This window comes from Chiloscyllium plagiosum, chromosome 14 (assembly GCF_004010195.1).
Source record: "Chiloscyllium plagiosum isolate BGI_BamShark_2017 chromosome 14, ASM401019v2, whole genome shotgun sequence".
Classification (NCBI taxonomy): Eukaryota; Metazoa; Chordata; class Chondrichthyes; order Orectolobiformes; family Hemiscylliidae; genus Chiloscyllium; species Chiloscyllium plagiosum.
The window spans coordinates 79,528,843-79,673,021 of NC_057723.1; the positions used below are offsets into that span (position 1 = coordinate 79,528,843).

At 40.5% G+C, this 144,179-nt stretch overlaps 2 protein-coding genes across 5 annotated transcripts in view; both read left to right on the forward strand.

Moving 5' to 3' along the window:
• Positions 1-8,193: 8,193 nt before the first annotated feature.
• LOC122556834 lies at positions 8,194-72,819 on the forward strand. 3 transcript variants are annotated; one of them, XM_043704066.1, is made up of 15 exons: positions 8,194-8,301; positions 12,161-13,220; positions 23,078-23,139; positions 23,579-23,617; positions 29,146-29,216; positions 32,664-32,695; positions 36,763-36,888; positions 38,208-38,336; positions 39,217-39,272; positions 40,120-41,683; positions 48,416-48,559; positions 51,292-51,429; positions 65,737-65,868; positions 69,224-70,148; positions 72,062-72,819. In XM_043704066.1, the coding sequence occupies exons 2-15, from the start codon at positions 12,321-12,323 to the stop codon at positions 72,121-72,123; spliced, it is 4,380 nt and encodes a 1,459-aa protein (XP_043560001.1). In that variant the 5' UTR covers positions 8,194-8,301; positions 12,161-12,320; the 3' UTR covers positions 72,124-72,819. The 3 variants fall into 3 exon arrangements, with proteins under 3 accessions (XP_043560001.1, XP_043560002.1, XP_043560005.1); XM_043704067.1 differs by lacking the exon at positions 8,194-8,301 and adding an exon at positions 8,735-9,556; XM_043704070.1 differs by lacking the exons at positions 8,194-8,301; positions 12,161-13,220 and adding an exon at positions 17,508-18,577.
• Positions 72,820-83,337: 10,518 nt separating this feature from the next.
• LOC122556835 (matrin-3-like) overlaps positions 83,338-144,179 on the forward strand; it is a 94,174-nt gene continuing 33,332 nt past the window's right edge. The window contains exons 1-5 of one of the 2 annotated variants that reach the window (XM_043704071.1): positions 83,338-83,436; positions 104,962-106,105; positions 134,275-134,336; positions 134,661-134,699; positions 136,364-136,479. In XM_043704071.1, the coding sequence (XP_043560006.1) occupies positions 105,128-106,105; positions 134,275-134,336; positions 134,661-134,699; positions 136,364-136,479 (1,195 nt within the window). In that variant the 5' untranslated portion in view covers positions 83,338-83,436; positions 104,962-105,127. Of the gene's footprint in view, positions 83,437-104,961; positions 106,106-134,274; positions 134,337-134,660; positions 134,700-136,363; positions 136,480-144,179 lie in introns of those variants that run through there. The other variant, XM_043704072.1, reaches the window with a different exon arrangement.

The window sequence follows — 144,179 nt, forward strand, 5'->3', positions numbered from 1 at the left end:
TTAGCATTCCCCTATGTAAGATCAGGTTGGAGGGCCAACTCAAGACTGGGGAATTTACCGTGGGACTGATCAACAGAGTGTCAGTTCCAGGAATTCAGTTTGTTCTTGGGAATGATTTGGCAGGATCCAAGGTGGGAGTGACACCCCTTGTTGTGGAGAAGCCCAAGGAAGACCAAGAAACTGAGGACTGAAAACAGAAATATCCTGGTATTTTCCCAGACTGTGTGGTAACTGGATCCCACTATCATAAGTCACAGCACGAAGCGAAAAGGAATAGAGAAAGATGAAGGAGTCGAGGTTCAGTTAGCAGATACCCTGTTGGCGTAATGGTGCAGGAAAAAAACAAACAGGCAGATGGTCAGACAGAAGTTTTTAGTCCTGAAAGGCTAAGAGACATGCAACAGCAAGACAAGATGATAAAATATATAGATGTGGATGCGTACTCTGAAAAAGGAGGCAGAGAACATTCTGGAGGGTTATTATCTGAACGATAGAAGACGGAAGTGGAGACCACGGCAGGTTAGTGAAGAGGAGAAATGGGCCGAAGTGCACCAGATTGTGTTGCCGGTAGCATACAGACAGGAGGTGTTACGTGTAGCACATGAACTACCTGTAGGAGGTCACCTTGGGGTATGAAAGAGCTGAAAATGTGTTGCTGGAAAAGCGCAGCAGGTCAGGCAGTATCCAAGGAACAAGAGAATCGATGTTTCGGGCATAAGCCCTTCTTCAGGAATGAGGAAAGTGTGTCCAGCAGGCTAAGATAAAAGGTAGGGAGGAAGATGAGGCGCTCTTCCTCCAACCGTCGTGTTGCTATGGTCTGGCGATGGAGGAGTCCAAGGAGAGACAGGGGAGACAGGCCGCCTACTTGCGGAACGTTTCAGAGAACACCTCTGGGACACCCGGACCAACCAACCCAACCACCCCGTGGCTCAACACTTCAACTCCCCCTCCCACTCCACCAAGGACATGCAGGTTCTTGGCCTCCTCCATTGCCAGACCACAACAACACGACGGTTGGAGGAAGAGCGCCTCATCTTCCGCCTAGGAACCCTCCAACCACAAGGGATGAACTCAGATTTGTCCAGTTTCCTCATTTCCCCTCCCCCCACCTTGTCTCAGTCAAATCCCTCGGACTCAGCACTGCCTTCCTAACCAGGAGCAGGAGAATCAATGTTTTGGGCATAAGCCCTTCGTCAGGAATGAAGCTTGTGGGCTGGGGGGCTGAGAGATAAATGGGAGTGGGGTGGGGCTGGGGGAAGGTAGCTGAGAATCCGATAGGTAGATGAAGGTGGATAGTTAGATGAAACTCCCATAGGAGTTCCCTTGATATTGAGCCAAAGGCTTTGGTGAGGTCAATGAATGCCATATACAAAGATTGAAGTTGTTCACGACATTTTTCTTGTAGTTGTCGCATAGTGAAGATCATATCGATTGTTCCACGTAATGATCTAAAACTGGCTTGTGTCTCCTGAAGGATCTTCTCGGCTAAAGGCTTGAGCCGGTTGCTCATGATGCCGGTGAGGATCTTTCCTGCTGTTGCTAACAGGAAAATTCTGGGATTTACATATGAAGGAACTGAAACCAACATGCCCATTCTCAAAGATGAGAGACTTAACAAACAAGCCAGGTCTTTCTCAACATATATTTTCAGTTACATCACACTGTAGACTTTTACTATCAATTCTGTGTCCTCTGATCTTATTCTCCACAACCATCTGATGAAGGAGTGACGCTCCAAAAGCTAATGCTTCCAAATAAACCTGTTGGACTATAACCTGGTGTTGTGTGATTTTTAACTTTGTACACCCCAATCCAAAACCATTCAGATCGATCACCTTTCCTTTTGTAGATGGTAAAGATTGCTGACTCTCTAAAGTCTGCTAGTACATCTTCATTTATCCAGACCTTGTGAGGAGTTGAGGCATATGGTAATGAAGCAGGTTACTACCAATTTTGTAGATCTCGGCTGGTATTCCAGCGAGTCCAGTGGCCTTGTTGTTTTTCATGGTTTGGACAGGGCTCCTTGACTTTTTCAAATGTTGGTATTTTGCTTAGGGAGTTATCAACATTCAATGGAATATTGTTGATCATACGCCTGTCAAATGGGACAGTTTGATTTAGAAGATCTTCAAAGTGCTCTCTCCATCTAGAATTGCTGTCAGCACTGCTCTTCAGGATGGTTGAACCACCTTTGCTTTTGAGAGGTGCTTGATTATGAGTGCATCGGCCAAAAATAGCTTTTGTTGTGTTGAAGAGCCTCAAGTGGCGTTGGCGTCACGAGTTGTTGGATTTCCTGAGCTTTCTTCCTCCATCGTTGGTTTTTCAGGTTTCGGGTGCTCTTCTTGACTGCAGCCTTGCATTCCCGGTAGCGTTTCCTTTTGGTAATCAATTGTTGTCATTTTGTAAGGTGATGAAAGCTTTTCTCTTTTCACGGATAAGTTGTTGGAGTAGTTTGTCATTATCATCGAACCAATCCTGATGTTTCTTCATCTTGAACCCGATTGTTTCTCTGCAGGAGGTAATAATAACATTCTTCAATTGTTTCCAGTGTTCTTCTATAGACGGTGGGATTTATTGAGGCAGTTCTTCTTGAAGATTTTGTTGGAACATCTGTACATGGTTGATGTCTTGGAGGATTTCAACATTGAATTTCTTGATAATGTTCTGATTTTGGTGTTTCCTTTTGGGCCAAATCTTCATTCTCATGGTAGATGAGATGAGTCGATGGTCTGCCCAGCTCTCGTCAACACCAGTAACAGCTCTTGTTATCAGTACATCTTGTTGGTGCCAAGGTTGTATGATGATGTGTCAGTGTTTGGAGCATGGATGCTGCCAGGAGACGTTATGCCTGTTTATCTGGCAAAATGCAGGGTTTGTAATTACCAGATTGTGTTCAGCACGTTTGGTGAGGAGGAGTGTTCCATTGGCATTGACCATGCCAACTCCTTCCTTGCTTACTATTCCAGCCCAGAGCCTATGATCTTTCCTGACTCTGGGGATAAATATATGGATGATAATGGAATAGTGTAGATTAGATGGGCTTCACAGGTCGGCACAACATTGATGGCCAAAGGGCCTGTACTACGCTATAATTTTCTATGCCCACTCCCCTTGTTGCCAATCTATAATTACAGATGCTGTTTTATTGCTTGCGTCTCTAATTTCCTGTTATTGCCATTCCCAACATCACCCCTACAGTTTGGGGGTCTACCTACCACCCCAGCTAATGTTTTTGCCCCTTAGTATTTCTCAATTCTACCCATACAGGTTCCATATAGTCAGAGCTAATATGTTTCCTCACTATTACATTAATTTCGTCTTTAACTAGTAACGCAACTACACCACGGTGGCCCAGTGGTTAGCACTGCTGCCTCACAGCGCCAGAGTCCGGGGTTCAATTCCCGCCTCAGGCGACTGACTGTGTGGAGTTTGCACGTTCTCCCCGTGTCTGTGTGGGTTTCCTCCGGGTGCTCCGGTTTCCTCCCACAGTCCAAAGATGTGCAGGTCAGGTAAATTGGCCATACTAAATTGCCCGTAGTGTTAGGTTCGGGGTATGGGTGGGTTGCGCTTCGGCGGGTCGGTGTGGACTTGTTGGGCCGAAGGGTCTGTTTCCACAGTGTAATGTAATCTAAAAAAAAAGACCACTTTTTTTTTCCATTTTGTTGTCCTTCCTAAATACTGAACATTCCTGAATATTCACTTCCCATCCCTGGTCAACCTGCAGACGTGTCTCCATCATCCCAACCCTATCAAACCTGTCATCTATCTGCATGATTAATTAAGCCACTTTAGTGCAAATATTCGGTGTATGAAGCACATAGGCTTAAGGCTTCTCTTTTGGCAAATTGTTTTCTTGTTCCCATTATCTTTCACTGTGACCATATTTGATTCCCTGCAGTGCAATGATTTTGGCTGTTGCTGCTTTCCTCTGAGAAACCATCACCTTCCACAGTATCCAAAGTGGTATATCTGTATTGCAGAGGAATAGCCACAGGAGGCTCCTGCACTGGTCTGCCTGGGCCCTCATGCCTTTGCCTGGTGCTCACCCATTCCCTTACTGCCAGAGGAGTATGAGCCTATGGTGTGATCACCTCTCGTCACGCTGACTGTGAACACAACTGGGCAGAAGTGAAGACATGGGCAGCCAAGTTCTGAGCTTATGGAGGCCAGAGTGAGAGGTGTTAGATAGGATTGAATCGGGATAGACAGGTCATGAGATCACAAAGGCATGATGGAGAGTTTGAGCAGCAGATGAGCTGTGCAAGTGGTAGACCCGGTATCAGAGATGGAAGTAGGTGGTTTTAGTTATGCCATGGATATGAAGCTGGAATCTTGTCTCAAGGTCAAATATGAGACAAAAGTTAGTCAGGTTCAGACAGTGGCTAAGGACAGCTAGGAGTCAGAAGATAACAAGCAGAGTTTGATGGGGGACCAAAAATAGGGATTCCTAATGGTTAATTGGAGAATAGTTCTGCACATTTAGTATTGAGTATCAGATAATATAAGGAAGGTGGAGCGAAGTGGTAGTGAAGTAGAGCTGGGTATCAGCAGCCCTCTTATAATAACAGATAATGTCTTCAGACAATGTCACCAACAGGCAACATGAAGGTGAGAAACAGGAGAAGGTCTGGGATAGATCCTTGAAGCACATGGAGCTAACGGTGTGAGAGAAAGAAATCACGCCATTATTGGGGATAGACTGTTTATGAACAGGTAGAGGAGTTAGGTACAAGGTGAGAGAGGTCCAACACAGCTGGACCATCATGGAGAGACATTGGAGGATAGTGTGGGCATTCATGTCAAAGATGCAGACAGGTCAAAAAGAAAACAGAATACTTTACTTTTGTTAAAGTAACACAAGATACTATTTGTGGCTTTGACTTTCGATTATCTTGCAGGAGTGGAAACCTAATTGACCAGATTCAAACATCCCAAACACAAAGGCAAGATGACGGCCTAGTAACAATATTATCACTGGACTGTTAATCCAGAGACCCCGGGTAATATTCTTTGGACCTGGGTCCAAGTACTGCTGCAGCAGATGGTGGAATTTGAATTCAATTAATATCTGGAATTAGGTCTCTGTTGATGATCATGAAACCTTTGTTCACTAATGTCCTTTATGGAAGTAAATCTACAAGAGTTGAAAAGGATGGCGCTGGAAAAGCACAGCAGGTCAGGCAGCATCCAAGGAGGAGAGTAGATATTTCAGGCATCAGCCCTTCATCAGGAATGTGGAGGGGAAGGGGGATGAGAGATAAATAGGGGAGTGGGGGTGGGTTCAGGAGGAAGGTAGGTTTGAAGGTGATAGGTGGATGCAGATGGGAGGTAATTGTCATCTTTCAAGACTACAAAGGATCCTTCCACATCTGTTAGAGATTTTCCTGCATATCCACCCACTTCATCTACTGCACTGTTGCTCTTGATGTGGTCTCTTCTACATTGGGGAGACAGGATACCAGATTGTGGAGTGTTTCAGGGAACATCTCTAGGACACACAGACTAAACAACCCCACCGCCCTGTGACCGACCACTCTAATTCCATAGAGGACATGCAAGTCCTGGGCTGCCTCTACTGCCAAATCCAAGTCACTCGATGACTGCAGGAACGTCTCATCTTCCGTCTTGGGACCCTTCAACCACATGACATCAACGTTGATTTCACCAGTTTCCTCATTTCCCCTCCTCCCAACTCATCCCAGATCCAACCCTCCAACTCAACACTGTCCTCTTGACCTGCCCTACCTGTCCACCTTCCTTCCAACCTGTCTGCTCCAACGTCCACACTGACCCATCACTATCACCCCGAATCTGCACCCACCTATTGCCTTCCCACCTACCTTCCCCCCAGCTCAACACCCAAGCCCCTATTTATCTCTCAGCCCCTTCCCCCTCCACGCTCCTGATGAAGGGCTTCTGCCCAAAACGTCGACTCTCCTGCTCCTCGGATGCTGTCTGACCTGCTGTGCTTTTTTAGCGCCACACTTTTCGGCTCTGATCTTCAGCATCTGCAGTCCTCACTTTCTGCAAGGACATCTACAATCCTTAACTGGTCTAACCTAAATGTGACTCCAGACCCACAGCAACATGTAGTTGACTGTTAATCGCCCTATGAGCTGCAATAATTGCTGTGATAGTCAGTGATACTCCCATCCTGTGAATGAATGTTTTAAAAAAATCAGCATTGCTCTATGAGTTGTATGGCAGCAGATTTAAACAAGGAAGAGAGACCTGAAGAGAATTGACTAATCAGAAAAGCAAGGGGACCAGGAAAGGAACCTGGACAATGAACTAGTGGAAAGGAGAGAAGAAGCAGGGCAGCTGGAATTAAACATCTCATTAACATGAGTAAAATAAATCAAGGAAACTATGGCTTATTGGAATGATTAAGAATGTATGTCTGGTGTGTCCTACAGACACACACACACTCCCATGCACCCTCTCACAGACTTAGACCCCTTTACACTTAGACACACACACATATACACTCTCTCTCACAGACACTCACAACCCCACACCCCAGACACACACACACAAACCCACATACACATAGATGTTTGTGAGGTGAATTTGTACTTAGCAGAGTTATATTGTACTTTGCTCCAAAACTGCATGAATCCATGTAAGACTCTGTTAACTCATTTTTTAGATTAGAATCAGTCTAAACATTATGGCACAGACAACAGCACACAGGGGGCTGACACCTTCAATACATTATCTGGGCTGACACCAATTGTTAAAGTTAATCTGAGAATGTAACTTTTAAAAAAAGTTTTGTAATTTACATATGAAAGAAGTGAAACTTATATGATCATTCTAACAGATGAGACTTAACAAACAATCAAGGTATTTTTCAAGGTATAATTTCAGTTACATCACACTGTAAACTTTTGCTATAAATTCTGTGCCTTACAGGGGTGGCCACGGTGGCTCAGTGGTTAGTACTACTGCCTCACAACACCAGCATCCCAGGTTCGATTCCAGCCTTGGGCGACTATCTGTGTGGAGTTTGCACATTCTCCCTGTGTCTGTGGGGGTTTTCTCCAGGTACTCCAGTTTCCTCCCACAACCAGGTGAATTGGCCACGCTAAATTGCCCAAAGTGTTAGGTGTGTTAGTCAGAGGGAAATAGGACAGGATGGGTTACTCTTTGGAGGGATGGTGTAGACTTGTTGGGCTGTGGGCTTTTGCCCGAAACGTCGATTTTGCCTGTCCTCGGATGCTGCCTGAATTGCTGTGCTCTTCCAGCACCACTGATCCAGAACCTTGTTGGGCTGTAGGGCCTGTTTTCACACTGTAGGGAATCTAACTGTGTCCTCCACAACCACCTGATGAAGGAGCAGTGCTCCAAAAGATCGTGCTTTCAATTAAACCTGTTGGACTATAACCTGGACATTCCTGAAGAAGGGCTTATGCCCGAAATGTCGATTCTCCTGTTCCCTGGATGCTGCCTGACCTGCTGCGCTTTTCCAGCAACACATTTTCAGGACTATAACCTGGTGTTGTGTGATTTTTAACTTAATGGAATGACAACCCTTATGATCAAGGAGCTTTCCTCCCAGGTTTTTAAATAGCTTAGAAAGATTCAATTATTCTCAAATCTTTTAACCTTCCATTGATTTGGAAAGCATTTCCTTAGAAATGAAAATATTTGCACACCTCACTGTACCCTTTGGAAAAGCCAAGGAACTCCAGAAAGTTACAGCCTTGTTTGCTTAACATATGTGTCAGAATATTAGTGAGTTTACCTAAAGAACAGGGTGTCTTTTCCAGTGGATCAGTTGTTTATAATAAAATCTGAGGGGGGAAAATGAGCCTAATGCAGGGACATGAAGTTAGACCACAGATATCTGCCAATTATACCACTGAATGGTGGAGCAGGCTCTAGGAGATGAATGGCCGACCGCTGATCCTATGCTCCTACTCCTGGATAAACAGCTGATGGAGTGGGAAAGTTTATATTTCAGACCATAGGACCAAAAGTTAACATTCACCTGTCCACCGCGCGGTGCACTGTGGGATTCCTGGCATTGAGTGGATTGCGGGATAAGGTTCCCGACATTGGGGTGGTCGCGCGGTGCGGTGTGGGATTCCTGGCACGGTTGAGGGTTGGTCGCGCGCCGCTGTACTGTGTATGACTCGTGTCACGGTGCGGTGTGGGATTCCTGGCACAATGTGGGGCCGCGCGGTGCGGTGTGGGATTCCTGGCACTAGTGGGTTAGGGGCGGGGCCGAGGCCGAGGCCACGCCGTGCATCATGGGCCTATCCCCCGCTGCAGCCGCTCGAGGGTCAACGGAAGTTGGTGAGGAGCTGGAGAGAGCAGGGGGGTGCGGTGGGGGGATGGGCAGAAACGGAGGGACAGTAATACCCGCTGAGGGTGCAGTAGCAATGCTCTCAGGCAGTTATAATGCCCTCTGATGGGGCAGTAATAATACTCACTATGAGGGGGCAGTAACAATACCCTTGGGCAGTCATAATGCCCTCTGTTGGGGCAGTAATAATACCCTCTGATGGGGCAGTAATACCCTCTGATGGGCAGTAACAAGTCCCTCAGGGCAGTGACAATACCCTCTGGGGCAGTAACAATACTCTCTGGCACAGTAATAATACCCTCTGATGGGGCAGTAATAATACCCATTGAGGGGCATTAATAATACCTTCTATGAGGGGGCAGTAGAAATACCCTCTGATGGGGTAGTAATAACACCCACTGAGGGGCATTTGTAATACTCTCTGAGGGGGCAGTAATAATAGCCTCTGATAGGGCAATAATCCCCTCTGTTGTGGCAGTAATAATACCCACTATGAGGGAGCAGTAATGCTCTCCGAGGGGCACTAACACAGTAGTCCCCTTGTACTTGTGGGGGATACATTTCAAGACCTACCATGGAAGCCTGAAGGGACAATAATAATGCCCTCTTTGTGGGCAATCATTCCAGAGATGGGGCAATATTACCCTCTGAGGGGCAATAATACCTACTGAGGTGGACAATAGTGTCCTGCTGTGGGATACTATCCCTTGAGGGGGCATTAATCTCCCAGAGATGGGGGTATTGTATCACCTATAAGAGAAGAATAATCACCCGGCGAGGGAACTGTAATGCCCCCTATGTGGAGTTAATAATAACATCAGTGAGGGAGCAGCGGTGTTGTTATTGAGGGGGACAATAATACCCTCTGAAAAGGTGCTATTACTCCATGAGTGGGAGAGCCACTCGTACCACCAGTGAGGGAGTTCACTAATACCTCACTGAAAAGTCATAGCCCATGAAGGGCTGTAATGCCGGCAGTGAGGTGTACAGTGTTACTCAGTGTAACATCTCCATTGAAAGTCACAATAATAAACACCAGGGAGATGGCAGTAATTTGACCCAGTGGTGGAGACAGTAAAATACCAAGTGAGGAGGGTGTGTTATGAATACCTCCAGTAAGAGAAACCGTAATATTCATACTGAGGGTGGCAGTAATCCACCACCAACACAACACCCACCACTGCTGAAGCTAGAAATACCCTCCTGGAGTCAAAGGCATGAATATTCCCAATGAGGGCAAGAGAGGTGAGGAACCCTAATACTCCCACTGGTAGCAAGGGACAGTAGTAAGCTCCACTAGTTATGTTATTGTGAAAATACACCATTGGAGATCTGGAATAGCAATAAGCCTCACGTGCTTTAGGAATGGGAATAACTTCTAATCTGGGTGAAGGTTGGTAATTCCCCCTTTTAGGAGTGAATGGCAATAGTCCGCCCACTTGGGGTGAAACATTAATACCAGTTCGAGGGGATGCAAATTGGTAAAGCCCTTCCAGGTTTGGGGATTTTAGAAATGAATGCTAATAATCTCATTGTAGTGTGGAGACATAGTAATGCAGCCAGTGTGGCTTATGGTATGGTGCTGAAATGTCAGACATTGTGAGGGAAGTTGTCTGTGGGTAAAACACTTGGTTAAAATGATAATTTCTGCTCCCTATATTTAGAATACTGTATCTCAATTTTCTACTTTTCTATTGAAAGTATGTTGTTTTTCTTAATTTATAGCTTAACGTTTACATAGTCTGGTGCGGTTGAATTCCAGTTAAAGTATGATTAATCTATGGCATATTGACTGCAGTAGTCACCTTAACAGTTCAAATTACACTAAATGGTTTAGGATTTTTAAAGAAATTTTGCATTCCACGTTAGTTTTGTATCTAAGTAGCATATTTTTGTAAATCATTTTGTGTTAGATTTTCTCAGGTAATGTAGGGAATTATTTAGAAATTCTAATTTATTGTAATTGCAACATGTGCTTACAAATAAAAATGACAAAACTTAGTGCTTCTTTCTGGATCTCTGTCTCAACATGTTTCCCACTTCCTAATTGGTTATCTTCGCTTGCTTTTCTGAATTTACTCCTAAGTTTACTCCTAAGTTTACATATCTTCCTTGTTTTTGCAGGAAAACCTTGTGTTACATTTGCTTTGAAATTAATCTAGATTGCACATCTAGATAGCTGCAAGTGTCTGTGCATGTTGCAACCTTGCATCCATTTACAAACATTGCTTATGTATTTGATTTCATTTGGAGTTATTTTCATCGTTTTGGTAGGAAATTTGCGACCAGTTCAACTATACAAGAATTTGCCTTTCTATTTTATATCTTTTTTGTGGGAAAAGATTGCTTGAGCAATAAAATCCTTTAGTTTTTGCAATGAATAAATCAAACTTTCAATAAGTTCTCAGTATTAGCTGGAAAAAGACTGGCGATGTAATGTTCTTTGCTTCTGCTACTTTCATTTTTCATTTTGAGCCAGTCAGTTTCTCTGTGGTCAGAAGATCACAATGGTCAGTTGTGCTGTAAAACTTTAGGTGAAAACAAAACTGTAAATGCAACTCCTACATGTTGGCGTGAAGAGGGATAATTGTACTGTTGACAGGAATCTGTATTTTTCCTGCTTTTGGGTGGTTATTTACAAGTGTATGCCCTCTGTTGCACAAAGAAATGAGTGCAATACTGATCAAGGAAGAAGTTGACTGGGCCAATCACTGATCGGGAAAGTTATATTTTCATAGGAAATAAAGTGAAGCTTTTACTGGGACATTGATTTTTCACCGTCACCCGTATATCAACGATACAAAGTTTGCACATCCATGTGCTGGTTCTGACTTTCATTTCTAGTTTTGCCTGGTATAGAACAGTGCAGGCACAGAAGGATATTTCGCATGTTTGAGTTTGCACCAACTTTCAGTGAGCAATCTGGTTCATCACATTTCCTTTCTCATTCCCCATAACCCAGAAACATTTTTGCCTTCTGTCAGGCTTCTTTTTGAAAATGATTATTCATCCACCATTCTATCAGATGGCATACACACATCTTTTATGAAGATTTTCCTTATGTTCTCTCTGCACCTTTTATCAGTCAACCTAAACTTACCCCATTTCAGCCAATCGAAACAGTTCTCTTTATTTACTCTGTCTAAACCCTTTTTGATTTTAAACACCTCTATTAAATTTCTTAGCTTTCTCTGCTCTAAGGAGAAAATCTCTAGTTTCTCCAGGCCATCCACGTAATCATAATGTCTTATCCTATGAACTGATTGAGTAATTTTTCCCTCTACCCTCTCCAAAGCTTTCACATCCTTCCTGAAGTGTAATGCCAAGAATAGTACACTAGTTCAGCTGCGGTCAAACGAGGATTTTATTTTGGTTTAGCATAAACTTTTGAAATCTGTGCTTCTCTTTGTGAAGCCCATGATAACATAAGCTACATTAATGACTTCACTAAACTGTCCTGCCACCTGCACAAACAGTCTCAGGGTGTCTTTCTTCTCATATTCCTTTTAAAATTGCACCATGTCTTCTTCAATATCACTGGACAGTTTTCTGTATTGAATTTGATTAGTCACATTATCTGCCCATTCCAGCAAACTATGTTCTCTAGAAGCTAATTATACTCATTTTCCTCATTGTTTAATACACGTCAAGATATATATTGTAGATTCACAATTTTCCAAACTTTGCTAGATTTTTGTATATCCAAATTGATGTAAATGAAACATTTTGTTATTTTACGGTGTTTAAAATATCGCTTCAAACTGCTGTAAGTGTTTTAGTTAATTTTTAAAATTTTGACTTACAAGTGATTTAAATACTTTGTTCTGACATTTTTTCTTTACCTTTCAGCTCAGAAACATTGGCAAAATTATTTAACCTTGTTTTCATAAAGCTGGACAACATTTGTAAAAGTTCCTATTACTACTAAGGGCCCAACATATTTTTTGCAGACTTCTGCTTTTCCAGTGCCACACTTCTTGATACAGACTTGATGTAGTCCACCGATAAAATGTCAAAGGGTCAGAACATAATTGGCAGTGCTAAAAAGGTTCATTTTCAAGTTGCAAATATTGACCTATCTGACCAATCCCCTGTTCAAATAGAATTTGAGAAACTGAGCCACATTCCATATGGTACGATACATTTAGGAAGGGATCAGAAAATTGAACAAGATGTGGAATCCAGTCAGAGCTTTGAACTGCAGTCTCACGATGAGACTACAGTTAGTGCATCTTCTCGCAAAATCAACACTACTAAAAGCAGTTTGCCTTCCTTTGAGGCTCAGCAGCAAAACCAGTTGTCGCCACATGTTAAAAAACCAGTCAGTTCACAGAAGACAAGTAATATTTTAGCTGCTCTTGGCCTTTCATCTAAGGATCTGGATGAAGTGAAGAGCTTTCCTAAAGACAAACTTACACTTGACACATTGCCGAAGATTCTTAAGCAAATCAAGAAGAAAAGAGCATCTTTGAAACATGGAAAAAATGACAATTCTCCGCAACAAAACCAATCCACTAGTACTTCTCGAGATGGTGGCATTGAAGAAAAGCTATTGATGAAAGATCAAGGCACTGTACTCAAACCACTAGTCAACTATGGCTATGATCCTTCCTCTGGAGAGTCTAGTCCTGGATCTGAACGGGAAGGAGTAAGTGGTGATGGTTCTCGTAAAAAAGAGAGACATTTCACTGAGTTCCCAAATTATCAAAGTAAGTTTGACTCCGATTCCGACACTGAATCTGATTACGAAATAGTTGAGGAGCATCACGAGCCATGTGAAGAAGAATCTGTCCTTGAGACAAAAAGGAAAACTCCTATTCTGCAAAACATAAAGGATTTTCTTGGTTATTTGCCTGTGGTGCTTCCACACTGCTGCTCACTGTGTGACAAAATAATTGATACTCTCCAGGTGAGTTCCTTGGTAATATTTAATTCTAATGATGTCTGGCGTCATTTATCGAGCCATAGAGTCATACAGCATAGAAATGTGTATGACTCATTCCACATGCTTCAATCCAACCAGTCCGTACCAACCATGTTCCCAAACTAAACTAGTCCCACCTGCCTGCGCTTGGCTCATCTCCCCAAAACATTCCAATTCATGAACTTATCTAAATGCCTTTTAAATGTTGTAACTGTACCTGCATTCACCACTTGTTCTGGCAGTTCAATCCACAGAAAAAATACTCTCTGTGCAAAAAAGCTGCCCCTCATGTTATTTTTAAATCTTTCTTCTCTCACCTTAAAAATATGCCCCCTAGTTTTGAACTCCCCCACCATAGGGGAAAGACCTTTGTCAGTCATCTTATCTGTACTTGTCATGATATTATAAACTTCTACAAGGTCACCCCTCAACCTCCTACGTTCCAGTGAAAAATGTCCCGGCCTTTCCAGTCTATTTTTACATGTCAAACCCTCTGCTCCCGGCAACATCCTGGTAAATCTTTTTGGAACTCTCTCAAGTTTGCTAATATCCTTCCCAACCAGAACTGCACCCAGTATTCCAGAAGAGGCCTCACCAATGTGCAGTACAACCTCAGCAGGACTTCTCAACACCTATACTCAAAGGTCTGAGCAATGAAGGCAAGCATACTAAATGTTTCAACTATTAGATTAGATTAGATTAGATTAGATTAGATTACTTACAGTGTGGAAACAGGCCCTTCGGCCCAACAAGTCCACACCGCCCCGCCGAAGCGCAACCCACCCATATCTCTACATGTACCCCTTACCTAACACTATGGGCAATTTAGCATGGCCAATTCACCTGACCTGCACATCTTTGGACTGTGGGAGGAAACCGGAGCACCCGGAGGAAACCCACGCAGACACGGGGAGAACGTGCAAACTCCACACAGTCAGTCGCCTGAGGCGGGAATTGAACCCGGGTCTCTGGCCCTGTGAGGCAGCAGTGCTAACCACTGTGCCACCGTGCCGCCCTGACAACCTATGATGCAAATTTCAAAGAACGATGTACCTGAACTCCTGGGACTCTCTGTTCTACAACATTATCCAGGGCCCTACCATTAATTGTATAAGTCCTGCCCTTGTTTGTTTTACCAATATGCATTACTTCACATTTATCCAAGTTAAACTCCCTCTGCCACTCCTTCGCCCATTGACCCAATTGATCAAGATCTCTTTTGTGATCTTAGATAGCTTTCTTCACTTTCCTCTATGCCACCAGTTTTGGTGTCATCTGCAAACTTACTAACCATGCCTCCTATATTCTCATCCAAATAATTTATATATATGACAAACAAAAGTGGACCCAATACCGATCGCTTTGGAACACCTCCAGTCTGAAAACAAACCCACCACCACCACCCTCTGTCTCATAACATCATGCCAATTTTGTATTCAATTGGCAAGCTCACTCTGAATCCCATGTGATCTAACTTTACTAACTACTCTACCATGCAGAACCTTGTCATAGCCTATACTAAAGTTCAAGTAAACAACGTCTACTGCTCTGCTCTCATCAGTCATAGAGTCATACAGCACGGTCCAACCAGTCCATGCCGAACATAATCCCAAACAGACTTGGCCCACCTGCCGGTTCCTGGCCAATATCCCTCCAAACCTTTCCTAATCATGCGCCCATCCAAATGTCTTTTAAACATTTAAACCTACATCCACCTATTTGTCAGAAATTTCATTCTACACGCAGATTATCCTCTGTGTTAAGAAATTTTGGTTACTTCCTCAAAAAAAACACGATTTCCCTCTCACAACACCATGCTGACTATCCGTAATCAATCCTTGTCCCTCCAAGTACACATAAATACTATCTTTCTAAATCACCTCCAACGACTTAGCCACCACTAATGTCAGACTCACAGCTCCAGAGTTTTCAGGCTTCTCCTTACAGCCTTTCCTAAACAATGGCATAACATTAGTCACCCTCCAGTCCTCTGATACTTCACCTGTATTTATAGATGATTCAAATACAGGATGCCCTGCTATAATGCGTATTTTGTTAATGCAAATTTACTGTAAGGTGATTGATGTTGGGGACACTGTTTCTAAAGTGTGAACTTTTAAAGCATGCATTGGTTATAATGCAATTCTGGCCCGATTAATTTAAATGGTGCAGCTATTATGCGATTTTCTTATAACAAGGAATTGCATGAGAATGTAACCACTGTGTTACAGCAGAACGGACTATATTTTTGTTAGGGGCCTCGCAATTTCCTCCCTAATTTCCCACAATGTCCTGTGATGCACGAGATCAGGTCCTGGAAATTTATCAATGTTTATCTTTTCTACGACCTCCAGCACTTCCTCTTCTGTGATGTGAACTATTTTGAAAACATGAATAATTATTTCCCCAAATTTTTTAGCCTCCATTTCTTTCTCAACATTAAAAAGTGATTTGGAATATTCATTTAATATCTCTTCGATCTCCTGAGGTTCAACACAAAGACAACCTTGTTGATCTTTAAGGGATCCTACTGTCTCGAGTTGCTGTCAATGTATTTGTAGAAATCTTTTCCATTATCGTTAACATTATTTGCCAAAGCTGTCTCCAATCCCCTGTTTGCCTTCCTGCTTTCCTCCTCCTCTTTATTGAAAAAGATGTTTACATTTTTATTATAAAATTATAAAATTACAAAAGAGATAGTATAATAATCTTATGGTACAATAACGATAAACTAAATACTACTCTACTCTACAAAACAAATCAAAAATACCAGAAAAAAAGCAATCTTCTCATACTACAATTCAATAAAAAATCAGGTGTAATAAATTACATTAAATTAGTTTGAACTGAGCTAAACTAACTTAACTTACACCACTCAGTGCCACCCCACCAAAGCTCTACTACTCTGCTCTCATCAGTCATAGAGTCATACAGCATCGGTCCAACCAGTCCATGCCGAACATAATCCCAAACTAGACTTGGCTCACCTGCCGGTTCCTGGCCAATATCCCTCCAAACCTTTCCTAATCATGCGCCCATCCAAATGTCTTTTAAACATTTAAACCTACATCCACCTATTTGTCAGAAATTTCATTCTACGCGCAGATTATCCTGTTAAGATTATCCTGTTAAGAAATTTTGGTTACTTCCTCAAAACAAACACGATTTCCCTCTCACAACACCCATCATCGGGAGCATCAGATAACATACTTGTATTTATTTGGGATTCTTCCTCTCAGGGTTCCCAGCCCGCCAGATACAGTCTTCCTGGCTGCACGAAGGCCCTAATCAGTATGGCTGACAAGTCTGCTTCTGTGTGATTCAAAAAGGGCCGCCACGTCTTATTAAAAAATTCAGTTTTCTGGTGCACCATACTTGTAGAGACATCCAGGGGAACATGCTTCCTCACTAACCTACGCCATTCCGAAAGGCCAGGGGTGCTTTTCTGAGACCCAGCTCATCAGAATGTTCTTCCTCGCTCAATGTGTAAGAATATTAAACAGTTTTTTCCTGTGCTCAACTAGGGAAGGTAGATTTGGCTTTCCCAGAAGGAGGGATCTGCCTTAACCTCAGTCCCCAAGATCGTATCCAACACATTTGCTATGGTGCTCCAATATCTACGATTCTCACGGCACGAACACAAGCAATGTGTGAGAGTGCCGATTTCTGTTTTACATTTAGGGCACCTTGGAGATGCTTCTTTTTAAAATTTTGCTAGCCGCTCTGGGGCCAGATGGGCTCTGTGGAGAATCTTTAGTTGCATGGCCTGCGTTTTATTACAAATCAAAATCTTTTTCACAATATCCCAGATATCCTCCCATATTTCTGACAAAATTTCTGCTCCCAATTCCAGATTCTCTAAAGCTTTTCAATATCTTCTGAGGCACCCCCTCCCTGTAAATGATGGAGGGTACTAATTGAGAGACTGCCTGTGGAGTGAAGCATTCTCCTGTCCACATCGGAGGGATGAACAAATAGCCTGGACCTTTTCTGTATAAAGTCCTTGATCTGAAAATAGCAGAAGAGGTCTCGAATAGATAACCCATATTTATGACTCCGCTGATCAAATGACATCCTGGCCTCCCCCTCAAATAGGTCTCCCACAGGAGACTCCCCTAGACTCCTATAATTTAAAGCCGGAATCTATCAATCCCGGCCGAAATCCTGGTGTTCCTGCTATGGGCGAAAGTAAGGACTGCGGATGCTGGAGATTAGAGTCAAGAGAGTGGTGCTGGAATAGCACAGGTCAGGCAACATCCGAGGAGCAGGAAAATCGACAGACAAAAGCCCTTCATCAGGAAACTTCCTAATATGGGGGTGAGCGGGGAGGTCTTATGTAAATTACCCTCGCTTTGTCGTATCATTCTTCACGCTTTGACCGTGTTAATGATGATCGGACTTTTACAATATTCAGCGACAGTTTTCATCCTGTCCATAAATAACAAATTAATAAGGGGACATTTTGCCTGGGAGGCCTCAATATCGAGCCACATTGACCTCGGATCCTGACAAGCCCAATCATTCACATAATAAAGAACTTATTTGATGTCTTTTGAAGTCTGGGAGCTCTACAGACACCTCCCCCCAACCTCCCCATTCTCTGTGGAAGCTGCAGCTCAGCAAACATAATAAAAGGGGGCCTGCGGTGCCAAATGAAAGATCCAAATCAACCATTAAGTCTCCACAGCGCTTGCCTAAGAAGCACCAGAGGAAGCATTCGCATGGGGTATAGCAGGCAATGAAGAACATTCATTTTCATCAGAGCTATTTGACCCAACCAGGATACTGGTAGCACCTCCCAACGCTGAAGGTATTGTCTTATCCTCTTGAGCAATTGTACAAAATTAGCTTCATACAATTGGTGAAAGGCAGGGGTAATGAAAATACCTAAATATAGGAAACCTCCCTGTGACCACCTAAAAAGAAATTGAATTCCAGCTTCAAGGTCAGGGACAAGACCCCCCCCCCCCACAGGTATGGCCTTGGATTTCATAAAATTAATTTTTCCCCCGATAAAGAGCCAAATTAATTGATATTTTGTATTAAACGGGGCACAGACATTGTCTATACCCGTCTGTATAGAGATTGATTTTATGCTCTCCTATTCCCACTTCTGGGGCAACTATTTTGGGTTCTTTCAGTATAGTCTCCACCAGCAGTTCGATCACTAAAGTAAACACTAAAGAAAAAGGGGCACCATTGTCAGCTGCCTTTACCAATAATAAAATTGTCTGATTTTATACCCCTTGTGAGAACTACTGCCATGAGATCGTTATACAACACTGCCACCCACCTGGCGAAGACCCCCCCCCAAGACCAAGCCGTTCCAAGACATAAAAAAGGTATGGCCAACCTACCTCATCAAATGCTTTTTCCGCATCGAGGGAGGCTACCAAGCCCAGGATCGACCTTTGTTGACACATCTGGACGATATTCAACACTCTTCTGATGTTGTTAGAAGAGCTGCGATCCTTAATGAAACTTGTCTGGTCCTCTTTTACAATAGAGGGCAATACCTTCTGCAGCCTCAACACTAAGGATTTTGACAGAATTTTAAAATCCACATTTAGCAGCGAGATGGGTTTATACGAGGTGCAGTCCTCAGGATCGTTCCCTCTCTTAAGAATAAGGAAACCTTTAGCCTCCCTGAGAGAGGGCGAGAGGCAGTCCTGACAGTATGAATGGTTATACATGGACATATGTTTGCTCGCTGAGCTGGAAAGTTCATTTTCAGATGTTTGTCACCATACTAGAGCCTCCGGATGAAGCACTGCTGAAGATTCCTGCTTTATATTTATGTTTGTGTTTCTTTGAGTTGGTGATATCATTTCCAGCGGTAGTGTCATTTCCAATGGTGATGTCATTTCCTGTTCTTTTTCTCAGGGGGTAGTAAATTGGGCCCAAGTCAATGAGAATTCCTAGAAGCATGACATTCCAACCGGAACTCTATGAACAAACACATTGACTTGGGCCCGATTTACTACCCCCTGAGAAAAAGAACAGGAAATGACATCACCATAGGAAATTACACCACCGCTGGAAATAATATCACCAACTCAAAGAAACCCAAACATATAAATAGAAAGCAGGAATCATCAACAGTGCTTCGTCTGGAGGCTCACTGAAGATGTTATCTAGTATGGTGATGAAACTTCTGGAAATGAACCTTCTAGTTCAGCGAACAAACCTATATCTAGAACCTCAACCTGAGCTACAAATCTTCTCAAAACTCGCTAATGGTTATACGTGCCCAAAGTTAGCTCGGCCAACATGTTTATAAACTCCTTATAAAAGTCTCTCATCTGGGCCAGGTACTTTGCCACGTTGGAGCTGCCTTGCCGCCTCTTGTATCTCTTGTGTAGTCGGAGGGTCATTCAAAAGAGAGGCCTGCTCCGAAGTTATACCTGGATGATCCAAGTTCTCAAAAAAGGACTCCCATCCTCGCCAACCCATCCTCACAGCCCTCCGACCAATATAACTGTATAAAATTTCCTAAATGCTGCGTTGATCTTTTTGGACTTGTGAGTGGGAGTACCAGTACCCTCTCTAATGGACATGATAGATCGAGGAGCGCTCTTCTTCCTGGCCAGATATGCCAAATATCTACCTTGCTTATCACTGTGCTCAAATAGTCTGCTTCACAAAGGAGAGCTCTCTCTTTACTACCTGGGTGAGCACGGTGTTCAGAGCAGCACGGAGAGCTGGAATCCGCTATAACTTAGTCACAGACAGTCTGCCAAAGTATGCCGTCTCGGCTGCCTTCAACTGGGCCTCAAGCGCACGCTGTTGCTCTCCCCTCTGTCTCTTCCGGGTTGCTGAGTACGAGATAATTATACCCCTTGAATAAGCGTTGGCATTCTCCCAGAGCACCGATGGGTTACTGGCCGTACCCGAATTAATATACCAGAAAGTCTTAAACTCCCTTGTAAAATACTCAATAAACTTTCTGTCTTTCAAGAGAAAAGGATCCATGCGCCAATGTCATGTATCTGTCCCATTACCTCGATCTTAACCTCTAAATACACTGCCGCATGGTTCGAAATGACTATATTCCCAATCTTACAGGTTAGTACCAAATCCAAAAAATTTGGTGGAGCAAAAAATATATCGATCCTTGTGTGACACTTGTGCAGGTTGGAAAAGAAAGTGAAATCCCTTCCCTTAGGGTGAAGACACCTCCACACATCCACCAACCCCAACTCCCCACATAGGGCCACCAACTGTTTGGATTGCAGGGAGGTGCCCGAAAGACCTCTTGGCATCCTATCCACCTTGGGATCCATAAGACGGTTGAAGTCTCCCCCTATAATTGTGTGGCGCACTCCAAGGGCCATCAGCCAAGAAAGTGCATCAGTTAAAAATTTGAGGGCGTGTGCCGAAGGGCAGTAGACATTCAAAATGCTGTACTCCTTCCCATGTATTAATGCTTTGAGGATCATAAATCCCCCATGCTCGACCTTAATATGGTCTATCAACTGGAATAGTAGATTGTTTTGTATTAGTATAACCACTCCTCTGCATTTGGAATTAAAAGATGAGAGGAACACCTGGCCGAACCCTCCCTGCTGTAACTTTAGATGCTCCTTATCATCTAAATGAGTTTCTTGTAGCAGAGGAGCATTGACCCTCTCCTTTCTGAGACTCGAGAGCACTTTCTTTTAATTGGTGAGTGACTTCCCTTTATATTCTAGGTGCATCATCTAAACAAACAACTAGCCATATCAGTCTAAAGCATCCTGTGACCCTCCATCACCACCCCCGAGAGGAAGAACCCTACTCCTAATGTGCTGAGTGTAGACAAGAAATGATTAATAAAATCTAAAAAATACAACTACAAACACTAACAAAACAAAACTTCTAATAACTACTCCTAAAATAAACAAAAGACAAATAACTGGAGACTTTCCCCTTGTCCACAGGAGGCAGTCACCTAATCCCTAACTCCTCATGGCTCGTTCTAACTAAAGCAGTGCTCCAAAACCAGGCAAAACAGAAACAAAGAAGACATACATCTTATACACATGGAAATTAAAAGTGGGTACCCAACCCATCTCACCCATTCATCGACCCCACTTGTTGTCAATAAAAGAAACCCTAACCAAAAAAGAAGAAATAACAGGGACTAGCAAAAATAACAAGAAAGAGAAAGGAGAAACAACTTCACCTATTACAGGAGCAAATCAGGCACACAAAATAAACAACAGAACAAAGAAAACACTATTGTCCATAGTATTTGACCCAACCAGTCTATTTTAAAGCATCTAGAAAATCGTTTGCCTTCTCTGCTGAATCAAAATTATGCAAGGAGCCTCACTCAACACTGCCGGGTACCCTACAGAATATTGAATGTTCAAGTCTCTCAGCCTCTTCTTTACTTCGTCATAACATTTCTTCTTTCAGATCAGAGCCCCAGAAAAGTCCTAAAAAATATATGATTTTTGACCCCTTGTAGATCAGGGTCTATAGATTTTTCCTCAGCATTCTGGAAGCTTCCATTACCATTTGTTTGTCTCTGTAACATTGAAATTGAGCTAGGATCTGGCGGAAGCATTGCTTCGATCCGGGCCTGCGCACTGTGACCCAGTGGGCCCGCTTAATCGCACCTGACCTGATTCGGCTCCCAGTCCCAGGACCTGCAGGAGCCATTGCTCCAGGAAGCTGACCAGCTGATCTTTTTCCTCTCATTTTGGGAACCTGGTAAATCAGATATTCTTTCTCCGTCCTCGATTTTCGAGGCTGTCGATCTGCTCGATTAAGGCCCGCACCCGTTTTTCCTGGCCTGAATCCGTCCCGCTGAGGATTCCGCCATGGTCTCCAAAGCTGCAATTCGTTGCTCCACCTCAATGTGTTGCCAGAGATGTTGGATCTCCTGCTCATGCTTTTGTAGCATGGCCAAGTTGGGTTCCAGTCAGGTCCTCCAGTGCTGATTCAATTTTCTCTCGGAGTTTGATGAACTGTGAGACCAAGTTATGCTGCTCAGACAAGTTCAAAGGGGCCTCCGTGGGAATTGGCGCTGCGATCACTGGCATGTCCCTTGCTGCAGAGGTGTGCCATGCATGTTGCGATCCACGCGGCTCCTTTCCTTGAGTCATCCCTGAATATTAACAGTGATATTTTAGAAATTCTGGGGATTTTACGCTGCTGATTTTTTTGAAAATGGCGAGTAAGGGGAGGGTGAAAGCACTACTTTGCTCTGATTGTGGTGCAGAGCTCAGCAAGGCAGACCTGTTAGATTGTCGCTATCTTGAATTCCCCCCACCCCGCCCAATTTCCTTCGTAAGAATGTCCCTACACATTTTATACTCTTTAAAATTTGTTCTCCTTGATTAGATTCTGACATTACAGCTTATGTTATGAATTCATGGCTGTATTCTAATTCATAACGTTGCTTCACAAATCTAAATAATTGCATTTAAAATTGCTTTGGCAGATATGTTACATTTTAAATTTCTATGCTCCGGTTTGATTGAGAGTGACGTGTTAGTTGTATTAGTTCACACAGTACGTATCCAGATTTGTTCAACCTGAATACAGAATACAAGTAAATAACCATAAGTTCCAAAGTTATAATCAAGGAGTTCACATGATGTCTTGTAAAATGGGTGTGATTTTTAAATAACCTGACTAGAGACTTTCACATTCACTGTCCTCACTGCTCTGTATAATGCACACAAGTATGCTATTGGTTAATTTGCTTGAATTAATAGACATAATTCTACTTACTGGAGTTTTTGATTTTGACTTCAGAAGCTGAAATGTTATCTATTCGTAATTGTACAGCCTTTTGTTATTGAAACACTCTTTCGTTAATGAAATGTCCTCATCTTCTTCTTGTTGTACAGGATTGGAATGGCCATATGAATGATCCATTACACAAACTACGTTGTCTGCTTCTTCAAAGAGTGTATGTATTAACATTAGGTGATCTTGGTGTTTGTGCCAGTTTTTTTATTGATAGCATATAAGGTTGCAGGATGTTTAAATAATTTTCCTGAACCTAATATTGTGATGTTAGTTTCTGAAGTTGTACAATGAGCATCACTGATGCTTTACAGTTTGCAGCAGTGAACTGTATATCACAAAATACCGTATTTTTGTGCCTCCCCCGTTTGTATTATTTGACTAACAATATTATTGTATGATGATTATTCGGTTTGAAGAGATGCATTGGCTGTTTAAAAAAAGGGCAAGTTGGAAAAAGAAGTTCTGATTCTTGCAAAGTTTTAGCAACTATCATGTATTGTCTCTATCGATGATGGTTTTGGAGTTTTGTTTTGTCACATGATCATTCATTATGGTGCTCCTTACATTAATAATCAAGTTAATACTACTTTTATTTCTAGCTACCCAGATTGGAACCCAGGAAAACTACCAGATACAAAGTAAGTGGAATGATTTCAGCAAGACCTGTGTGGATAGGAACTGCTCCACAGTAGTTCAGCATGTTAGAATGATATGGTGATTAAATGGTAGGTCATTAAGATGGGTGAAATTGTATCCTTGATTGGTTGTATAACTCACTCAAGGAGTTATGAACCTTCAGGATTCTCTATTGCAGAGAACCGATGATGCTAAGTTGTTGAGTGGTATTCACAATGGAGATTGACAGGTTTTTGGATCGTAAGGGTATAGTGTGGAGCTGAAGTAGAAGTTCAGCCGTGATTGTGTTGAATTAATGGAGGCACCTCAAAGAGCTGAATGGCCCACTCCTCAGATTTCCTGGGTTCCTATGTATTCATGCAGCCAGTGGAAGGAGTGAGCTGAATGGGCTGAATTTTTGGTTTTCATTCATGGCTTGTGTGTCATAACGTTTTACTAGTTTTTGATTAACATAAATTCTCAGATCTTGGCTTTACTGATTTTTATTTCTTCAGCGGGTGAGTTCTATGCTTGATAGGTTGCTTGGTGTCGTTGGCTTACAGCATTGAACATGGGCAGAATCGTAAGATGTGGTCACTCCTTGTCAAGTTGCATTAATGTTGACATGGATGTTGTGGACATAGATTGCAAGGAGAATTGGTATTTTTCTACTGGAGTTTAAATGGTCACTAAGACAAATTGGACAATCTGTGTGTCTCATGGACCAGAGTTCCTGTAAGAGAAGAAATATGAATAAGGTTTAAACAGTGGAGACAGTAGTTCTGTTGCTGCAACAATCGCGGGCAAAAGGAAACTAAATTCTTGGGCTTTCTCATTCTTCAAATGGACTGACAGTGCGGTGAGAAAGAAATTATTGCACATGAAGAAATAATATCAGCAAGAACTTAGAACATCCATTTGACGATTGGTCTTCTGATATGTAATCCAAAAATGTGAGAAATGTTCAGTCAGCCAAGAAATCTCTCCAGACAGACCTTCATCAAAATTGAAAATTATTCTGATTTTAACAGGAGTTAAGCAAGTACGAGTTTAGAGAAAATGATGGGGAAGAGAAGGAAGTAGGAACAAAAGTGACAATCGATTTTTGTCAGCACCTTCCACATCTTACCCTGGACTTGATGAAACCTGATAATATTTAAAGTTTTCTCATTCGGAGGGAAAGTCACAGATCTAGAATGTTAACTATGTTACTCTTTCTAGAGGTCCTTCCTTATAGCACAGAAACAGACCCTTTGGTTCAACTCGTCCATGTCCAACAAGATATCCTACTCCAATCCAGTTCCACCTGCCAGCACCCAGCCCATATCCCTTCAAACCCTCCCTATTCATATACCCATCCAGATACCTTTTAAATGTGATAATTGTACCAGCCTCCACCACTTCCTCTGGCAGTCCATACCACACACACACCACCCTCTGCGTGAAAAGGTTGCCCCTTTGGTCTCTTTTATATCTTTCCCCTTTAACCCTAAACCTATGCCCTCTAGTTCTGGACTCCCCCACTCAATGGAAAAGACCTTGTATATTTACCCTACCCATGCCCCTCATGATTTTTATAAACTTCTATAAGGTCACCCCTCAGCCTCCGATGCTTCAGGGAAAATAGCCCCAGCCTGTTCAGCCTCTCCCAATATCTCAAATCCTCCAACTCTGGCAACATCCTTGTAAATCTTTTCAAGTTTGACAACATCCTTCCGATAGGAAGGGAGACCAGAATTGCATGCAAGATTCCAAAAGTGGCCTAACCAATGTCTGCAACATGACCTCCCAACTCCTGTACACAATAATCTGACCAATAAAGGAAAGCATACCAAATGCCGCCTTCACTATCCTGTCTACCTGTGACTCTAATTTCAAGGAGCTATGGACCTGCACTCCAAGGTCTCTTTGTTCAGCAACACTCCCTAGGACTTTACCATTAAGTGTGTAAGTCCTGCTAAGATTTGCTTTCCCAAAATGCAGCACATCACATTTATGTAAATTAAACTCCATCTGCCGTTCCTCAGCCCATCAGATCAAGATCCTGTTGTAATCTGAGGTAACCTCCTTCACTGTCCACTACACCACCAATTTTGGTGTCATCTGCAAACTTACTGACTATACTTCTTGTGCTCACATCCAAGTCATTTATATAAGTGATAAAAAAGTAGTGGACCCAGCACCGATCCTTGTGGCACTCCACTGGTCACAGGCCTCCGGTTTGAAAAACAACTCTTCACCACCACCCTCTGTCTTCTACCTTTGAGCTAGTTTTGTATCCAAATGGCGAGTTCTCCCTGTATTCCATGAGTTCTAACCTTGCTAATCAATCTCCTATGGGGAACCTTGTTGAATGCCTCACTGAAGTCCATATAGATCACGTCTATTGCTCTGCCCTCATCAATCCTCTTTGTTACTTCTTCAAAACCTCAATCAAATTTGTGAGACATGATTTCCCACACACAAAACAATGTTGACTATCCCTAATCAGTCTTTGCCTTTCCAAATACATGTACATCCTGTCCCTCAGGATTCCCTCCAACAACTTGCTCACCACCGACGTCAGGCTCACCAGTCAATAGTTTCCTGGCTTGTCCTTACCACCCTTCTTAAATAATGACACCGTTAGCCAACCTCCAGTCTTCCGTCCCCTCAGTTGTGACTATTGATGATACAAATATCTCAGCAAGATGCCCAACAATCATTTCCCTAGCTTCCCACAGAGTTCTAGGATACACCTGATCAGGTCCTGGGGATTTATCCACTTTTATGCATTTCAAGCCATCCAGCACTCCCTCCTCTGGACATTTTTCAAGATGTCACCATCTATTTCCCTACATCCTATATCTTCCATGTCCTTTTCCACAGTAAACACTGATACAAAATACTCATTTAGTATCTCCTCCATCTCCTGCGGCTCCACACAAAGGCCGCCTTGCTGATCTTTGCGTGGCCCTATTCTCTCCCTAGTTACCCTTTTGTTCCTAATATATTTGAAAAAACCCTTTGGATTCTCCTTAATCCTATTTGCCAAAGCTATCTCATGTTCCCTTTTTGCCCTCCTGATTTCCCTCTTAAGTATACTCCTACTGCCTTTATACTCTTCTATGGATTCACTCGATCTATCCTGTCCATATCTAACATATGCTTCCTTCTTTTTCTTAACCAAACCCTCAATTTCTCTCGTCATCCAGCATTTCCTCTCCCTACCAGCCTTTCCTTTCACCCTAACAGCAATATATAGTCTCTGGATTCTCGTTATCTCATTTCCGAAGACTTCCCATTTTCCAGCTGTCCCTTTACCTGCAAACATCTGCGCTCAATGAGCTTTTTAAAGTTCTTACCTGATTCCGTTAAAATTGGCCTTTCTCCAGTTTAGAACTTCAACTTTTAGATCTTGTCTATCCTTTTCTATCACTGTTTTAAAACTAATAGAATTATGGTCGCTGGCCCCAAAGTGCTCTCCCACTGACACCTCAGACCTGCCCTGCCTTATTTCCCAAGAGTAGGTCAAGGTTTGCACCTTCTCTAGTAGGTACGTCCACATACTGAATCAGAAAATTTTCTTGAACACACTTAACAACTTCCTCTCCATCTAAACTCTCTTAACACTATGGCAGTCCCAGTTTATATTTGGAAAGTTAAAATCCCCTACCATAACCACCCTATTATTCTTACAGAAAACTGAAATTTCCTTACAAATTTGTTTCTCAATTTCCTGCTGATTATTAGGGGTCTATAATACAATCCCAATAAGGTGATCATCCCTTTCTTATTCCTCAGTTCCACCCAAATAACCTCCCTGAATGTATTTCTGGGAATATCCTCCCTCAGCACATCAGTAATGCTATCCCTTCTCAAAAACACCATTCCCCCTCCTCTCTTGCCTCTGTGTAACATTTTTATCCTGGAACATTAAGATGTCAGTCCTGTCCATCCCTGAGCCACATTTCAGTAATTACTATGCTATCCCAGTCCCATGTTCCTAACCATGCCCTGAGTTCATCTGCCTTCCCTGTTCGGCCCCTTGCATTGAAATAAATGCAGTTAGATTTATCAGTCCTACCTCGTTCTCTGCTTTGTTCCTGACTGTTTGAGTCGCTTCTTTTCTCAACTGTACCAGTCTCAGATGGATCTCTTTCCTTGTTATCCCCCTGGGTCTCTCCCCCACCCCCACCTTACTAGTTTAAATCCTCCCGAGCAGCTGTTGCAAATCTCCCTGCCAGTATATTAGTTCTCTTCCAATTCAGGTGCACTCTGTCCTACTTGTACAGGTCACAACTACCACAGAAGAGATTCCAATGATCCAAAAATGTGAATCCTTCTCCCATACACCAGCTTCTCAGCCATGCATTCATCTGCTTGTATCCTCCTATTCCTATCCTCATTAGCTCGTAGCACCGGGAGTAATCCAGATATTACTACTCTCAAGGACCTCATTTTAAATTCCTGCCTAACTCTCTATATTCTCCCTTCAGAAACTCATCCTTTTCCCTTCCTACGTTTTTAGTTCAAATGTGTACAATGACCTCCTGCTGGGCCCTCTCCTCCTTGAGACTTCCTTGATCCTGGCATTAGGGAGGCAACACACCATTCTGATTTTTCGCTGCTGGCCACAGAAACATCTGTCTGTGCTTCGGACTAACGAGTCCCCTGGCACAATTGATCTCTTGGAAGCCGACGTACCTCTCATTGCATTAGAGCCAGTCTCAATGCCGGAAACCTGGCTGTTCGTGCTATATTCCCCATAGAATCCATCACCCCCCCCCTACATTTTCCAAAACAGCATACTTGTTTGAAATGGGGATATGCACAGAAGATTCCTGCTCTACCTGCCTATCTCTCCTACCTTTCCTGGTGTTAACCCATATGTGTGACTGTATCTGTGGCTTTCCCCCCTTCCTATAGCTGCCATCCATCACACCTCCTTGCTCTTGTAAATTCCTCATTGCCTCTAACTGTCGCTCCAACTATCTATTCGATCTGACAGGGTTTGCAACCAACTCCAAAGTTCCAAAACAATGCAACAGCATACAAAACAGTAATTGCTGCTCCTGGAATTTGAGGAAATCACCTCCAACACCTAAAGTACTTCAAAAAAGGAGCAGCCTGTTACAGCCAGAAATTTTGCCCGTTTTCCATCTTGGATTACCCAGAATACTCAACCCTGAGTATTTCTAATCTTTGTGGTTTATATTTAAAATTTCTAAAATCTTCAATATTTAACCTTCTGACTTCAAGAGTATTATTTAGCATAAGTACGTTTCTTCCATTGTAGATGCTTTGCCAGGATTACAAAAGCATCACTTGCAAAATCTGCATGACTAATTCTGTTTGTTTGTACAGTGAAATCTAAGTGTAATCATTTAATTTGATGCAAAATTATTAGTAACTGGAAAAACCTATTATTTAATTTGAGGAAAGATTTATATGAAATTTTATGTAAATTATTAACATTGGTTTTCTTTGTACTTTAATTATCACGGCAACTTTCCTCTCCTTTGAAACCACTAATTGAAGTGTACTACTGTAAATGTTTGGTTGCATGCAGGAAAAGTCCAGAGAAGCCCAAAGCTCCAATTGTTGTACTGAAAAAAAAGGTCAAAGTCAAAAGAAATACAGGTAAAAGTAATTTCAGACCACTGACATTGTTTTGTTTCATTTGTGATTTAGTTAATTATTTAGTTTATTCCTTAATACAATTATTTCACAAGTTTAATATTCTGCCCTCCCCCACCAAAACCACAACTAATTCGTCAGTTCAGTATTTTCTTTTGCTTTTGCTTCACCGTGTTAACTTCAGTAAAACTCTTTTCTCTTTGACAGTTCATTTAGAGTTTGTCTCCTCTTCTTCCTCAGTATGTGGGTGATTTTTCTTTTACAGGATATCCACAATAAATCAAACTTCTACCATTCTATTCAAGGGCAGATGTACTAATTGGATTTACTGCAATACTGAAAGATATTTACGAAATCAGTTATATATATGGAAATGAATTAGGGTGTCAAAATAGTCTTAATAAGTAAACCTTACACAGGAAAATAATGCCAGTACTGCTAGCATCTTGTGAGAGGAAGGAAAATCGCACAAGGATTTCTTATGCTTTAGGAAATCCATATCATAGTGCTGCCATTTTAATCAGATACATCGTGTCAGCCTGTAATATACAAGATCCACCACATATCATTATTGTCCACATGTACCAGAAAAAAACCCCACTTCAAATCTAGCAACTTAAGATTGAACGACTATGAGATGCTGTGGGCCATCATCAGCAACTGAATTGTACTCCATCACAAACTGCAATCTGATGGCCTAGTACATTCCCCGTTCTTCCTCTACCTGATTCCTTTGAAGAGTGTAGGAAGACATGTCAGGGGCAGCACCAGGCATTCTTAAACATTTGGTCTCAGAAGACAATGTGTGTGTTGAGAAAGAAACAATCAAGTGATTCCACAACAGATGCATCACTCCTGAGTCTGAAGTTCACCTACATCCAGTCGTGAATGCTATTGGACAATTAAACAGGCTGTTCCACAAATATCTCCATCCTCAACGATGGGGAAATCCAGCACATCAGTGTAAAAATTAAGGTTGAACCATTTCCAACTATAATCAATCTGAAATTCTGGGTGCATGCTCCATCCTGGTCTCCTCCAGAAGTCCCCAGTCTTACAGTCTTTAATTACTTTGATTGACCATGTGTAATCAAGAAATATTTCAAGGCACTGGAGACTGCAAAGGTTATTCCCTCTTAAATCATTCTGGCCAATATACTGACGATGTCTGCTTCAGAGGTTGTCATGTCTCTAGTCAAGCTGCTCCAGTTACAACACTGACAATGTGGAAAATTGCCCAAGTATGTCCTCTACACAAAAAGCAGGGCAAATCCATCCCGGCCATTTACTGCCCCATCAGTCTACTCTCGATCATCAGTAATGTAATGAACGAAGTCATCAATAGTGCTATCACTCAGCAATAACCTGCGCAGTGACTCCCAGTTTGGGGTCCGCCAGGGCCATTCAGCTCCTGACCTCATTACAGCCTTAGTTCAAAGATATACAAAGGAACTGAATTCCAGAGATGAAGTGAGAGTGACAGCCCTTGACATCAATGCTGGATTTAACTGAATGTGGCATAAAGAAGCCTTAGCCCTTGCAAAACGAGAATCGGTGGGAATCAGGAGAACTCTCTGTTGGATCAAGTCAAAACGAGCAGAAACAAGGATGGTTGTGATTGTTGGAAGTTCATCATCAGATCCAGGACATCTTTACAGGAGTTGCTGCTTCAGTAACAGAAGGGTAGAAGTGGTATGTTTGCTGATGATTGAGCACTGTTCAATCATGTCATACTAAAGCTGTCCTTGTCTAAATGCAGCAAGATTAGATTAGATTAGGATTACTTACAGTGTGGAAACAGGCCCTTCGGCCCAACAGGTCCACACCGACCCGCCGAAGCGTAACCCACCCATTCCCCTACATTTACCCCTTTTCCTAACACTACGGACAATTTAGCATGGCCAATTCACCTGACGTGCACATCTTTGGACTGTGGGAGGAAACCGGAGCACCCGGAGGAAACCCACGCAGACACGGGGAGAATGTGCAAACTCCACACAGTCAGTCGCCTGAGTCGGGAATTGAATCCCGGTCTCTGACACTGTGAGGCAGCAGTACTTAACCACTGTGCCACCGTGCCACCCACCAATCTGGACAATACCCAGGCTTGGGTTGACAAGTCGAAAAAATCATTTGCGCCACACAAATGTCAGACACTGACAGTCTTCAAAAGGAGAGAATGTAAGTACTTTCCCATGACAGTCAATTGTATTGCCATTGCTGAATCCTCTACTGTCCAGGTTACCGATGACCAGAAATTCAACTGCACTACTTACGTAAACACAGTGGCTAGGTTAGCGCTTAGGAATACTGCAGTGAGTAACTCACCACCTGAGTGTCCAAAGTCAGCTAACCATTTACAAGTTACAAGCTTGATGGAATACTCACACTTGCCTGTTCCAATGACACTCAAGAAGCTTTATATCATCTAAGTCAGCCTGCTTCCATAAGGGAATCATGGGTTATGGGGTAAAGGCCGGAAAGTGGAGTTGAGGATCATCAGATCAGCCTTGAGTGAGCTGAATGGCTTTAATTCTGCTCCTTCATATTTTGTTCTTCTGATCTTGATTGACACACCATCCACAAATGTTCAATCCCTCTACTACTAATGCTTAGTAGCAGCAGTGTTTACTATCTACAAGATGGACTGCAAAGATTCACCGAAGGTTTCTCAGGCAGCACCTTCCAAACCCAAGAAAATACTATCCAGAAGAAGAAAGGCAGCAGATACATGGGAACACCACCATTTCTAAGTTTCACTCCAAGCTATTCACCATCCTGACTGTTCCTTCAGTGTCGCTGGGTCAAAATCCCGGAATTCCCTCTCGAATGGCATTGTACATCTACCTGCACTAAATGAACTGCAGTGGCTCAAAAAGGCACTCTCTCAAACCTCAAGTACGGTTAGGGATGGGTGGTAAATGGTGGCCCAGCCAGTGACGTACATATGTCCCATTAATGATTTTTTCAGAAAATCTGCTCTCTGTGGGAAAACATAGAATCACTGACAATTCCTGGATTTCCAGTTTTTACAGTAGATGGGGTTCTCCATATGTTTTATATTTGGCTTCATCGTCATTAAATACTGCAAAACTTGAAGCCTCTTTTACTAAATGCTTTGGCTAGATTTAATAATTTGACTTCACGTACACTGAAACTGTGCTCTAACCCAGCATGTGTCATTTCTTTTTATGTGGTTGACATGTTGGAGTTTTTTTTATTGTAGGGGTGGTGTTCGTTAATTTAGTCATGATACAATTGCATGCTGTTGTGGTTGTTCATTGTATTGGAAGGAATGAGAAAGGAAAAGCGATTGCAACTTATTTGAAAGAACTTGAACTGTAACTCAGTTATTAATTTGCAGTTTTAATACTCATCAAATCTTTGGTCAATCTCTGAAGGTAACTGCATTGAAAGCAAACCTCATTGAAATGCTTTTTTTCATTTTAGAATTTCCTGAACAAAGCAAACGAGAAAATCTGGTCAGTGTAAATTTCATTACGATATAACTGTAATTTTAAAAAGTGCAAAATTTTCTTAATCCATTATTGAATACAGTAGAGCATTGATGTATTGAAAGTGTAAATGTAGGCTAGAGATCTTTGACAGAACAATTTTTGTAAATTTCCATTTCAGTTTTGACAACTGAATTCTATTGTGGTCTTTATTGCATTTAAAATTCAGGCTAATTGGAAATGACACACTGCACCTAATCTCTGCCCTTTTAGCTTTCCACATTTCTTCTTTTATAATAAATATGTTTGGCTCATTGATATGCTTTAATATAAAATCACATTCTTCCAAACATCTGTCCTTTTGTTTGCTTCAATCTGAAGAAAATAGTTCCCTTTCAGTGTATATCACTAAGACTGTGAGTTGTGGCAGGATCTTCATGAGGGTTTGGGTAATTCTTACCCAATTCCAAATAATGAGATGGCGAGTTGGTCTCTTTAGATCATCCAATACTACTTATTCCTGCCAGGGAAGGTAAATGAGAGCTTTATTAATTATGGTCATGAAGAGCCCAGTGGAAAATTTGGTCAAACATGGGCAAGGAAAATTCTAACTAATTATCACCTACTTCCTTCCCTCAGCTGATTAATGAAGATCCTCCACGTTGAACAATCTCAGAAACACTGAGGGTAGCAAGAACACAGGATGAACTCTTGAGGGGAATTTTAATCTCTCATCAATTTCCCCATTCCTGGCTGCTGGCTGAGTCCTGAAGGGCATGTTTGCCAGTTTGGGCCTGTGCTGGGTACCTGGAGAACTAATATGGGGAGAAGAAAATAGTTGAGTTCATCCTTGCCCTTCTACAAGTCGAAAATGCATGGATCTGTAACAGGATTGGTAAGGTGAAAGTGAGGACTGCAGATGCTGGAGATTAGAGTCGAGAGTGTGGTGCTGGAAAAGCACAGCAGGTCAGGCAGCATCTGAGGTGCAGGAGAATCAACGTTTTGGGCAAAAGGGTAGTCTGTACAGTCCAGGTTGGTGCCAAAGGAACTGGTTATGTTCTTGAAATGGCGAAGTGAGGAAGAAAGAAGACAAAGTGATGTCAAATGCAACTTACTGGATCGCTCTTTCAAAGAGATGGCACAAGCATGACGTACTGTTCAATTCTATTCCCTGAGCTTCTCCCCACCTTAGTTCATCTCTCTATTTCCTCCTATTCCTCCTATTTAAATGCATCCTAGATGATGGAAGCAGAGAAATATAGGCAGAGCCAAGCAGTTCTATCGTAAATAGATCAAATCATTGTAGTCAAAGTCATTCACGATGGAGGTGGTCAATTAAGCAAATAACTCTTCTGCTTCACTAATGTCTCTTTGGGAAGGAAATCTGCCATCCTTATGTGGTATGTAACATGTGACTCTAGCCCCACAGCTGTGTGATTGACTCTTAACTGCTCTATGGGCAATAAGGGATAGGCAATAAATGCTGGCCTAGCCTTTGACGCCCATATATCTGATGAATGAATAAGAAACACAGATGGAGGACTCTCCATGAACATCCCCATCCTTGTGGTAGTGAAGCCTAGTAGGTGAACACAAAGGACAATGCTGAAGAATTTGTAACTGTCTTCAGTCTGAAGAGCCAAGCGATCCATCTGTGATGTATCCTAATATTTTCATTGAGACATGCTAGTTCTCAGCCAAATTGATTCAGTCTATATGATATTAAGAAACAACTGAACGAAATCCACACAACAATGACTCTGGGGCTCAGCAACATACTGAAGATATGTGCTAATCAAACTGCTTCAATATAGTTACAACACTGACAATTATTTAAATATTGCAAAATAGCCCTTACATATCCTGTCCACAAAATATCTGGAAAAATACAATCTGACAAAGTATTGCTAAATTAGTCAACTCTCAATGATCAAAAAGATTTTGGAAGGATTGGGAGTCAGAGGTGTACAACACAGAAAAAGACCCTTCGGTCCAACTCGTCCAAGCCGACCAGATATCCCAAATTAATCTAGCCCCCATTTGCCAGACCTTGGCCCATATCCCTATAAATTCTTCCTATTCATGTACCCAACCAGATGCTTTTTAAATGTTGTAATTGTATCAGCCTCCACCACTTCCTCTAGCAGCTCACTTCATACATGCACCACCCTCTGTGTGAAAAAGTTGCACCTTAGGTCCCTTTTAAATCTTTCCCCTCTCATCTTAAACCTATGTCCTCTAGTTTTTGACCCCCTTACTCTGGGGAAAATACCTTGTCTATTTACCCTATCCATGCCCCTCATGATTTCATAAACTTCTATAAGGTCACCCTTCAGCCTCTGACGCTACAGGAAAAATAGCACCAGTCTATTCAGCCTCTCCCTATACCTCAAACCTTGGCAGTATCATCCTTAGAGTCATAGAGATGTACAGCATGGAAACAGCCCTGTTCGGTCCAACACGTCCATGCCGACCAGTTATCCCAACCCAATCTAGTCCCATCTGCCAGCACCCAGCCCATATCCCTCCAAACCCTTCCTATTCATGTACCCATCCGAATGCCTTTTAAATGTTGCAATTGTACTAGCCTCCACTTGTAAATCTTCTCTGAACGCTTTCAAGTTTCACAAGATCCTTCCAATAGCAGGGCGACCAGAATTGTTAACTTATTTAACCTACAAGTAATAAGCTTACTGATATTCACTTTGGGTTTTGAAGTATAACCTAGCTCAGACCTCATTACAATTTGGCTGAAACATGGACACAAGGATGGAAATCTGGGGTGAAGTGGGAACCATTCTTCTGTAGATCATAGCAATATTTGGCCAAGTGTTCCCCAGTCAAGGATCCCCAGTCAATTTGAAGTCAATGGGATAAAATTCTGGTTGGAGAAATATCTCGCACAAAGAAAGATGATTGTGGTTTTTGGAGGTCAATAATTTTACAAAGACATCATGCAGAAATTCCTTTGGTAGCAGTATGCTAGTCAAAACCATCTTCAGCTGTTTCATCATTGGCCTTCCCTTTATTCAAAGATCAAAATTGTGGATATTCATTGCTGGTTACAAGATATTCACTTATATTCGCAATTCCTCCAATAGTGAAGCAGTTTTTGCTTGCATGCGGCAAGACATAGACACATTTAGACTTCAACTTATAAATGGCAAATAATATTTGTGTGACATAAGTGTCACGCAATGTTCATCTCCAACAAATGAGTCTAACCATCTCCCCACACCATTGAACAACATAACCAGGATTGAACCCTTTCACGATCAATATCTAGAGGGATGTTTGATGGGGTTACCATTGACTAGTAATGTATCAGGAGCAGCCACACAAATACTGTAGCTGGGAAATCTGCAATTACTAACATAACTCCTGATTCCCTAAAATATAAAAGACACAAGTTAGGAGTGCAATTGAATACTCCCCACTTGCCTGCATGAGTGACTATCAACCAAAAACGCAAGACAAAGCAGGCCACTTGATTTGCTGTCTCTCCACTAACTGCATACTATAGCTGCAGGATGTATCTTAGGTCAGATGCACATGAGTAACTTGCTAAGCCTTCCTCTGGAAAACGTTCAAAACCTGCAACTTCCACTACCTAAAAGATCAAGGACAGTACACATGTGACGACATCACCACATTGCAGTTTCCCACCAACTCTCACACCATCCTGGAGGTATATCGCCATTTTATTCTTGTCATTGAGTCAAGATTTTGGATTTTCCTAACTAATAGCAGTGTCAATGTACCTAAATGGCATGATTTTTGGCAGTTCACAACCTGTTTTTCACTCTGAGATTCATAAATTCAGGCCTTGCCTGTGACTGCACATCCCAAGAACAAATGAAAAGAAAATGGTAGCTTTCTTTGCCTTTTGTATTCCCTCCTTCCCATCTCCCTTTGAGGAAGCACTTGATATTTTCTCAAGTGTTTAGGAACTGTATGATGTATAGCAAAGTAAAGCTAATTGTTATTATAGTATTAAATTTGTTTCAAATTATTAGTTTTAAGACTAAGAAAAATTCAGCATTCAATGCATCCTGCCCCCTATTGTAATACTGTTTGCACTTTTTTAATTTCAGAAAGAACTTCGTAGTCGGGTTGTGGTCCTCAGCAATTTGCCATCATCCGGTTTTTCAGATTTTGATACTGTGCGGCTTGGTTCTGCTTTTGGAAAAGTTCTCAAGTATTTAAAAGTTGGGGAAAAGGTAATGCAACATTTGGTTTATTTTTTAAGCTATTTCAAATAAAGAGTTATAGCTTTGTGCAGCTTGACATAGGAAAGTGCCAGATTAGATGCATGTGCATTTGAATGTATTAATGTGTAATTCCAGCTGTGGAAAAGTCACAGTTACCCTTTTGCTCAATTCTTAATTTGGTCTGTGCCATGCAGCAAGAGCTAAAGACCAGTGGCACTATCAGATGAAAAATCCTTGATAGTTGTAGACTCAGTTATGATATTTTTTGAGACATTATTGAAATACAAGTTGAATAGACCACTCAAGGTCTGAGAATAAAAGGTAAAAGCTCCATAGTTCTAATAGGGCTGGGAAATAGGGCTGCTCTCTCTTATTTGCAGAGAGAGAGAAAGAGAGAGAGAGAGGGAGGGAGGACTGGTGGTAGTTTAACCTGAGGGTCATCACCTCAGGGGAGGTTGAGAAGCAGAGTCCTTCATGGTAACCTCAGCCAGTGTGGGAATTGAACACACGTTGTTACTCTGCATTACAAATCAACCGTCCCGTCAACTTTGCTAATTGACCCCAGACTTGAACTGAATCTTGGCCCCCTTTAATTAAAGTTGGTTTCAAACCAACTGATTTAAGAAAGGCTGCTCCAGAGAAATACCAAACAGAGAGCAACCTAAATGCATAAAACCTGGCCTTAACACCATGGGCTGTTATCTTATTTAGCAGCATCCTGAGGAGTACTTAGTCAAACACTTTCTGGAAATCCAAATAGATCACACCCACTTTGTCATTTATCTAACTTGCTCTTACCTGCTCAAAATATTCGAACAGATTTGTCAAGCATGACCGCTCCTTGACTGCTTACTCAGTCCTGTTTCACCATGCATTTCCAAATAACTCCGCAATATCATCCTCAGTGATAGACTCTAAAATCTTACTAACAACTCAGGTCAGGCTTAGTTTGGGAAACTTGGTCAACATAGGCAAGTTGGACTGAAGGGTCTCCTTCCATGTTGTATGGTTATGATTCTGACTCTATGACTCTAGTAATAAACTTTTAAGTTAAATGTATTTCAAGGTGACACCTTGAAATGTATATTGATAATTGAATGATTTGTGGGAGGGTACTGTATTGAAGTCTTAAGTTTCAAAGCTACTGTAATTGCTATTGGGTAGATGGACTTAATGTTGAGATGTGAGGAGGATAAGCTGCAGTGAATGAGAATTTGCAACAGGTAATAAAGCAAATATTTTTCCTATTTTGCTGTTATAAATGGTAAATTATTTTATTTCTTCTGAGAATTGCTTAATATTGATTTTGTTTACATTTTAATGAATAGGCTTTCCTGAAAATGGATTCCGAAATTGCTACTAATAACTTAATTGAACACTTTAGGAGGAATCCTTTATTTTATGGTAGATTATTGACTGTAAATATATCTTCTGCTCAAATACAACCATTGCTTAAGGTAAGCAAATATAGGCATATTTATATCTCAATTTCTGAACGTTTGACCATTGTATTTTTGTTTATTTAAATATGCAAAACCAAATAATGGAAAATACTTTCAAAATATTTCAAAATATTAGCTTTTTAACAATTACTTATTTTGTACAAAATTATCTTTGATCTCTTAACTACAACAAACTCTTAATTCAATCAGTGTTAATTTAATTTTGTTTTTAGCCTTGAAGATTCTAGGACTAAAATTAAGCACTGTGTTTGCATGATATAATCATATCCTCATAAATTTGCTTTTCTGTGTTCTCATAAGGAATTGTAATTGCCTGTGTCAAAATTGCCAATGTAATTGGTTGGAAGCTGTAATTACAAATTTACATAGACAATTTTGAAAATAATTGTGAACATGAAAAAGTTGACAAATACACAGAGATGCGAAATATATTGTAAAAAGAATTGCCAAGCTCGGGGACTTAGTAAAAGCCACAACCAACCCTCCTTGAGCATGATTTAAGTTGAATAGTTTACTTTCCTTCATGGTGATAAAACCTAAAAAAAAATAAACTTGGCTTTCCGAAGAAAGATTCACATTTGTTTGATATAAAGTCAAAATGTTATAAATTTGCCATTCCTTGTACTTACATTAGCGTGAGTGAATTCTTGAATTTTGCAGTAAAATTAGGCACGTAATTTGTGGAACTGTTGGAGGTACTTTGCCTTGTGAGCTTGTTCTTTTCAATCTCCTGTTTACAACTTCAACTCCCATGAAATCTTACTAAACTGTTAGTCTCCAGGACATATGCCTGGACATCAGAATCATCCCTGCTTCAGATCTCCACATGTTTATCATCAGTTTCATGATCACATGTTTAATTTATTGTTTTCAGAAACCATCTGCAAAGATTGAAGAAATGTTGAAGAAAGTACATCAAGCAGATATCAGGTAAATCCTTTACTTCGAATCATAGAATCCCTGCAGTGTGGAAACAATGTTCGCCTAATAGGTCCACACTGACCCTCCAAAGAGTAACCCACCCAGATCCATTCTTCTACCCTATTATCCTATATTTAACCCAAACAATGCAGCTCACCTCCACATCCCTGAACACTATGGGCAATTTAGCATTGCCAGTTCACCTAACCTGCACATCTTTGGATCATGGGAGGAAAACGGACCCCCAGAGGAAACCCACGCAGATGCGGGGTGAATGTGCAAACTCCACATAGACAGTCACCTGAGGCTGGAATCGAACCTGGGTCCCTGGTGCTCTGAGGCAACTGTGCTAACCACTGAGTCACGATTTGTCGGTTTATCCAGATTTGCAAACCTATATTATGTATTTTATAGATAACAAATAGTTTAGTGTTTTCTTAGCCTTGGAATTATGACCATTAATGGTAGGTGGAATATTGGGTCCATTAGCTACCCAGTTCAAGGGCATTGAGGGATTAGCAATAAAAGCTGGCTCAGACAGGGATGCGCATTTCCATAAATTAAAAAAAAAGTGAGACACTGAAGGCCAGTCTGTGTTCTTGAAAACATGCTCGGAGTGAAGAGGATGAGGACAATTGAATGAAAGGAAGGAATAAAGCTCCAGCTTTTCTCTTAGTAGATATTGAACCAAATATGAAAGAGCATTGCACTACTGTCAATAACTTGGACTGTTCATTTAACTAAATGAGATACAAATGAGCATTTCTCTGGGAGAAATTGAATAATCAAACTAGAAGTATAATGACCAAAAGAAGACAGTATAATTTGGATATAATCAATTTGTTTTTCTTTACAGTACAAAAGAATGCTATCTGGGTCCTATTTTGAAGCATAAACCTGGTGATTTGAAAAAGTCCTCACCGCCTAGAAGAGAGAGGAGAAGTTCGGAAAGTAGTGAGAAAGCAGAGTCAAAGAGCTCCGATGAGAGTGGTGGAACAGTGGGATGGAGAAGCTCCTCAAGAATGAGGCACAGAAACCGTGAAAAAATGCAACACAGAAACCGAGAGAGAATACCACGACGAAACTCTAAAGTAGAACAGCGGCAAAGCCGTGATAGTAGAGAATGGAGGGCCAACCGAGGGAGAGGAATGCAGGAGACCAGCCGCGAGAGAGGAGAGCGCAGAGGTAGCCGCGAGAGAGGAGAGCGTAGAGATAGTCGTGACAGGGCTGAACGCAGGGGTGGCCATGAAAGAAGGCTGCGTAGAGGTAGCAGGGAACAGCGAGAGCGGAGAACCAGCAGTGAGAGAGGAGAGCGACGAGGTAGCAATGAAAGATGGGTGCGACGAAGCAGTAGACAGAGAATAGAGAGGGGAGCTGGCAGCAGCGATCGGGGAGACAGTAGTGAGAGGGGAGGTAGCACTGAAAGGGGAGAGTGGGGATGTAGTAATGAGAGGAGAAAGCGGGAAGGCAGTAGTGATAGGCTGGAGTGGGGAGACAGCAGTGAGAGGTGGGAGTGGGATGACAGTAGTGAGAGACAAGAGTGGGGTGACAGCAGTGATAGATTAGAATGGGGCGACAGCAGTGAGAGACGGGAATGGGGAGACAGCAGCGATAGGTTAGAGTGGGGTGACAGCAGTGAGACACAGAAGTGGGGTGACAGCAGTGAGAGACGAGAATGGGGTGACAGCAGTGAGAGACGAGAATGGGGTGACAGCAGTGAGAGACGGGAGTGGGGAGACAGCAGTGAGAGGCGAGAGTGGGGTGACAGCAGTGATAGGCTGGAATGGGGAGACAGCAGTGAGAGACAGGAGTGGGGAGACAGCAGTGAGAAATGGGAATGGGATGACAACAGTGAGAGACGGGAGTGGGGTGTCGGCAGCGATAGGTTAGAGTGGGGTGACAGCAACATGAAGGTGGAATGGGTTGATAACCATGAGAGGGTGGAATGGGGTGACAGGAGTTCGAGGATGGAGTGGGGCGACAGTTATGAGAAGGTAGAACGGACAGACAGGAGCTCGAGGATGGAGTGGGGTGACAGTCACAGGAGGGCGGAGCAGGAAAGGGCTGAGAGTAAAGCAATAGAGTGGACGAAATACGAAAACATCGGAAATGCAGAGTGGGAAAACTATGCAAATAAAGGTGGAACAGAGCGGAAAGATTATCCGCGATATAATCCGGAGGATAGGAGGGAGCCCAAAATAAATGATGTAGAAATGAATTCAGAGGAACTACAAGAGGAAACTGCTATTCCATTTTTGGGAAATGATTCAGAACTTGAAGCTCTGATGGGCAATTCTGAAACAAATGATGTTGATGAAAGCATTCTAAAGCATGAGCAGAATGGATCTAAGGATGAATTGAAAGAAACTGGTCCTCGAGCTGATACAAATATAAACCTACAAGAGACAGTGCTGGAGAAGGTAAACAATACTGAGCTGTTTTCTTCATATTTTTGAGGATTCTTACTCCATCTTCAACTATTGGTCATATTTTGGGTGCAAGAGATTATTGCTATGAAAACTAAAATTACATGGAACGTAGTAGTTATTTGCTTGGACATTTCAGTGTGCGGTATTTACTTATAAATCAGTAAATGTAACCAAAAGGAGTTGGAAGCAGATGATTTGCGATGATTTGACTTGCTGGCAAGACACTTGTAACACTTAATTTAAAGTATTAATGATCCTTCTCACAACAATTTTACTACACCAAAATATTGTGTAGTTGGAATTAAGTTCCTCTATTTTGACCTAATAACTGGAATGAAACTGATCTTAAGTTCCTGTGCCTTGAAAATTGCCTAAAGAACATGTGGATGTTCTTAACTGAGTAGCTGCAGATACAGTTGCAATAATACAAAGTACAGCTGCTGGAGTGTACAGAAGACTTGCAGACTAAACAGAACAATTTAATTGGACCAAATTGAGTTTTAGTCTCACATACTATTCATTGGTTTTAATTTTTAATATTTTGGTGATTTCGAACTCTAGGACCATTGAAACATTACAGCACAGAAAGAGGCCATTTAGATCAGCATGTCTGCTGAATAAACTAGCTGCCCATTCTAATCCCACTTTCTAGAATCTGGTCTGGAGCCTTTTAGTTTACAGCACTTCAGATGCTGATCTAGCTTCCTTTTAAATGAGTTCATGGTTTCCATCTGAGCCACCAACCTGGGCAGCAAATTTCAGACACCCATCACCCTCTGCTTATGTCCCCTCTGATCTTTCTACCAATCGCCTTAAATATGTACCTCCTGACCTGGGAGTTGACCTCCATGTCTGGTGAAACAGGTCTTTCCTCTGTGCTCTATCCAACTCTTCATTACTTTGTGCATTTTAATTAAGTCATCACTCAATCTTGAGTGTTCAAAGGAAAGCCCTAGCCCATCCTGCCCTTCCTCATAACAGTAATTTTCATGACCTGGCAACATTCTTATAAATCTCCTCCATAAATTCTCTGGAACAATGATGTCCTTCCTGTACACCAAGCTCCAGTTCTAGCCTAATCAGTGTGCTTTATAGTCCCAGAGTTACACTGCTGCTTTTGCTATGTACCAAGTCAGATCCCCTCAAAACATTTCAAGAAGTTAGCTCAGACCCTAACTTTTCTAGTTGTTTTAAGCACATATATAGTAGATATTCCAGGAGTGATGCAGCTGGTCAAAACCCCTCGGTTTTAAACAATTTATTTACAGTGTTGAATGAAACACAAACAAAAGAGAACTGAATACAGAATAACTTAACCTATCCGAAAACCCAACAGACTATCCCAACTTAATAATGCTATTCCAAATGCCTGCAACAGTCCCCATAAACACCAGTTTGGCAAAAAGGTTCTTAGAGGAGAGAGAGGTGGCAGAGAGATTTAACATGGAACCTCCTTCCACTGTAGCTGTTCCTTTGGATACCCCAGCTTAAACTGACCAGCAGCTCCTGAACAGCCAGCCTGCTAAAACCAAAACAAACCAGAGAAAAGCTGAGCTGGGAGAACTGGCCACTCCCCTTTCATTGTACACATTTTTTTTAAACATAAAAGCTTCTTCAAGTAGATAACCTAGACATATCAGAACCTCTGTGTTTACGACCTCTCTTGAAAAAACAACACCCCAGGACAGAATAACCTTGTCAAAGGAATAGCATCGTACAATTTTGTATTCAATACCATATCCAATGGAGAAATATATCCCATGTGTTTGCTTTCCCACATTATTAACCCATCTTGCCACCTTCAAGGGCATGTTGACATGCTCTCCCATGCCTCTCACTTCCCCTATCCCTCTCAATATCTTCTGTTTATTATGCTTGCTTTGTTTGCCCTCCCCAAATTCATAAACTCCAGTTTCTCTGGATTGAATTTCACTTGCCATTCTGCCATCCTCTCAACCAAACCTTTGTTACCATCCTGCAGTCAATATCTTGCTGCTTCAGTGTCAACAACCTGGCCAGTTTTTTATGTCATCTGCAAGTTTTCCAGTTGTGCCTCCTGTGTTTAAATCTAAATCATGAATGTGAAACAGCAAGGGAGCCAATACTGAGACCTGTGGAATACCCGTTGGAAATTGCTTTCAATTGGCAAACACATTCATCAACTTTTACCCTTTGCTTTTAACCATTCACTACACCCATAGAATCTTTCTTTAGAAGTCCTCTGACTGATTTGCCGTTGAACCAAAACCCATGTAGACATTAACCACAGTGCTACACTCATCAGTCCTTGTTGTTATTCTCTCAAAAATGTTTACTTAAGTTAGTAAGACAGAACCTTACCTTAATAAAACAAGTTGACTATCCCTGATGAATCTGTGCCTTTCCAAGTAACTCTGTGACTCCCTCATCAGATCAGACCATTCCCTCCGCGACTGCCTCGTTAGATCCATCAACCCACACCCCACTCCCAGCACCTTCTCCTGCCACCGCAGGAAGTGCAAAACCTATGCCCACACCACTCTCCTCACCTCCGTCCAAGGCCCCCAAGGATCCTTTCACAGAATTTTACTTGTACCTCCACCAGTGTCATCTACTGTATCCGTTGTACCCGATGTGGTCTTCTCCACATCAGGGAGACAGAATGCCAACTTGTGGATCGTTTCGAACATCTCTGGGACACCCGCACCAACCAACTCCACCACCCCATGGCTGAACACTTCAACTCCCCCTCCCACTCTGTCAGGGACATGTAGGTCCTGGGCCGCCTCCATTAGCAAACCCTTACCACCTGACGCCTGGAGGAAAAACGCATCATCTTCCACCTTGGGATCCTGCAATGAGATCAATATGGATTTCACCAATTTCCTCATTTCCCCTCCCCCTTACATTATCCCAGTCCCAAACCTCCAACTCTACAGCACCCTCCTGACCTGTCCATCACCTTTCCCTCTGATCTGCTCCTATCTGTCCATCACCTTTCCCTCTGATCTGTTCCCTTCTCTCTGACCTATCACCTTCTCCCCCACCTTCACCTACCTATTGCACTCTCAGCAACCTTCTCCCCAACCTCAACCCCCTCCCATTTATCTCTCAGCCCCCCTGGCCTACAAGCCTCATCCCTGATGAAGGGCTCCTGTCCGAATCGTCGATTTTCCTACTCCCCGGATGCTGCCTGACCTGCTGTGCTTTTCCAGCACCACACCCTCGACTCTGATCTCCAGCATCTGCAGGCCTCACTTGCTCCTTTCTGAGTAACAGCCAGTCTTACCTCTCACTATTGATTGTAGTAATTTGACCACCACTGGGGTCAGACTGACCAGTCTATATTTGAATAACGTTACATGATCATAGACTTCCAGTCCTCTGCAACCTTGCCTGTATCAAGTGAAGGTTGGCAACTGATCCTCCCTTGCTTCCTTTAATAGTCTTTTAATAGGTTATAATTCATCCAGACTTGACGATTTATCCACATTCAAAGATGTCACTCCCCCTAGTACTTTCACTTGCACAATGCCAATTCTAGCTCATATTTCACACTCCTCATTAACTAGAATGTCTGCATCATCCTCCAGTTTTGTAAAGATGGGGGCAAAGTACTCATTAAGAGCCCTGCCCCTATCTTCTGCATCCACAGGCAAGTCACCATGCACACCTCTGGTAGTCATCCTCTTGCTCTTAATATATTTATAAAACATGTTTGGATTGTCCTTATTTTTAATGGCCAGTTTTTTTCTCATAAAATAGAATCCCTCCAGTGCAGAAAGAGGCCATTCTGCCCATGATATCTGCACCGACCCTCTAAACAGCATCCCAACCAGAAACAGCCCCCACCCTATCTCTGTAACCCCACCATGGCTAATCCACATAGCCTGCACGTACCTGGACACGACAGGACAACTTAGCACACCTTATCACGTGGGAGAAAACCACCGCACCTAGTAGAAACCTACACAGATGGGGGACCACAGGCAGCCACCCAAGGCTGGAATCAAATCCAGGTCCCTGGCATTGTGAGACAGCTATGCTCACCACTGAGCCACCATGTCTTTCTCCTTGTTTTTCTCATTTCCTTTTCACTTTGTCCCTGTACTTTTTGTGTTCCTTGTGGTTTCCTAAAGTATGACTTTTATTTTGAGTTTGTCACATGCTTTCTTTTCTTGCTTTGTTTTACCTTATATCCTTCTAAACAAAGGGCTGTAGATTTAGTAGTACCACTTTTTTTCTACACTACACCCATAGAATCTTTCTTTAGAAGTCCTCTGACTGATTTGCCATTGACTTTAAGTGTCTGTAACCCCCATCAACATTTGCCAGATCATTTCTCAACTGTGTGAAATTTGTTTTACCCAATTTAGAACTTTTGGCTCTCACCAAAGTGAATCTAAATCTAACTGCACTATGAACACTATCTCTAAAATAGTCACCTACTTCTATTTCATCCAACTGTTTAGTCTCCTTTCCTGAGACTATATTTAGAATTGCACCTTCTCTTGTTGGGCTTATGTGCTGGCTAAAGAAGTTCTCTTGAATGCCGTTAATGAATGTTATGCCCTCTGTGCTTTTCACACTCTGTCTTCCCATTTGATATTTAGGAAGTTGGAATCCGAATTATTGTTGTCCTGATTTTTTTTGCACACAGAAGTTTGGCTACATTTTTGATCCTTTCACTCTCTCCTGCTATTTAGGAGTCTATTATAAATACCCAGCAGTTTAGCTGCCCATTTTGTGTTTCTGATCTCAATCCAAATGGCCTAATTTGATGCTTCATTTAATATCTCCATCGTACTCACAAAAGCAACTCATTCATTAAGCAATGATGTTATGGCCCCATTATTTTTATCTCCTTCTCTATCTTATCTGAATCTATATACTGTATCTCGGGATATTGAATTGTGAATCTTGTCCCTCTTGAAGCAAATATCTGTTATAGAAATGACATCATGCTATGTGTCTCTGCCCTCATTTTGTCAGCTTTGTTTACTACACTCCTCTTTATGTATACGCCCTTTACTACTGCCGAATTCTTGTGCTGTACACTTTCTAACTACTGCTTCCTGTGTTTTTAAGAATCACTCACTTCATTTCTTCCCCTTACTCCTGCTTTGAATTTGCCCTCAGCTTCCCAAGCCCCTGCCAATCTAGCTAAAAACCTCTGTAACGATATTAGTGAATATCCCTGCAAGATTAGTTCTCCCAGCCATGTTCAGGTGTGGACCATCAGTGGTTACCACCTTTCTCAGAAGAACTGTTGTGTTGCAGTTGTAGTGTCCCTGCCTTCTGGCTGGAAGGCCTGGATTTACTGCAAATGTGCATCATAACATACTTGAACAGGTTGATTAAAAAAAAATTCCCACCTTTTCCGGTACTGGTCCCAATGCCCCAGAAATTTGATGCTCACCCATTGATATAGGTTTTCCAGCCACTTGTTCTATTGCTCAATTTTCCTATTTCTATGCTGGCTAGCATGTGGGTCTAGGAGTAATCTTAAAACTGCTGCTTTTGAAGTCCTGCCTTTCAATCTTGCACCTAACTCCCTAAATTAGATTACATTATATTCCAATCTTCATATGAATTCCTACCCACGTCTTTGGTACTGATTCAGACTGGTCACCATCCCCAGATGAATATCCTACAGCTCTTTAACATACTTTACCTGGCACTATGGAGGCAATATACTGTCATGGAGTCATATTGCCAACCATAGAAAAGCCTGCTGATTCCCTGGCTCTGGAATCCCCTATCACTATTGTTCTTCCATTCTTTTTCCACCCCATCCTGTACAGCTGAGCTATCCATGCTGCCATTGACTTGGTTCTGACTACAATCTCCTGAGGAACCATTTCCCTTACCAGTATTTAAAATGGAATACTGATTAGCAAGTGCTGAATCTCTTCTATGCTTTCTTAGGCAGCCTGCAGTTGCCCCTTTCCTCTGCCTGTATACTTCTATTTTATGATATTACTGTGTCGTAAGGTGCCATCAACATGATCCTCTGCCTTGTAGTTGCACAACAGTGACTCCAGCTGCAGCTCAAGTTCCAAATCCCAAATTTGTGCAGATGTGTTCATCTGGGACACCTGGTGTGTCCATGACTTCACACATGATATATGATATGCACTCCAATTGGCTGAGCTGAACTGCCACCCATAACTTTAAAAATGGTTTATTCCAATTAGAAAAGTAGAATAACTTACCAGTAGTCACCAGTTAGCTTCTTCCACTGTACCTAAGCATGAGAGAACCTCAGGAGGCTGTGAACAGAGGAAGAAAAGAGCACTTTTACTTTTCTTAATGAACAGACTTAACCTTCTAAGGACTGATGTAAACCAGCTGCTAATTAACTGACCACACCTCTGTTAAATCTTGTATACTTCGATTTCAGGCTGCAGTAAACCTAACTACTCTTATCTGAAAGAGTGATATTTAAATAGAAGTGTCCCTTAACTCTGTCCCACTCACCAGCTCCTAGTGTGGATTTATTTTTATTCTTGCAAATGTATTGTAAAAGACTGGAATGTCTCTGAGATGTTTCAGTAAGTCAGTATCGCCTGTGTACAAGTCATATGCAGTCGAACCATGCTCCCTTTGGATTAGTATATTAACAAAATGCAATCATCAGCTCAGAAAAAAGTACTCCACGTAATGTATATGTGGTAAGTCAAAACGATTCAACATTACAATGTGATAACTGACTCTAATATATTTTCTTTTCATTCAATCTAGAAACCGAAAGAATCATGTCCAGAGAAACAGACAACATTACATGTAAACTTGCCTCCCAGTGGATATTCAAAAGTTGCTATTGGAAAACTTGGTGCTAAATTTGGAAAAGTTCATAATTACTCTGTGCTGAGGCCCGTGAATCAGGTATAACCAAGAAAATGCCATTTCTCACTTGTATAATAACATGTAGAAATTACCTCAGTTCTTCAGGAAATAAGTGTGTAACATTGTCCATATAAGGCTGATAATTTCCCTTGAGTCTGTGCAGCAGCAAAATACACATGTTGGTTTTATTCTTCTGGTTTTTTTTATATTCGCCGTTCTCATGAAATTAGGTAAAACATTTATGCTCTATCCAAATATGAAGCAGCATGGCACATTTATTTTTAAGGACTCTTCTTGAAATTTTCTCGAGGGCTACATCTTCATTCTTACTAATGTTTATTCGGTGATTCAGTCGCATAGGAATAATACCTTCTGAATTTGTCTTCACAAATGAAATATTTTGAACTCTCAACAGAATTAGAAGAATTCATCAACAATACCAACACTCCACTTAAATTAAAGCCACAAAACACAGAGAAATCATTAATTTCTTTGAGACCATTATTCAACTTGGCACAGGACAACAGGTGTATGTTTGCAAAAGCCTTTTTTTGAGAAGTAATTGAATCATATTTGCACACAAAAGGCTATCACTATAAACTACACCTTTTTCAAAATAGTGAGGTCACTGCATTTCCATTGCAAATGTACAAAGCAAGAACATTGTAATCTACCAGTTACCACCCGTTTTATTGTACCTTAGATCTCAGTCTCAGGTTTCGAGCCTTTGTCTGTCCCTTTCTTGCAGCCTTCCTGTTGCTCCTGCCCGGCAGCTTCCTTTTTATTGAAGTATCTCTCTTCTCCATACCACCCATGCCCAACTCAGATAGACAGACAGACGCATGCGCGCACGCGCACACACAGCCATCTCTTTCCCCTTTCAATCTTCCCACATTCTGCTTTCAAGTTTGCCCCATTAGTTTGCTCTCTCTCCATGGATGTTGCCTAGCCCACTGTGATCTCAAGCACTTTTTGTTTTCAATCCAAAGAGCCTTTGTCTTTTTGATCATTTTTGGAATTTTGGAGGTGAATTCATCCCCTCTTGTATTTTGGGTATTGGGTGCTGTGGGCATGGTTTCAGCTTTCAGAATTGCCAAGCACCAGTGTCCAGGATGTGCTGTCAGCCAGGTGCAGGCAATGATGTCTAATGCTAGAAGTGGAGGTGGAAGCTGGAGGCCGCAATGTTGGATAATTACCTGGGTTTATTCCCTTCAGAGAAAAGGTCACAAAAGATTTGATGGAGATGTTCAAAGTTTTGAGTAGTTTTTGATAAAGTATTTATATAAAGAGACAGTTTTGACTGGCAGAAGGAGTACTGTTCAAAGGATACAAATTTATAGAGAACCAGAAATAACATGAAGCAACATTCATTTTACACAGCATTACTTTTTAATTATGATACGGAACACATTCCTGAAAAAGGTGGCAGAAGCAAATTCAACAGTGATATTGCAAAGAGATATACTTGGCAAGAATATGATTTAAAACATAGTCCTTGTCATAGGGTAGAAATGCTGCAGCGAATCTGTGCGCAATCTTGACCTTTGCCCTTGCAGACCGGTTATGGCTTAAGTTAGAGAATGCTCACACTTTAGAGAGTTGCTTGATTGAAAATAATCCGTAAAAGGATTTATAGCTGTGACCTGTTACTCTCCCAAGGTTGTTTCCTGGGCTATCTTGAAATATGTCTCTGAATGATTACTCGGAAGATTCATTCTTTCCTCCTTAGTCCCAAAGGTGTCTGTAGTGTCAGGCAAGCTCTTTGCAGACTGCTTTGTTTCAGAACCTTGGCATTTGGAGTGAATTGTAAATTTGCTGCTGTTTACTGACTGACATTTCAATGGCTATCCCCACTCTCATCACAGAGATTGTCTTCACATGTATCTGATTATATCCAATGTGCTCACTCAATGAGTAGCTGATTGATAAGCCCCTTTTCTGTGGGCTTATGCCCGAAACGTCGATTCTCTTGTTCCCTGGATGCTGCCTGACCTCCTGCGCTTTTCCAGCAACACATTTTCAGCTCTGATCTCCAGCATCTGCAGACCTCACTTTCTCCTCAGTCCTTTTTCTGTGCATTACTACACTACAAAAGTTATAATACAGTGACAATTGTCTCTGACTGCAGCATTCAAATAAAACACATTTTCAGCTCTGATCTCCAGCATCTGCAGACCTCACTTTCTCCTCAGTCCCTTTTCTGTGCATTACTACACTACAAAAGTTATAATACAGTGACAATTGTCTCTGACTGCAGCATTCAAATAAAATGCAATGATATCATACCTCGCCTTCACTTTATGCATTTATCTAATATTCTCACAAATGCAATTTATTTCAGTTGTGTCACTTTATGTCACTATATATACATATATAACAATATATAATTTTATATAAATGTATAACTTTATACATTTGCAATAATTGAAACGAATGCTCCTGAAATTTTGCTAACTAGTACTTTTGAGCACTGTGAATCAGTAGATTTGGGGAAGTGTAGAATGCTTGGTTAACCACTGAGAGAGTGCATGCAACCCTCCTAGGAATGATGCAGATTTGAATTTCATAAGTCAAAATGTTTGTAAAAGTTATTGGATGCAGAAGCTATCAATAAATGTAAACATCAAAAACCGAATCCACCCATGTTGTGCAGTGGACTTCCTGCACAGTGGTGGCCTCTACTGGCCTGGTGTTGAGTACTATATGGATTCAGCAAGGTATTGTATTGTGACGATAACCCTTTAACTATAGGATATTTTCTTTGTTACTAGGATACAAAGGAAGAGCCTGGACAAGTTGTTTACATCGCTGACATGGTACCAGGCAAATGCACAAAAAATGATTTAATCCACCTTGCTGAGCTCTTTGGGAAGATTAATAACACCTTTCTAATCAAAGCAAAGGGTGAGGTAAGCACAAGTATTGATTAAACTGGGATCAGTTTAAATCTCATTATTGAATGGAAGTGTAATTATTTTTTTCATTCATGCATTGTGAGCTTTGCTGGTGAGGCTAGCATTTATTTCCCAATCCTAATTGGCATTGAGAAAATTATAAACAATTTAATGTTTGAACTGTTGTACTCCATGTGGTGCAGTTGAAAGCACAGGGCTATTAGGAGGGGGGTTCATGTTTTGACCTAGTGAGATTGAAGGAACAATTATATAGTTTCCAAGTTGGGTTAGTATGTGACTTTGAGGGATATTCTCAGCTGGTGTTGTTCTCATGAGGTTTCTGCCCTTCTCTTTCTATGTGGTAGAGATTGTGGGTTTGGAAAATGCTGCCACATGAGTTGCCGCAATGTATTGTGTAGCTTCTTGCTAGTGTGCACTGCTGTTGGAGGATGTAAGTGTTTATGATTATAGGTAGGGTACCAATCCTGAAGAAGGGTTAATGCCCGAAACGTCGATTCTCCTGTTCCCTAGATGCTGCCTGACCTGCTGCGCTTTTCCGGCAACACATTTCCATCTCTGATCTCCAGCATCTGCCTTGGCCCAATACATGTGTTGCATTATGACTCACACATGTATTGGGACATAATTTTACACCACATACATCCTGAGTGTTATTAGAGCAGCATCCATTGAGGAGGTGGACAGTACTCAATCACAGTTCTAACTTGTGCCTTGAAAATGGTGAACGGACTCAGGAGGGAGTTATTCACAACAGAATTTGCAACCTTTGTGTGTCTTTTATAGCCATGGTGTTCAGATGGCTAGTCATTCGAGTTTCTGGTCAGTGGCAAGGATATTGAGGGATTGTGATTGAGAATTACTGACCTTTTGAACATCAAGGGGTGATGGTTGTATTTTCTCTTGCTTGATATGATAATTTCTTGGCACTTACATATCTTTGTTGACTTTAATTTTGCTCAGGTTCCTTGATGTTCCACTTGGTAAAATATTACCTTGATCAGTTAAGGGTTGTCACTTTCTGGATTTGACCTCTTTATTCATATTTAGACCAGGTTTTGAAGCTGACTGACCTTGGTGAAAGACAAACCAAGCATGGGTTCAGCAAGTTATTTCTGACTAGGTGCTATTTGATGGAATTGTCAAAGTCATATTACGGACTATAATTGAGAGCAGACTGATCGGACCATAATTGGAGGTTTAGATTTGACTTTGTTGTGGTGTGGACGTTTCTGGACAATTTGCCACGTTTGATAGGTACCAGTGTTGTAGCTGTATAGAATCAGCTCCATTCTATAGCCTCTACATATCAGGAGGATAAGCTCATAAAAATCAGGGAGAAAATAACAAAAGCTATACCTGTTTGGACATTTTGGATTGTACAATGAACTAGAAGCTCACCAAGCAATTTCTGGCTAATTATAGAGAACCATGAGGTCAAACAGCAACCTTTATCACTATATTTGGCTTACAAACTATAATATATCCTTAGATAATTTAATTGACTTCAGAAAGTGCAGCATCATGGCCTTGGCTAGAAAGTACCAAACTGTTCCATTGCAGAATTGCTGTAAGGTGCAGAGCCTATCTCTGATATTTGAACTCATAAGCTAAACAGAGAAATCATACATTACTGGTTACAGTAAATTGAGACCTCACTGATCAGAAAAGTCTGTTGTCTGTATCTTCCTCCTTCCCTCTCTTGAAATGTTTCAGAATAATTGGTGAAGTAGGGAAATCCATCTGGGATGCATGTTCAAATTCATTAGAACCTTGTTTGAGAACAAAGAATATTAAATATGATTATTGTCATGTTGCATTAATCTAATGAACGTCTTAGGTGATAGTAAGCTGATTACTGCTGCGATGCTAAGATCTAATTGTCATATGATCTTTACAGTGATAATGGCAAGCCGAATCATCATAGGTGTCCCTTGATGATGTTGGTTTAGGGTTGCACATTTCCCCTATAATACTTCATGTGACTGAACAGGTTGATCCAGAGTGCAGGATTGCTTTCATTTCCTTCCTTCTCTGGTGCTGCTGTGTCTTGTCATGAAGATGTTTGGATTCAAAGTGTGATGCATTTCAAGGACAGCTTCAGAAAGCCTTTTTAAAGGTTCCTTTGTCCTCCCCAGAACAATGGCCATTTGAGAGTTGACCAAAACATTGATCCAGGATCTGAAAGGGAGGCTATCTGGACATAATATCCAGTCTATCATCGATGATTTTACATGAGTTTTAATTGAATGCCTGTGGAGTTGGTCAAGGAGGACACTAGTGTTTGTTTGGCTGTCCTCGCATTGAATCCAGAGAATGTGTCAGTTGTTGCTGGTGCAAATTCTCTTGCATTCTTATATATTCCTGAAAGACAGTTCAGGTCTCACCGCAGTACACGAATATGGTGATAACTACTCTTGTTATGCCTTGCTGGAGTAGCAAGCTGGACATCAAGCCCTGTTATTCCTGGGACTTTACAAAAGTGAAAGATTCTGATTTTATAAAAGTACATAAAATCCCCCAATGTACCTGTCTTTTAGATCCAAGTTGACAGCATGGATCAGGTTTCTGTGCTTAACAAGAATGACTTTTTATTATGAATAAATAGATCCTAGCTGCCGGTAAGCATTTATGAACCTCTGATGTATAACTCTACTAGTTAAACCTCTAATGCATTGTAAAACTCCCTGACACAAACATTTAGGCGGAGAAAAATATCTGTTAGTGTTTTGGGTAGAGCGAAAATATGGGGAGGGAATTCAATGGTCTCTTTCCTCAGGATTTGCTAAGATGATCCTTTTATTTGTCAGGATTCGCTGCTGTTCTGTCTTCCTCTCCAGGTATTTTCACTTGCTTGCAGGAGGCATAGAGCAACTGCTTCAGACTTATAACGTCTCTGATTTATTAATCAAAAACCCCAGCTTACAGCTACGGATGAGGGGAAATAAACTGGCTTTTTTGTGGTTTGAAGTGTTTTTTTTATTGCAGATGAAAGGACAACTTCCTTTTCAGAGATCTAATCGGTTCCAGAAACAGAGGAACTATGAGTAGGCCATTCAGCCTTTGAGTCTGCTCCACCATTGAATATAATTGTAGCTGGTCCTCTATCTCCCTTTAAAACCTTTTAACACCTTTGCAATGTAAAAGATTATCTATCTCTTTCTTGAATTTCCTTGGCTTCCACAGCCTTCATGATAGAGAATTCCACAAGTTCACTCTCCTCCAAGTGAAGAAATGTTTCCTCAACTCAGTCCTAATTAGTCTACCCCTACCCTGTATCTTGAGATTATGTCTCCTAGTCTGTCCAGTCCAATTAGAATTTCCTACATTTCGTTCAGATCCCCTCTCATCCTTCTAAACTCTCGTGAATACAGGCCCAGTCAAACCAATCTTTCCCCGTAGCACCCTCCTGCTATTCCCAGTATCAGCCTCATAAACGTGAGCTGTACTCCAAGACAGGTATATCATTTCTTAGATAGGAGACCAAAACTGATGTATCTCCAGGTGTGGTCTTACCAATACCCGGTTTAACTACAGTAAGACATCTCTACTTCTGAACTGAAATCCTTTTGTAATGAAGGCCAATATTGCATTGGCCTTCCTGATTAACTGTCTGCTTTCATGACCTACATTTCTTTGTATATCTGCACTGGCCTATATATCACCATCAAAATAGTACCTTTACTTTCTTCATAGCAAAGGGTGTAACTTCATTTTTAGCCACATTATACTGAATGGGTTTACCACTCACTTAACTGGTCTAAATCACCTTTGAAGCATCTTTGCATTCTCCTGGAAATTTCCAATCCTGCATAGCCTTGAGAGATTAGCACATTTGGAAATGTTGCATTAGGTACCGTCATCCAGTTCATCAATATACACCATGAATAAACTGAGACCCAAGTACTGATCTTTACCATAACACTTAGTCACTGCTTGTCATCTTTTAAAAAAAAATTCCCACACTCTGTTTCCAGTCTGTCAACCAATTCTCAACAACACGCAAATATATTACCCCATGCCATGTACTTTAATTTGCCTACTAACCTCTTAGGGAGAGCCCTCTGAAAATCCAAATGTACCACATCCCTTATCTATTCTGTGAGTTACATGTTCAAAAAAACTCCAGTAGATTTGTCAAACATGATTTGCTTTTCACAAATGTTGGCTTTGTACAATCCAGTAATGCTTTCCAAATGTTCTGTAATCATGCCTTAATAATAGACTCCAGTATTTCCCCCACTACTGATGTGAGGCTAACTAATCAAACTGATTAAACACATTGACTCCCAGGTAGCTGAACAGCTCATGGGTATGAATCACATGGTATTGTCAGGCAGAAGGCTTTCGTTGTCAGCAACTGGTCACCAATCTATAGACCAACCAGCTAATTGTTGCTGGTTGACTCTCCCTTTCTACGCATCTGCTCACTCCAGCTTGTGTGTAGTAATCTTTCCCGTGCTTGAACAAACAGTTATGTAAACAGCACTTACAACGAGTATCGGGAACTTGCTTTTAAAAAGAGCAGCAATGCTTTCCAAAATCTTTATTTTCGAAAACAGTCATTTTCCCATTTTAGCCACAATCAAAAATATATAAAAATCCTAGTGCATAGCCAAAAGGTAAAGAAACGTGACGACTGCAGGTTTAGACGAACTACGGAACACAGGCCTTCTACTAAATGAGAAAAGTCAATCCTCTAGAATGACAGTTGCAATCCCAGAAAACAGTAACCCAAGGTCTATTTTTCAGGATAGGGGGGGTCCAGAACTAGAGGGTGTATAGGTTTAAGGTGTGAGATTAAAAAAGATTTAAAAGAGACCTAAGGGGCAACTTTTTCACGCAGAGGGTAGTGTGTGCATGGAATGAGCTGCCAGAGGAGGTGATGGAGGCTGGTACAATTACAACATTTAAAAGACATCTGGATAGGTACATGAATAGGAAGGGTTTAGAGGATGTGGGCCAAATGCTGGCAAATGGGATTGGATTCATTTAGGATATCTGGTCGACATGGAAGAGTTAGACCAAAGGGTCTGTTTCCGTGCTGTTGAACTCTATGACTCTATGAAAAGGTACAGCCTTTAAACTCTGTACATTAGGATTTTTGTTGACTTGTAGAAGTCTTTGTTTCCCAACACTTGCTGAGCTGGCACTGCTGGTCTGGTGTTGGTTCTTCTCGTCAATGTGGCCTTTTGAAAGGGAATTTGGAAGGTGTTCTACTTATTTGAGAGTATCTTCATCAACAAGTATGGAAGGGTGGAGTATTTGACTGACCATGTTTGGTTTGAGATGAGTTTTGCTTTGCAGATATTCAAGGCTGAGCCAAGTCTCTGGTTTGCAGAACTAATGAGATCAAGAGTGGCTTATAAATGTACAAAATGCGATGACACTACATCATCCACAGCAAACTGTTGGTTAAAGAGTCATAGAGGTCGCCAGTGCAGAAGAAGACCCTTCAGTTCATCAGGTCTGCACTGGTCAAAAACAAGCACCTAACACATACTAATAGTCCTGTGCCAAAGGATTTAACTGAGAATAGACATTGGTTCATCCGTCACATCCATTTGTAATGCCTGAGCTAATAAACACTACTGAAAATGTGCTTTCATTTACTACTAAGTTCTTACACCATATATTGGATAAAATTATTTACTATAAGCAGTCACAGATACTTAATATACTATACTTTTTTTTGTTTGATTACTTGTAAAGACAAAAATAAATTGGATGCGATCCTAGTGAAGAGTGCTTAATGCATATGATTATGTATGTCCTCCTACATACAGTGATTTGACAGTTCCCACAAGAACTGCATTGAGAAAGGAATAGCTGAGGTGTAACAAACATAAAAGGTTCTGTCCAGTTATCAAAATAATTGAACAGATTAAACGGTAATAGCAGCAGAAACCCTACCATTAGCTGCAGTACATCAAACTAGACACGAGGAAATCTAGTTTCTGTTCCTGATTCCATTAATTTAATATTTACAGTGAAGCTCAGTATGAAACCCAATTCATATAAATAAGACCATAAGACATAAGAGTGGAAGTAAGGCCATTCAGCCCATCGAGGAGAAAGTGAGGTCTGCAGATGCTGGAGATCAAAGTTGAAACTTTATTGCTGGAACAGCACAGCAGGTCAGGCAGCATCCAGGGAACAGGAGATTCGACGTTTCGGGCACAGGCCCTTCTTCAGGAATGAGCAGAGAGTGTTCAGCAGGAGAAGAAGAGCTTCTGTGCAGAGGGACTTGGAGGAGGGGAGTTGGAAATGTCTTCTTCTTGACCTCTCCGCCTCCACCCTACTCCGACCTATCACCCTCACCTTGACCTCTTTCCACCTATCACATTTCCAACGCCCCTCCTCCAAGTCCCTCCTCCCTACCTTTTATCTTCTCCTGCTGAACACTCTCTGCTCATTCCTGAAGAAGGGCCTGTGCCCGAAACGTCGAATCTCCTGTTCCCTGGATGCTGCCTGACCTGCTGTGCTGTTCCAGCAATAAAGTTTCAACTTTCAGCCCATCGAGTTTACTCTGTCATTCAAACATGGCTGATGGGCATTTCAACGCCACTTACCCACACACTCCCCATATCCCTTAATTCCTTGCGAGATTAAGAATTTATCAATCTCTGCCTTTAAGACATTTAACATCCCGGCCTCCACTGTGCTCTGTGTCAATGAATTCCACAGGCCCACCACTGTCTGGCTGAAGAAATGTCTCTGCATTTCCATTTTAAATTAACCCCCTCTAATTTTAAGGGAGTGCCCACAGGTCCTCATATCCCTGCCTGACCGAAACAACTTCCCAGCATCCACCCTTTCTAAGCCATGCATTATCTTGCAAGTTTCTATTACATCTCCTCTCAACCTTCTAAACTCTAATGACTACAATTCCAGGATCCTCAGTCGTTCATTTTATGTTAGGCCTACCATTCCAGGGATCATCCGTGTGGATCCCTACTGGGCACACTCCAGTGCCAGTATGTTCCCTCTGAGGTGTGGGGCCCAAAGCTGGACGCAATATTCTAAATGGGGCATAACAAGGGCTTTATAAAGACTCAGTAGCACTTTGCTGCTTTTACAGTCCAACCTTCTTGAGATAAATGATAACATTACATTTGCTTTCTTAACCACGGACTCAACCTGCAAGTCAACCTTTAGAGAATCCTGGACTAGCACTCCCAGATCCCTTTGTACTTTGGCTTTATGAATTTTCTCACCGTTTAGAAAATAGTCCGTTCCTGTATTCTTTTTCCTGAAGTTGCTCACATTGAATTTCATCAGCCGCTTCTTGGGCCGCTCTCCTAAACTGTCTAAATCTTTCTGCAGCCTCCCCACCACCTCAGAACTACCTGCCTGTCCACCTAACTTCATATCATCGGCGAACTTTGCCAGAATGCCCCCAGTCCCTTCATCCAGGTCATTAATATATAAAGTGAACATCTGCGGCCCCAACACTGAACCCTGCGGGACACCACTCATTACCAGCTGCGATTCCAAAAAAGAACCTTTTATCACAAACCTCTGCCTTCTGTCAGACAGCCAATCCTCAATCCATGCCAGTAGCTCACCTCGAACATCATGGACCCTCACCTTACTCAGCATCCTCCCATGAGGCACCTTATTAAAGGCCTTTTGGAAATCTAGGTAGATAACATCCACTGGGTTTCCCTGGTCTAACTTACTTATTACCTCTTCAAAGAATTCTAACAGGTTTATCAGGCATGACCTCCCCTTACTAACTCCATGCTGACTTGTTCTAATCCAACCCTACACTTCCAAGAATTTAGAAATCTCAGCCTTAATGATGGATTCTAGAATTTTACCTACAACTGAGGTTAGGCTAATCGGTCTATAATTTTCCATTTTTTGTCTTGATCCTTTCTTGAACAAGGGGGTTATAACAGCGATTTTCCAATCATCTGGGACTTTCCCTGACTCCAGTGATATTTGAAAGATCACAACGAATGCCTCTGCTATTTCTTCAGCCACCTCCCTCCCTGTAGCCCATCAGGGTAAGGAGATTTATCAATTTTTAGACCTTTTAGCTTTTCTAGCACTTTTTCTTTTGTAATGGCTACCATACTCAACTCTGCCCCTTGACTCTCCTTAATTGTTGGGATATTACTCCTGTCTTCCACTGTGAAGACTGACACAAAGTATTTATTAAGTTCTTCAGCTATTTCCTTATTTCCCATCACTTGCCTTCCTGCATCAGTTTGGAGCGGCCCAATTTCTACTTTTGCCTCTTGTTTGTTTCTTATGTATTGAAAGAAACTTTTACTATCATTTCTAATATTACTGGCTTGCTTACCTTCGTATTTGATCCTCTCCTTCCTTATTTCTCTCCTTGTTATCCTCTGTTTTTTAGCCTTCCCAATCTTCTGATTTCACAGTGCTCTTGGTCACTTTATAGGCTGTCTCTTTTTCTATGATACATTTCATGACTTCATTTGTCAGCCATTGCTGTCTAAGTTCTCCCCCCCCCAGATAATCTTTCCTTTCTTTGGGATGAACCTCTGTACTGTGTCCTCAATTACACCCAGAAATTCCTGCCATTGTTGATCTACTGTCTTCCCCACTAGGATCTGCTTCTAGTCGATTTTGGTCAGTTCCTCTCTCATGCCCTTGTAATTATAACACCATTACATCCAATTTTGCTTTCTCTCTTTCAAACTGCAGACTGAACTCTATCATATTATGATCGCTGCCTCCTAAGTGTTCCCTTACTTTAAGATCTTTTATAAAGTTTGGCTCATTACTTAGCATTAAGTTCAGAATAGCCTGCTCCCTCGTGGGCTCCATCACAAGCTGTTCCAAAAAGCCATCCTGTAAGCATTCCATGAAATTCCTTTCTTTGGATCCACCAGCAACATAATTCTCCCAGTCCATTTGCATATTGAAGTCCCCCATGATCACCATGACCTTGCCTTTCTGACATGCCCTATCTATTTCCCAGTACAGCTTGCGCCCCTGGTCCTAACCAGTGCTGGGAGGTCTGTACATAACTCCCATTGTGGGTTTTTTTGCTTTTGTGGTTCCTCAACTCCACCCACACAGACTCCACATCATCTGACCTATGTCATTCAGTGCCATAGATTTAATTTCATTCTTAACTAACAAGGCAACCCCACTCCCTCTGCCCACCTCCCTGTCTTTTCGATAAGTTGTAAATCCTTGGATATTTAACTGCCAGTCCTGACCTCTGGCTGCAACCATGTCTCTGTGATACCTACCACATCATAATCATTCACGGTGATTTCTGCTGTTAATTCATCTATTAAATGTTTCCCCTTACCCTGCAGAATCACTTCGCTCAAGTGAGAGAATTTATAATTCCATGCACAACTATTGCATCTCAGTTCCTCAAGATATTTTTGTTTCCCCATATTACCTCTTTGACATTTGTCTATATTTGACCAACTCTGTTCCATGTTCTGGAGCAAACAGGCACTGTCCTGTTCTGAAAGATTGATTCCAAATCTATTAATTTACTTCAAACAAAAATGGAAATTGCTGGAGAAATGCGCCAGGTCTGGTAGCATCTGGGAATAGAAAGCAAAGTTAACTTATTCAATTAACTGGAGTTCTGAAGAAGGGTCACCAGATTTCAAAATGTTGATGCTGCTGGACCTGCTTAGTTTCTCCAGCAATTTCTGTTTTTGTTTCAGATTTCCAGCATCTGCAGTTCTTTGTTTTATCATCCATTTACCTTTCCTCTGATGAGATTGATTTCTGTCTTATTGTTTCTGGGCGAATGGTGAACAGTGTTACAGCCAGTTCCAGGGTGAGGTTTTCCAATTTGCTATGATTCCAGACTGCACACAACAAATTGTTAAGCTGCTGAGCAAGGAGGCGGGAATCAACTCACCTTCTATTTATTTGCCCCCTCACCTGGTTACCACAAGATTAATTTGTAAAGGGGATCCCTTTTCAATACCTTTCTGGGAGGCAACCTTTTAGAAGTTTACAAAATAATGAGGTATACAGATACGGTTAATAGTAGTTGTCTTTTCTCTAGGATGAGGGATTTCAAGATTAGGGGGCACGTTTTTGAGGTGAGAGGAGTGGGAGTTAAAAAGACATGAGGGGCAAATTGTTCACACAGAGGGTGGTTAGTGGGTGGAATGAACTTCCTTAGGAAGTGGTGGATGTGGGCACAGTTACAACATTAAAAGGCATTTGAATAAATACATGAATAGGAAAGGTTTGGAGGGATATGGGCCAGGAGCAGGCAGGTGGGGCTGGTTTAGTTTGGGAACATGGTCGGCATGGACTGGTTGGACCACAGGGTCTGTTTCTTTGCTGTATGACTCTAAATAATTTTTCCCATGTTTTCTTGAGGTAACAAAAGGATGAGTTTATTAGTTACTAAACACAGGAAGAAATTTTTAAAAATTCAACCACCTTGCAGGTTTTGGCTCACTAGCTAATAAAAGGGAGTCTCTTCAATCCACTTTAGTCTGAACTTTCACAGGAATACAGTCATATCTCATAATCGCTGTATGTTTAAAACTGAATTTTGATGTTTGATAGGTAGCTACAGTTTTTTTTATATTACTTTGCCATAGAATACAATACATGGCTACGTCTCACAGTATGGTAGCTCCACTGTGTTCTCCGTACAAACATCAAAATCTGTTTTTTGGGTAGCAGAGTCCATTATGTGTTATCTTTATCTAGGTACCTTGGATTTACTCCCTTTCTGAAGGTATCTAATTACTCAAGCAGACTATGCAAGCTAAAAATCTTCCTCAGTCATCCTATGCCAACTGAGAACTACTTTCAGTCATTTTATGCTGCTTCAGTCCTGGGCAGCCTTAAGAGTGCAATATTGTGGTCATTGGGTTGGTTATGGTTGTGTAGACATTGGTGGTTGAGCAGTCCATTTTGAGATTCTTGGTTTTGCAAGTTGATTGAAAGTTATTTACCTTGGTTTCTATTGACAGGGGCTGGCTGATGGAATGAGAGAGTCACTTTTCCATTTTCTTTCCTGCAATGTATTGGCGTTTAATGCTGTTCTCAAATTGTGGCCGTGACAGTACACAGTCAAGCCATTAACACACATGGACCAGGATTTCAGTCAGATTTCTAACCCCATTTTTATTTATCCCTGGAAGGATAAAAACAAATATGTCTACATGAAATGGCTTCCTATTAAGAGGGGGAATAGGTAGTTAGCCTCTCATTATTACTACCTTTTTGTGTTTTTCTGTTTAAAGTTACCTAACTCTGCACAAGTGTGACAACATTCTCTCTAGGTTGTGCGCGCATAACTGTTCTGAACATTGTTCTGCACATTGCAACGTTGACTTTGGATTCCAGATGTTGCTGCTGCACATGGACTTTGTAGGAGATTCAGGAGAAAAATCATTAGCGGGAACGCTGGGCATGACATTCCATGGGTCCATACAGGACTCTGTCAAATGGTCACCGCATTTATTTCCAAAGTCATTGTTTGGCTGTAGGAGTATTTTTATATGTTTTAATTGTAAGTGCAGAATGTCCGTAAGTATTTCAACATCCTGATACCCTGTTATGACAACAGTTTGTTTTGTTCACTTTATAAATTCACTGAAAATAACTTCTTTACACCAATGGATTTGCCTGTCAGAATTCTCTTCACAATTATGAACACCTGCTTCTACATATCTCTTTATAGGCCAGATGTGTGGCAGTGAATGTCAGTTTGCCAATTTCTGTATCTATTTTAATGCCGTTAATATGGTGTCCATGAATGCAAAGGATTGTACAAATAATTGCTGCTTTGTTCAGGTTCAATATCACGTTTTGTATTTATTTCATGATCAGTGCAACCCAAGAACCTATTTTCCATGTTAATCATACATGTGGCAAATGGAGTTTAATGCAGAAACGTGAGAAGTGATTCACTTTTTGGAAGGAGTAACAGGAATACAGAGTATTGGGCTAATGATAAGATTCTTGGTTGTGTGGATGAGCAGAGAGATCTTGGTGTCCATGTGCATAGATCCCTGAAAGTTGTCACCCAGATTGATAAGGTCGTTAAGAAGTCATACGGCGTGTTAGCTTTTAGTGGTAGAGGGATTGAGTTTCGGAGCCATGAGGTTGTGTTGCAGCTGTACAAAACTCTGGTGCGGCTGCACTTGGTGTATTCTGTACAGTTCTGGTCACTGCATTATAGAAAGAATGTGAAAGCATTGCAAAGGGTTTAGAGGAGATTTTACCAGAATGTTGTCTGGTATGGAGGGAAGGTCTTATGAGGAAAGGCAGAGAGACTTTTTGTGAGAGAAGAAGAAGGTTAAGGGGTGACTTAATAGAGGCATACAGGATGATCAGAGGATTAAATAAGGTGGACATTGAGAGCTTCTTTCCTCAGATGGTGATGGCTAGCACGAAGGGACATAGCTTTAAATTGAAGGGTGAAAGATATAGGACAGATGTCAGATATAATTTCTTTACTCAGAGTAGTAGTAAGGGCGTGGAATGCCCTGCCTGTAACAGTAGTAGACCTGTCAGCTTTAAGGGCATTTAAATGGTGATTGGATAAACATATGGATGATAATGGATTGGTTTCACAGGTCAGCGCAACATTAATGGCAGAAGGGTCTGTACTGCGCTGTAGTGTTCTATGTTCTAACTACAGGTTGTTCTGCTATCCGCACATTTTGTTAATGTGAATTCGCTGTAACGCAATTGACGAACTGAGGACACTTTCTAAAGCGTGAACTTTTAAAATGTGTGTTGGTTGTAACACGATTACAAGGCCAGCACTTAAAGTGCTGTTTCTAAAGCGTGATTTTTCTATAACATGGTGTTGCACAAAACTGTACATTATAGAAGAATGACCCGTATTCCAATTCTATTTGTCAGCACTTAACTCATATCCTTTCTTGGCTTGGTATCACAAATATAAATTTAAATGCTACTTAAATGTTATGAGGGTTTCTCCCTCCACCACCCTTATAGACAATAGGATCCAGAATCCCACCATCCTCTGAGTGAAAGGCATTTTCCTTGCATTCCCCTCTCAACTTTGTGCTCCTTGCCTTAAGTCTATGCCTCAGTTGTTGATCCCACCACCAAGAGGATACGTTCCTTGCTGTCTATGCCTGTCATAATGTTATGCATCTCATATCATGTCCCCTCTCAGGCTTCTCTGCTCCAAGGAAAGTAACCCCACTCTATCCAAAAGCCCAAAGAACTGCAGAAGCTGGAAATCAAAAACAAAAACAGAAATTGCCACAAAACTTGACAGGCAGCATTTATGGAGATGAGAGTTAACATTTCTGGTCTTCAAGTTCTGAAGAAGTGTCATTGGACTCAAAACAAATGTTTTTACTTGTTATAGTTTGGTCAATCTGCCCTCTGAAATGACTGAGCAATACCAAGCTGAAGGGCAATTAGGGATGGACCACAAATGTTCAAAAAAAGTTCCAGCTTTGAACATGGTTTGAAAGAGTTCAGAAAAGATTTACAAGGATGTTGCCAGGGTTGGAGGATTTGAGTTATAGGGAGAGGCTGAACAGGCTGGGGCTGTTTTCCCTGGAGTGTCGGAGGCTGAGGGGTGACCTTATAGAGGTTTACAAAATTATGAGAGGCATGGACAGGATAAATAGGCAAATTATTTTCCCTGGGGTCGGGGAGTCCAGAATTAGAGGGCATAGGTTAGGGTGAGAGGGGAAAGATATAAAAGAGACCTAAGGGGCAACTTTTTCATGCAGAGGGTGGTACGTGTATGGAATGAGCTGCCAGAGGATGTGGTGAAGGCTGGTACAATTGCAACATTTAAGAGGCATTTGGGTGGGTATATGAATAGGAAGGGTTTGGAGAGATATGGGACGAGATTGGGTTGGGATATCTGGTCAGCATGGACAGGTTGGACCGAAGGGTCTGTTTCCATGCTGTACATCTCTATGACTCTCTGGTTATATTTCTAGGTGTAGTACTGAGTAGTCTGTTCCTACAGTGGAGAATAATGTAAGATCAACAAGTCAGTTAAAGTCAATTTTTGCCTCTTCAATGTTGATACCATAGGCACAGTGAGCTAACATAGGCAATCTCCTAAACTCAGTCTAACACCAATCCCTGAGCACAGTCTGATTTTTTGGACAAACCTCTTGGGTTTGCAAGCTTGAAACAAACTGCAATGCCAAGACAATCTATTCCTTGATCATGTAACCCTTGATTAAATCACTTGACTTCTTAGCCTACACTATTATTCTTTTGTATTAGAAGTGATTTATTGTTTTTGAATTAACTTTCTGTTTTATTATGTAGTCTTGGCAGTGCTTATAAGCCATAAATTTAATATGTATGTTTTTTAAGGGATTTGTGGAGATGTCCCAAAGTGCAGAAGCTCAAGCCATGGTAAAGTTTTACCAAACAAAACCACCTGTTATTCAGGGCAACATCATCAGAGTGGAAATGTGCCAGAAATACAAGAAACTGAATGTGAAGGTACGTATAAGAACAGTTAACCCAGTGCAAATTGCACCCTCACTTACTTGAAACGCATTTCTTCTTTGTTCAATCATATTAATAATAAGGATAAAATGGCTGTCAAATGAATTACGTTGTTAATTGTTATTGTTTGGTCCTCGGATAGAAATGACAGTAATCCTGGCACTTGGCCAAGCAATGTAGCAAGGAATGATAACATTGAGAATTAGCTAATATGAATAACCAACTTACTTGGTTTGGCAAGACAAACAATGCTTTTGCCTGTTAGGATAGGTAAACTTTTCTACAGACAGGTTTTCTAAAAAATTTTCTCTGTCAATAGAGGAAGCTCTGTGAGACCGTCTGCTCCCCACCCTGATTGTGAACTGTAGATGGCATGAAATACATGTGAAATGTTTGAATGAAGAAAATGATCAGGCCAGATTTAACCCTCCAATAAGGAACAGAACTGTGAATGCTGGAGATCTGAAAGAAAAACCACAAATTGCTGGTGAAAACTCAGCAGGTCTGGCAGCATCTGTGGGAGGAAAGCAGGGTTAATGTTTTGAGTCCGGTGTCTCTTTATCAGAACAGTTCCGAAGAAGAGTCACCGGATTCAAAACATTAATTCTGCTTTCTTCCCACAGGTGCTGCCAAACATGTTGAGTTTCACCAGCAATTTCTGTTTTTGTTTTAGATTTAACCCTCTATGCTTAAAAATTACTGAAATTTGGTTAAAATTGACAAGAGTATGGTACTCTAACCCTGTTCACAGTGCACTTCTGTGCTTTGAATCTGTTATGACCAGGTGAGGAGTGGTAAATTGGCTCCTCGCTTTTCAATCTATCTGGTTGACCACATCAAATGTTTAAAAGAAATGTTTGTATACAGCCACATCTCTTCTCAATTGAAATGTAATTAACTAGTTTTCACTGTAGCAATGAGGAGCATTCGCAAGGATTTCTTGAATGAAGGAGCAATTTTATTATCTGCTAATCACGAGAAAAAATAAAGTTGTGATATTGCTAAGCAGCCTTTGTGAAATCACACTAGCCTTCACAAACATGCATGTGCATGCACGCACACAAAAAATTAAAAGAGGTTCGTGCCCAGAACAAATGTAAGTTTAATAGAATGCAGAGTTTAGATTCCTTAGGGTGATTTGACGTTTAAGGTTTTAGCCTAAGGCCATGGTTCGGTAGTAGTGCCTCAATCAACAGTGACTGTGAATATTGCAGTTATCTTTTAAAATTCTCGGTGTTCTGATGTTTCTGTCTGATCAGCATGGTCACTGGGCACTTTTCCTTCTTCAGGAGCAGAGAGATCTCCAGCTAGTTCAGCACTGCAATTAAAAATCCATCTCTCATTTGCTCTGCCAAAAGAGAGCTTTTTAAAAGTGTTAGTTTATTTCAATATCTGACTTTTTTGCTTCCGAACTTGGTAATTGCAGGTGATGTTTTCATCTCCAACCAGCTCGAAAGCCGTAAATCACAAATAACGTTTGGCTGGCTGGTTTAACTATTTTTGGTACAGTGTTAATGTTAGTTTGGATTGCTTTGGTTCTACTATAGTTTCATCAAACTTGGTGACCTGTGGTGTCAGGTAATCACCGTGACAATTTTAACGTAGTGCTTTTGTTCCTTTTTAAAATCGCCTAGCAACATAAAAGTCCCGAGTCTTTAAGTCAGACAATGGAATGTGAAAATCATTGTTTCATATTTTACCACCATCGTGACCAATAGCCTTGATTCCTTTGCTGGAGGCAGATTAGGGTTTCATAAATTTGTGACACCGGGTCTTGTGATAGAAATAGGGCTCAATATGATTTTTAAGACATGGTTGTGTGTTTGCCCTTCACAATCAACTTGCTGGAGAAGCCTGGAACAGAGCAGAAGCAAGTCCAGAAGAGGATTGGTCTGTTTAGGTTTCCTGTAAAGTAGAAATGCTTCCCTGGATATCATAAAAAAAATCTTGGACCCACTCCGAAAACCACCACCACTTGTTCCCGTATCCTTGTGCCTCCCCAAAGCACATGGCTGTTAAAATTGGGTTCTTGCATTTGTATCGATGGCTGATATTTCTGTCACTTAAATGGTAGGTGAGAAGGGAACCAAGTTATTTTTAATCAAAATCTGAATGAAGCATATATTTAATGTTGCTGTTTCAGCTCTGATATATTATTGATGTTGACCAAGAGGAATTAACATTTTCTTGACAATAGCAACCAGTGAAGAAATCACAACTGTACTTGAGTTTAAGACCTTGTTTGGGAAACCAAACAAAATGAAGAAAACAAAAACAAAGCTTTATTTCCCTCTGCTCGCAAAGGCTTCTATGAAAACTCCTTTTAAATCCATGGCCTCTTAACACCGAGACGAACAAAACTAGGAGAACGAACATCTCCCAGGTGGTGTTATGGGTGGCACAGTGGCTTAGTGGTTAGCACTGCTGCCTTACAGTGCAAGGGGTCTGGGTTCGATTCCCATCTCGGGTGACTGTCTGTGTGGAGTTTGCACATTCTCCCCGTGTCTGCGTGGGTTTCCTCCAGGTGCTCTGGTTTCCTCCCCACAATCCAAAAATGTGCAGGTTAGGTGAATTGGCCATGCTAAATTGTCCATAGTGTTCAGGGATGCGGAGGTTAGGTGCATTAATCAGGGGTAAATGTCGAATAATAGGGTGGGGGAGTGGGTCTGGGTGGGATGCTCTTCGGAGGGTCGGTGTGGACTTGTTGGGCCAAAGGGCCTGTTTCCACACTGTAGGCAGTCTATGATTCTATGACCTGCAGTTTCCCTTCCAAGCCATGCATGATCCTGACTTACATCTATGTTGCCATTCCTTCAATGTCATTGGGTCAAAATCCTGGAACTTCATAAATGGATAGACATAGACAGCAGTGGTTCAAGAAGGCAGCTCACTACCATCTCCTCAAGTGCAATTTGAGATGGACAATAAATGCTAACCTTGCCAACAACAAATTACATGAAAAATGAATGATTCGGAGATGCCGGTGTTGGACTGGGGTGTACAAACACTAGGTTATAGTCCAACAGGTTTAATTGGAAGCACACTAGCTTTCGGAGCGACGCTGATGAAGGACTCACCTGATGAAGGAGTGTCGCTCCGAAAGCTAGTGTGCTTCCAGTTAAACCTGTTGGACTATAACCTGGTGTTGTGTGATTTTGAACTATGAAAAATGAAGAATGCTTTCCATCAGACTGAAAGCCACCAATGAGAATAATACTCTTAAATGTGCATATCATAGCTCTGTAACTTTCACTTGTTATGGTGTCTGTTATCATCATATTATTTTAAACTATCAGTCAGTAGTAGACAGTGAATGATTAGTAAGATTGTTATTGATTTGTCATTACAGTTTCCAGATTGGGATCCAACAGCCGGTGGTATGCCTCCTTTTGCAGCATCTCTGTACAGGTTACATGGTATCCAGCAAAATATTACTGCACCTGAAGAAGACATCTTCGAACCAACATGTACCCCAAATTTAGCTGAACTCAGGGCTAAACATTCAGAACAGCTGCTAAGGTGGACCAAAGTGCCGCTTGAGGGCAATATGCCATTTAAAAGTAAATTGTGGTTTCCTGAAACTTATAAAGGAAAAGAACTTGAGTGTTTCAGGTTGTTACCATATGCTTTCAAAGTTCCAATGCTAGAAACTCACGAACGATATTTACAAAGTATTACTGGAACTCCTGACATGTATGATTTAAATACACCAAAGATAGATGACGCATTTATTCAACTACTGATTGGCAAGAAAGTTATACGTTCCCGTGAAGATCTCGATAAAAAGTTAGGAGAACCAGAGAAGGTGTTATGCAAGGCGCAGACAAAAGTAGCAGAAATTGTAAGTCCACTTTTACTTGCCATACAGAAGTATGAACTGGATGAGTTATCTGGAGAACTAGACTCCTTCACTACAGAACAGCTGAAAGAGAGACTGCGGTCAGCAGTAACTTCGTGCCATCAATCAATTTTGTATGCTGGACAGACTCATTGCTGGTTGACCAGTCTTCGTGCTGAAAATTTGCTACAGTTATTCAAATTCAAAACCCCTGTTAAACCTCAAGAACATCCAAACATGACATCATCTGACTTGCTGGGTGCTGACATTGCAGAACAGGTGCAAAAGAGGGGTGAGGTGTTGCGGCGTAACACTCCCATGCCAGCAACAAAGAAAAGGCCAGTTCCTCATATTAACAAGAAGAAAAACATTTTCCAAAGACAGCAGAGGAAGCAGCCACCATATTACCGGAACCCAAATCCATCCAGAGGCCGTGGTGAGACTTTCTCTTGTTTCTGGTGGCGATAGAGGCAAATAGAAGAGGGGAAAAAAATACATTTAAAGTTTTTTTGAGAATAAGTACCAAATTGTGATTAGATTAAATTGTTTAAAGTTTATGAACAATTAAGTATTCCAAGTTTTACTTTCAAACTTTTGCCTCTTATTGGCAAATGATTGGAAATATTTCAATTTTTTAAGAAAACAAATTGAAAATTGTAAACTTTAGTGTAATTTACTTTTTTTGTATATGAGTGTGCGTCAAGATCAATTCTCAGCTGCAACAGCTATGTAATAAATACAATGAAGAAGTTAATTTCTAATGAAAGACTAAATTGATATGTGTTTTAGAAAGTTAGAATTTTGTAAAAACTGGGAGAATGTACATTGGATTCCAACATAGATCCGCTCTGGATGGAACGCAACTAGAGGGTAAGAGTAAGGGCATTACTTGCAAAGTTTTGGTGAATAAAACCTTTTGTAATAGAGAGATTATATGAGCTAAACTTATGAAGAACTATAAAGAAAATAGCAAGAGCAGCAGCTTAGCATGCAAAATCAAAGTATGTAGTTTTCAGGCATTGTAAGTATTACTTTGAAAAAGAAACATGCCTGAGCATGCTTACTGATAAAAGGTGTAGGATAAAATGTTACTGGAGGATGGGGTGAGTTTGGGATTAAGGAGACCTGCAGCTCAGTTGAATATGCTAATAAATCAAAGTCAAATACTGCACCTGGAGCCAGCACTCTTATTAAAAATGAAGTACCAATATAATTATTGTGATAATACTTATAGTTGGGCCTTACCTGTCAATCAAATTTATTGCTGTAACTGTATGCTCCATGTGGTCCTGTGTCACTCTACATTTCCCACCCGGTCTATTTACTACTCTAAGTCTCCCCTGAATTTGAATCTTGGTAGGGTACTGCATTCTCAGTTACTTGCTCCTGTCTTCGGTCGGACCCTCCAGTCCCAAGATGGGGAAGTTATAGAGTGCTGAAATCAGCCACACAAATTCTCTGGGAAAGGTTAAACTCTTTAAACAAAAAGTATAATTTGCCTTAACCCATCCCCAAGGTTCCAAGTGAATTTGTATTGGGAATGAGATGGACACAAGGATAGAACCATAGAGTCATAGAGTAATATGGCATGGAAGCAGGCCTTTCGGCCCAAACTGTTCCATGCTGACCATGGTGCCCACTCAGCTAGTTCCAATTGCCCACATTTGGTCCATATCCCTCAAAACCATTCCTTTCCCTGTACCTTTCCAAATGTTCTTTAAATGTTGCTACTGAACCTGCCTCAACCACTTTCTGACAGCCCATTCCATAAATGCATGACTCACTGTGTGAAGAAGTTGCCTCTCAGGTCCTTCTTAAATTTTCCCCTCTCACTTTAAACCTATGTCCTCCAGTTTTCAATTCCCCATTCCTGGGAAAAAGACTATGTGCATTCATCTTCTCTATGCTGCTCATGACTTTATACACCTCAATAATGTCACCCCTCATTCTACTTCGTTCCAAGGAATAGAGTCCTGTCCTGGCCAACCTCTCCCTTGAACTCAGGCCGACTAGTCCTGGCAACATCCTCGTAAATCTTCTTTGCACTCTTTCCAGTTTAATTATGTCTTTCCTATAACAGGGTGACCAAAACTGTACACAATACTGTAATTGCAGCCTCACCAATGATTTGTACAACTATAACATAAAACATCCCAACTCCAATATCCAGTGCCTCGACTGATGAAGGCTAGCATGCTAAATGCATTCTTCACCACCTTGTCTACCTGTGATGGAGCCATCTTCCTCAAAACCCTGCAGTGCACCATTGCACTATATCAGATGTTTTACCAAATGTTAAATTGTTTCTTGATGATATGTTTGTTAATATCCTTAATTGTTTTATTACAGGACGATCATATAGAGGACACCCCAGAGTGCATCCTATCTTAAAGAACATATTCATCCCTTGAAGCTGGTAAGAGCAGTATGATGTCCACTGGATCACACCAGAAGGAATCCCTCCCATTTTGGATTTAAATATTTTAGAACAGTTTTGTTGTTGAATATCAAGTTTAAGTTAGACCTAAAAGGAAGACAAAATTAAATTGACAAAGGTCAACTTTTTCTTACGTTTATTGTTGCAGAAGTAGAAATTTGAAATTTATGATCTTCCTGTGCTACACTGTTCTCTAGCCAAGATGGTGATTTAATGATTTGTTCTGAACATAGACCATTTTGTTATGGCAGTGAGCTAGTCAGCTTTCTCTCCAGAAATCTGCCAAGGTCCTCAAGCTGGAACCTGTTCTGAATTTCCTAGGGCAGCTCAATCTAATTTTTGCCACCCTGCGTTGCCTCTTCACAGATGCTTCAATGTAAGGACAAGATTGTTTAACTTGCTTTGTGGGAGTTTTTTTTTAATCCTTGTGTTATATCCAAGTCAATGATGTTTAATGTCCTAGAATTCTATTAATGTTGTAAAATGATGTGATCAAAATAAATTTGAGTGTAACAACCTTATAATAATATCTTGTTAATAAATCTGGAAAATTTCCAGCTTTGTAGTCCATGCTTGCAATAATCTCTATTTCTACAGGGATTTGTCTCGTGCCTAACTGTCACTTCTGCCATGATGTCTTTAATAAAAACTGCACCTTTTATGATCTAGAGATGAGAGTAGCTGAAGACCTGATTTTTTTTATGACAAGGAATCATGTGCACATTGTAAAGCAAAGTGTCAAAGATCTGTGATGAAATGCAAATACTTCTGGGCCACTACAAATGGGTGGAAATTTTGGATTTCAAGTGGGTAGAAGCATGACTAATCCCTTTGTTCAGCATCTGGTATCCTGCAGACAAGGAACTTATGCTTTTGTACAACATCATCATAGTGACCTCTGTTTTTCAATGTTCACTGCAGTTCATCCATGTATTACAGAGCCCACGCTAACAATAGAAAATTAACTTGGGTTATGTGCATATGAAATGAAGTGTGGAAGTCAGCAAAACATTTAGATGCAGTTCCATAAGCAACAAGTCAGAATTCTGTAAAAAGGTGTAAATTTCTCCTACCTATAAGTACATCAAGTCCCGATCCACTATTTGAAGCTCCAATCTGTCATCTTGGATTATAGTCAGCCCTCAGTCATTCTGTCCCCAGGAAGGGTTTTTTTCACACTGTTGTTCTGAGTTTTTATTGTTAGATTTTTTTGGTAATTAATCGTCCACTTACTGAGCTGGTGCATTTACAGAAAGAGAGGATCCCTCGAAGGTTGTTCAAGTATGGAATCTGCCAGCTGTTTTAAATACAAACATGTTTGTGTTTCCTTTATACCCTTGAAAAACATCATCCTGGGCTGCCAAATGCCATGTCTTAGACTGATCCCTGTTCATTTGTTTGCAACCACCAATGTCTTCCAGTCTTAGTTTGAAATGTGACGTGGCATGTTACATTATTTGTGGGAACTGATTTCCCAGACACCTGTCTTTTATGTTTCTCAGAATGTCAAGCTTTTTCTTCACATAGGTGGTGCTGCTTTTTTAAAAAAATGACATATTTGTAAGTCTTGCCTTAAATGTTAATTTGTTGAACTGTGCTGCATATTTTCTCTCACACCAAGGGAGGAGGTCTCAAGTGAAGCTCCTCCCCAATACAAGTTTCTTCAATAACAGTGATGAACTATGTCACAGATTGGCTGTGTATTGCCAAAACATCTTGTAAAGCATCACCTGTAAACCCAATTCCACCGCCTCCCTCTTTCTCCCCCCCCCCCCCAAACACACACACACACAAAATTTCTTTGGTCAGTTTTTATTCACTGGAATGGAGAATGGGATTGATTGTCATTGCTGCCATATCTCCAGGCGGGATCTTGATTCTGGTTAATTCCCACATTCAATGTGCTGCAGTATTGGCATTTAGACTTCAGTGCCCTTCTCACAATGCTGTTTCATTATTGCACATTTGACACTACACTACCTATGTTCCAAAACTGCTGCATTGTACAAACAATGTTTGAATGGCACATCAGGTTTGAACAGTGTGTGGTAAAGATAGGATAACGTCTGTATTGAAGCTTTAGTTGAACTTCAATCCCTCAGAATAATAATGCAATAGATATGTGTGGAGCAGACTGTCTGACAAATAAACATAGCATATTGGTGAATCTTAACAAGCAGCAATTAGCTTAGATGTCTGACAAGGACTTAAACAAAGTTAGCAAAAGATGTCAATGATTTTAATATATTCTTCCAATGTTGTGACAGAAAAAAAAAGAATAGAATCAAGAAGTTAAGAACCAATGATGTTTATGCCACAAAAGCTGAAAGTTGATTCAAAGTGTCTGTACCACTTCTTTGGAGCGATCTTAAACTCATTTCTCATTCGCTGCTTTAACATGATCTTGGAGCAAAACATCTTGTTCCCAATAATCTTGTGCATAAAGGGTGGAACCAAAGGTAAGAGTTAAATTGCCAATATTTACAATGCATTTATCATAGAAAGTCACACTAACTTTCCAAATGCCAATATTTACAATGCATTTATCAAAAAGTTAAAAATCATATAACATCAGGTTATAGTCCAATGGGTTTATTCGGAGGCACTAGCTTTTGAAGTGCAGTTTCTTCATCAGCAGCGATCAGAAAGCTAGTGCCTCCAAATAAACCTGTTGGACTATAACCTGTGTGTGATTTTTAACTTTGTCCACCCCAGTCCAACACACGCACCTCCACATCATGTTTATCAAAGAAAATCCCACTAACTTTCTCTGTATTGTTGCCTGATGTGTAGGAAATCAGAGCTACTTGGGGACAATGGTCTAACACATGTCTTGCACCAAGTCACATGTAGAATAATACAGCTCAGGCACATGATGTCTCCTTGAAAGAACTATCCAGTTTGTTCTGCTCTTTTCCTTCCCTGTACTGTTGCAAATTTTCTTACGTAGAAGAATATAAGAAATATATTCCCCACTTTGAGGCTGTCCTATCATTCATTATGATCATTGCTGATTTTCTGCCTTAGCTCCCTTCCTGTTTGCTCCCCATGTCTCTTGATTCCCCGAGAGATTTGAAAATTTATCTACCTTGGTATAAAATATGCTGAACAGTACAGCACCACAACCCTTTGAAGTGGAGAATTTCAGATTCATATCCCTTGGGCGAGAGACATTTTTCCACATAAGATCATAAAAAATAAGAACAGGAGTAGATTACTCAGCCTTGCTTTGCCATTCAATAGGATTGTGGCTGATCTGACATTCCTCATCTCCATTCCCCTGCCCTTTCCCCATAAACCTTTCCCTGACTGATTAAGAATCTATCACAACATTAAATATACATAAGGACTCTGCCACCCAAGGCTTCTTACACAATTCATGACAAAGCAACTTGCTTGATAGAGATACCCCATTTTAACACCTTCAACAGTACTCCCTCATTATCAAAGCACGATGGCAGCTTGCGTACTATCTACAAGATGTTCTGCAACAGATCCTTTGACAGCACCAAACTGATGACCTGTACCACATAAAGGACAAAGGCAACACATACATAGAAATGCTACCATCTGCAAGATGCCCTCCAAGCAGTATCTGACTTTGAGTTATTTTGTTTTCCCCTCCCTGTCATTGGGAAATAATCCTGGAATTCTTTGCCTTACAGCACGTAGGTGCACTTGCACTGCTTTAACTCCAGTGGCTCAAGGAGACAGCTCACCACCTTCTCAAGAGTGATTAGGGACAAGCTTTCGTGATAAACAATTTTCACATCCCATGAATGAATAGAAAACATTATTAATGATAGTGTTTTTTCTCAATGAAGAATGGCCTGCAATACGGAAATTTAAGGAGTAGAACTATTTATTTCTTCAATATACAGGGTTACTCGTGGATTTTTTATGTTCATTCTTGGGGTATGGGCATCACTGTCCAAGCTAGATTTATTGCTTATTCATAACTGTCCTTGAGAAGCTGGTGATGATATCCCTTCTTGAACTGTTGCAAACTTTGGGGGTGGGGTTGGTGAGACTAAATTGTCAAAGGAGTATAGGAGACTATGCCTGATGTACAAAGGGCATTAGTTTGCTTAAGTTGGAATGGTTGGATAATGGGGAATGTGTGCAATGGAGCGGGGAATAAAAAGTGAATATGAGAGGAATGTTGTATTTATTGTGGAGAAGTAAGATACCATTTTGGTTCTGATTATGTTGAGTTTGTGAAAAGAAAACAAAGTAAACATAGTGCATAAACCTGTTTGGACTTGAAACGTTGTGAAGAAACTGCCCAAATAATGTGCAGTTCAGAAAAGACATTGCTGATACAGGTTATTTGTGTGAGCTAACATAGAAAACCATCACACGCTTTGATTTTCACACCAGACTGCCTAACGAGAATTGCTCCACTTGCTTCTTAATTGTAAACGTGTATTAACTTAGAGTTTTTAACTACTGAGGAAAATGTTTATTGATATAAGATATAATCCACAAATAGAATGTTTATTTGGCTAAGTGATTTAACATAGAATCATAAAGCTGTACAGCACAGAAATAGACCCTTCGGTCCAACTTGTCCATGCTGACCAGATATCCTAAATTAAGCTAGTCCCATTTGTCAGCATTTGGCCCATATCCCTCTAAACTCTTCCTATTGATATACCCATCCAGATGCCTTTTAAATATTGTAATTGTACCAGCGTCCACCACTTCCTCTGACAGCTCACTCCATACACGTACCACCCTCTGCATGAAAAAGTTGCCCCTTAGTTCACTTTTAAATCTTTCCCCTCTCACCTTAAACCTATGCCCTTTAGTTTTGGACTCCCCCACCCTTGTCTAATTACATAGCATAATGTTTGTTTTTGCAATTTCATGATAATGGATGTTTGTTAATGAAGGATAGGGAGATACCTGTAGATTGTAGCAATTGGCTCCTGATTAGTGCCTATGCTGGATAATAGATGAGCTGGCAAGGAGAGGAAAGGACAAAGAGTGATTTGTGGGAGAAGAGTTTGCATTTTATTTAGCATTGGGGCTAAAAAGGGACATGGCAATGATTTGGGGCATATTGGGTATGGGTACCCATGCAATATGGGCTGTCAGGAGCATCTGATCACACAAGGGACCATTGGGGATGGTAAATAGGCATTGATTGGCACAGGCAGTTTGAGGGGTTATATGAGGGGTACATAGGAATTGGGTAGCACAGGGGACTAGAGCAGAGACAATGAGGGACTGAGAGTCGATGGATGGTTTGAGTTTAAACATTTATATTTTTACTTTGCATACAATGCTGGAGTCTCCAAGAGGCTTGGCTGGTTGCCAGCAAAGGGCAGGTTCTTCCTGGTTTGCCTGACCTGACCGCCAGTTCTGCCCATGCTCACGGACCAAAAATCTGACGTGGATATCGTTTTCGTGGGTTAGGATTCATCCTTACTCTGGACCCCTGGAAATCAGGGTCAAAGAAATTGATGTGGATAGAATGTTTCCATTTGTGCAAGGATCCAAAAGTATGGGCCATAAATTCAATAAGAAACTTGGAAAATATGGATCAGTAAGCATTGCACGATCAGGAAGGAGAGATACCAATGAATTGAGACTTAATCTGAGTGAGTATACAGTTTGGGGAATTTGGACGCAGCGTGGGAATTCAGTGCAGAGGGGAAGAAGTGCTTTTTGCATTTTCTTGGCTCATATTTTGTAAGGTTGTGTTTAAACAGGATGAATCGAAGTCTTCGATCAGGGGACCAGCACAAAAGAGTAACATCACAGGTAAGCCAAAGTTCATTGGTTGGTGATAGCTATTAATTTGACTATTATTATAGGTCATTTTCAGACTGAAGGTAATTGGGGAAATATATACACACTGCAAACTAAAAAACCAGTATGAAATTATTAAAAATATAATTAAAACTTATGCAATTAAAATAGAGCTGCTAGGCCAGGCAATGTGTTGTACCTGCATGATGTGGGAGCTGGTGGAGCCCATTGTGGATCACAGTGGGCACATCTGCAGTAAGTGCTGGTTGCTTGAGGAACTCTGGCTCAGAGTTGATGAGTTGGAGCCGAACTTTGTACACTGCAACAGTGGTGGTGTGGTGTGGAGATACCTGAATGCTGTGTTTCAGGAAGCAGTCCCGTCTTTTAGATTAACTACATCAAGCCGAATCAGTGGTCAGGGATGAGACTATGATTGAGGGAGATAGAGGAATCCGAGGGTACTGCTGAAATACCCTCAGCCCTTGAGCTTGTCTAACAGGTTTGAGATGTGTGCTGCCTCTGTGGATGAGGGTGGGGGCTGTAGGGAGGATGAGCGAACTGACCATAACACCGTGGTACAGGGAGCCATTCAAGGAAAGGAAGGAAAGAGAAATGTAGTTGTAATTGGGAATAGTACAATCAGGGGAATACATATACTGTTCTCTGTGGCCAGGATCAGGAGTCCTGTGTTGCCTGCCTGGTGCCTGCATTCAGGAATCCAGAGGAACTTGGAGTGGGAGAGGAAAGATCTAGTAGGTAATAATCATATAACTTGGAGGTGCTGGAGTTGAACTGGGGCGGATAAAGTTAAAAATCACACAATACCAGGTTATAGTTTAACAGGTTAATTTGGAAGCACTAGCTTTTGAAGCACTGCTCTTCATCAGGTGGTTGTGGAGAATAGGCACGGTGACACAGTGGTTAGCACTGCTGCCTCACAGCGCCTGAGACCCGGGTTCAATTCCTGCCTCAGGCGACTAACTGTGTGGAGTTTGCACGTTCTCCCTGTGTCTGCGTGGGTTTCCTCCGGGTGCTCCGGTTTCCTCCCACAGTCCAAAAGATGTGCAGGGTCAGGTGAATTGGCCATGCTAAATTGCCCGTAGTGTTAGGTAAGGGGTAAATGTAGGGGTATGGGTGGGTTTCGCTTCGGCGGGTCGGTGTGGACTTGTTGGGCCGAAGGGCCTGTTTCTACACTGTAATCTAATCTAATCTAATCTAATAAAACCATAAGACACAGAACTTATAGTCAAAGTACAGTGTTATGGAGATGCAATGATGCAGTAAACAATTTTAGATTCAGTCTTTCATCTTTTAGAATGGGATCTGCTGCTTTCTGTTCTTTAATATGTAAATCCCAGAACTACTTTTAAATTACATTCTCAAGCTATCTCTAGCTTTTCTAACAATAGGTGCCATTTCAGCTCAGACAATGCATTAAGGTGTGAGGTCTGTCTGTGTTCTAACGTTGAGTCAAACTGGTTCTATTTCGAAAGTGGGATTTACAGGGTATTACATGGATTCATGGAGGTTTTGAGCACCTCATAAGCTTATATATGGCGCAAATTTGTTTTTGCGGAATTACATTTTATTTTGCTCAAAAATAATGATATAGGTGGAGGAAAGAGGTTCTGCTGGGACAATATGAGCAGCTAGGGGCTAAATTAAAAAACAAAGCACTAACCTTATTTAATATTTCCACCATTTCTTCATCCTTCATAAGATTTCCTTTTTAATTTGTATTGATTTTACTAGATTAATCAAGTGGTACATTTTTGTTTTTTTAATTCTCCTTATCCATCTGCACCTTTTACATCATCAGATTGTACCCGATTTCTTCGAAACAGATGCTCATTTACGAATATGACAGAAACGAACCATTTGGCCCAACCAGTCCATCCTGATCTTTATGCTCCACTCAAACAGCCTTATGTTTTGCCTTCTTTAAATCTACTATTGTATCCATTTATTCACTTGCATTTTGTTAAATACATCTGTACTATTTACTTCAATTCTGTTAAGGAGATCCGCATTATCACCATCTTTGAGTAAAGAGGTTTGAGAAGATATGTTGAGGTTCTGGCTGTAAGTTTGCTCGCTGAGCTAGAAGGTTCATTTTCAGATGTTTCATCACCATACTAGATAACATCATCAGTCAGCCTCCAGTGAAGCGCTGGTGTTATGTCCCGCTTTCTATTTGTGTGCTTAGGTAAAACAAATGTCATTTACCAAACACCGTGCAAGAACTGTAACAAACAGTACATTGGACAAACAGGCAGAAAACTAGCTACCAGGATACATGAACATCAACTAGCCACAAAAGCACATGACCCACATAGAGATGAGGAAGGACACTACTTTGACTGGGACAACACATCCATTCTAGGACAAGCCAAACAGAGACACACACGAGAGTTCCTAGAAGCATGGCATTCCAACCTGAACTCTATCAACAAACACATCAATTTCGACCCCATCTACCACCCTCTGAGAAAAAGAACCAGAGATAACATCACCAACTCAAGGAAACCCGAACACACAAATAGGAAATGGGACAGAACACAGCGCTTCATTGGAGGCTCACTGATGATGTTACGTAGTATGGTGACAAAATGTCTGAAAACAAACCTTCCAGCTCAGTGAGCAAACTTACTTCCAGGTTTTTTTCTGAATTCTTGCTCTTTTGGTGACTGTTTATATTAATTATGCTCATCCCTACAAAAGAAATATTTTCTCTATAATCCACCCCTTTACCACACCATATTGTTTGTGTTCTGACATTCTTTTTCAATTTTCCTTTCTAATTATTTTAGCTATTTCCCTCAATTGCAATATTTTTTCATGAAGCATCTTTATCATTGCCTGTTTTCTATTGTTGTCTGTTCTAATATTGAATCAAATCTTTATTACCCATTCATGGGATGCACAAAAGCACAAGTATAAGCCAGCATTAATAGCCTAATTATGCGTGAGATACAACTTGGTGGATTTTTGCATTTGAGGACAGTTGGAGTCAGAACATGATAACAAAATATGAATGATTGATTTTCAACTTCCATCATTCATATTACTATCTGAGGTCTTTACAGACTTAAGTAACTTTTCAAAAATGGCAAATACTACGCTGAAATAAGTGATGTGAACACCTGATAATAATTCAATAGAAGGGGACAGTTTCAGGTTGTGGTCTTGACCATTTATGACCAAGATGAAGAAATATTTATTCTAGCCACCAACTAGCCACGAAACGATACGACCAGCTATCCTTAGTAGCCACACACGCAGATGACAAGCAACATGAGTTTGACTGGGACAACACTACTATTATAGGATAAGCCAAACAGAGAACAGCCAGGGAATTCCTAGAGGCATGGCACTCATCCACTGATTCAATCAACAAGCACATCGACCTGGACCCAATATACCGCCACTACAGTGGACAGCTGGAACTGACAACCGGAAGCGGCAGATTCAAACCACTATAAATGCCGGAGAAAAGATCACAGAAGCCCTTCACGGAAGCTCCCAAGCACTGAGGATGTCACCTAGACAGGGGACGAAACGTCTGCAACACAAATTCCCAGCTCGGCGAACACAACCACAACAAATATTTATTCTCTTAAAAGTAGTGAACCTGTGTAATTCTCTACTGAAGGCGGCAGGGGAGGCTCAAGTGTCTTCAAAATAGAGATTTCATTTTCATTAAACACATTGAGATATGAAGAGAATGCAGGGATATGGCATTGAGGTAAAGGGTCAGCCATGATCCTGTTGGAAGTTTTCTGAAGAAGGGTTCCTGGAGCTGAAACATTAACTCTATTTCTCTCCACAGGTGCTGCCAAACCTGTTGTGTTTTGTCCAGAAATTTCTGATTTTGTTGGATTTTCAGCACTGGAAGTTCTGTGGGGTTTTTTTTTGGAAGAGCAGCACCTTATTGAGGATGGCTAGAGATGAGCAATAAATTCCATGCTTACATCTCATGAGTGAATTAGTGGCAAGGGGTACATTCTCACCCATGGACCAGGAGGTCCAGCTTCAAGTAGGAGCAAATTACTACAGATGCTCGAATCTACTGAAAGCTGAAAATGGTGAAGGGCACTGCAGGTCAGGCAGCATCCATGGAGAGAGCAAGCTAATGACAGGTGTTGGGCAGGTACCTGACATGGGTAGTCAGACCACCTGCTGAGCTTCTCTCGATTTGAAATTCTTTACCAGACTGTAATGTCAATCCTTATAATAGTATCATCCTTAATTATAATATGCTATAATTATCTTATTTCTAACTTATTTTTTACACACTGTAAGTAATGCTGCTACTTTTCCTTTTATTCCTCTTTTGTATCCAAGCTTTGTATCTAGGTACTTATACATAAGATGGTGCCATTAAAGACTGCCATTGTATAAAAACTTTTCACTGTACCCCCATACAGAAGTACAGGAGTGCATTCTATAATAAAGGATATTTTATTCTTTTCTAATGTTTTGAGTTTAGATGACTTTTCATCAGAGTCCCAAAAGCTCCAAAGGTGTGTAATAACATCTCCGAATAGGTTGATTAGGAAAATTGATAAAATAGCAAAACTGAGCGTGGAGATGCTTTTATTCATGTTTTGATGGTGGATCTAAAATGGAACCTTAGAGGTCACAGCAGGTTGGAAGGTGTCCATGAAGATAAAGCAAGCTAATGTTTTGACTCTAGATGACTCTTCATCAGAGCTGACTTGAACTCATTGAGTCATACAGCACGGAAACAGACGCAAAGGTCCAACTTGTCCACGCCGACCAGATATCCTAAATTAAGCTAGTCCCATTTGCCATCATTTGACCTAGGTCTGAACCCTTGCTATCCAATATAACCACCAGCTGATTAAGAATCATCTAGACCAGTTTCCGTCCAGAAGACTCTAAGAGCTGACTTCACACCAGCTCTCAAAAAGTATGGTGTTGGAAGAGCACAGCCGGTCAGATAGCATCCGAGTAGATGGTTCGAGCATAAACTTTTCATTAGGAAGCTTCTGCTCCAAACAGCGACTGTCCTGCGCCTCGGACGTTGCCTGACCGGCTATGCTTTTCCAGCTTTGTGACTCTGATCTCCAACATCGGCAATCCTCACTCTCTCCTTCACATCAACTCTTAAGAGTCATCGAAACTCCAGCCGTTAGCTCTCTCTCCAATGGGTGCTGCTTGACCGGCTGTGATCTCCAGCCACTTGTTGCTTTCAGTACAGATTCCAGCATCTGCAGCAAACTTGCTCCCAGAAAACGGAGACAGTGAGCACTGCAGACAGGTGAAGCTGGAAAAGCACTACCTCGCCATGCAAGACGGCAGAGGGACGGAATGCTCCAGGGACGCCTTGATGCGTCACGTGCGCCTCGCTTGTAACAAAGTTTGTTGGTGGGCGGGGCGGGGTTTGTGCATGCGCTGTTGTTGTCGTCCCCGCTCGGGCGGAGCGCGGTGCAGCATGGGTGTGCCGGGCCGCGCGGTGCATGGTGGGGCTGTGGCCTGCTCCCACTCGCTCGAGCGGCTGCTGGAGGTAAGAGAGCGGCGTGAGGCTGTGGAGAGTGAGAGAGAGATGGGGGGGAGGAGGAGGAGGGGAAAGGAAAGAGGAAAAGGTTTTAAATATCCTCCCGCTGAGACTCCTAAAGAGGGGGAGGGGGCACCGTGGGAAAAACGGTGGGTGGGAGGGAATGTTTGTTGAAGGGGGTTGGAGGAGAGTCGGTTAACGGTCGGTTTTTTTTCCCCCTTGCCCGCCCGAGCGGCGCCGCCATTTTGTGATGGAAGGGAGAGGCCGCGCAGAGAAAATGCTCAACTCCAGAGAGGCCTGTTCCTCACACACACACACACACACACTAACCTTCCAGACCGTGTAAACACACACACACTCTCACTCTCTCATTCCTGGGGAAAACAAAAATCTGAGGGCATCCCTCCGCGAGAAAACCCGCCGAGCAGCGACGGTTTTACAAAAGGATCAACAGAGAGAAAAAAATCCTACTCGTTGCGGGCGGGCGGGCGTCGACAAATAAAACCTCGCCGCAGCCTCGGCAAGTCGCAAATAAACTATTAGAAGGTGTTTGTTTTAAAAAAAAACATACTTATTTTGTGTCGGGAGAAAAATGCCAGATAAATCATCTCGAGGAGTGTGAAGGATTCATAGGGATTTTTCCCTCCTTTCCTCAGGTTTTCGGGCAGCTGTAAATAAACCCCCCGCCCTTGGCCTGTAAATAAACCGCAGGAACTCGAAAGCTGCTTCCTCGCCGGCATTTAAATAAATGTAAATCTCGCGGGAGGGTTACACACTTGGGAAAACATGATAAACCACAGGAAGCAAATTGTGAAGGTTTGGGGATTGTAATATATATGAGACAGGGCACAGAAGTTTAATTACTCGCATGTAATTTGTGACCCCCCCGCTGAAAGGAAAACTTGACGACCTGCACCGGTTTTGTAAATATGGGAAGTTATCCTCTTTTGCTGCAGGCGATTAAATAATGCGTGGAGCATTCAAGGTGATGTGCTTCCCAGTATTCGTGGTCACCTTTATGTCCACCTGTAAAGATAGGTTTATAATCTCAGCAAGTCGCAAATAAACTATAATTTGTTTATTATATTTCTTCCTTTCTCAACTGTGGATAGTATTCTAGTGCGTGCTTTCTGCAGCAAACCAAACAAAAAAGTAAGTACGCTAAACGCTGGAAAGCTGAAGTAAAAATGACAATGTTAGGAGTGCTTAGAGTGAAAGCTTCGGTAGAGAGTGGGAAAAGAGGCAAAGTTTAAGATGTGCATTTCCAGCACTTTTTAAAAATGTCTCGATCACAGTGTCAGGGAGCCCGAATTGGACACATGTAGACTCTGACCAAGGCCTTCAAAAGGACAGAACAATTTAGAGGTAACATTGGGATAATACAATAATGAGGAATGATCTTGTTTTGAAAGCTCAAAAATCAAATTATTTTGGGTGAAATTAAGAAATAGTGAAGGAGAGCAGTTTCTGGTGAGAGCACTCTATAGGACTACCAACACTGTAAATCAAAAAAAAAAATTGGGATCTGAAAGGAATAAGTGAGGTCTGCAGATGCTGGAGATCAGAGCTGGAAATGTGTTGCTGGAAAAGCGCAGCAGGTCAGGCAGCATCCAGGGAACAGGAGAATCAACGTTTCGGGCATAAGCCCTTCCTCATCTGAAAGGAATATACTTGTGGGCAACTTTAATATTTCATTTACAGATTAGGTAAATCATATTGGTGACGTTAGCCTTGAAGATGAGTTCATAGTGTGTCTTTGGGACAGTTTCTTTGTTTTGGAATTAACCAGTAAACAGGTGATTGTAGATATCGTAATGTGTAATGAGAGAGGATTAATTAATGATCCCTACATAAATAATTGTGTAAATAAAAGGGATCATTCCATTGTAGAATTTTGCAGTCAGTTTGAGTGAGAGGTGCATCGGTCTGAAACGAATACACTAAATGTAAAGGCAATTATGGAAGTATAAAAGTATATGGAAGTTGGTTAAAGTGGACTGGAAAAATATATTGATAGGTAAGGAGGAGGATAAGTGACAGCAAATATTGGGGAATTTTGTAGTCTCGGTAAAGATTCATTAGAAGGATGGAGCAGTTGGGGGTAACTAAAGAAGGTAAGGATGGCGTCACGTTGAGTTATAGTGTCGGAAAGATTACTGGTAGACCAAGATTCAGGAAGTTTTAGAAGCCAGAAAAGAACTACTAAAGTACGAGAGGAAGAAAATCAACTGAGTATACCGCTGAGAATCATAGCTGAAAATGTGTTGCTGGAAAAGCGCAGCATCCAAGGAACAGGAGAATCGACGTTTCGGTCATAAGCCCTTCTTCAATACCTTTCACCCCGACCTAAAAAAAAATCACTTTCTCCCCTGAGAATCATAGCAATGATATGTGTGACTTACAACAAGAATACAAAAAGAGAGTAACTTAAGTAAACATTGATCCCTTAGAGGGTGAGACTGTGGAATTTATAATGGGCAACAAAGAAATAACAGAAACTCGAATGTTTTGTGTTTGTCTTCAAGGTAGAAGACATTAAAACATCCCAATAATAGAAACATCATTTAGAAAGAAGGGAGAAAAATATTACTAGGCAAACTAATGAGATTAAAATATTACATGGCTCCTGATGTCATCTTAAATAAATGGCTGTAGAAATAGTTGGATGCATTTCAGAATTTCTGAAATTTGGACAGCTGTCAGCACTGGAAAATATCAACTATGACACCGTTATTCAGTAAGAGAGTAAGACATAAAAGCAGAAAATTGGAAACCAGCTCTGCTAACCATTGTCATTGGGAAAATGTTGGAATCCATTTTTGAGGAAACAGAAATGGGCCAGTTCTAAAAACACACCAATTGATTATGCTTGATTGTATTTTAATGAGAGAGAAGTCATGTTTGACAAACTTATTGGTGATGTTTTAGGATCTTCAAGTAAGGTAGAATGAAATATAACTTGGTGAAAAGCATGTGATGCGGCATCATATACAAGTTTACTGCACATACATTCTTGGTGTTGGAGGAATTGACTGACTAGTAGCAAATGTAATAGCATAATTTTCAAGTTAAGCAAACTAATAGGACACTATAAGAATATGTGTAAGGACCTCAACTACTTACAATCTACCATGTCTGAGCAAACTAGGAATTTTTAAGGTCCATTATTTGAACATTTATTTTGGTTTGTAACAAAGTTGCAAACAGAAGTTTTGGTGAAAGAAACTAAGGTTATTTATTAAATAATGAAACTAGTATTAACAAGACAGTGCATTATGAATCATGTATGGTCTTTCCTTAATGGAGCAGCTTCACCAGAGGTCAATTCTCATTTTGATCTGACTTCATTCTATCTTCTGTGAACCTGTACAACTTCGCAGTTTAGAAGACCAAAGTGTGACATACCGAAACATAAGATCCTGACGAAACATTGTTAGGTTCTTTTCCCGAGGTTTCCCACAAGAGATGCAACTCACACACACAACTTCTGCAAATATTTAAAGTTTAGTAAAGCTTGTACAAGCTAGGCGACCCCCTTTGACCCTCTTCGCAAGTGTGCGAAGTAGAGTCAGAAGGCCAGAACAAAGAAAACACATCCCCTTTATACAGGTCAGTTCAGAATGTTTATGGGTACTCTGCTGTCCCCTCCCCCAAAAAAACCACCACCACATGTTACCCCAGAACAGTGGTAGGATGAGGTCATCCTCGGAGATAATGTGAATGTCCTCGTCCTAGCGAATCGTTATGCAAACAATTTCCTGACCCTAAGGCAATGTAGGTGTGATATGTCCTAGCTTCAGGGGATGGCTATGAAAGTATTTCTGAATGGAAGGGACTGAATGAGAGTATAATTTGATAATAGCAGGAGCGTAGTAGTAAGTGGAAGGGAGTCATCCACATTCCTGCATGAATGTCGCTCCCACCCAAAGACAGTACAATTTAACCCTTTGTCATTACATTAATGTCTAGAGAGATATAGAATTTAATCTTAACATTACAACTTAATAGGTTGAATGTAATGATGGTCTTTCCTTTTGTAGGAAAGGCTAGAATTTGGGTATATAGCGAAGAGTAACAAAGAGGTCTCCCCAGGAATAACTGAGATGTAACCAAACTGATCTAGTTCTCGAATGATCATAAGTTTTGTCTGATGCTTTAAAAAGTGCACTGTAGAATCCTAGAAAAATTTCAGCACAGAAAGAGGCCATTAAGCTCATTATGTTTACGCTGACAGAACAAATTAAAAAGTATTCTAATCCAGCTTTATGGGGTCTTAGAAATCTATAGTTCATAAAAAGACCTGGTTAAAAACAACCATCTAATTACCCTATCCCATATTTCCTCAGATCTCCTTCGAATCTTTTGCCGGTTACCTTAAATCTTTGCCCCTGGTCACTGATCCCTCCATTAAGGGGAAAGGTTTCTTCCTGTCAACCCTATCTGCAGCTCTCATAATGTTATATGTCATCATTTACACCTTCAATCTGCTGTGCTCTAAGGCAAACGACCCCAATCTTTTGGATCTGTCTTCACAGCTGAAACTAACTAGCCCAGACAACATTCTAGTAAATCTACTCTGCCCTCTCCAGTACAATCGCAGATTTCCAGAATTGTCCACAATGCTTCAGCTGTTGCCTAACCAATGTTTTATAAACTTCCAATATAATCTCCATGCTCTTAAACAATCTGTCATGACCATAAAGACAAGTATACCAGATGCCTTGTTAACTACTTTATCCACCTTATCTCAAGGGACTGGTCAATGTGCACACCTAAGGTCCCTCTGATCCTTTGTGCTTGTCAGAGACCTACCATTTATAATATATTTTGCAGCATCTGGTTTATAGCCTTGGATTTAGGATGCAGATCTAGGTTCCATTTAATTGGGTTACACCTCAACCTCCAAACTGAGCAGTTAATTCCAGACACTCAGCTCACTCTGGGTGAAAATGTTTTTTCTTATGCCCTCTCTAATCCTTGTGCCAATTACCCCAAACCTCTGGTCGAAACTAACCTGAAAATGGTTGATTGTTGGCTGTTGTTACAAAAAGGTTGCAGAATCATAGATTAATGGAGCATGGAAACAAACGCTTCAGTACCAACTGATTGACCAAGTTTCCCAAATTAAACTAGTCCCACTTGCCTATATTTAGCCCATTTGCCTTTCAGATTTCCTCTTCATGTACTTGTCCAAATGTCTTTTAAATGTTATAGTTGTACCTGCATCTACATCTATCACTTCTTCTGGAAGTTTATTCCACATACAAACTACCCTCTGTGAAAAATTGCCCCTCAGGTCCCCATTAAATCTTTCTCCTCTCACCTGAAAAAGTTCCCCCATACTAGGGAAAAGACATCTGCTAGTCACCTTATCTATGCCCCTTATGATTTTATAAACCTCTATTAGGTCACCCCTCAACCTCCTATGCTCAAACAAAAATCACAAAAGTGTTACCGGGCTGAAAAAGATTTTTTGGCCCATCACCATGCACTGGTCTCCAATATAACTGAATGCCACTTTGCTGTCTTTCCGCATATGGTTGCATAATATTTTAATTCAGACAATAATCTGACCTCTTGAATGCCTCGATTGTTCCTAACTCCATCACATATCCAGCTATTGTATTCAAGACCTGAACCGTTTGTGTGAAAACGTTGTTTTCTTACATTGCTCTTGCTTCATTACACATTGCTCTTGTTTATTGACAAATTGCTTCGAGAATTTGTGGGTCAGAGACTAGGAAACATACAGTGAGCAACTTACCTGACTCCAGCAAGTAAGTCACCTCCTGACCCCCCCAAAGCCTGTGCACCATCTAGAGGCACACGTTGGATGTGATGGAAAACTTCCTACTTACCTGGATGAGTGCAGCTCCAGCAATACCCAAGAAGCTTGACACCGTCCAGGGCAAAGATTGGCAGCACACATCTACAGACATCCACTCCCTCCACCACTGACACTCAGTAGCAGCAACAGTGTGTGTCATTTACAAGATACTCTGTACAAATTAATCAAGGCTCCTTGGCATCTTCCAACCTATGATCACTTGCATCTTGAAGGATAAGGGCAGACAAAACATGAGAACACTACTGCCTGCAGGTTCCCCTCCAAGCCACTCACCAGCCTGACTTTAGAAATAAATCGCCATTTCTTCCGTGTTATTGGATCAAAATCCTGTAATTCTCTCCCTAAAGAACTGTAGTGTTTAGAGAAGGTAGCTTACCTCCACCTTCTCAAGGACAACTAGGGATGGGTAGTAATTACTGACTCAGCCAGTAACCCCCACATCACATGAGTGAACAATATTAAAAAAAAACTTTAACTCTATGCCCCTCAGTCTTGATCCTTTCATGAGTGAGAATAGTTTCTCCCTGTTGACATTTCCTTGCCCTTCCATCACATTTTCTCTTCACCTTCTTTTCAAGAAGAATGGTGCCAACCTTTCCAATCTATCCTTACAACTGAATTTTCTCATCCCTGGAGCCATCTTTGTAAATCTTCTGCATACGCTCCTGATTTGTTTGCACCCTTTCTATAGTGGGATGCCATTTAAACTCAATCTGCCACTCAGCCCATAGACCCCAATTGATCAAGATCTCTTTATAATCTTAGATAACCACCTTCACTATCCACTATACCACCAATTTTGGTGTCATCCGCAAACTTACTAATCAAGTGGCCTGCGTCTGCACTGTAGGGATTCTGTGATTCTATGCCTCCTATATTCTCATCCAAATTGTTTATGTAAATGTCAAACAAAAGTGGACCCAGCACTGATCCCTGTGGAATATCACTAGTCACAGACCTCCAGTCTGAAAAACAACCCTCTACCACCACCCTCTGTGTCCTACCATTAAGCCAGTTATGCATTCAGTTGGCAAGCTCACGCTGAATCCCATGTGATCTAACTTTGCTAATTAGTCTACCATGCGGAACTTATCAAAGGCTTTACTAAAGCCCATATAAACAAAGTATCACTCTGCTCTCATTAATCCTTTTGGTTACTTGCTTGAAAAACTCAAATCAAGGAGCAGGAGAATCGACGTTTCGGGCATTCCTGAAGAAGGGCTTACGCCCGAAATGTCGATTTTCCTGCTCCTTGGATGCTGCCTGACCTGCTGCGCTTTTCCAGCAATGCATTTTTCAGCTCTGATCTCTAGCATCTGCAGTCTTTACTTTCTTACCAGTTCAATATCTAGTCCGTTATAAAATGGATATTGGTAGTGGAGGAATTCAGCACTGATAATGCTATAGTCTGTTATGAAGCAATGGTTAGATTCTTTCTTGTTGGAGGTGGTTGTTGATTGGTTCTTGCCTGGTGTGAATATTACTTGGACACTTTATCTGTCAGGCTAGATGTTATCTGTGTCTTGCTGCACGTGAACACATTGCTTCAGTGCCTGAGGAGTCATCAGTGGAGCTGAATGTTGTGCAAAAATCCCCGTTTCCAACTTTGTGATGGAAGGAAAGGAAGTCATTGAAGCATCAGAAAGTAGCTGGGCACAGGGCACTATACTGAGTAAATCCTTCAATGCTGTTTTAGGGACAAGGCAATTGATCTCCAGCAACCACAATTACTTTCCTTTGTGCTGGTAAAACTTCAACCAACTGAGAGCTTCCCTTTGATTCCTATCGATTTCATTTTTGCTAATGCACTTGATGCTGTTATCATTCAAGTGAGGTCTTGATGTCGAGCAGTCAGTCGCAATTCACTTTGGAGTTCAATTCTTTAGTCATTGTTTAGATCAAGACTGAAGTCAGGAGCTGACCGGCCAGACAAAAATCAGATTGAGTGTCAATGAGCAGGTTATTCCTTTGCAAATTTGCTAGATAGCACTGTCAATGCCTCTGTCCATCAGTTAATTGAGAATAGACTCATAGGGCAGTTATTGGCTGGGTGATTTGTTCTGATTTTTCTGTATTATGTGCGTGGGTAATGTTCCACATCGTCGGAAATTTGCAGGTCTGTTAGCCATACTTAGCTACAGGCTCTGCTGGTTCTTGAGCAGAAGTCTTCTGTATTGTTGCTCAGTATTGTCAGGGCCCATTGCCTTTGCAGTATTCAATGTCTTCAGCTGAATCTTGGTATCACATGGAGTGAATGGATTTAGTTGCAAAGTACAGAGGAACCTTGATTATCCAGCATTCGATTAACCAAATTCCGGGTTATCCAAACAAGATCGCAAGGTCTCGATGCTTGGCTAGCTGTGTTATCCAGCATTCGATTATTGGCATTCAATTAACCGAACGAAATACTCCCTGTCTGTGTCCTTCAGATAATCGAGGTTCCTCTGTATGTCATCTTTGATTCTGGGGACCATAAGAGGGGACCTTCTTCTGGCACAGTTCTAGTGTTCATACCTTTGGATCAGGAGGCCCTGTCTCAAGTTCCAGATGTTCTAGGGGTATGTAACAACATCTCTTAATAGGTTGATGAGGCAAATAGTTCATTTTTGTAAAAAAAAGAGACTGAAATTAATTAGCAGCTCAGCACTCTTGGTTGAAGGCAGGATGTTGGTATTTGTAAATCCTCCTTCTGTTGGCTGTTTAATTGTCCACTACTAGCCAAGATTGGATGTGGCAGAATAATCAAACTTCAATTTGATCACTTGGTTGTGACAATGCGATTTTGATGGTCTGAATTGTTGCTGATGATGGCCCACAATGTCTCTCCAGATACCTAATTTTGAGTTGCTATATATTATTGAAGTCTGTTCCATGTAGCACAGCATCAGTGAAGGGTCTTCTTGATGTAAAAATGGAAATTCATCTCCGAAAGGACTTGTCAGTGTTGACTCTACATAAACAGTGATTGGCAGACGTATTTATGACAGGTCATATAGATGTACAGCATCGACCAGATATCCCAACCCAATCTAGTCCCACCTGCCAGCACCTGGCCCATATCCCTCCAAACCCTTCCTATTCATATACCCATCCAAATGCCTCTTAAATGTTGCAATTGTACCAGCCTCCACCACATCCTCTGGCAGCTCATTCCATACACGTACCACCCTCTGCGTGAAAAGGTTGCTCCTTAGGTCACTTTTATATCTTTCCCCTCTCCCCCTAAACCTACGCCCTCTAGTTCTGGACTCCCCGACCCCAGGGAAAAGACTTTGTCTATTTATCGTTACCATGCCCTCATAATTTTGTATGCCCTTATAAGGTCACCCCTCAGCCTCCAACGCTCCATGAAAACAGCCCCAGCCTGTTCAGCCTCTCCCTGTGGCTCAATTCCTCCAACCCTGGCAATGTCCTTGTAAATCTTTTCTGAACCCTTTCAAGTTTCACAACATCTTTCCGATAGGAAGGAGACCAGAATTGCACGCAATATTCCAACAGTGGCCTAACCAATGTCCTGTACAGCTGTAACATTGCCTCCCAGCTCCTGTACTTAATACTCTGACCAATAAAGGAACGCTTTCTTCACTATTCTATCGACCTGCAACTCCACTTTCAAGGAGCTATGAACCTGCACTCCAAGGTCTCTTTGTTCAGCAACACTCCCTAGGACCTTACCATTAAGTGTATAAGTCCTGCTAAGATTTGCTTTCCCAAAATGCAGCACCTCGCATTTATCTGAATTAAAATCCATCTGCCACTTCTCAGCCCATTGGCCCATCTGGTCCAGATCCTGTTGTAATCTGAGGTAACCCTCTTCGCTGTCCACTACACCTCCAATTTTGGTGTCATCTGCAAACTTACTAACTGTATCTCTTATGCTTGCATACAAATCATTTATGTAAATGACAATAAGTAGAGGCCCAGCACCGATCCTTGTGACACTCCACTGGTCACAGGCCTCCAGTCTGGAAAACAATCCTCCACCACCACCCTCTGTCTTCTACCTTTGAGCCAGTTCTGTATCCAAATGGCGAGTTCTCCCTGTATTCCGTGAGATCTAACCTTGCTAATCAGTCTCTCATGGGGAACCTTGTCGAAAGCCTTACTGAAGTCCATTTAGATCACATCTACTGCTCTGCCCTTATCCATCTTCTTTGTTACTACTTCAACAAAACTCAATCAAGTTTGTGAGACATGATTTTCCACGCACAAAGCCACATTGACTATCCCTAATCAACCCTTGCCTTTCCAAATACATGTACATCCTGTCTCTCAGGATTCCCTCCAACAACTTGCCCATCAATGAGGTCAGGCTCACTGGTCTGTAATTCCCTGGCTTGTCTTTACCGCCCTTAAACAGTGGCACCACGTTTGCCAACCTGCAGTCTTCCAGCTCCTCACCTGTGACTATCGATGACACAAATATCTCAGCAAGACGCCCAGCAATCTCTTCTCTGGCTTCCCACATAGTTCTCGGGTACACCTGATCAGGTCCTGGGGATTTATCCATCTTTAACCGTTTCAAGACATCCAGCACTTCCTCCTCTGTAATCTGGACATTTTGCAAGATGTCACCATCTATTTCCCTACAGTCTATATCTTCCATATCCTTTTCCACAGTAAATACTGATGCAAAATACTCATTTAAAAACCCTTTGGATTCTCCTTAATTCTATTTGCCAAAGCTATCTCATGTCCCCTTTTTACCCTCCCGATTTCTCTCTTAAGTATACTCCTACGTCCTTTATACCCATCTAAGGATTCACTCGATATATCCTGTCTATACCTGACATATGCTTCCTTCTTTTTCTTAACCAAACCCTCAATTTCTTTAGTCATCCAACATTCCCTATACCTACCAGGCTTCCACCCTGACAGGAATATACTTTCTCTGGATTCTTGTTACCTCATTTCTGAAAGCTTCCCATTTTCCAGCTGTCCCTTTACCTGCAAACATCTGCCTCCAATCAGCTTTCGAAAGTTCTTGCCTAATACTGTCAAAATTGGCTTTCTCCAATGTAGAACTTCAACTCGAATAGATTTTTACCTTTTGGTTTCTTTACTACCTGCTGCAGATGCAGTTTAGTAGTTGTGCCCTTTAGGTCTCTGTGAGCCCAATTATTGGTGATGCCACCAAGTCACTTTTGGTGATACGCATTGACGTCCTCCATCTAGATTACATTCTATACTTTTGCCATCCTCCATGCTTCCACCAAAGCGTGTTCAAAATGGAGGAGAGCCAATTCATCAGCTGAGATAGGTGATAATCAGCAAGAGATTTCCTTATCCATCTTTGACCGAGTGCCATGAGACCTCATGGCGTCTGGAATCAATGTTCACTGCTCTCATTGCAACTCTGATTGAATACCATTATACTGCCACCTCTTCAGGTGGAACAAGGTGTACCCATGATGGTGTTGGTTGCAACATTATCAGTAGATAATTTTCTGAGAGTGTGACCATGCCTAGTTGCTTGACTGGTTGGTGGGTCAGTTCTGATTTTGGCACAAGCCACGAGATGTTGATAAAGAGTATTTTGAAGTGTACACATGGCTGTTTTGAAATTGTTTCTGGTGATTAGGTCCAGGCCAGGTGGTCTGTCCTTTTTTTTCCCTGCGCTTGTAGCGATACAATTGAGTGGGCATTCGATATTCAGTTGTATTGATGTGTGTTTCTAGTCATATGTAGGTCAGATCAGAAAATGATGGCAGACCTAATTCTCTAAAGGCTATTTGTGAACCAGCTGGGTTTTTAATGACCAAAGGCAGTAGTTATATGGTCACCATTTGTTTTGCTTTCAATGCTAAATTTTATTCAATTCAAATGTCGCTCAAATCAAATTTCACTTTCACTATCTGAATAAATGTCCCAATCATTAGCTTGTGGTTTTGGATTAGTAGTCCAATGACATTATTGCGATATCATTGCCTTCTCTAACTAAGGTTGAGGTCGGCTTGAGGAAGCTATCTAGCTATGCTGTGTTTACCTACCAGCACTTGATGGTGTAGCTGGACATCTGAAATGTGAATGATTGTATTCTCTAGCTTGAACAAGTGTGACTCAGTGTAACAACAGCTGGAGTATCCTTTCCAATCATGCATCCTACTTTAGGAAGGTCGTGAATTCTCTGCAGAAGCTGCAACAGATTTACTAGAATATTTCCACAGTGAAGAATTAAGTGTTATGTGTAGAACCTGGAGAAGCTTAGAGCAGTGAAGTCTGAATAGATTTGATCAAGGTATTTAAAATCAATAGATTTCAAATTGAATAAACATAGATTGCTACAAACAACTGATTGAATTGTAGACTTAATAAATCCATTGTCTGATTTAGATTTCATGTGCCAAATTTTCATTTCCATTTAAGGAGATTAAAATTTAATTAATAGAAGATCAGAAAATTTTGCATTATTTGAAAGATGGATTATAAAGTTGACCGCATACTAAATCATGGATGTAGGTGAAGAACATTGAGTTGTCCCATAGATTGAAATCTTTAACGGTACATCCACTTTGTGTATCTGCTGTATTTTTAAGCTTTCTTGTATGTTGGCAAGAGAGCCATTGTTGTAATGTATTTTTGAAAAACAAGTTAGTTTACCTCAGTAAATTTTCAGAATTCTATATATTTTGCCAAAACTGTTCTCTATCTCATTGTTGAGAGAAAGCGTGAGGGAATTCCTCTTGAAATATCTTGATTTAACAAAAATATATGATGGGGGCTGTTATTTTTATACCTGTTCATTTGCTAAGTCACTCCAGTCTCCCTTTGTTTGGGGTTGTTGTTAAAAGCTTTGCTCCTCTAAATCTCTTAAAAGGTTCTGGGCAACACATTGTGTGCTGACTATATATCTAGTACCTCATCCAAAAAAAAAAGATTCAGAGTTATGGTGAGGCAGTAAGAAATGGCTTGACATGTACTTTATTGGCTAACTGACAGTGCAGGTTAGGACATTTAATTTAAAAGGAAATATGTTAAAACTGGAAACTATCAGGTTGTATGCCATTCAGTGAATATTCCAATTGAAGCCTTCCCACCTACAGGAAAAAATTGGAAACTGCGTATTGAAGCATAATCAGGAATGATTGCTTTCAGGCTACAATGCCAAAAATGAGCATTTTTCTGGGGTGCATGCAGCTGAAGTAGTTTGAGATCTTGGTAGAAATTGAAAGTAGTGATGGTTCACATTGGATAAAAAGAACAAATAATTTTAACAAGTTAGAAGATACCTTTTAGATTTTAAAAAAAAGGAGCTAAACCTTTCAAAGAACTTGTTTTCATTAAGTGGCATAAGTTATAAAATTGCTCCTGTTGAAATTCTAATCTATTATTTTAAAAGTTCCTATGGTGACTTGGAATATTCTTAATAATCTTAAGATGGCATGAGTTTTTTAAAGTCCAGACTATAAATAAATGGAAAACTGTCAAATGCAGTGGGCTCAATCTAGCTGTGGAGTCATGCAGCTAGTAGGCTGAAATGAGTTGCATTTTTAAAAAAATTTCTCCGAAATTTAAAATATACTGTATCTGCATATTCAAAAATATTTTACTTCTGAAATAAAGTTAATAATCAGTTGAAATCTGAATTTAAAAAGGGAATATGTTGCTACAAATACTTATCTCAATAGAAAACAGTTTTGATTGTATTTCTAACTGACTTAAATATTCTGCTGAAAATATGGTAGATCTGAAGAATGAAAGTGACTTCCAGTGAATGCTTAACTTGTAAATGTTTGAAAGGTTTTTGTAAAACAACATAATTGCTATTCAATTTAGGGAGATCAACTGCTATATATTGCCATGGATTGCCTTAAGATGATTCTGTGGCTAAATGCTGTACTCATTTGTACCTGAGAAAAATAGCCTTCAAATTATATACCTTAGTAAGTACTCAACTTATGTAATGCACAAATTAGCATCCAGTTTGAAAGTCATGTCCTCTTTTACTTCACTTAAACGTTTCACATAATTGTATAATTTAATAGGTCTTCTTTGAGATTGTTTGTTGATGAGGAACTTTGCCCTACTGGTGCCCTTCATCAAATTTATATGATGTCACAAATTATAACTTTGTGAACTACTTATTCATGGCAAACTGCTCCTTGTGCGATAAAGTTTCTCCATATGCCTGTATTGTCAGAATCTGTGGTTATTTTCAGTGTCTTCTAAAGAGATGCTGATTTCTTTGTTCTACATCCAGGACAATGCTATTGGCATTTTATACTTCAATTATATCAGATTTCTTTCACCCGTAATTTAACTGTGAACCTACAGTCATTATCCCTGAGGAGAACTGATAAGCATGCCATCACCTCCCCTTTGTGCTCCAGAAAAACTCCCATCTATCATCTTTCACCAAGCAATGATTTCTCACTTTTAACAATTTCTCTTTTCACTTCACTTACTTCCAGGGAAAAGATAGGTGCATGTCCTAACTTCAGACTTTTTTTTAAGGTTGTGGAGAATGTTTTGCTTCAGCCCACTTCCAGATTGTCATTTCCACGATGCTGATGATTAATGTTGCTTCTCATTGTCCAATTAATTTTGATTGCTATGATTTTGGTTTCCACTCATCTCTTACACCTTAGCACATTTCGTACTGCGTCTCTGTCCCTCCTGGTTTTCTCTTTATCTGTGGTGGTGGGCTTACCATAATCCTCTCATCTGAATGCACTGGCTACCACAACTGATAGAATATTATTCTTCTCACCCTGTCTCTTATAGCAGTTCTCAGATGGAGGCTGTACTGTCTATATCCTATACGTTGGGTATCAATGACTCAAAACAGTTGTGATGCTACTATTGGATTTATATTCTTTCTGACCCTGGCCTCCTGAGATTGTAGACAGTGCCTCAAAACAGATTGTCTTAGATTTCAGTGTCTTATCAATCCCATCAACCATGCACTAGCATCTTCATATGGTAATTTCTTGATATATTTGTATACTGTTCTTATTCAGTTAAAACTGCATTTTTCAAACATTCAATAAGAGAACCAACAATAATGTCTTCCGTCAAAATTTTTTTCCCTTAGATCTGATGTTCCCGTGCTGCATGTTGCAGCCATCTGGAGTGTTCCATGCAGTGGTGCATACCACGACTAGTTGCAGTTAACTGAGAAACAGAAATATAAAACACATCAAAATGTTTACTGTTTTCCAAAAATCTCTTGTATAAGCTCACTTATTTCCATAACTTTGAGGAATATTCTTCTCCCCTCCCTGTCTCCTGTAATGATTCTATTTCCTTCTGTGTCTCACTTAGACATGGTTTGATCATGACCTTTTGCACCGAAGTTCTTAATATTCAGTCTGTAATAGTCAGCATTGTTTGGATATGGTCAACCAATTTTCTATTCTGTTCTGACTGCCCTCTCCAGTCTCAATCAAGAGACCGTCTACCAGTTCTTATCTTCTATTACACAGTCTCTCTGTATATGTCAGAGTAATTTCAACATGTATGTGACCAAAAACAACAGAATTTTACATTTTTTGAAAGTGAGGTAGTTTATTCTGAAACCAAGATGTTAAGCTTGAACAAAAAAAATTATGAAAGTATGAGGGGCAAATTGACTCACAGGCACAATATATTACATAGGTAATGGGTAATGGATAGTCTTCCAAGAACTATTAGATAGTTTATAAGCAACTATACATTCTTTCAAAGCCCTAAGTATATCATTCCACTGTTGCTAACAAAGTTCAGACCTGTAGATTTTTTTAAAAAAACACTCATGAAGTTGCCAGAAATAGTAATAAAGCTGAGGATTTTTAGAATATAGTAAAGGAAAGCCAAGAAACTGATAAAGGGAGAAAAGAATATGAATGAAAACTAGCAAAACAAAACTAAAAATGAACAGTGAATGCTTCAGCAGGTATGTAAAAAGGAAATATTTGTCTAAGATGAACGTGGGTCCAATGCAAGAGTGTTGGAGATGGAATTTGAGAAATGGCAGAAAAGCCAAATTTACTTTGCCTATTTTTTCTAAGGAATGTACAGTGCAGAAACATCCCAGGATTGTAGATTTCAAGAGAGTAAGAAGAATAAAGAATTGAACGAAATTAGTATTAGTTGAAAGTGTTGGAAACATTAATTGGAAACAGGTATTAAGCCACTGGGACCTATTAATCTCTTCCCCAGAATGTTGAAAGAAATGGTTTTGAAGATATTGGATGCATTAATGATCATCTTCCATAATTCTGTAGATTTTTGAACTGGTTCCTGAAGAAGGTAAGGTAGCAAATTTCACAACACTCTTTAAAAGGGAAGGGAGCGAAAGTGAGGAACTAGAAGACCTGTTAGTTTTGCATCAGTAGCAGGGAAAATGACTTTTGGATAATAATGAACTGTTTGGACATAGCATGGATTTATGAATGAGAAATTGTTTTTGAGAAATTAATGGATTTTTTTTGAAGATCTGAATAACAGAATTGACAAAGGTTGAAGTAGTGTTCTTGAGTAGTAGACATGATGGACCTGCTTTTATTTTGTTGGCACTTCCCTATATGTATTTAGGAGATGAAATACCTGCCTGGTTACCACTTTCCATAGTGTTGTCAGAATTTCTGTGGAATATTAAATTTGTGTTTCTTGTAAGTTGCTGTGTAGGACGCAGTGGCCTCTGCACTGGGAGGACGAATGTAGACCAGTTGACTGCCCTGCTAAGTATCTCCTTTTGTCTGGGTATGTGACTCAGAACTGCCTAATGTTAATCACTTAAACTGTTCCTCTTCCTTCCACTGTGACCTCTGTCATTAGCCTTCTGTCTTGTTCCATTTTGCTGTATGGAACAATAATCTGTTTATTCTATGCGTTCTCTAAGGTTCTGGTCTGAGAACTGATTTCAGTAACTTCAGAACTTTAGTTATATTTTCCTTTTCAAATTTTTGCACAGTCTCTTCATAACTACCTCTGGGAGTTTGAAATCTCTCATTTTCTTGCACTTTCCTCAAACATCTTACTTCCTTGACCATTTATGGGAGTTTTTTTCTTTTTTTATTTCTCTAGTACATTGTTTTGACACTTGACTAGAAGTTAATTGTTTAATCATTACATTCTGATTCCACTTAAGTTTGTCATTTTTATATATATCCTTCCCTCTTTCTGACTGTATTAATATACTTGTCATCTTCTTTTTCAGTTATCCAGAAGGGTGCACACCTGAAAAGTATCTGTTTTCTCCACGGATGCTGATTGACCTGCTGGGTGTTTCCAACTTTTTCTGATATTGTTTCAGACTTATGCATCTGCAGTATTTTGCTATATATATATATTATATATCTATATTTAAATATTGACTTAGCACTCCATCCATTATTGTAAAGCATTCATTGGTTCTGCAAGTTGTGTGGGTCTGCTGAGTTTTGCTAAATCCTTCCAAATTCTAGCAAACATACAACATTGTATGCATACAATAGTTTTTTGCATACTTTAATCTGCTTTTTGAGATTGCTTTTGCTCATATTTTGCTGAGTTGGATAAAATTCCAGCACTTACTTGAGACATTGAATCATTCTTCAAAGTGGGAGAGCACTGTGCCAGTCAAACCGAGAAATGAAACCAATTTGAGTGCACTCCTTGCATAAGTTCCTCCTAGGTCAATTTGAATGTTTGCTGCTTCATAGATCTACAGTCTTGGAATTGGAGGCTCAGATAACCCAATTGATTCCTTTACAGTTAATGAAACCAGTTTCATTTTAACCATGAATTTAAACAAAATTCTAGCATTTATCACATGGTTGGGGTGTGGGAAATTGAAGAGATTGCTACTTTCCTTGGAGACTTTCATTCTGTGGCCAGACCTTGGGCACAGATTTCAGCAGTAAAGTTACTGAAGCTTGCCTAGCCCCAGGCAAATTCACCTGCATCCTGTATGCTTTTCTTGTGTTATCTTTGAATGAGGCGTGGTTCTTTCTTTCACGTATTTAACCAAAGTGACTAAAATCAGTAGGTTAAGGATCAAATTATTGGCATTTATGTCACAAATATGCTCAGTTGAGACACATATAATCACAGAAATAGTTTTTAAAAAGTCCTACCAAAGAATAAAGTGTTGGTCTAACTTAGTGTGCTTGTGGATTCAAGCCTCATCCATAGACTGGGGCGCAAAAGTCAACGTTGATCCTTTAGTGCTGGGGCAGTGACATGTGTCAGAAGTGTTGTTATCTGGTGTGTTGTTGATCTGAGGCTCTAGCTACCTTCTCAGGTGGACATGGGGATTTTAAAAATATTTTCTAATGAAACTGTTCGGGAGTACAATTACACACCTCTGGAGTAGGTGGGACTTGAACCCAGGTCTCTTGACTCAGAGATAGGGTCAATATTACTGCACCACAAGAGCTCCTTGTTATCAATATTTTTACGCCACTGTTTCAGTGAAGGATAGGGCGCTTTCTGTGATGGCCTTGCTAATTTGTATTCCTAAGTCAGCATTAAAACACCTGAATATCACGTCATTATTGAGCGAAAGAGTTGCCGTGTTTCCTGCAACAGTGGCTGCAATTTAAAAGTCAGTACAAAAAATGGTTGGAAAGTTCTCAGATTATGAAAGCCGCTATGTAAATAAAATACTTATCATTATTGTTTTGCTGTAACCTCAGATAAAGAAATTGTTTTTCAACCAATGGATTACTTTTGAACTGCAGTCATCATTTTGAATGCATCATGGTGTTGAAATAAACTTAGTTGATTTGAAGATGAAAAATATTACATGTTCTGAACTAAACAATGAATGTTATTACAAATCGCAATTACAATTTGTTTGCCTTCACTGGAAAGTTAATCTTTAAGAAGGGAGCATAGTTATTCAGTTCAGTATGAAATACACATTCCTCCCATCAGATCAGTTGGTGTGTCCAGTACTGTGGTGCTTTTTTTTACACTTTATATATTGATGTTTGCTTAAATTGGATTGTATGAGATTCTGTAAGAGAACTGATTTTTTTTTTGCTGTGTAAATTCAGAGATTCGTTACAAGCTGCTCTTTCCCAATCCATCCTAAAAGGTCGTGATGTAAAATTATTTTTTAAGAACACATGGCCGTGGTAAGATTAGAAAACATAAGATAAAGGGTATCAGGCATGTTCCTTCCATTAACATTGTATCACGTACATCATTCGGTCAGTTTAATCTCTTCAGGAAAAAAGTTTAAATTTTCTCATTGTCAAGGACCTCAACCCTGGTTGCTGTGTATTCATCTATCATAACGAATATAAGGTTAGGTATTTTTAAGCATGACTGTTTCTGATATGCATGGGCCATATTCCACTTCATATTGATTCTCTTCATCTGTGCTTAGCTATTTTTAAAGAAACTAATCAAAACATCTGAAAATTAAAATCATATTTCCACCCTTCTGCATGAAGAAATCAAATCTTAGTCATCTCATATCTTGCTCGAGACTTGTATTTTTAGATAATTGCTATTAATTTAGGTTCAATACCTTTCTTGCATCTCACCTTTTATTTAATTCCTGTATTCGTTTTAAAAATGGATTTTGTCTTAACTTTTCTTGAATGAAAACAAGTATTTGAATCTTCCTTTATAATTCACTTTTTAGTGTCCAGGAATTATCCTCCTTACTCTTTTCTGGAAACTTTCCCAGCCCAATTAATATTCCCTTGAATATAGTGAGCCCAGAATGTACAAATAGTATAAATTTTGCATCACTGATTTGCATTAGAAGAATTTTAGGTTTGTGTCTTCATGATACATTCTACTACTAATAGTCTTGTTGATAGTATTTCCATATTGACCCACTATTCCGAATCAAGGATCTTCTTGATTCTCCAAATCATAATCATTTACTTTATGTTCATTGTTTCAGTGCCTGATACCTTTATTATATTTTCAATAAAAATCTCACCTGTCCTTACAGATTCAGCTCAGCACTTCTGCTTCTTGTCACCTTTGGCCTCACACCTACATACTAGATTTTGTTTGGAATCAAAGCCCAACTGGTTGAACTTTGAAATCTTTATCTTCTATGGCCGTGACAGCTGGTAACTTACCGTTTAAAGATTGGAATTATGTAGTGACTTTAAAACTGCTTTGAATAAACCAATTTTGTTGCTTGAAAATGAATGCACTCTACAGTGGAAATTTTGTAAAGCCATTGGAGTATGTATCTTCACTTTATTTGTCTCTGGTCTTTTCGTGTATAACTCCTTATTTTCTCAATATAAACAATATGCATCTGCCCAGTTCTTTGAAGAAATAAACAAACCAGCAAAGGCTTCTGATTTAGTGTTAGGGAAAATGCTGACATACTGGAATTATTTCTGAACAAACTTATCTCTCTCATTAATTGCGTTGTCATCCAAAACTGGCTTCCATAACACTTGTTGAAGTTTATATATTTTTCAGATCTATGCTTTTAAGTTCACTGTGCAATATATACCAATATTGAAGTATTATCTATTACCTTTTCTGCACATACTTCACATACTTGATAACTCACACTGTAGGTCTAGAATGACATATTTCAAAAGTTAGTCTTAATTCATTCGAGGGGTAGCTGAAAGCCCTGGAATATAAAAGCTTGAATGCTACTATCATATTTCTAATAAATGGAGCATTTAAAGCCTTTTATTTCTACATTTAGAGTAACTGACATTTAATCTATTAATGTTCCTTGTACACCATTGTGTTACATACACTTTACATATACATTTTTTCATATTGCTCTGCCCTTGATCATGTTTTGCAAAATACCCTTTTAAGGTAAGTTTTATAGCTATTTTTTTCAAAGTCCAATTTTAAGAGTGTAAAATTGGGTTACACTGTACATTTCATCATATAAAGCTGTGCAGGAAGTTCACGCTTAAAGTTGCACTGCTTAACATAATTTCTCTTTCACTTTATATTTAAGGCCTGCTTCTCCACATTATGATCACATTCCCAGCCTGACTACCCTGGCCCTGCCTCCAGAGTTATTTTATTACAGCTCTTATTTTCTTGGTCCTTGACCCCCACCCTGCCTCATACACAAAAAAAACTCTGACTTTGGATCTTTTTCTGGTCTCCCTCTTCCCTTGGCCCTGCCTCTTTCTCCTCCTTGTCATCCTTCCTCTCCCCAAACCCTTTTTCCCTTTTCCCCCCCAACCCACAGATTGCTCCTTGAGGCTGTGCATTTCTGACTGTGGTCCTAAACCTGTACCAAAGGGCTCCATCAAATGGCTGAGGTTAGTTAGTGCAGCTCCCTGCACTGACTACTGTCTGCCACTAGGTGGAGGTTGATCAATCTAAAAATACAGGTGAGTGTAATTTTAAAAGTATGCATTTTAATAATGTGTTGTACAGGGTGTTTACAATTCTGAATTTCTTTTAGAGTAGTGATTTTTTTTTGAAGTTATTTTAGCAACAGTGTACAGTATGGTCAGCATTTCAACTTGAATGTTGTTTTCTTCTGGGCAGTAAATGTCCAAAGGAACGTCACTCTGACTGTAACATTGATTCCTACGGGAACCTATGATTCACTTAGTCATTTCACTTTAAGTCACAATTTGCAGGAACACAACCACAACTTTAAGCGAGGACATCTGTATGAATATTGAACTGAATTCTATTTTTAAGCTGCTTCCTTTCAACAGATCATTTTTGAATTTTAGAACTTGAAGCTGACTCTAATCTCTATCCTTGCGATTCTTTCGTATTCTTGGATCTAATGTTTTTCTTTTAACTTTCAGCCTGACAAAATTCTTGGAGAAATTACATCCCTGTAGTTTATGAAATCGTCCATCTTTTAGACCAAATTAGACAGTGAAACAACTTCTTTAGAACTCCTACTAACCAAGAAAGAACTCCTAGCCTGCTTTGACCGCTATTGAAATAGACGCTCTCTCTTGTGCCACAATGGCAAGTTTTGGCAGAGGCCAGAGCAATCAAATGCGTACTAAGAGGAAGAGTCGTTTTCACGATGCAGATGCTGGAGGTCTCGCTGCAGGTCCACCTCTGAATATCCAGGCAGCTCTTGGGACATTGTGCCACAATCCTCACTTGGCTGGCTTAATAAATTCTGGACAGGGTCAGAATTATGGCCTTCATGGTGCAGGACAGGGTCAGAACTTTGGCCCGCAAGGTGTGGGACAAAGATCTAAAGGTTTGATGTCTACAGCTGGTGGGCCATCACGATACAGCGATACTGCTAGCAGTAGCTTACCTTCCTTGTTTGGAGTTAGAAACCAGAATCAACAATCTCATGCTGTTCAGAAACAGATTGATGCAGACAGGGCCAGTAACATTCTAGCTGCGTTTGGTCTTTCATCCAGGGATTTGGATGAACTGAGCCACTATCCTGAAGATAAGCTTACACCTGAATCCTTGCCAGAAATTCTTACGGAGATAAAGAGAAGAAGAGCTAATGAAGGAGCAGCTTCAAAATACAACAGAGGTGACGGTTCTCCACGACATGACCGTTCCTACAGAGCCTCTCATGATGATTGGGAGGAAGAAAGACACTTTAGGAAACGTAATTATGCAAGTCGTGACTCCAGTCTTGACTCAGTAGTTGAATATAGTCACGGTCATTCTTCTCGAGACTCAAGTGCTAGGTATGACCGGAAGGACTATGAACGTGAGCGATTAAGAGGCAGTGATGATTTCTCCAGAGAGGAAATGTGCCTCTCTGAGCCCTCTCACAATTTCAATAAATTTGATTCTGATTATGGAAGAGCTGCTCATCTTCCTTCTCCTCGTACACACGAGAGATCTCTCTTTGAGAGAAAACGAGGATCTCCTTCATTGAACAACATAAACGATTACCATGGTTTCTTGCCAGCAGTGTTCCCCTACTTGTGCTCGCTGTGTGATCTAACCATTCATTCTGTACAGGTGAGTGACCTCTAACTTCTTTAAGAATTACTTAATTAAAAAAAAAGCTATAACTGCTGCAGCTTTCCTTAGACTTGGAAAACATCATTTGGTTTTAAGATTCTCCCAGCTGACCTTCTGGATAATCTTTGCTTCTGATGCATTATTCAAAAATGTGATGCAATTAAATCTACTTTTCTACGCAATCTTTTCTTTCAATGCACATGTATTCATATAAATTAACCTCTTATTGAATTTTGAACGTAGTATTTCAGCTAAATGTAGCTTCTGCACAGTCCTGACTCTGAACTTGAACCTCACTTTGTTCAAGTTTTGATTAATGCGACATCACTATTAAATCAGTTTAGGCTAGAAATACAGAAAACCTTATGACGTTTTCTAAGTCATTACTTTTTGGATCTATTTTAAGATATGATATTTTTGCGTGGACAGTATTTAATCAGTTTTCCTGACGTTATAAGTCATATTTTCACATAGGTGACATCATCCATTTAAACTTTATTCTGTCAAGTGGTAGCAGAAATCATTTTCAGAGCTCCCACTATTTGAGATTTGGTGTTCAAAATAAAATCTGGCATGTTTGACTTTTTGACAGTTGATATGACTGTCTTTATTTTCCTGTTCAAACTCTCTTTTTTATTCCTACCTTCTCTCTTTGACCCCCTGTCAGTCTTGCATCTCCACTCAGTGTTTCTTCCCTGTGCTCCTTAGCATAGGTTTACTTGCTTACCAGAAACTGTAGTTTCAGTTACAACAGGATCCATGGGTGTTGTTTTCCTTGTTTTGCCTTGCAAATTCATGGGCAATGGGAGAAATGTTTGATAAATAACCAAAACTTTGCAAAAGCAGTCAGTCATACATTTAAAAAGAAAATTGGGTGGCTGGCATCTAGATTTCTGCCACTCTAATTACATGTTTCATGGTTTACAAATGTAAAGGAATGCAGTTGTGAATTTCTGTTTTCAATGAAGCATTTATATTCTATTGTGAGATTTTAGCATAAATCCAAATCAAGTTGAACTGTATTTGTCCCTGAATCTTTAAACTTTGCTTCATAAGCATTTGGCTTCTAAAAATTAAATGCTTTGAGTTAACCCCATAAGTTGTTGAGGAGCCATTGGTGACAATTTATCATGTTAATTGACAAATTAATGGTAAAACTGAATCCATCAATAAAGGTAAGTGATTATTACCTTCGCATAAAAGTAATCGATGAAGTCTGCATAAAAAATGTCTCACTTAATTTCAAATCATAGATCTGAACATTGTTGGTAGTAATAAATGGTGCATTACTACATCTTCGGTGTTTTGTTGCAAGGGCTGGAGTCTGCTGGTATTCCAATCATTTATAATAAGTGTCCAATAATCTTAATATCTGTTTTTATATTAAGTTGTATTTTACTGTTGCAATGATTATGGAAAAAGCAATATTTTTTATAAAGTCGAAATAATAGTCTATCCATTGTCAAAGTAATATTTGATAGAAATATAACCTGCGATTATAGATATCCTTACATATCAGATTTATACAGGTGGGAATGTTTTTCCTAAGGACTGAAAATGTGCTGTATAACTCTAAGACGCTAAGAAAGGAATGGATTTTTCTTGACATTTTTGGTGCTACTGTGTAGTGTGCAGCCAAATTACAGAAAGGCTAGGTTAGAAAAGATTCTGTGATCATGGAATTCCATATGAAATTGGAGCAGGAGTTGACCCCTCTAGTTTATTGTTTTGATAAAGTTGTGGTCTCGACTGTACTTCACTGTCTAAGCCCAATAGCTTTGACTCCCTTTTTATTGAATAATCACTAATGCATTCCTAAAATTATATAATGACTTACCCTACACTCCTCTCTGGTGAAGAGAACTCCATATACTAATGATCCTTTAAGAGGGGAAGATTATTCCTCAAGTCTAAAAAGGACACCTTTTTTTTGAACAAAATAGAGTCCCCTGATTCTAGAATCTCATGGCATTCTCTCTTTCAAGTCCCCCCAGAATCTTTTATGCCTCAATAAGATTACCTCTTAATCTTCTCAACGCTGATGGATAAAGGCCTATCCTTTCCTTTTAGCCCCTTCATCCCAGAAATCGGTTGGGTGAATCTTATCTGAACTGCTTCTGATGCAGTTATATTCTTAAATAAAGAGACCAGTGCTACATGTACTGAACGTCACATCGTCATGAAGTTCTGCAGTTTTCTTTTTCTGCCCCTGTTCAATTTGGCGATTGAAACCGTACTTTTGTGACCTGCAATGAGATGTCTTAAAATTATTCATGCCCAATTTGCACAAAATATGCTTGTACACAATATATGTGTGTGAAGAAATTACTAGGTTTTTGTTTTCTTATTCTTCAATTTCACCCCCATTGTTCCTTTGTCGGTATTTAAAATACCAATCCTTTCTCTCCATTATTTTGTTTTTCATAAGAAGTGGAAGATCTCCAAATCCTGTTTATGGAAATGTTCTGTATTGTTGCTGTTGCTGAAAACTGTAAAATGTAACGTAATTCATTCATGGGATGTGGGTGTCACTGGCTGGGCCAGTATTTATTGTTTGTCCTTACTCGTCCTTCACAAGGCAGTGGTGAGCTCCTGTCCTGAACTGCTGTAGTTGATTTTAACGGAACAAAATTTTGAAAGTGTTGGTTAAGGTGCACTGATCACTTGGCAGTTATCCTTTAACAAGTCTATATAAAAAAAAATATTGGAGCCTTTATTCAGCACTTTGTTCCAAACATCATTTGTCCAAGCATTTCTTTTATTCCCTTCTTTATGTATTCCTTTATAATTTGATAGAAAGCGACACTGAAATATTATTAGATTCAATGAATTGATTTCATATGCAAATTACCTGGGCTGCATTGTTAACTATTAAATATTATATATGTTATATATATTAAATATGTTATGTCCTGTCACTACTAAATTCTACAATTCTTATGCACTCCTTCAACCTGTGTTCTCTGTAGATGGCTTTGTGACAGTAACTTCTCCATCTTCCGTCTGACTTAATTTCATACAGGTTACTGCATAGATATTTGAAGATCTTATGTAACACTCTTTCCTTTTTTTTAAATTTCTTTCACTTTCCAGAAACAGGGCGAAAGAATTAAGCTTAAGTCTGCCCAAGGTTTTGCCATGTTTCTTACTATCTGGCTGAATTCCCTCCAAACAGATTTTGTACCTATTGACAACTACAAAATTCTTGTTGCTCCAACATCTTGTACAGTTAATGGAATATGTACAGTTAAGAGGCATGTTTTACATGCAGGCTGCTTCCTGAGTTTTGTTAATAGAAAGATCAAAACATCAAACTTATAAATCAGTTGCATTCTGCAGAATTTCGATTTGACTTGATGCCCTATGAAAATGCTCAAGAAGATCTATTAATATAGAAAATAAACATGAGCAGAGAGCCTTTAATATGTTTGAAAATCTCTGATAAGAAGCTGGAGGTTTGTCTTTTGTTACTATTTGGTTAAGATTTACAGCTAGTCACATTTAAGAAAATCTCTGTCACAATTACTGAAGCATTGTTTTTAATTGTGTTCTTTTACTTGGCTGCTGACACTGTTTTCCAGTTAGTTTGGTTTCTTGCCATCATATTTGGTTGATATGGAGGAACTGGCAGGAAGCGGAATAGGAAATATTTAAATTTTCAACAGTGCTAGTTTGAAGGAAATTGATGCATGATAGTTCTTTTATAGCAGCCTATGATAATACTGTCCGGAGAATATATCCATTGGGCTTCACTCACTTAATGATTAAAATCCTAGTGTTTGCTCTACTTGTCATTTCCAGTTCTATATATTTATGCTTCAGTTCCTATGTAATTATCAAGAATATTATGTTTAGATTGATATCTAGTTCATATCTGAAGTACAGAAGTTTCACATACGATAAATAACTTTGAATGTTTGGCGACTTGCTGAATAAGCAAGTGCATATCTCATAAATATAAATGTAGGATGAATGACAGTTTCTGTTCTTTAACCAAGCGAAAATTGGTTGTTAGCCAAAGCATAGGACAACTACATTCCTTTGAATTGTGTTACAGATCTTTAATGTCAGTTGGAACAGATAGAAGGGCAGACATGCTATTAAACCTGCTAATTTGTTACGAGAACTGTAAATTAATGTGAATAATACCTTTCAAAGTTTTGCATAAGATTCAAATTCTCCATCAGGCATAATTGTTAATTGCTATCAGTTTCACAGACTTTGGAATGCTGGGAAGTATTGTGTTCAAGGCAGAGAAATGTTATGAAGAAATTTTGTGACATGTCTTCAACATTTCATGTTCTGTATTTTTTAAAAATTCAAATGGTTTAACAAACAAATTCTGCACTTGTGTGTGAAATCCCTGTATAATTTTAATTCCCCTGAGCCCACATACCAAGTATTTTCTGTAGCTGAAATAAGAACAAATATTAGAAGGTCCTGATTTTTGTTCCTGGGTCAAGGTATAGAATCTGGACTCTGTCGGGTGGAATTGTCAAATTTTCAGTTTCTGCTCCATTCTTGATTCCTGTGTTCTCTTTGTCTCCCTCCGTAATACTAGCAATGGTATAAACACACAACGTTTTTCTATCTCCAGTCGTAGTATCACTTTAACATGTCACACTCGCTGTTCTTTTCCTATCTGGCATGCTCACTACATACTTCACATAACTTTCATTTTAATTTGAGATCTGGTAAATTTTGCTTTCAATGGTTCACCAGAGACAGGTAACAAAACTGACATCTCCCCAACAAAACATATGCTTTGCCACCTTCTATCTCTTCTAGCTTTCCTTGTTTGCTAAGCAACTTCCAAATGCCTTTTTGATAACTCCCAAGTTTTAGTTAAATGTCCCTGGAAATTTGGCATGTAGGTTGGGATAATCTCTTACCTTTGGTTTATAAACCCTACTTTCATTAATTTCAAGGGCCCTTTCACCTGATGCCTGTATATCAGTTTAAAATAGTGTCCTGTGGACTCATTAGGGATGTCCCTAATATATTCAAAAATAAGAGGACTCCTTTATCTCCATCATTCCTGACATTAGGCTCTAATCAAGGAGTTTAACATTTGATGCAATCTTTCTGATGCTTTTTGCAACTGTGTGTAATAAGATGAACATATAAGTTGTTTTATGACTAAACTACTCATTTCTTTGAAAATTTATAGCAAAAATTTGAACCTTTATCTGATTGTATTTCTTTGGATCAACCATTTTGAGTGAAAAAATATTGAGCCATGGTAGAATCAAAGTCATCCTCTGAACTGTTATCTCTTCATTCTTCCTTTATCTTAATCTTCTCTTCAACCTAATCATATTGTCTAATTTCTGTCTCCCTCCCTCGAGTTCAAGCTTTCAGACTTTGTTTCATTTGCAACTGAATGTTAAGTAGTTTTAACTGTGATACATCAGTTTCATGTTTCTTTCCTTTCAATTGTAAATGCTGGCAAATCACTTTAATAATATTGTTCAAGTAATTGGCAACAATCAAAGCCATTTTAAAATTCTAACCCGCATAATATACTTCACAGCAGTGCCTGTTTTTATGTCCACCTATGTACTGGTTTCTTTAAGGATTCGCAGGTCAATCTTAAGCTCAACAATGTTTGATCCTGGATGAGCCTTTACTTTGCTCTTGTCCAGTATTACCATCAGCTAGGAGAAGTCAAATTCCAGCATGAAAACTAGCTTAATAGGCCCTAACGTTTTTAAAACCTGGGGATAAAAGTTAGTGGTCGCATTTAGAAATTTTCCAGTGTACCTTTCGCATAATGGCACATCTTTCAAGCAAGGGAAACAAAGTATGAAATAGATTAAAGTAGACAAAAAGATGAGAAGGATTCATTGTAAATACCAGAAAACTATTCAGATTCACTGTGTTTCTTTTATCCATACAAACTTTAAAACCTCAGTGTGATGATGTAAAACTATCTCCACACTGAGGCATCTTGCATGGGGTGGTACACCTGGAATTGGTTTCTTTTTAGAGTATTTCTGTGCATACACCAGATGCTTTTTCTTCAGCTGTCTCTCTTCCTCTGACACCTAATGCAAACTGCAAATTAAACTCATTTACTTCTAACTTCAGAGTTAACACGAGTTCTCTGCACGTAGTTTCCAGCAATTTTGCAGGATTTCTGACTCTGGAGTTTAGCGTTCATACATCCACACTCTTGCTTTTTCTTGCATACAGATGTGATGTTTCGATTTTTCTGTCTTCACGTGCCCTTCGGCTGCAGGCACCAGCACAGATTTTTTTGCTTTCTTTCATTAGGCTACTAAGCCCCACCTCTTCACTTCAAGAGGTTGCAAAGTTTCAATAAACTGCATGTAAATAAGCAGGCTTTCAGAATTCTTACCAGGAAGCCCACAAGAACAATTTTTTGAAATGAGACTAGTTCCAAGCCTCTTGCTTCTTAACAGAGATAATACAAAATATAAATTAAACTTAAAAGTTACATATTGTTCTGAACACATCTTGCAGCGTTTCCTCAAGATCTGATTTTTAAAACCTTGATGTTAAAATGTATCAAAGCTGTGGGCTTAGAAAAGGGTGATTTTGATTTAGCATTTCGTCCTTAGCTAATCTGTTTCCTGATAATAGCAGTTGGATAATAGGAAATTACATCCTGATAATATTAGAAGATACAAATGCCTTCCACTGGACTACTGCTGTGTTACAGCATGAACGTGATTTATCACGGAAATGAATGGAAAATATGCTTACATCATTGTCTAACCTCACTTGTATGATGTTTATTTTTTAATGTTAATAACCTATTGTGACTCCTCAATTTTCATTGCTTTACCATTGCTGGCCATTGTCTTCAGCTTCCAAGGCCCTGAGCTCTGTAAATCCTTTGCTAAACCTTCCTGTGTCTCTACTGTAAGCTAGTCCTTCTGCTTCATTTGACCAATATTTGATATTTGTCCGAATCTTTCTTAATGTGTCTTTGTTTCACAATTCTGTGCAAAGGGTCTTAGGAGACTTTAAGAGCCTTTAGAATTTTTTCTAAAGGATTATAAATGTCCAGATTTATTCAGTACATGGTATCACTGCTTATGGTTGATTGATAACATTTTTGCATATCTAATTTTTCTTTAAGTTTATTCCTTCCACACCTGGTCTGATGAGGATTTATAGATGTATGATCATTGTTCACATTTATACAATTTGTGGAAAAATACTGTTCAGTCTGATTGTGATCTGATCCTGGCAATTAAACTGGGCCTGGCAATAGCTTCATATGATGTGTAACCTAGTACAGGCACTCTGAGGTGCAAATGGGTTCTGTTTTCAAGTCCATTCTCAAGTCAACTTGTATGTAAGTCAGAACAGCATGCAGGATAATATAAAGTAGTTATTCTTAAGTGTAGGAAATATTTGTATGTTGGATATTTAAAATTACACCCTGCATAGGATCATGTTTGTAAGTATGAGCATTTGTAAGTCTGGGAGCGTCTGTGCTGAAAATTATTTTCCTAGCCTTAAAATAGAAACTGAGTAAATATGTGAGGATTAGCTGTTGAAAAGTCATGTCATGTTAGTGTGATGCCAGATCAGTGTTGAGACTACATTCCAGATTCCTGTATGAGAGAGTGCCCAGAGTCTGTTTCCTTTGAGAATAGGCAATCTATTTCATTGTTGATTTAGAAGACATCTTTTCTTGAATACTGCTATTGTATCTGCTTCCACTAGCACCTCTGATGGCACGTTCCATGGAGTTGCCACCTTTGTGTGGAAAACTTGCCTTGCATGTCTTTTTAATCCCCCCCCCACCCAAACCACTCCCAGCACTTTGAACCTGTGTCCCTAAGTAATGAACCCCTCCCATCTTGGGGGAAAAGCCTCATACTTCCAAATCTGTCTATGCCATTCACAAGTTTACAAACTTCTCACACGTCACCTCTCAATCTCCTGCATTTCAGTGAAAACTGAGTTCAACATTCTGCTTTCATTCTCTTAATGCCTGTGTTCCATTATGAAACAAAGGTTTTTTTTAATTTGTGATATCTGAGATTAATCACCTGATTAATTAACTGAACTTGCTAATTAAATTTGCTCATGCTCTTCGGGAGGGTTTAAACTAATTCAGCAGGAGGATGGGAATCTAAATTAAAATTCCAGTATATAGGAGGTTGAGTAGTGAGATCGTAAATAAGGTTTCAAGGTCGCGAGAGGGCCACCGGCGTTTAGGATGTTGGTTTGAAATGCGTCTACTTCAACATGAGCATCCGGAATAAGATCGTGAACTTGCAGCATGGGTTGGTACCTGGCATTTCGATGTTGTGGCCATTTCAGAGACATGGATAGAGTAGGCACAGGAATGGTTGTTGCAGGTTCCGGTATTTAGATGTTTCAGTAAGAACAAAGAAGATGGTAAAAGAGGGGGAGATGTGGCATTGTTAATCAAGGACAGTATTAAAGTGGCAGAAAGGTCATTTGAGGACTCATTTACTGAGGTAGTGTGGGCTGAGATTAGAAACAGGAAAGGAGAGGTCACCCTGTTGGGAGTTTTCTGCAGGCCTCCAAATAGTTCGAGAGATGTAGAAGCAAGGTTAGCAAAGATGATTCTCGATAGGAGTGAGAGTGACTGGGTAGTTGTTATGGGGGACCTTAACTTTCCAAATATTGACTGAGAATACTATAGTTCAAGCACTTTAGATGGGTCAGTTTTTGTCCAATGTGTGCAGGAAGGTTTCCTGACACAGTATGTAGACAGGCCAACAAGGGGCAAAGTCACATTGGATTTGGTACTGGGTAACGAACCTGACCAGGTATTAGGTTTGGAGGTAGGTGAGCTCTTTGGTGACAGTGACTACAGTTCGGTCATATTTACTTTAGCGATGGAAAGGGATAGGTATATACTGCAAGGCAAGTGTTATAGCTGGGGAAGAGCAATTAAGATGCTATTAGGCAAGATTTAGGAAGGGGAAGGAAACTGCAGGGAATGTGCACAATTGAAATGTGGAGCTTATTCAAGGAACAGCTACTGCATGTCCTTGATAAGTATGTACCTGTCTGGTAGGGAGAAAGTAGTTTGAACGAGGGAGCTGTGGTTTACTAAAGGAGTTGACTCTCTTGCCAAGAGAAAGTAGAAGGCTTATGTTAGGATGAGACATGAAGGCTCAGTTAAGGCCCTTCAGAGTTACAAGTTAGCCAGGAAAGACCTAAAGAGAGAACTAAGACGACCCAGGAGGGACATGAGAAGTCATTGGTAGATAGGATCAAGGAACATCCTAAGGCTTTCTATAGCTATATTGAGAATGTGTATAGGATATAAGCAGGCAGGGAAAGTGTTAAGATTTGAGTGTTGTGAAGCAAGAGGTTTAGCTGAGCATGACTCAGATCAGATAAGAACTTAGTTAACAATGGGACGCCGGAGGCAAGGGTAATGGGTTAATAAGATGGAAAAGCATTCATTATGTAGAGCTATTTAACAAGATAAGGTAGCATTCAGTATGTAATGTCAGTTAACAAGGTGAAAGGTGGGAAAGATGCTGGAGTCTTTTATAAAGGATGAAATTACGGCACATCTGGATAGTAGTAACAGGATAGGACAGAGTCAGCATGGATTTGTGAAGGGGAAATCATGCTTGACTAATCTTCTTGAATTTTTTGAGGATGTAACTCTGAAGATGGACGAGGGAAATCCAGTAGAGGTAGTGTACCTGGACTTTCAGAAAGCTTTTGATAAAGTCCCACACAGGAGGTTAGTGAGTAAAATTAGGACGCATGGTATTGGGGGCAAAGTACTAGATTGGATTGAAAATTGGCTGGCTAATAGGAAACAAAGGGTAGTGATAAACAGCTCCATTTCGGAATGGCAGGCAGTGACCAGCGGGGTACCGCAGAGATCCGTGCTGGGACCGCAGCTTTTTACAATATATGTTAATGACATAGAAGATGGTATCAGCAATAACATTAGCAAATTTGCTGATGATACAAAGCTGGGTGGCAGGGTGAAATGTAATGAGGATGTTAGGAGATTACAGGGTGACCTAGACAGGTTAGGTGAGTGGGCAGATGCATGGCAGATGCAGTTTAATATGGATAAATGTATGGTTATCCACTTTGGTAGCAAGAACAGAAAGGCAGACTACTACCTCAATGGAATCAATTTAGGTAAAGAGACAGTACAGAGAGATCTGGGGTTCTTGTACACCACTCAATGAAGGCAAGCATGCAGGTACAGAAGGTAGTGAAGAAGGCTAATAGCATGCTGCCTTCATAACAAGAGGGATTGAGTATAGAAGCAAAGAGGTTCTTCTACAGCTGTACAGGGCCCTGGTGAGACCACACCTGGAGTACTGTGTGCAGTTCTGGTCTCCAAATTTGAGGAAAGACATTCTGGCTATTGAGGGAGTGCAGCGTAGGTTCACGAGGTCAATTCCTGGAATGGCGGGATTACTTTACACTGAAAGACTGAAGCGACTGGGCTTGTATACCCTTGAGTTTAGAATTGAGACATATAAGATTATGAAAGGATTCAACACTCTGGCAGCAGGAAACATGTTTCCGCTGATGGGTGAGTGCCGAACCAGAGGACACAGCTTAAAAATACGGGGTAGACCATTTAGGACAGAGATGAGGAGAAACTTCTTCACCCAGAGAGTGGTGGCTGTGTGGAATGCTCTGCCCCAGAGGGCAGTGGAGGCCCAGTCTCTGGATTCATTTAAGAAAGAGTTGGATAGAGCTCTCAAAGATAGTGGAATCAAGGGTTATGGAGATAAGGCAGGAAGAGGATACTGATTAAGGATGATCAGCCATGATCATATTGAATGGCGGTGCAGGCTCGAAGGGCTGAATGGCCGACTCCTGCACCGATTGTCTATTGTCTACAACGTTAACAAAATTCATTGTGTAACAGCAGATGGCTTAATCTTTATTATTGATGCTCGCTGATTATAACGGTCACCCAATTAATATGTATGTTGCCTTATCTGGATACTCCTCCCTGTAAGATGACTATATAGTTCATTGAGAAACTACTCTTCCAGAGAAGACCATGAACTCATGTCTCTGTGCACATGGGCGATTGTTCTCTCTTCTTCAAGGGCCCGGAAGATGAAAGAGATAAAGCCATACTGTGTCTCTGAGCGTTTTGCTTCAACTGAGGAGGGTGGGGGGGATGGGTGCGGGACGACAATATCAGGAATAAAAGAATGACCAGAGTAAGATGAGGGCTAATCAAGGATAGTAGTGGGAATTTATACGTGGAGTCAGAAGATGCGGAAGCGCTAAACAAATATTTTTCGTCTCTGTTCGCACTAGAAAAAGGCACCTTTGTTGAGGAGACTACTAGGAAACAGGCTACGAGAATACAAGGGATTGAGGTGCACCAGGAGGATGTGTTAGCAATTCTGGAAAGTGTGAAAATAGCTAAGACCCCTGGGCCGGATGGAATTTATCTAGGATTCTCTGTGTAGCCAGGGTGGAGATTTCAGAGCCTTTGACTTTGATCTTTGTCTTCATTGTCTACAGGAATAGTGCTAGAAGACTGCAGGATAGCAAATGTTGTTCCCCTGTTCAAGAAGGAAAGTAGAGACAACCATAGTAATTATAGACCAGTGAGCCTTACTTCGGTTGTGGGTAATGTGTTTGAAAAGTTAAGAGATAGGATTTATAATCATCTGGAGAGGAATGAGTTGATTAGGGATAGTCAACACGGTTTGGTGAAGGGTAGGTCATGCCTCACAAACCTTATTGAGTTCTTTGAGATGGTGACCATACAGGTGAAGGTTAAGCTGTACATGGATTTCAGTAAGGCTATTGCACAAAATACGAGGAAAGGCTGAGGGACTTGAGGCTGTTTCGTTAGAGAGAAGAAGGATGAGAGGTGACTTGATTGAGACATATCAGAGGGTTAAATAGGATGAACAGAGAGATTTTTTCCTCGGATGGTGATGGCTGGCACGAGGGGACATAGCTTTAAATTGAGGGGTGATTGATATTGCACAGATGTCAGAGGTAGTTTGTTTTCTCAGAGTAGTAGGGGTGTGGAATGGCCTGCCTGCAACAGTAGTAGACTCGCCAACTTTAAGGGCATTTAAATGACATTGGATAAACATGGATGAAAATGGAATAGCATAGGATAGATGGACTTGAGATTGGTTTCACAGGTCAGCATGACATCAAGGGCCGCAGGGCCTCTACTGCGCTGTAATGTTCCCTGTTCTATAAACAATACAAAATGACCAGATTTCATCCTATGGTCTGACTTTGTCCTGGAGTATAATCAGCTAGGATCGCAATAAATGTAGAGCGTTGGTCGGGATTTGAATTAATTGAATTTAAATGGTGTTGTGTTAGTCTTAACGAAACAGGGAAGTGAAGACTCTGGATATCAAACAGGAGTGTTATGAAGTTTTCATAACACTGGGTTTTCAAATTGGCTTTAAATGTTGCTAGGATTTTTCTGGAAGTAAAAGACGTAAGAATGGATTATTTGAAATACTTAACTAATGCAAAATTAAGTGTGTTAGCAGGTAGAGTCATAGACATGCACAGCATGGAAACAGACCCTTTGGTCCAACCTGTCCATGCTGACCAGATATCCCAACCCAATCTCATCCCACCTGGCTCATATCCCTCCAAACCCTTCCTATTCATATACCCATCCAAATGCCTTTTAATAGAGATAAAATCGGGATCTGCCAAAGATGAGGTGCTTAAGGAACTGAACAAGTAGAATTTGGAAGAAATTGAAATGTCACAGATGGAATTAGATGAAACACAGTTAAAAATGAAAAGAAATTTGATTGAGGGAAAGAAATAAGAAAGACTTCAATTGGAAGAAAAGAGAAATGGAAAGACAGGGCAAAAAAAAGGAGGGGGAATTGTAAATACATCTTTAATTTGGAAAGAGGAGGGAGAATAAAACAATAATTACAAAAAAAGAATTGAAAGGTAAAGGATGATTGAATGGGAAACAGAATTTTAAAATGCTTAAGCTCCCAAGAGGCAAGGAAATCAGACAACTTAACTTAATCAAAGAAAAAATTTGAATAAAAGAAAGAAGAGGGAGTTGTCAGAGAATGACTCCTAAGAAATTTGATTTCACTAAAAATCTGCATTTTGTTCCTATATTAAGTCAGGATGGAATTTAAAGACATTTTGCCTCATTTGAAAAGTTAGCTGTGCACATGTGTGGACCTTCAATGCTAAGAATATCAGAAGAACAATTTGCAGACTATGAAATTGTTTTAAAAAGCAGTCCTGAAGCTTATCAATTAAAATTTAGGGGTACAAGAAACAACCTTAATTAGACATTAGAAAGAAAATCAGGAAAGGGGAATGATATAGGTTTAATTCTTTCAGTGCAATTAGAGTTTATTTGAGAAAATAAGGGAATTCATGATTATGGAAGAATTCAGAAATAGCATGCCTGCAGAACTAAAAGTTTACTTTGGCGAGCACCAAAGGTCCAAAAGCTGCAGTTCTACCAGACACTTGAGGTATCTCTCACAGATATATGGAGAAATGATCATATGAGAATCTACAAAGAAAATGGAGAAATAGAAGAGGTACCAATTTTAGGGAATAAAGAGAACAATGGAAAAGTATAAAGTTGAAAACATCAGAACTAAAATTTGATAGGAAATAATGCTCATCTTTTGTATGATTTGGAGGTTCTGGTGTTGGAGTAGGGTGTGCAAAGTCAAAAATCACAACACCAGGTTATAGTCCAACAGGTTTATTTGGGAGCACTGCTCCGAACCACCTGATGAAGGAGCAGCGCTCCGAAAGCTAGTGCTTCCAAATAAACCTGTTGGACTATAACCTGGTGTTGTGAGATTTTTACCTTTTGTAATAGAACAAAATACCAAAGACAAGTGCTGGAAATTAAATGGCAGACCAATTGTAATAATAGGAACTGTAAACAAATAGTCAGAAAAGGAGGCCTCCTGAAAGGAAATGGGTGCTACAAGGAGAGCTGTGATACAAAGAGAACATGTTTCCTTCGAATGAACAAGGCTAAGGAGGGAGAAAATATTAACTAGAGGTCTATACGGAGGTTAGAACATAGAAGAGAGCTGCACAGGAGCAGGACTTTCACCCACTGTCTGTACTAACCATGGTACCACTCTAAACTAATCCAGTCTGCCTGCACTTGGTCTGTATTCCTTTATTCCCTGCCTGTTCATGTGTTTGTTTAAATGCCTCTTAAACATTGTAATAATATCTGCTTCTACCACCTCCACTGGCAGAGTGTTCCAGGCACCTACCACACTATGTTTAAAAAAAAATGCCTCACGCATCTCCTTCAAACTTTCCCCCTTTCACTTTAAACCTACGTATACTAGTATTTTACATTTCTAACCTGGAAAGAAGACTCCCGACTATCCACCTTATCCATGCCTCTGATCATTTTATATACCTCAGTCAGGTGGTCCCACAGCCATCGACACTCCAGCAAAAACAATCCCAAGTTTATGCAAACTCTTCTTGTATCTACACTCCAATCAAGGCAACAAACTGATAAATCTCTTTTGCATCCTCTCCAAACTCTTCATTTAGGATGCAAACCAGTTCCAGTATCGAAAGTTGGACAAAAAAGTGACTTAGTAAATAGAGAATTTGTACTTGGCGTAGTGAAACAAATACCTAAAGAGGAATTGATTTCCACTTGGGCAATGACCTAGCAGGTTCAAAAATATTAGGCTTGCTGAAGACAGTGAAACAACCAATAGGAGGAAAAGAAACTGAGATGTTACAAGAGGAACATTCTGGATTGTATCCTGACTCTGTTGTGATGAGAGCTTAGCCCCATAAACTTCTCTCTTTCTGTGAAAAAGGGCCAATGACTTGGAAATTCAATACAAACTTTAAGAAAGAATGAAGGCAAAGGGACTACCATGTTTAGCCCAGCATCTTGAACAGAAATGCAACAAACAGATTCTGAATTGGGAGAATTCTATTAACGGTTTACTCAGAAATTGCATCAGAACAAAGGCCAGGCAGTTACTAAAGATCGTGCTTCGAGTTTCAGACAAAAGAATCATAGCATTTGAGTTGGCTAAAATTCTGTGCTTGATGAACTATGAAAATTAGAGCCGACAAAAAGACCGAAGGTTTTAAATTTTACTTATGGAGACAAAGCATGAGAATTACTGTCTCTGGGAACCATTACAGGCATAAATTTCCTGACAAATCAAAAAGAAACTAAACGTTGTAAGTTATAGAATATAGAACAAAATCGTGCAGAACAGTCCCTTCGGCCCTCGATGTTGCACTGACCTGTGAACTAATCTAAGCCCATCCCCCTATGCAATCACATCATCATCCATATGCTTATCTAAGGACTGTTTAAATCTTCCTAATGTGGCTGAGTTAACTACATTGGCAGGCAGAGCATTTCACGCCCATACCACTCCCTGAGTAAAGAACATACCTCTGCCATCTGTCTTAAATCTATCAACCCTCAATTTGCAGCTATGTCCCATCGTTTAAGCCAATGTCATCATCTTAGGAAAAAGACTCTCACTGTCCACCCAATCTAATCCTCTGATCATCTTATATGTCTTTATTAAATCGCCTCTTAGGTGCCTTCTCTCCAATGAGAACAGACCCAAGTATCTCAGCCTTTCCTCCGAAGACCTTCCCTCTAGACCAGGCAACATCCTGGTAAATCTCCTGTGCACCTTTTCCAATGCACCCACATCCTTCCTGTAATAGAGTGACAAGAACTGTACAGAATATTCCAAGTGAGGCTGCACTAGCATTTTATACAGATGCAGCGTGACATCACGGCTCTGGAACTCAATCCTTCTGCCAATGAAACCTAACACACCGTATGCCTTCTTAACAGCACTATCAACCTGAGTGGCAACTTTCAGGGATCTATGTACATGGACATCAAGATCCCTCTGCACACCCACACTACCAAGATTCTTTCCATTGACCCAGTATTCTGCATTCCTGTTATTTTTCCCAAAGTGAATCACCTCCTGTTTATCTGCGTTGAACTCTATTTGCCACCTGTCAGCCCAATTGATTAGATTAGATTAGATTAGATTCTACAGCTTATCCAAGTCTCCCTGTAACCAGCAACGTTCTCCCACACTGTCCACCAACTTTAATCTCAGCTGCAAACTTACTAACCTGTGCTTGGTCTAAGTCAGTTATAAAAGTGACAAACAGCAGTAATCCCAAAACAGATCCTTGTGGGACACCACTAATAACTGGACTCCAGGCCGAATAATTTCCAACAACCACCACTTGTTGCCTCCTTATAGAAAGCCAGTTTCTCCAGTAGCTGAAAAATATGTTGCTGGAAAAGCGCAGGTCAGGCAGCATCAAAGGAGCAGGAGAATCAATGTTTCGGGCATAAGCCGTTCTTCAGGAATGAGGAGGATGTGCCAAGCAGATTTCTCCAGCTTCCTCATTTCCCCTCCCCCCACCTTATCTCAGTCCCAACCCTCGGACTCAGCACCGCCTTCTTGACCTGCAATCTTCTTCCTGACCTCTCCGCCCACACCCCCTCTCTGGCCTATCACCCTCACCTTAACCTCCTTCCACCTATTGCATTCCCAAAGCCCCTCCCCCAAGTTCCTCCTCCCTACCTTTTATCTTAGCCTGCTTGGCACATCCTCCTCATTCCTGAAGAAACGTCGATTCGCCTGCTCCTTTGCTGCTGCCTGACCTGCTGCGCTTTTCCAGCAATACATTTTTCAGCTCTGATCTCCAGCATCTGCAGTCCTAACTTTCTCCCAGTTTCTCCAGTAGCTTAGCATGTGGAACCTTATCAAAGACTTTGCTTAAGTCCATATACACCATGTCAACTGCCCTACCTTCATCCACATGCTTGGTCATCTTCTGAAAAAACTGAGGTTTGTGAGACATGACCTGCCCTTGATGAAACCATGTTGAGTATCTCCAATCAAATTGTTGCTTGCTAGATGATCATAAATCCTATCTCTCAATCCTTTGCAAAACCTTTCCTGCAACAGACGTAAGGCTGACTGGTCTATAATTACCTGGGTTATCTCTACTGCCCTCCTTGAACAAGGGCACAACATTTGCAATCTTCCAGTACTCTGGTACTATACCTGTGTACAACAATGACTTAAAGATAAAGGCCGAAGGCTGCGCCATCTCCCTAGCTTCCCAGAGAATCCTCGAATAAATCCCATCTGGCTCGGGGGATTTATCTACTTGCACACCTTCTAGAATCGATAACATCTCCTTCTTACTAACTTCAGTCCTTTCAAGTCTAATAGCCTGTATCTCATGATTTGGAGATGCCGGTGTTGGACTGGGGTGTACAAAGTTAAAAATCACAACACAGGTTATAGTCCAACAGGTTTAATTGGAAGCACACTAACTTTCACCTGACAATCACCTGATGAAGGAGCGTCGCTCCGAAAGCTAGTGTGCTTCCAGTTAAACCTGTTGGACTATAACCTGGTGTTGTGTGACTTTTAAGCCTGTATCTCAGTCTTCTACTCTACAATGTTCTCCTTTTCCTGAGTGAAAACAGATGAGAAATATTCGTTTACCATCTCTCCAATCTCCACTGGGTCCAGACACAAGTTCCCACTTATGTCTTTGACTGGCCCTATTCCTACCCTAGTCATCCTTTTATTCCTCGTATCTATAGAAAGCTTTAGGGTTCTCCTTTATTCTACCTGCTAAAGACTGCTCATGTCCCCTCCTTGCTCTTCTTAACTCTCTCTTTAAATCCTTCTGTGCTACCCTGTAACTCTCCATTGCCTCATCTGAACCATTTTGCCTTAAAATCACATAAGCCTCCCTCTTCTGCTTAACAAGACATACAATTTCTTTAGTAAACCACGATTCCCTTACCTTTATCACTTCCTCCTTGCTTGGCAGGGACATACCTATCAAGGACACGCAACGTCTGTTCTTTAAACCAGCTTCACATTTCGATTGTCCCCATCCCCTGCGTTTTGCTGCCCCATTCTATGCCTCATAAGTCTTGCCTAATTGTAGTATAATTGCCCTTCCCCCATCCATAGCTCTTCCTCTGTGGCATGTATCTATGTCTTTGTATCTGTAAACTAAACGTAACCGAATTATGGTCCCTCTCTCCAAAGTGCTCACCTACCACTAAATCAAACACCTGGCCTGGTTCATTACCATACTGAGAGTATTCCAGACAGCATTGAAAAACATGAGCGTGTGATTCATATTAGTATGTTCGAGACATTGTGACAGAGTATTGTTTGCACTGAAAGGACAAGGAAGTGACATAAAAATTTCAGATCTGGAGAACTGAATCAGAAATTGAAAATTCAAAAGTTGATCCTCCCACAATTAGATAATAAAGGTGTGAAAAGGTTAGATCATTTTATCTTCTGGAAAATTATCAAAGTCACTATTATAATGGCTATTGCAACCTCCATTTCTGCATAAGGTGTGGAACAACATTTTTGGCAATACATTGTTAATGTAGGGTGGTGTGTTATTGACAAAACAAAGCTCTTACACATTCAGTTCAGAGAAATTAGTTTAAATTAGGCAAGAGATGAAGTTCATAATCGAGAGTGATATTGTTGAATGGAATCATAATGGCTGGAGTTCACCTATTGTGATGGTGCCAAAAATGGATGGATCACAGAAGTACTATATTTATTGCAAATCAACACTGCAACAAAAGCTGACTTGTATTCCAACTTCCATTGACGCAGCCAAAGAAATTAAAGATTGTTAATACTAGATAGATTTTTATCAATATCATTTTGAACGAAAAACACTATAGATTTACCAGTAAAGTCACTGAAGCGCTAAATTATTATGGTAAAAACAATGTCTGCAGATGCTGGAAACCAGATTCTGGATTAGTGGTGCTGGAAGAGCACAGCAGTTCAGGTGTCTACCTCAGCGAATTTGAGTTCAGCCAAAACTGGGAAGAATTTTCACACCATTTGATGAAACTAAGAGCCAGTGCAGTTAAGAATCTGAATTTGAATATGCCAAAACAAAGGTGTGAAAGATTTTTTGTGTCATACTTCTGGACAAGGGTAACACTCACCTGGAGAACTCCCATGGCTAGAACAAAATGTGAAATTCTGTGACATACTGGCAAGTATAAATTTTGTGTAAGGTTTGTGCCAATCTACAGATATGTAGTGGCACCTTTGACAAATTCACTAAAGAAAGGCAGAAAATTTGAATAAGCACGATAATTTCACAGCAACTTGGACAACTTGAAAGATTACTCTAAGCTGAACACAAGGTTCCACACAGTACCTTAACAGTAAGGTCAGAGAGTTCTTCTGGAAAATCGTTAAAATGCCGTTTTGTCCAAAGAGGAGGTGCTTAAACCTTTGAGATCTTAATGAAAAGATGTTGATAGTATTGACAGTAGAATAAGCACATTTTTAAAAACGTTCAGACGAGTCATAAAGTTGAGTCGTGGAGGGTGACCAGGTCAAATTTGGAAAGATTTGGTATGTGAAACTTTTAAATGAAGGCCAAACTCAAAAGTGTTAATAAAGGAAATGATAAACAGACTGACAGGAAAGGACAGAGTTTGAAACTTAAGAATCAACCAACAGATAAGGCTAGTATTTACATACTGAGGAAAAGATTAAAACTAAGATTGTGTTGAAACAACAAATTAACTGAGAGTGCAAATAGAAATGAATAAACATGATCTAGTAGCCATTGTGTAAATATGGCTGCATGATGACATGGTTTATGCTGATTCTTGAAAGGCACAGGATGTTTAAAAATTACAGGAAGATATGAAGAGCTGAAAGGGTGACTGTGTTAGCTGATAATGGTATTGACACACAGAAAGGGGTAACCTAAGTTCAGGAAGCAAATAAATAGAAACAATTTAGGAAGAAATGATGAAGACAAGAAGTAATTTGAGGGAGTTTTGTACAAGCCCTCAACCCCACTGTAGCAGGGACTGTGTACGGGAAGAAATAAGTAGAACTTGTCAGAAAGGCACAGCAATAATCCTGTGGCATTATAATCTACTTATAGACTGGAAAAATCTGATGGGCAAAGGTGATCTAGGTGAAGAGTTCACAGAATGTATTCAGGATAGTTTGCTAGACCCCTCGGCAAACAGCATCCTCTGGAACTGACAAGAGGGCAAGCTGGACTTGTTTTGCTATTGTGCAGTGAGATAGGGTTAATTAATCTTGTAGTGAAGGCATTCTAGGAAACAGTAGCTATTCTCTGAATGAATTTTGCACTCCATTTAAGGGAGAGAAGAGTAGATGAGAGACTGTTTTTAAAATTTAAAAAAAAGAGCAGTTATGACAGCATGAAATCAGAGCTGTCTAAAGTGAATTGGCAAGTTGGTTAAAGGATGGGTCAGTAAAGATGCAGAGGCAACCATTTAAGACGTTTCAGGATGAACAGTATAGATTCCAACAAGGAAGAAACATTCCAAGGAATGGATCCTTACCTGTCGTTAACTAGAAATGTTAAAGATAGTATTCAAACCAAAGGGGAAAGCATATTTGTATAAAGACAGTGGTAGGTCAGAAGATTGGACTGAATATAAAAACAGCAAAGTATAACCAAAATATTAATAAAGAGGGTGAAAGCAGAGTCTTGAGCATAGGCTATCCAGAAATGTAGAAGCAGAAACTTTTTTTTCAAAACATGTTAAAAAAGTGAGCAATGATTTTTTTTCCAAAGTGAAACTAAAGAATTAATATTGACAATTAAGTAAAAGTCGGAACAACTGAACTGGAATGTTGCATCTTGCTTTACTGTAGAGGTTACAAGTAACATTCCAGGAGCAAACATAAATTAGAAAATGAAAGAGAACCAACAACTCAGGAAAAATTGCAACAGTCAGAAAAATGATACAGGGTAACTTGTTGGAGCTGTGCTCTGACAAATCCTGACTCCTGATAAACTTCATCCTAGGATCTTAAATATCTAACCAATGAGATACTGCAAGGTTCTTATTTGGGGCCATTGCTGTTTGTCATTTTTATAAATTACCTCAATGAGGGCATAGAAGGATGGCTTAGTAAATTTGTGGATGACACTAAGGTCAGTAGAGTTGTGGATAGGTCGAAGGATGTTGCAGGGTACAGAAGGACATGGATAAGCTGCAGAGCTGGGCTGAGAGGTGACATGGAGTTTAATGCAGAAAAGAGTGAGGTGATTCACTGGAAGGAGCACCAGGAATATAGAGTACTGGGCTAATGGTAAGATTCTTGGTGGTGTGGATAAGCAGAGAACTATCCGTGTCCATGTGCATAGACCCCTGAAAGTTGCCAACCAGGTTGATAGGGTTGTTGAGGAGGAGTATGGTGTGTTAGCTTTTATTGGTAGAGAGATTGAGTTTCGGAGCCACAAAGTCATGTTGTAGCTATACAAAACTCTGGTGCGGCTGCACTTGGAGCATCGCGTACAGTTCTGGTCACTGCATTTTAGGAAGAATGGAAGTTTTGGAAAGGGTTCAGAGGATCAGATTAGATTACAGTGTGGAAACAGGCCCTTCGGCCCAACAAGTCCACACCGACCCGCCGAAGCGAAACCCACCCATACCCATACATTTACCCCTTACCTAACACTACGGGCAATTTAGTATGGCCAATTCACCTGACCCTAGGAGATTTACTAGAATGTTGTCTGGTACGGAGAGAAGGCTTTAGGAGGAAAGGCTGAGGGACTTGAGGCTGTTTTTGTTAGAGAAGGTTGAGAGGTGACTTAATTGAGACATATAAGATAATCAGAGGGTTAGAGTGGACAGTGAGAGCCTTTTTCCTCAGGTGGTGATGACTAACAATTTAGAGGGGGCATTGCTCTAAATTGAGGGGTGGTAAATATAGTACAAGTGTCAGAGGTAGTTTCTTTACTCAGTAGTAGGGGCATGGAATGGCCTGCCTGCAACAGTAGTAGACTTGGCAAATTAAAGGGCATTGTAATGGTCATTGGATAAACATATGGATGAAATGGAATTGTGTAAGTTAGATGGTCTTCAGATTGTTTTCACAGGTAAGTGCAGCATCGAGGTCCAAAAGGCCTGTACTGCATTGTGGTGTTCTATAATGCATTGATTTTAATTTTACAAAACTCCCTTAATTTGGGTGCAGTCCCATTAGATTGGAGGATAGTGAACGTATGTTTTGTTTATTCAAAAATGGAAGGAGACTGAAGGCCAATCGGTTAGCTTAACCTTTGTGATAAGGAAAATATTAGTCACATTATTATTAAAGAAGCTGTAACAGGGCACTCTAAGTTCAAGGTAATCAGACAGAATCAACATAGCATTGTGGAAGGGACGTCATGCTTCACCAATATATTGGTGTTCTTCAAAAAGGGGAGCTGGTGGATATACTGGATTTAGATTTTCAGAAGGCATTTGATAAGCTGTCACATCATCATTGGTTATTACAGAAAGGAGAAGCTCAGGGTATAAGGGGTAGCATATTGGCATTGGGTAGAAGATTAGTATGCTTATAGGAAGCAGGAAGTGGGTGCAAAGGGTCTCTTGCAGGTTAGTAAGATGTGACAAGTGATGTGCCACAGGAATTGATGCTGGTTCCTGAACTGTTTATAATTTATATCAATGACTTGGATGAAGGGTGGTTAAGAAGACATTTAGCACGCTTGCCTTCATTACTCTGACTTTTTGAGTACAGGAGTTGAGATGTGATGTTGAGATTGTGTAGGAAGTTGGTGAGGCTTCATCTGGTGTACTGTCTAGTTTTGGTCACCGTGTTATAGGGAGGATATTATTAAGCTGGAGAGGGTTCAGAAAGGATCTACCAGGATGTTGCCAGAAAATAGTCATAAGGAGAGGCTAGATAGATTGGGACTTTTTTTCACTGGAACGTAGAAGGTTGAGGGGTGACCTATATAGAGATTTATAAAATCATGAGGAGTATAGATAAGGTGAATGGCAGGTGTCTTTTTACAAGGTGGGGGTGGGTTATTTCAAAACTAGGGGGTATATTTTTAAGGGGAAAGGAGAAAGATTTAAAAGGCATGAGTGACAATTATTTTACATGGTTTGTGTATGGAATGGACGTCTATAGGGAGTGGTGGATGCGGGTACAATGACCCAGTTTAAAAGATATTTGGTTAAGTAATTGAATAAATGTTGAGAAGGATATGGGCCAAAAGTTTAGAATTACACATTTAGTTTATGCAATGTTGTTATTTTGGCATAGTGTTGTTTGTATATGGAAGTTGTCAAATAAAGAAGCTTGATAAGTTATAATTTTCCAGTAGTCTTCTGGAAATTTTGTGACCCAAGAAAGATTACATTGTGATAGTCATTATCAAACTAATATTTGGAACAAAATTTAAACTCTGCCCACAAAATTCTCACTCTTTATTTCAGTTAATTGTTTTTTTCTGACTTGCTGCACTTGAGTTTCTTTTAAATGACTTCTCTTATGATTTTCTTTTGCATCCCTTTGGGTTCTAAGAAATGTGTTTAGTCTTAAATACAAGCATTAAAGGTGCAGGTTGACGGATCCAGTCATATACTTCTCTAGTCAGTTTGATTTCTAGTTCACACATCACAAACTCCAACCACACTGATTATCTGTTTTCCCCTATAAGCGCAGTTAAATATTCAGCCAATGTCCCTTAATTAAAGTCATCTATTTCAACTTGTATTTACTTTTGGGCATGCCTCCTTTTTGAAATATGTGTAATATTGATAATAATTAAAAACAAATAAAAATATACAAAATGATATTATTATAAAGTGGAGGTTGACCCCATCTGAACTAAAATCGCAACACCTAAAGAGGAGTATCGTGTCCTATCATCTGTCAAGAGTATGAAAAGTGGTGTAACCTTCTCAGCAATTTCAAGTGGTTAAACAAAATAAATACCTAACGCTCGCTCTAAAATCAACAAGTAACAATTTATTCTAACTCTAATAGTGAGCAAATTAACTAAACTATTAACAAACCAAATAAATTCCTTCTAAGTAAATACTCCTGTATAAAACAAGATTCTAGTGATATGCTGTTCCAATTAAAAAAAAAAGTCCTACTCATATAAAAAAAGTAGAATTTAGTCTATCAAAATTACAGCCAGGTTGTGTGTCTTTTGGAATTTTCTGTGCCTTCTCTATTGATTCTTCTGTCAAGGCAACCTTCTGATGTTGATGCCGTTACTATTTAGATGGTGCTTTCTCCAAGACATAGATGACTGTGAGAGCCAGTGATTCTCTTTTGAGAGCTATGGGCTGTTAGCTCTGGCGGATGGCAGGTAGCTCTGGAGTGTTTGACCAACTATTCCCTTCTTTTATACCCTTGATGACATATCAATGTACCTTACAATAGGATTGTCAAAACCATCAGATTTAAATTTAATAGGTCTTTGGTATATGTGCCTGGTTCAAATTGGCTAACTGCAAAAACCTGTTGTCATAGAGATGTCAGAGATGTACAGCACAGAAACAGATCCTCCAGTCCAATCCATCCATGCCGACCAAATATCCCAATCTAGTCCCACCTGTCAGCACCTGGCCCATATCCCTCCAAAACCTTCCTATTCATACACGCATCCAGGTGCCTTTTAAATGTTGCTATTGTATCAGCCTCCACCACTTCCTCTGGCAGCTCATTCCATACACGTAGCACCCTCTGCGTGAAAACGTTGCCCCTTAGGTCTCTTTTATATCTTTCCCCTCTGGTTGTAAACCTGTGCCCTCAAGTTCTGGACTCCCCCACCCCAGGGAAAATACTTTGTCTATTTATCTTATCCATGCCCCTCATAATTTTGTAAACCTCTATAAGGTCACCCCTCAGTCTCTAACACTCCAGGGAAAACAGACCCAGCGAATTCAACCTCTCCCTAAAGCTCAAATCCTCCAACACTAACAACATTCTTGTAAATCTTTTCTGAACCCTTTCAAATTTCACAACACCTTTCCAATAGGATGGAGACCAGCATTGCACACAATATTCCAATAGTGGTCTAACCAGTATTCTGTACATCCACAACATGACCTCCCAAGTCCTGTACTCAATGCTCTGTCTCATGTTGTCTTTGTTAAAACTGCTATTTGGTCTGCTAATTATAAAGCCTTTTGATGCAAATATTTCAATTCGGGGTCCCTATGTACTTGCATTTTAAATCTCTGAGCACAGAAAAAGCACCATCTTCTAAAGGGACCACCAGTACTTTAACCCCCCCCCCCCCCCCCCCCCCCAGCATTTTACAATTCTCCAAACACCAAATTTTAACTTTCTGCCTCCCAATTTGCAATTACCGTACCCAACTTCGTAACAATGTATATTTCTAACATCTTTTTGCTCCACAGTAAAGTTCCAAATATTCTTTTGTGAGTATTTCTGACAAGTTTGAAGTTGTATTTAAAAGGCAGTTGGGTACCTGGCAGTTGCAGCATTCACTAACTTCAAATTAGTTTCCTTTGTCCTCCAGTTTCAGTTTTAAATTTCAATAGTGGTCCTCAGTCTAATTCCATGCACTATTAGCTCTTTGTGACTTATTCTCGATTTAGGCCTCCATGGGTCTTATTGTTGAGTCGCTTTTAAAATTTCTTCCCATACTTCTATGAAAAATGCTAACATCCATGAAAAGTATTCCTGAACTAGCTAGTTCCCATGCTTATTTCAATATTATATTTTCATCTGTATCAAGTCTTTCCACTCATTAAACCCCTCACTTCTATTTTAAACCACGCCTCTCTAACTGAAACTGTTCTCCAATGGCCAATTTTTTTTTCCCCCTAAGATTTTGGCTTTAATAACAATTATTTCTGCATGCAGTGTATTAAAAGGATGTAAGAAAAAATAGAGCTGATTTCATCCCTTCCCATGCTGGGGACTGACAACTCATTATTGGCAGAACTTTAGGAAGGATTTCTATAAAAAATTTACTAATATGGATTATATCCTCTAACTGGTTGCAGCTGATTATTGGTATGGAGAGCCCACACTACTGCAGTTGATAATTTACAGTTTGTCTGAATTGCCAAAACTTTGAATTGTTTTGTCTATTGCCACAAAATTTCTTTCATACTTCCCGTTGCTAAATGGGCATTCATAGTGATTATGTCCATGTCGATGTACAGTCTTGTAAATTCATTAACAAGTTTAACCCGGATATCAGTAAGACATTTTGCTGGTAGTCTAACTCTAGCTCCTGTCCTTGTTTCTATTACCTTATCCACAATTATTTTCTTTGTATTTATGTTTGACTGACCAACTCTGGTTGCCAAACCTACAGATTGTAAACTGAAAATGCTTTTTTTTAAAATCCCAAACCGTTAACTCCATAGACACTACTTCATTGAAATCTCTTGTTAACAGTGGACTTGGTGTAGGCTGTGATGGTGTCCTTTGCTATTTCATGCAAATCTCACATCTACCACATTTTGTAATTCTATAAATTGATGTTTTCTTCAAGCTTTATTCCTGTATCTTTTACTAACCTCTGGAGGTCAGATGGGTAAAAATGCTCTTGTAGTTTTATACAATTGATTTTGTGTCTTCTAAATTTCTGTACTCTTGTCAATAACATTTCATTATTTTCTTCTGCAGAGAGGTTATGTTCTACTAAAAGAATATAATAATGTCCCAATTATGTTAAGTTCTTTTTTTGAGATCCTTACACACTTGATGCAACTGCAGACACTAACTTCTGTGAACAACAGCCAAATTTTATTAAGTACAGTACAGAACAAGCTTTGGAGAAGCCCTGAACAGTCCTCACCATGCTTGCGATTGCTTCCAGGGAAGCAATCTGAACAACGGAAACAGTTGTTCCTTTATACAAAATCTTTACATCATAGTTAGTAATGCCCACAAGACAACCCTCCAGAAACAAGTTAATGCCAATCATCCCTTAAAGGTCAAATCTATTGCAAATCATTTTTTTTTTTAACAATAGGGGAGTAGTCAAGTTCCAACTGTCATGTTCTTATTGATTTCTGAATAGGAGAGGGAAATGTAAGCAATAGGAGATGACAATGTAAATGGCTTTTGAATAACTAGGAAATGGCCATGCAAATGGCTTTGAATGCCAAGAGATGGGAATGTGATTTCCTTACAATCTACCTGTAAGTCAGAGGCATCCCACTCTAGCCTCGGGTCATCCAGTTTCCTGCAGATCAGCAGAGTAAATTAACTCTCTAGTGTCTCAATTGAGTAAATTACAATTTCAGATTTTCTGAATACAGAGACACCAGCACTTTGTTTATCAATGACCTATTTAATAACAGTGGTATTTCACTAGATGCTGCAGCTGTGTCAATGAAGCAATTGATTCCAACTAATTTACAAGCAATGACTGATCTTTTTAAAAGATTTTACCGTGTTAATATCCCTCAAACTGGTGGAACTCTAAATTCTTGAACTTTGTTCCAGTCCATTGCACACATGGTGGACATGTATGCACAGTTGAAAGGTTCTGCCACCACCACATTCATCACTGCCTTGAAACTGATTGTAATCAACTCAATGGTCTTTCTAATCAGTGTTGGAAATGTGTTGCTGGAAAAGCGCAGCAGGTCAGGCAGCATCTAGGGAACAGGAGAATCGACGTTTCGGGCATTAGCCCTTCTTCAGGAATCAGTGTCTCTGTCTTGTGATGTCATGCTGAAGAGAAAGGGGGGTTATTATGGACTGAAGCAGTCAATGACCAGATGCAGAAAAAACTTGGTCAGTAAAATCCAGTTATAACAATATTGTGGGTGTACCTGCACCAAATCGACTGCAGCAGTTCAACAAGCAGCTTATCGTTGTCTTCTCAAGGGCAACTAGAGATGGGCAATAAAGCTGACCCTGCCAGCGAAGCCCAGATCCCCTGAATGAATTTAAATATATCTAATCAATGAACAACTTGATGCATTCATTTGATGATTTACTTGTTTTGATTAGCAAACAGTACTGATAGTGGCCAGCAAATACCTTGTAAGTCTGTAGAATGCTGAATTTCTGGAGGTGTTGTCATTTCTTGTTGTTTATCCATAAGGTTATGAATTTGTCCTCTTTGGAAATATCTAGGTAATGTTTCAGGTGTGAGAAATACAACTGTAGGTGAATTTGCCTTTTGTTTACTGTGGAAAAACATCTATTCCAAATAGTTGTTATAATCTATGCCTTTTGATACACTACTATGGTATTCACTCTGTGAAATCAAGCTTGTCAATTACTACTTCATATATTTTGTAAATTGGATATTTTAATTCTTGTTAGTATTTATATTAATAATCTTTTCTTCCTTTATAGGATTGGAACCAGCACAACAAAAGTACAACACACAGACGACTTTGTGACCTCCTTGTGGAAATGTATGGAGATTTTTACTTGCTAATGATATTGTATAGTCTCCTTTTACTGACTTAAATGCTTTATTGTTGACTTATGTGGTTAGTTAATTATATCAATTCATCTACTTCCTTCAAGAAATATGAATTGAGAAGTTTATGGGATGGCGGAGTTGGTTGTAAACATTTTTAAGGCTTTACACTATGGTTTGAATCCTCTTCCTGCACCTGATTGCTCTTGCATGTGATAAAACATAACGGTTTTGAGAGATCATCTGCTAATTTTTGATAAAATTGCTAATGATTTGTAAATTAAATAATTGTGATTTCTTATGTTGTCTTTTCCAGATATCCAGAATGGAATCCGGATGCCCTCCCACCACAGATGTAAGTGTTCTGGCCATGCCTACACAATCTTTGTTCAAAATTTGTTTTAGTCCAATTACTCTGTTTCCTTTTATTCCATGAAGAATAAATTCTAGGTCCTATGTTTCTGTAGGAGCAGTTCCATATTGTGAGCTTTCCATTAGTCTAATAAGTTTCAGATGTGTTAACTTAACGGGCTTTAGTTGGCATTATTGATATCTATTTACATATGTAGATGAGAGAATATCACAAAGTTTTGAAGGCTCCTCATCATAGAGTGTGCTGTCATTATGAAGTGTGATGTTTGGGTGACACTTCCATAGACTCCCTGTAGTGCGGAAGCAGGCCATTTGGCCCATTGAGTCCACACCAACCCTCCGAAGAGCAGACCATCCTGCTACCTTATCCCTATAACCCCACATTTCTCACCTAACCTACTTACCCCTAGGCACTATGGGCAATTTAGTTTGGCTAATCCATCTGACCTGAACACCTTTGGACTATGGGAGGAAACCAGATTACCTGGAGAAAACCCACGCAGACACAGGGAGAATGTGCAAACTCCGTACAGAAAGTTGGCCCAGGGTGGAATTGAACCTGAGTTTCTGGAGCTGTGAGGCAGCAATGCTAGCCACTGTGCCGCCACTTCATGCACTATTGGCAGCGTATGTTTTGTTAACCATTAGAAGCTTCCTTTTCGATGCTCCTTGGGTCAAGTGGGTTGAAAAACTCTAAGTGCTGAATTATCTACAAAGTCCAGCATCGTTAGTCTCCGTTTACGTTTTGACCCCTTGCACATTTTATAATTGTCACGAGACAAGTCATACTGGATAAACTCCCCAGGAATCTACACTGATGCTTTACAATCTCATATTTGTATTGAGAAGGACCATTGCTCATGAAAGGCCCCATTGTGTTTATGACAGGATCGTGCAACATTTTGTTCAGATAACCCAAAAAGGTTTGGAGAAAGTTCTTTATCAAGTAACATTAATTGAATAAAATTAATTGCAATTCATTGGTTTAAATCTGTGGACCTGACATGAATGAGCAAATGTTTTGTTTTACATCAGGACACTTAAAGTTAGCAGGGCAGATTTTGACAGTAAAAATCTAACTTGCTTCTTACACAGCATTACAGATACAGTTTGTGATGTAATCTATTTTATACGTAATTGATGTGCATTTCCTTTCTTAAAGTTTGGGATGCAGTACATTTCTATCAATCAAAACCATGAAACCCTTTGAGTAGAGATTCCTCTTAAACAAGACTGTTTGTTTATTTCCAGTATTCATTTTGTTGCAAAACTTTTGACTTAGCATCAACAGAATCACAGCATGAACTTTTGAGTAAATAATTATTTTATGTTTAATATCTTGCTCCCTGAAATCAGTCAGCTTCTAATGTTCATTTTTCCAGCTAAGCTAAATGACTTTAATGAAAGCTGAATAATTTTATATATTCTTGCCATCCTTTTTGAATGAGCTGCTGTCAAGGCTCCACTTCATCCTGTCGTAACCACAAAGAAAGCTTAGATATTTTGCCTAAAGCAAGGTCTATACAGTTACTCATTTTCATTTAACTTCTTTGCAATAGAATTAATGTTAGAACAGCAATTATTGTATACTACTACATTTCTGATTTTGCATATATGAACTGCTTAAAGATATTTTATTGCTTCCAGGGGCGATCCTCTGGTTTTACAGTCAACAAACCTGGCTCCAGGTATTCTTGGTCCCCCACCATCTGGATCCTTTCTTGCATCGAACAGAGGCATGGGAGGGATGGAATCCCATGGGGGTAATGAACATCAACTGTCATATTACATCTTGTCCATCATGCTCAGTGTTGAAACCTTTTGCTCTATAAGTGATTTGTTATGAATATTCTATTTCTTATATTTGATCTCAGCCGTAAAATTTCATTTGAAACAAGGTTTCAGATTTGTGCTTTCACCTGTGAATGTAGCACATTTAGGATGGCAGGTTACCCCAATCTTTGGGACCATCATTGATGTTTGCCTTGTGGTTTTCTTTCAACTTAATACTCTCGTTAACTTCTTTGATTAGCTATGGTTGGTTTATCCCTCTCTTTTCTCCTCATTGAGATACATTTTTGTTGAGAGCCATGATTTCCTCCTTCAATGTCTGCCTCTGCTTGCTTACTATCTTCTGTGAATCTATCTGCCAGTCCACTTTAGCCAAATCTCCCCTCATTTCCACAAGACATAGGAGCGGAAGTAAGGCCATTCGGCCCATCGAGTCCACTCCGCCATTCAATCATGGCTGATGGGCATTTCAACTCCACTTACCCGCATTCTCCCCGTAGCCCTTAATTCCTTGTGACATCAAGAATTTATCATTTTCTGCCTTGAAGACATTTAGCATTCCAGCCTCCACTGCACTCCGTGGCAATGAATTCCACAGGCCCACCACTCTCTGGCTGAAGAAATGTCTTTGCATTTCTGTTCTGAATTTACCCCCTCTAATTCTAAGGCTGTGTCCACAGGTCCGAGTCTCCTTGCCTAACGGAAACAATTTCCTAGCGTCCACCCTCTCCAAGCCATGTATTATCTTGTAAGTTTCTATTAGATCTCCCCTTAATCTTCTAAACTCCAATGAATACAATCCCAGGATCCTCAGCCGTTCCTCATATGTTAGACCTACCATACTCAAAATGGGGCCTAACCAGAGCTTTATAAAGTCTCAGGAGCACATACCTTTAGAGAATCCTCAACTAGCACTCCCAGATCCCTCTGTACTTTGGCTTTATGAATTTTCTCATCGTTTAGGAAGTAGTCCATGCTTGTGTTCTTTTTTCCAAAGTGCAAGACCTCGCATTTCATTGTAATTCCCTTTGTTTAAGCTAAACAAAGTTGTTCCCAATCCAAGTTTCTTGTCTACAAACTGAATATTAAATTCAGCCTTCTTATGATCATTATTCCCTCAGGGATCTTTTTTATTCTGAGGTCTGCCACAATACCCATAACCATATATAATCAGTCTGATCTGTGGTTGGCTCCAAGTCATATTGATTTAGAAAACTATCCTTAATGCACTCTTATGAATTTATTGTCACAGTTACTCTTTCTAATTTGATTAACCCACTCAATGTCATCCATAATTGGTTTTCTATTCTCTTTACATGCTCCTATTATTTGTTGATTTATATTCTTTCCTAGTGTGACTATAGATTGGGGAACTAAACGCCACTCCTATCAATGTCTTTTTTCTCTTGCTGTTTTTGTCCCCACCCAAATGGAATGCATGACATCAGAGACTCGATCTCTCAACTGCCCTCATTTCATCTTTTAACAGTGCCATCCCTCTTGTCCCTTTCTGAAAGATGAAGTATCCCTGAATGTTAAGTTTCCAGTTTTGATTTCCTTGTAACTATGTCTCCATAATGGCTATGAGATCGTATCAATTAACATGGATTTGTGCCATCCATTTGTCTATCTTATTCCAAATGCTTTGTGCATTGAGATACAAAACCTTTAGACTTGCGTTCTTGTCATAGAACATAGAACAATATTGTGCAGAACAGGCCTTTTGGCCCTTGATGTTGTGCCGACCTGTGAACTAATCTAAGCCCATCACCCTACACTATCCCATTATCATCCATATGCTTATCCAAGGACTGTTTAAATCTCCCTAATGTGGCTGAGTTAACTACATTGGCAGGCAGGGCTTACCACTCGTAATGAGTAAAGAGCATGCCTCTGACATCTGTCTTAAATCTATCACCCCTCAATTTGCAGTTGTGTGCCTCGTATAAGCCCACGTCGTCATCTTTGGGAAAAGACTCTCCCTGTCCACCCTAAATAATCCTCTGATCATCTTGTATGTCTCTATTAAATCCCCTTTTAGGCACCTTCTCTCCATTGAGAACAGACCCAAGTGTCTCAGCCTTTCCTCCTAAGACCTTCTGTCCAGACCAGGCAGTATCGTGGTAAATCTTCTGTGCACCTTTTCCAATGCTTCCACATTCTTCCTGTAATGGGGCAACCAGAATTGTATACAATATTCCCAAGTGAGGCTGCACTAGCGTTTTGTATAGGTGCAGCATGACACTATAGCTCCGGAACACAATCCCTCTGCCAATAAAACCTAACACACCGTATGCCTTCTTAACAGCACTATCAACCTGAGTGGCACCTTTCAGGGATCTTTGTACATGGACACCAAGATTCCTCTGTACATCCACGCTACCAAAAATCTTTCCATTGACCCAGTATTCTGCATTCCTATTATTCTTCCCAAAGTGAATCACCTCACATTTATCTGTATCGAACTCCCATTTGCCACCTCTCCGCCCAATTCCACAGTTAATCCAAGGTCATCTGCAAACTTAACTAACTCATCCACTTATGCCTGCATCCAAGTCGTTTAGAAAAATTACAAACAGCAATGGTTCCAAAACAAATCCTTGTGGCACACCACTAGTAACTGGATTCTAGGCTGAATATTTTCCATCAACCACCACTCGTTGCCTTCTTACAGAATGCCAGTTTCTAATCCAAATCACCTTCAATCCCATGCTGACACATTTTCTCCAGTAGCCTACCATGTGGAACCTTATCAAAGACTTTGCTGAAGTCCATGTACATCATATCAACTGCCCTACCTCATCCACATGCTTGGTCACCTTCTCAAAGAACTGAGGTTTGTCAGACATGACCCGCATTTGACAATTCCATGTTGACTATTTCCAATCAAATTGTTGCTTGCTAGATGATTATAAATTCTATCTCGTATAATCTTTTCCAAAACCTTTCCTACAACAGACGTAAGGCTGACTGGTCTATAATTGCCTGGGTTATCTGTACTGTCCTTCCTGAGCAAGGGCACAAAATTAGCTAACCTCCAATCCTCTGGTACTATACCTGTAGACAATGACGACTCAAAGATCAAGACCAAAGGCGCGGCCATCTCCTTCCTAGCTTCCCGGAGAATTCTCGTAAAAATCCCATATGGCCCGGGGGATTTATCTACTTGCATACCTTCTAGAATTGATAACGCCACCTCCTGACTAACTTCAATCCTTTCAAGTCTAATAGCCTGTATTTCAGTCTCCTCTGCAATATTCTTCCTTCCCTGAGTGAAAACAGATGAGAAATATTCGTTTACCACTTCTCCTATCTCCACAGGGTCCACACACAACTTCCCACTTCTGTCTTTGACTGGCTCCATTCTTACCCTAGTCATCCTTTTATTCCTCGTATCTATACAAAGCTTTAGAGTTCTCCTTTATTCTACCTGCTAAAGACTGCTCATGTCCCCTCCTTGCTCTTCTTAACTCTCTTTTTAAATCCTTCTGTGCTACCCTGTAATTCTCCATTGCCTCATCTGAAGCATCTTGCCTTAAAGTCACATAAGCCTCCCTCTTTTCGCTTAACAAGAGATACAATTTCTTTGGTAAATCATGGTTCCCTTACCTTTATCACTTCCTCCTTGCTTGGCAGGGACACACCTAACAAGGACACGCAATATCTGTTCCTTAAACCAGCTTCACATTCTAATCGTCCCCATTCCCTGCATTTTGCTGCCCCCATTCTATGCCTCATAAGTCTTGTCTAATTGCAGTATAATTGCCCTTCCCCCATCTATACCTCTTGCCCTGTGGCATGTACCTATGCTTTTGTATCTGTAAACTAAACATAACCGAATTATGGTCCCTCTCTCCAAAGTGCTCACCTATCATGAAATCAAACACCTGGCCTGGTTCATTACCGGCTACCAGATCCAATGTGGCCTCCCCTCTTGTTGGCCTTTCAATATACTGTGTCAGGATACTCTCCTGCACACACTGGACAAAAACTGATCCATCTGACATACTAAATTTATAGCATTTCCAGTCAGTGTTGGGAAAGTTAAAGTCCCCCATAATGGCCACCCTGCTCCTTTCACTCCTGCCCAGATTCTATTACCAATCCTTTCCTCCACATCCCTGGAACTTTGCGGAGGCCTATATAAAAAAAAAACCTCCCGGCTGTGTGACCTCTCCTCTCCTGTTTCTAACCTCAGCCCATACCACCTCAGTAGACGAGTCCTCATCAAATGTTCTTTCAGCCACTGTTATACTGTCCTTGACTAACAAACCACACTTCCCCCTCTTTTACCACCTTTCCTGATCTTAATGAAATGTCTAAACCCTGGAACCTGCAACATCCATTCCTGGATTAGAGTGGTGCTGGAAAAGCACAGTAGTTCAGGCAGCATCTGAGGAGCAGGAAAATCGATGTTTCGGGCAAAAGCCCCCTCTATTCCTGATGAAGGGCTTTTGCCCGAAACGTCGATTTTCCTGCTCCTCGAATGCTGCCTGAACTGCTGTGCTTTCCAGCACCACTCTAATCCAGAATCTGGTTTCCAAAATCTGCAGTCATTATTTTTACCTAACATCCATTCCTGACCTTGCTCTATCCTGAAGAAGGGCTTATGCCCGAAACGTCGATTCTCCTGTTCCCTGGATGCTGCCTGACCTGCTGCACTTTTCCAGCAACACATTTTCAGCTCTTGCTCTATCCATGTCTCAGTAATGGCTACAACATCAAAGTCCAAGGTCCCAGGTGCTGCAAGATCACCTACTTTATTCCGGATACTCCTAGCATTGAAGTAGGCACACATCATACCAGCTTGCTGTTTGCCAGCACACTCCTGTGACAGTGCAATCCTGTCCATGTCCTCTGTACTCTCATCCATCTGTGTACTGGAACTACAACACAGGTTCCCACCCCGCTTCTGAGCACTTTTAACCGTCCTGATTTTTCTTTGTCCTGTAGCAGGTATTCAAGGGGCTATTCAATTTCTCCCAACTAAAATATATTCTAGAGAGTTAGAAACTTTGTAAAAAGGGTTAAAAAAAATCCATGGCGAAGCAAGCAAGTTAAAGTTAACAATAAGATAAAAACAAGCGCATACCATGTGCAAAGGCCAGTGGCAGGGTGGAAGATCAAGAGCGGGTTACTTAAAAAAAAAAATAGCAAAGGTAAATGAAATGAAACTAGCACAATCTTCTGTAAGTCTATGAAAGGGAAGAAAGCAGCTAAAGTTAATGTTGGTTCCTTGAATGAGACAGGGGAGTTAATACTGAGGAACTGAAATGGCAGAGACACTAAACCAATATTTTGTCTTTCACAGTGGAGATGAGTCCCATTCCAATAGTAACAGGCTATGCCGAAGTTCTAGAAAGGGAGGAACTTTGAGCAATCATCATCACTAGTGGGAAAAGTACTAAGTACTTGGGATTGAAGGCAGACAAACCCCTTGGTCTGATGGCCTATATCCTTGGGTCTGAAAGGAAGTGTCGGTAGAGGTAGTGGATCCATTGGTCATAATATTCAAGAATTCCCTGCACATTGGAAAGGTACTTGTGGATTGCAGAAATGCCAATTATAATACCCTTATTCAAAAAGGAAGGGAGGCAGGAAGTAGGAACCTATAGACTAATTTGTTATTGGGAAATTGTTAGAATCCATTATTAAGGAAGTAATAGGCATTTGGAAAGTTAAAACACAATCTGTCAGAGGCAGCATGGTTTCTTGAAGGGTAAATCATGTTTGACTAATTTACTAGTGTTCTTTGAAGAAACAAGGTGGATAATGTAGATCCTTTAGATGTAGTAGATCTGGACTCCCAGAAGACATTGATGGGGGCTGCACACAAGGTTGATACACACAGTAAGGTCATATGGTGTTAGGGGTAATTTATTAACCTGGATATGGGATTGCTAACCATCTTCAGTGGTCTCCAGCATTACCAGTCTTCAGCCTGTTCAACTCACTCAACATGATACCAAGAAATGGTTGGAGACATTGAATATTGCAAAGGCTAGGGGCCCTGACAAAACCCCGGCTATAATACTTAAGACTTGTGCTCCAGAACTTGCTGCTCCCTGAGCCACACTGTTCCTGTACAGTTAGAACATCTATCTCTGACATTGTAGAAAATTGCCCAAATATGTCCTGTACTGAAAAAGCAGGACAAATGCCACCTGGCCAGTTAGTGCTCAATCAATCTACTGTTGATCGAAGATATAATCAATAGTACTGTCAAGTAACGCCTGCTCAGGTCTTAATGATGTCCAGTTTAGGTTCAGCGAGGGCCTCTCAGCTCCTGATCTCATTGTAGCCTTGGTTTAAATATGATCAGAAGAGCTGAATTCCAGAGGTGAGATGAGAGTGAAAACCCTTGGCATCAAGGCTACATTCAGCCAGGTGTAGCATTAAGGATCCCTAGCAAAACTGGAATCAGTGGATGTTGGGAGCAAAGTCTTTGCTGGTTAGAGTCATGCCTGGTACATAGGAATATGGTTGTGGTTGTTGGAAGTCAGTTGTCTCAGTTTCAAGACATCTTTGCAGGAGTTCCTCAGGGTAGCGTTCTAGGCCCACCCATCTTCAGCTGATTTATCAATGACCTTCCTTCCATCAAAAGGTCAGAAGTGGAGGTGTTGGTGATGGTTGACTGTGATCGACACGGTGGCACAGTGAGTTAGCACTGCTCCCTCACAGCGCCAGGGACCCAGGTTCAATCCAGCTTCCACTCTGTCCATGTGGAGTTTGCATATTCTCCCAGTGTCCACATGGGTTTCCTCCGGGTACTCCAGTTTCCTCCCATATTACAAAGATGTGTAGGTTAGGTGAATTGGCCATGCAAAATTGCCCCATAGTGTCCAGGGATATGCAGGCTAGGTGGATTAGTGATGGGAAATGCAGGATTATAGGGAAGGGATGCTCTTCAGAGGGTTAGTGTGGACTCAATGAGCCAAATGGCCTGCTTCCATGCTGTAGGGATTCTGTGATCAGCATTTGTGACTCCTCATACTGAAGCAGTTCATGTTCAAATGCAATAAATTCTGGACGGTATCCAGATCTGCGCTGATCAGTGGCATGTAACATTGGTGCCACACAAATGGCAGGCTTTCACCACCACCAATAAGAGGCACTCGAACCGCCTCCCCTTGACATGCAGTGGTGTTACCATCATTGCATTCCCCACAATCAGTATCCTTGGGGTGACCATTGACCAGAGACTCAACTGGGCAGCTATATAAACACAGTGACTACAAGAGCAAGTCAGAGGCAAGGAATACTGTGGTGAGTCATTCACCTCCCAACTCCCCAAAGCCTGTCCATCATCTACAAGGCACAAGTCAGGAGTGAGATGGAATATTCCCCACTTACGTGGATGGCTGCAGCTCCAACAATACTCAAGAAGCTTGGCACCATCCAGAAAAAGCAGTCTGTGTGATTGGCAGTATGTTCACTCCCTCCACAACCGAAGCTCAGTACCAGCAGTGTACTATCTACAAGATGCATGGCAGAAGTTCTTTAGAGATCCTCAGACAGCACCTTTCAAATCCACAATCACTTCCATGAGGAAGGACAAGGGAACAACACCTGCAAGTTTCCCTCCAAGCCACTCACCACCCAGTCTTGGAAATATATTGCCATTCTTTCACTCTTGCTGGGTGAAAAACCTGAAATTCCCTCCCTGGCATTG

Coding starts and splice junctions, on each gene's coding strand:
- LOC122556834 (XM_043704066.1), top strand. CDS start 12,321: ATGTCAAAGGGTCAGAACATAATTGGCAGTGCTAAAAAGGTTCATTTT. Junction 23,140..23,578: donor TGTCTGCTTCTTCAAAGAGT/GTATGTATTAAC, acceptor TTTTATTTCTAG/CTACCCAGATTGGAACCCAG. Junction 48,560..51,291: donor TGCTGAGGCCCGTGAATCAG/GTATAACCAAGA, acceptor CTTTGTTACTAG/GATACAAAGGAAGAGCCTGG.